This window comes from Alternaria conjuncta (assembly GCF_024043145.1).
Source record: "Alternaria conjuncta strain BMP 0040 chromosome Unknown scaffold_34, whole genome shotgun sequence".
Lineage (NCBI taxonomy): Eukaryota > Fungi > Ascomycota > Dothideomycetes > Pleosporales > Pleosporaceae > Alternaria > Alternaria conjuncta.
This window is the reverse complement of record NW_026250123.1, coordinates 31,307-167,270: the sequence shown is the minus strand read 5'-3', so window position 1 is coordinate 167,270 and position 135,964 is coordinate 31,307. Positions and strand designations below refer to the sequence as shown.

At 50.5% G+C, this 135,964-nt stretch overlaps 40 protein-coding genes across 40 annotated transcripts in view; 17 read left to right on the top strand and 23 right to left on the bottom strand.

Moving 5' to 3' along the window:
• Nucleotides 1-612, bottom strand: part of J4E85_011403 (uncharacterized protein) — a gene marked incomplete at both ends in the record, with an annotated part of 1,074 nt that extends 462 nt beyond the window's left edge. Inside the window, one exon of the mRNA XM_051475606.1 lies at nt 1-612. This exon is cut by the window's left edge and continues 24 nt beyond it. Coding sequence (XP_051320621.1) covers nt 1-612 — 612 coding nt within the window.
• Nucleotides 613-3,115: 2,503 nt separating this feature from the next.
• Nucleotides 3,116-4,998, bottom strand: J4E85_011402 (uncharacterized protein; the record flags this gene model as incomplete). The annotated part of the gene is made up of 2 exons (XM_051475605.1): nt 3,116-4,007; nt 4,073-4,998. The coding sequence occupies 2 exons, from the start codon at nt 4,996-4,998 to the stop codon at nt 3,116-3,118; spliced, it is 1,818 nt and encodes a 605-aa protein (XP_051320620.1).
• Nucleotides 4,999-6,462: 1,464 nt separating this feature from the next.
• J4E85_011401 (uncharacterized protein) lies at nt 6,463-7,695 on the bottom strand (the record flags this gene model as incomplete). Its single annotated transcript, XM_051475604.1, has 1 exon — nt 6,463-7,695. The coding sequence occupies one exon, from the start codon at nt 7,693-7,695 to the stop codon at nt 6,463-6,465; it is 1,233 nt and encodes a 410-aa protein (XP_051320619.1).
• A 3,439-nt stretch (nt 7,696-11,134) lies between these two features.
• On the bottom strand, nt 11,135-12,217 carry J4E85_011400 (uncharacterized protein; the record flags this gene model as incomplete). The annotated part of the gene is made up of 1 exon (XM_051475603.1): nt 11,135-12,217. The coding sequence occupies one exon, from the start codon at nt 12,215-12,217 to the stop codon at nt 11,135-11,137; it is 1,083 nt and encodes a 360-aa protein (XP_051320618.1).
• A 1,335-nt stretch (nt 12,218-13,552) lies between these two features.
• On the bottom strand, nt 13,553-14,397 carry J4E85_011399 (uncharacterized protein; the record flags this gene model as incomplete). Its single annotated transcript, XM_051475602.1, has 2 exons — nt 13,553-13,665; nt 13,914-14,397. The coding sequence occupies 2 exons, from the start codon at nt 14,395-14,397 to the stop codon at nt 13,553-13,555; spliced, it is 597 nt and encodes a 198-aa protein (XP_051320617.1).
• Nucleotides 14,398-15,181: 784 nt separating this feature from the next.
• Nucleotides 15,182-16,972, top strand: J4E85_011398 (uncharacterized protein; the record flags this gene model as incomplete). The annotated part of the gene is made up of 3 exons (XM_051475601.1): nt 15,182-15,319; nt 15,366-15,843; nt 15,894-16,972. 3 exons carry the CDS (start codon nt 15,182-15,184, stop codon nt 16,970-16,972), a joined length of 1,695 nt encoding a protein of 564 aa, XP_051320616.1.
• A 1,198-nt stretch (nt 16,973-18,170) lies between these two features.
• Nucleotides 18,171-18,450, top strand: J4E85_011397 (uncharacterized protein; the record flags this gene model as incomplete). Its single annotated transcript, XM_051475600.1, has 2 exons — nt 18,171-18,269; nt 18,340-18,450. The coding sequence occupies 2 exons, from the start codon at nt 18,171-18,173 to the stop codon at nt 18,448-18,450; spliced, it is 210 nt and encodes a 69-aa protein (XP_051320615.1).
• A 402-nt stretch (nt 18,451-18,852) lies between these two features.
• J4E85_011396 (uncharacterized protein) lies at nt 18,853-19,683 on the bottom strand (the record flags this gene model as incomplete). The annotated part of the gene is made up of 1 exon (XM_051475599.1): nt 18,853-19,683. The coding sequence occupies one exon, from the start codon at nt 19,681-19,683 to the stop codon at nt 18,853-18,855; it is 831 nt and encodes a 276-aa protein (XP_051320614.1).
• A 1,699-nt stretch (nt 19,684-21,382) lies between these two features.
• J4E85_011395 (uncharacterized protein) lies at nt 21,383-21,907 on the top strand (the record flags this gene model as incomplete). Its single annotated transcript, XM_051475598.1, has 1 exon — nt 21,383-21,907. One exon carries the CDS (start codon nt 21,383-21,385, stop codon nt 21,905-21,907), a length of 525 nt encoding a protein of 174 aa, XP_051320613.1.
• A 468-nt stretch (nt 21,908-22,375) lies between these two features.
• J4E85_011394 (uncharacterized protein) lies at nt 22,376-23,356 on the bottom strand (the record flags this gene model as incomplete). Its single annotated transcript, XM_051475597.1, has 1 exon — nt 22,376-23,356. One exon carries the CDS (start codon nt 23,354-23,356, stop codon nt 22,376-22,378), a length of 981 nt encoding a protein of 326 aa, XP_051320612.1.
• A 1,773-nt stretch (nt 23,357-25,129) lies between these two features.
• J4E85_011393 (uncharacterized protein) lies at nt 25,130-27,552 on the bottom strand (the record flags this gene model as incomplete). Its single annotated transcript, XM_051475596.1, is given in 2 exon segments — nt 25,130-25,150; nt 25,165-27,552. The coding sequence occupies 2 exon segments, from the start codon at nt 27,550-27,552 to the stop codon at nt 25,130-25,132; spliced, it is 2,409 nt and encodes an 802-aa protein (XP_051320611.1).
• A 5,158-nt stretch (nt 27,553-32,710) lies between these two features.
• SPM1 (Subtilisin-like proteinase Spm1) lies at nt 32,711-34,278 on the top strand (the record flags this gene model as incomplete). The annotated part of the gene is made up of 7 exons (XM_051475595.1): nt 32,711-32,743; nt 32,796-32,875; nt 32,927-33,048; nt 33,098-33,108; nt 33,167-33,233; nt 33,283-33,597; nt 33,656-34,278. The coding sequence occupies 7 exons, from the start codon at nt 32,711-32,713 to the stop codon at nt 34,276-34,278; spliced, it is 1,251 nt and encodes a 416-aa protein (XP_051320610.1).
• A 301-nt stretch (nt 34,279-34,579) lies between these two features.
• J4E85_011391 (uncharacterized protein) lies at nt 34,580-35,696 on the bottom strand (the record flags this gene model as incomplete). Its single annotated transcript, XM_051475594.1, has 2 exons — nt 34,580-35,615; nt 35,677-35,696. 2 exons carry the CDS (start codon nt 35,694-35,696, stop codon nt 34,580-34,582), a joined length of 1,056 nt encoding a protein of 351 aa, XP_051320609.1.
• A 784-nt stretch (nt 35,697-36,480) lies between these two features.
• On the top strand, nt 36,481-38,341 carry HAS1 (ATP-dependent RNA helicase; the record flags this gene model as incomplete). Its single annotated transcript, XM_051475593.1, has 2 exons — nt 36,481-37,837; nt 37,887-38,341. 2 exons carry the CDS (start codon nt 36,481-36,483, stop codon nt 38,339-38,341), a joined length of 1,812 nt encoding a protein of 603 aa, XP_051320608.1.
• Nucleotides 38,342-51,188: 12,847 nt separating this feature from the next.
• Nucleotides 51,189-56,579, top strand: J4E85_011389 (uncharacterized protein; the record flags this gene model as incomplete). Its single annotated transcript, XM_051475592.1, has 3 exons — nt 51,189-56,237; nt 56,294-56,465; nt 56,524-56,579. 3 exons carry the CDS (start codon nt 51,189-51,191, stop codon nt 56,577-56,579), a joined length of 5,277 nt encoding a protein of 1,758 aa, XP_051320607.1.
• A 1,089-nt stretch (nt 56,580-57,668) lies between these two features.
• On the top strand, nt 57,669-58,145 carry J4E85_011388 (uncharacterized protein; the record flags this gene model as incomplete). The annotated part of the gene is made up of 2 exons (XM_051475591.1): nt 57,669-57,774; nt 57,886-58,145. 2 exons carry the CDS (start codon nt 57,669-57,671, stop codon nt 58,143-58,145), a joined length of 366 nt encoding a protein of 121 aa, XP_051320606.1.
• A 3,750-nt stretch (nt 58,146-61,895) lies between these two features.
• On the bottom strand, nt 61,896-63,593 carry J4E85_011387 (uncharacterized protein; the record flags this gene model as incomplete). The annotated part of the gene is made up of 1 exon (XM_051475590.1): nt 61,896-63,593. One exon carries the CDS (start codon nt 63,591-63,593, stop codon nt 61,896-61,898), a length of 1,698 nt encoding a protein of 565 aa, XP_051320605.1.
• Nucleotides 63,594-63,892: 299 nt separating this feature from the next.
• NOP58 (Nucleolar protein 58) lies at nt 63,893-65,757 on the top strand (the record flags this gene model as incomplete). Its single annotated transcript, XM_051475589.1, has 4 exons — nt 63,893-64,139; nt 64,191-64,526; nt 64,583-65,010; nt 65,059-65,757. 4 exons carry the CDS (start codon nt 63,893-63,895, stop codon nt 65,755-65,757), a joined length of 1,710 nt encoding a protein of 569 aa, XP_051320604.1.
• Nucleotides 65,758-66,153: 396 nt separating this feature from the next.
• On the bottom strand, nt 66,154-67,059 carry J4E85_011385 (uncharacterized protein; the record flags this gene model as incomplete). Its single annotated transcript, XM_051475588.1, has 4 exons — nt 66,154-66,330; nt 66,432-66,635; nt 66,736-66,876; nt 67,054-67,059. The coding sequence occupies 4 exons, from the start codon at nt 67,057-67,059 to the stop codon at nt 66,154-66,156; spliced, it is 528 nt and encodes a 175-aa protein (XP_051320603.1).
• A 781-nt stretch (nt 67,060-67,840) lies between these two features.
• Nucleotides 67,841-69,727, bottom strand: J4E85_011384 (uncharacterized protein; the record flags this gene model as incomplete). The annotated part of the gene is made up of 2 exons (XM_051475587.1): nt 67,841-68,844; nt 68,899-69,727. 2 exons carry the CDS (start codon nt 69,725-69,727, stop codon nt 67,841-67,843), a joined length of 1,833 nt encoding a protein of 610 aa, XP_051320602.1.
• A 1,392-nt stretch (nt 69,728-71,119) lies between these two features.
• J4E85_011383 (uncharacterized protein) lies at nt 71,120-71,533 on the bottom strand (the record flags this gene model as incomplete). The annotated part of the gene is made up of 2 exons (XM_051475586.1): nt 71,120-71,131; nt 71,183-71,533. The coding sequence occupies 2 exons, from the start codon at nt 71,531-71,533 to the stop codon at nt 71,120-71,122; spliced, it is 363 nt and encodes a 120-aa protein (XP_051320601.1).
• A 634-nt stretch (nt 71,534-72,167) lies between these two features.
• Nucleotides 72,168-73,244, top strand: J4E85_011382 (uncharacterized protein; the record flags this gene model as incomplete). Its single annotated transcript, XM_051475585.1, has 1 exon — nt 72,168-73,244. The coding sequence occupies one exon, from the start codon at nt 72,168-72,170 to the stop codon at nt 73,242-73,244; it is 1,077 nt and encodes a 358-aa protein (XP_051320600.1).
• Nucleotides 73,245-75,273: 2,029 nt separating this feature from the next.
• On the bottom strand, nt 75,274-76,543 carry J4E85_011381 (uncharacterized protein; the record flags this gene model as incomplete). Its single annotated transcript, XM_051475584.1, has 3 exons — nt 75,274-75,800; nt 75,850-76,258; nt 76,361-76,543. The coding sequence occupies 3 exons, from the start codon at nt 76,541-76,543 to the stop codon at nt 75,274-75,276; spliced, it is 1,119 nt and encodes a 372-aa protein (XP_051320599.1).
• Nucleotides 76,544-78,938: 2,395 nt separating this feature from the next.
• Nucleotides 78,939-80,476, bottom strand: J4E85_011380 (uncharacterized protein; the record flags this gene model as incomplete). The annotated part of the gene is made up of 2 exons (XM_051475583.1): nt 78,939-79,041; nt 79,356-80,476. 2 exons carry the CDS (start codon nt 80,474-80,476, stop codon nt 78,939-78,941), a joined length of 1,224 nt encoding a protein of 407 aa, XP_051320598.1.
• Nucleotides 80,477-80,813: 337 nt separating this feature from the next.
• On the bottom strand, nt 80,814-81,798 carry J4E85_011379 (uncharacterized protein; the record flags this gene model as incomplete). The annotated part of the gene is made up of 2 exons (XM_051475582.1): nt 80,814-81,545; nt 81,595-81,798. The coding sequence occupies 2 exons, from the start codon at nt 81,796-81,798 to the stop codon at nt 80,814-80,816; spliced, it is 936 nt and encodes a 311-aa protein (XP_051320597.1).
• A 728-nt stretch (nt 81,799-82,526) lies between these two features.
• Nucleotides 82,527-83,569, bottom strand: RPS0 (structural constituent of ribosome; the record flags this gene model as incomplete). Its single annotated transcript, XM_051475581.1, has 3 exons — nt 82,527-82,988; nt 83,042-83,256; nt 83,344-83,569. The coding sequence occupies 3 exons, from the start codon at nt 83,567-83,569 to the stop codon at nt 82,527-82,529; spliced, it is 903 nt and encodes a 300-aa protein (XP_051320596.1).
• Nucleotides 83,570-83,793: 224 nt separating this feature from the next.
• Nucleotides 83,794-84,853, top strand: J4E85_011377 (uncharacterized protein; the record flags this gene model as incomplete). Its single annotated transcript, XM_051475580.1, has 2 exons — nt 83,794-83,839; nt 83,892-84,853. 2 exons carry the CDS (start codon nt 83,794-83,796, stop codon nt 84,851-84,853), a joined length of 1,008 nt encoding a protein of 335 aa, XP_051320595.1.
• Nucleotides 84,854-86,022: 1,169 nt separating this feature from the next.
• On the bottom strand, nt 86,023-88,148 carry J4E85_011376 (uncharacterized protein; the record flags this gene model as incomplete). The annotated part of the gene is made up of 4 exons (XM_051475579.1): nt 86,023-87,272; nt 87,320-87,507; nt 87,556-87,775; nt 87,824-88,148. 4 exons carry the CDS (start codon nt 88,146-88,148, stop codon nt 86,023-86,025), a joined length of 1,983 nt encoding a protein of 660 aa, XP_051320594.1.
• A 1,173-nt stretch (nt 88,149-89,321) lies between these two features.
• On the bottom strand, nt 89,322-91,477 carry J4E85_011375 (uncharacterized protein; the record flags this gene model as incomplete). The annotated part of the gene is made up of 2 exons (XM_051475578.1): nt 89,322-89,555; nt 89,891-91,477. The coding sequence occupies 2 exons, from the start codon at nt 91,475-91,477 to the stop codon at nt 89,322-89,324; spliced, it is 1,821 nt and encodes a 606-aa protein (XP_051320593.1).
• A 1,696-nt stretch (nt 91,478-93,173) lies between these two features.
• On the bottom strand, nt 93,174-93,672 carry J4E85_011374 (uncharacterized protein; the record flags this gene model as incomplete). The annotated part of the gene is made up of 2 exons (XM_051475577.1): nt 93,174-93,481; nt 93,528-93,672. The coding sequence occupies 2 exons, from the start codon at nt 93,670-93,672 to the stop codon at nt 93,174-93,176; spliced, it is 453 nt and encodes a 150-aa protein (XP_051320592.1).
• Nucleotides 93,673-95,260: 1,588 nt separating this feature from the next.
• On the top strand, nt 95,261-96,104 carry J4E85_011373 (uncharacterized protein; the record flags this gene model as incomplete). Its single annotated transcript, XM_051475576.1, has 2 exons — nt 95,261-95,582; nt 95,647-96,104. The coding sequence occupies 2 exons, from the start codon at nt 95,261-95,263 to the stop codon at nt 96,102-96,104; spliced, it is 780 nt and encodes a 259-aa protein (XP_051320591.1).
• Nucleotides 96,105-96,515: 411 nt separating this feature from the next.
• Nucleotides 96,516-97,998, top strand: J4E85_011372 (uncharacterized protein; the record flags this gene model as incomplete). The annotated part of the gene is made up of 2 exons (XM_051475575.1): nt 96,516-96,636; nt 96,692-97,998. The coding sequence occupies 2 exons, from the start codon at nt 96,516-96,518 to the stop codon at nt 97,996-97,998; spliced, it is 1,428 nt and encodes a 475-aa protein (XP_051320590.1).
• Nucleotides 97,999-99,307: 1,309 nt separating this feature from the next.
• J4E85_011371 (uncharacterized protein) lies at nt 99,308-100,737 on the bottom strand (the record flags this gene model as incomplete). Its single annotated transcript, XM_051475574.1, has 3 exons — nt 99,308-99,705; nt 99,758-100,561; nt 100,614-100,737. The coding sequence occupies 3 exons, from the start codon at nt 100,735-100,737 to the stop codon at nt 99,308-99,310; spliced, it is 1,326 nt and encodes a 441-aa protein (XP_051320589.1).
• Nucleotides 100,738-103,382: 2,645 nt separating this feature from the next.
• Nucleotides 103,383-104,726, top strand: J4E85_011370 (uncharacterized protein; the record flags this gene model as incomplete). The annotated part of the gene is made up of 1 exon (XM_051475573.1): nt 103,383-104,726. One exon carries the CDS (start codon nt 103,383-103,385, stop codon nt 104,724-104,726), a length of 1,344 nt encoding a protein of 447 aa, XP_051320588.1.
• Nucleotides 104,727-107,877: 3,151 nt separating this feature from the next.
• Nucleotides 107,878-109,422, bottom strand: J4E85_011369 (uncharacterized protein; the record flags this gene model as incomplete). Its single annotated transcript, XM_051475572.1, has 3 exons — nt 107,878-108,753; nt 108,963-109,197; nt 109,250-109,422. The coding sequence occupies 3 exons, from the start codon at nt 109,420-109,422 to the stop codon at nt 107,878-107,880; spliced, it is 1,284 nt and encodes a 427-aa protein (XP_051320587.1).
• A 429-nt stretch (nt 109,423-109,851) lies between these two features.
• On the bottom strand, nt 109,852-112,413 carry J4E85_011368 (uncharacterized protein; the record flags this gene model as incomplete). Its single annotated transcript, XM_051475571.1, has 1 exon — nt 109,852-112,413. The coding sequence occupies one exon, from the start codon at nt 112,411-112,413 to the stop codon at nt 109,852-109,854; it is 2,562 nt and encodes an 853-aa protein (XP_051320586.1).
• A 793-nt stretch (nt 112,414-113,206) lies between these two features.
• J4E85_011367 (uncharacterized protein) lies at nt 113,207-115,047 on the top strand (the record flags this gene model as incomplete). The annotated part of the gene is made up of 5 exons (XM_051475570.1): nt 113,207-113,286; nt 113,345-113,434; nt 113,486-113,770; nt 114,051-114,243; nt 114,301-115,047. 5 exons carry the CDS (start codon nt 113,207-113,209, stop codon nt 115,045-115,047), a joined length of 1,395 nt encoding a protein of 464 aa, XP_051320585.1.
• A 650-nt stretch (nt 115,048-115,697) lies between these two features.
• J4E85_011366 (uncharacterized protein) lies at nt 115,698-117,147 on the top strand (the record flags this gene model as incomplete). The annotated part of the gene is made up of 5 exons (XM_051475569.1): nt 115,698-116,010; nt 116,060-116,297; nt 116,347-116,540; nt 116,592-116,757; nt 116,814-117,147. The coding sequence occupies 5 exons, from the start codon at nt 115,698-115,700 to the stop codon at nt 117,145-117,147; spliced, it is 1,245 nt and encodes a 414-aa protein (XP_051320584.1).
• A 2,116-nt stretch (nt 117,148-119,263) lies between these two features.
• J4E85_011365 (uncharacterized protein) lies at nt 119,264-122,959 on the top strand (the record flags this gene model as incomplete). Its single annotated transcript, XM_051475568.1, has 4 exons — nt 119,264-120,335; nt 120,381-120,513; nt 120,871-121,968; nt 122,020-122,959. The coding sequence occupies 4 exons, from the start codon at nt 119,264-119,266 to the stop codon at nt 122,957-122,959; spliced, it is 3,243 nt and encodes a 1,080-aa protein (XP_051320583.1).
• A 4,875-nt stretch (nt 122,960-127,834) lies between these two features.
• On the top strand, nt 127,835-130,181 carry J4E85_011364 (uncharacterized protein; the record flags this gene model as incomplete). The annotated part of the gene is made up of 2 exons (XM_051475567.1): nt 127,835-128,588; nt 128,653-130,181. The coding sequence occupies 2 exons, from the start codon at nt 127,835-127,837 to the stop codon at nt 130,179-130,181; spliced, it is 2,283 nt and encodes a 760-aa protein (XP_051320582.1).
• Nucleotides 130,182-135,964: the final 5,783 nt, after the last annotated feature.

Genomic DNA, 135,964 nt, shown 5'->3' with positions numbered 1-135,964 from the left:
GTTCTCTTTGGTGTAGTTCTTGGTCAAGTCGCGTCTGATGCTCCTCGCGCTGTCTTCTCGGTCGGCATGCTCGTCGTCATCAGTCAAAGGGCTGCATTCACGGTCTTTGCTGTCATCGCGAGTTATCGGTCCCTCATCCCGGTCACCCCAAGGACTGCGTGGACGACGCTCATACTCATAGCTGGGTTCACGTTTGAAGCCGTCTCTTGAGCGATCGCGTTGTCGATCATCGAATGCGCGCCTCGAATCGCGTCTATCTTGGCCATCCAGACGGTTACGTGAACGGTCTTCGCGATCACGGCTGCGCTCGCGCCTGCGATCATCGACCCGGCGGTCGCGTGATTGATCATGTCGGTCACGACTAAGCTCGCGTCTGCGTTCATCTCCCCAGCGGTTGCTTGGACGGTTGTCTCGCTCCCGGCTTGGTTCGCGTTTGATGTCGTCGCCCCAGCGGTTGCGAGGACGTTCCTGCTGCTCACGGCTGGGCTCACGTCTACTATGATAGCTATCATAACCGTGGTAAGTCTGTGGGTAGCTGTCGACGCGTCCCTGTGGTTCGTCGCTTGGCTCGCGTTTGACGCGATTGTCGGTGGGATCCTGGAAGTCCGACATCGCGCCGCGGGATGAAGCAGTGGGAATGAAGAGAGTGTGACCAGAATGAGAAGGGAAAATCGAGAGGACGGACTGAAGTGGCGGAAGAGAGACCGGACGCGGTTTAAGGAAGCGACAAAAGAAATGACTCGTCGCTGCGAAACTTGGAGTCCCCGCTGTCAGTATCAAGGAGGAACGACGGCAGTATACGGAAGGGAGCAGCGGGCCCGCAATGGCCTGACGACGCGTCCCGCGTTGGGCGCGTATGCTGACACTTTATCAAGACTTACGCGCAATCCAATCTGAACACGGTCGAGATACCTCAGTCTTCGCGATGGAGACGCCACATGATGACTTATCCCAGGCGCAGGAGAAGAAAGTAGCCGTACCCATGACGTCACCACGCTAGTTCGCATCCATCTCGACAGGCACGGCCGAACACGAAGGTGACAAAGCTGCAAAACACTGTTGCCTCCGATTACCAGATACTTCCACAACAGCCGCCACCAAAATATCGTACACGCACACATCGAACACAATGTATCTCCTAACACCAAGCTGCACTATCGCAGCAACTATACACTTACAATTGATATTCTCACCGCGGACCAAAGATTGAGGAATACCCAATCGCGCCACAACCATTTTCACATCGCGATATGGACAGCGTATACACAGTCCGCGCCTCACCCGGCGAAGGACTAGGCTGTTTCGCTTCCACGACCATCCTGCCGGGTACGCTCATCCTTAGCGAAACACCCTTATTCAGCGTCGCAGAACCGCGCAGCAACAGCGCCGTAGTCTTAGCCTTTTCTTCATTGTCCGACTCGCAAAAAACCCAGTATCTATCCCTGTACGCCCAGAAAGACCACAATGGTTTCGAAGAAGAGGCAAGAGTAATCGACATCTTCAACTCCAACGCCTGGCAAACAGGATCAAAAACATCCATCTGCCCCCTCGCCGCGCGCTTCAACCACAGCTGCATCCCCAACGCATCCTTCGCCTACAACCCGCTCACTGGGAAAATCACAATCCACGCCATCGTGCCCATCCCCTCAAATTCCCAAATACGATTAAGCTACGAGCGCCCCTACCAAACCACCCTTTCACGGCGCGCAAAACTATATTCCTACGGCTTCATTTGCGCCTGTCCGGCATGCAGCGACCCCACGCCCAGCAGCGATACCCGGCGCGCGCGAATGGTGGTGCTGGACGCGCGGATCCGGACGGGGCGGCGCCAGCTGTGGAGACGGCCTGTGCCGAAGGCCGCGTTGGAGTTGTGCAGGTTGCTGAAAGAGGAGGGGTTGGTGGGGGAGGCGTTGGGGCTTGCGTGGCATGATGCGGCGGTGGGGTGGAGGAGGCATGGGCGGTTGGATATGGCTGTGGCTTGTGCGGTGAAGGAGGTGGAAATCGCGATGACGTGCTTTGGCAGGGAGAGCTCGGCGGTCGATGTTTCGACGGGGTTTTTGTTGGGGTTGAAGGGGGAGATGGGGGGGAAGGGGATGGCGGGTGTTGCTGTGGAGGCTGAGGAGGTTGCGGCTTGCTAGAAGGGTTATCTTGGTATATTGTCGAGGTGTCCTGGTTTGGTGTTGAAGCATGCTCTGGGCATGCCACATCTCACTTCCTTGATTTGTGGCGCAGTGACGATATGTACAATGTGCCACACCCCCAAACAAGCTCTCTTGTCCAACAAACAATGTGCTACCACTTGACATATTCCCTCTTGACGTATCCCCTTCTCTCGAACACAAACTTCCTACCCTCCTACCCTGTACCACTACCTCCCCTCCAAATCACCACCCCCACCACCACCGCAGTAACCGCGCAACTCTAGCATGACTAAAACCCCTCGAACTTCCCGCAAGACTTCCAAAGCCAACGACATCGTCCGCCTTAAAAGCATTGTCCAGCCCCTCACAAGACACCCGCCTCCCAAATCAAATCTAGCCCAATCTGCCGAACGCCGCCTGTCAACGCATCAGACTACCACTATGTCACACATGACCGAGTGGCTATGTCCTCACTGCTCACATATAAACCGCGGTGAAGGTGGGAGTGGGGAGAAATGCGGGGGGTGTGGGAAGTAACGGATGAGAAACGGATGTCTGTGGTCAGGGATATGGATAGATGAATAGCAAGGGAGAGGAATGAGGGATAGATGAGGAAGTGTTGGAGTGTGGGTACCACGATGGCAGGCTGTTGTAGGGAGAGGATTGATGGAGGGATGAGGGGATAATACGCGAGTTTTCATCTCGGAGACAGATCGAGCATGTAAAGTTGGCTTGCAGGACTAGATATGTGATTATGCTGATTTTCCCAAACTCCATCGCTATGCATAAGATGTATCATCAGACGTGTTTCTGAATGAATCGAGATGGTGTTGTAAGCAACGGCGTATGGGACTTTTTAGGTACCGGAATCTTTACAAATCGGGTACCTAAAAAGTCCCATACACCGTTACTTGCAACACCAGCTGAATCTTCAAACGTAACCTTCTCTTTTCCTCCCTCAGATGCCTCCTCTACTACCTGACCCTAAGCCTCTTCCCAGCAGGTTCAACACCCCCCTCTTCCCTCGCCGAACTATGCGCTTCAGGACCAGTCCAAACCTGACTCTTCACAGTCGTGGGAACGGTCGTACCGTTTCCTCCTTCACTCCCCTCATTCTTTCCCTCCATCTTCGCTCCAGCAGTCGGCCCAACTTTCCTTGGCCCTTCAATAGAAAACGAAAAAACCTCCCTCTCGGGCCTCCTCGACTTCCCCGTCGCAGGCTTCCTAACAGCATTGACATCTTCTTCCTTGAACAACTGCCCCGTCCGCTTCGTCGCTTCCTTGCCCGCCTCTGTCGCTTCTTCAACAATCTCCTCGCTGTAGTGCCACATCAGAGCGATCTCGCCCCTTACAAGCGCCGTCGCCCACAGACTGAGCAGCACGCCTGGGACGAGCCAGAGGAGAGCAGGTTGCGCGTGATTCATAAGATGTAGCGCGGCGAACGTGGCGACTAGACCGCCTACATAGCCCACGAGCGAGGCGTTGAAATACGTTTTCGGGAACGTGAACGGCGCTTCCTCTTTCTCGTTTTCTTGGGGTGCAGCAGACTCCCACAGCGGGCGTCCCATGAGTGAATGCGTCCAGAAATGGTCGCTCCAGCGTCCTGCCAGGGGCGTAAACTCCGCTTTCACGACTGTGTCCTCGGCTCCTTCTGTTAAAGCGGGAATGCGTTTCTGGCGGCGGAGGTAGAAGAGGTAGAGATCGAAGCGCAGTGCAAGGCCTATCATGAGTCCAGGGATGATGATATCGCCTAGACCGAGCATGGCAGCGGCGTTCTTGCCCGAGGGCGTGGTGGCGGTGCCGGGTTTGGGGAACATGAGTTTGATGGGGACGTCGAGGGAGGATGCTACTGTTACCATGAGGGGACTAGAAGAAGATGTGATGTTAGTAGTGTTCTGTGCGAACGGATGAAGGAGGAGGAGAGTACGTACGTGAAGAAGACCATGTAGATGTCGTAGAAGAACAGTCCCACGAGTATCGCACTTCCAGTCGCAAACGTCGTCGGACTGATGACTTGGATACTGCCATATGCGAAACTGAAACCAAGCAGGTTGGTTAGGTACCACGTCTTGTCAACGAGGTTGAAGTAGACGAGCGTAGCCAGCGCTACCACAGCACCGACAAGCGTGTGCGCGCCTACTCTAGCTTTGCCCGCCAGCGCGCGCTCAAGATACAGCTTCAGCGTCCACTTATTGGAGGGCATCGCGCGGTCCGCCCAGAGCCATTCTTTCGCTCCATCGGAAAGTGGTATGCGCGCGAGGAAGCCGGGGAGCGGGCTTGTAATGGGCCCGCTGGCCTTGGTGTTGCCTGCGACAGGCACCGCCCTCCCTGCCTTGCCGTCGACATGGTATAGCGCGCCCCCGAGCACATGTCTCCTTGGGAATATAATAGAATGCCCAATATCCAGCACATCGCTGACCAACTTCGTCACAGCGAAGAACCCAAAAACAGCAAAATACGCATTAAGCGCTTTACTCAGTATACTCGGATCTTTAAGCCATTTCAACAAGAAATACAGCGTCGCCAGCGAAATCCCTGCGAAAAGCGGGAACAAGATGATATGTCTCGGCGAAAGCCCTTCCATCTCGTTCTCCGGCTCCTCGTCCTCCTCCTCGTCTTCAGAGTCGCTGTCTTCATCTTCGGCGGCGGCGTCGCGACGGCGGTCTTTCCGGCTCTTTTTGGGGGGCTTCGCGGCGGTCGAGGGGCGGGTGAGCGAGGCATGGGCGGCGGCGTAGATGGGGAAGAGGGAGGCGAGGATCATGTGGGCGTAGACGGGGAGGAGGGGTTGCACTTTTGTGAAGGCGTAGGCGGCGGTGCCGAGGGCGCTGGCGACGAGGCTGGGCTCTGTGTCCGCCATGGTGCGCAGAGGGGTGGGTGTGTGTTACGCGCAGGTGGATGGGGTTGGCGGGGGTTTTACGGTGTTATGTGGGAGGAGTGAGAGTGGGTGGTGGTGGGGAGGCTGCTGGTGAACCCAGGGTTACAGAACTCTCTTCCCACAACGTGGCCTATATGCAACCAACCACAAAGACTTCGAACGTCAATGGGTGTGGAAGCAACCAGAGTACATTTCACATTCTTCTACCAAGCTTCTTCCGTCGCGCATCCAGACAACGACGCGACAATACGGCACAGTCGCGTCCTTTCGCAAACAAATTCGGCATGCAAACCAATCAAACATGACGTCGCCGCATCGCGTCCAGCCAAACACCCTGATCGGCGTTCGTGCATGGCCAGACCAGCGACGGCCCAGACCCAGAATAGCCCGTCGATAGATCTAGATCTCGGCCTGCACGAGCGGGACCTTGCATGTTGCCCCCCATCCCTTCCTTCACGCTCGAGCGTGGAAGAAGGAAGATCACCTCGTCTTTGAAGCTGTCGTCTTGCAAGCTGCCAGACTTCCATCACCGCGCCTCCGCCTCCCCCACCCACCCATCCCTGCATGTTTCCCCCCCCTTCCTTCACCGCTTGAAATCCTACTAAATCAATCAAATTATCCGTGCGACTGCCGTGTCTCATGATTCATTATGCTCTTTTTGGCCCGACCCCAGATGTCTTTTGGCCTGAACCGGGTACTCGGTATAGCAGCTTTCGGGGGTTAATATTAGCATAAAGGTGCGGAGAAAAGCATGTAACCTGCATACACAAATCCTGAGGTCGAGCTTGAATAGACGTGATAGTAGTAACAGGGAAAAAATATAAAGTAGATGCGCAAGTGTGTGTTTGTATTGCTACCGAGTGTGTGTATCGTTGTGTTGCAAATGTATGCTGTGTGTTCTTCTGTTTCCCTTCTCAAGCTAAACTATTGCCGAAATCCACTGCCACCTGCCAGTCTGTCATACTTGCATTCTGCTCCTGTCTGCTCGCCGACTCTAGAATGTCAACAATCTCTCCAGAACCTCCCCTCCATCCCCTTGGATTAAAGAATGAATGGAATTCGTGTGTCGCGTACACTCGTGATGTGCTAGAAGTACGCCCCACAAGAAAAAAGAATAAGTTCGTGTAGAGAAGAAGAAGAAAAAGAAGCAAGAGCGCCGAATGTGCTAAATCGAGAGAGAAGCCGAAACACCCCACTTGTGCAAACAAAGGAAAAAAGCTTAGCAGTCTGATGAAATGCTTGTGTGTGAAACGCCCGAGAGACAACCGGATTACAAGAGGGATATTTTGCGTGCAAAAGACAGGGAAGAAGCAAGGTAAAAAGGAATAAGGCCGTTGGGTGTGGTTAGACCGGCTGAACCACAGCTTTTGGGCAACAACAACAACACCCCCGAACGCGCACGCTAGTAAGACAGGGAGATAGGAAAAAGAGTTGTGGTGATGGGCATCAGCAAGGTGTGAGCCTGCTGGAGACGTTCAGGTCGCGGAGCATGTCAAAGGACATGCCGTCGACGTTGACGCGCTGCTGTGACTCAACGTACACGTCGTGCACGTTGGAGAAGGCGTTGCCCTCCCAAGGCGATACAGCAGTAAGCCGGTTGTTGTGCGGGTGTGGTGGTGTGACTGCCGCAATGACAGCCTGCTTCATCTGCGGGGTGATGGCCAGGCGCTTGCAGTCAAAGTACGAGGACGACGACACCGAAGACGAGGTATACGAAGGCGCTGACGTCGAGGTGAGCTGAGGTTGCGAGGGGCAAGACGAGGAGGGGTAGTCGGCGACGTCCTCGTCATCATCGTGTTCTTCCTCAGGTGAGGAACGTGGTAGTGCTGACGGGTCAGGAAACTTGAAGGCTTTAGCCGTAGTGGGCTCTGACTCTTCCTCTAGCGGCGTCGACGAAAATAGAAACGACGAATTGTGGTGCGAGGTCTCGTAGTAGCCTAGGATGGACGGCGTGAAGTTGCTGCCCTTGGAGTTGGGGCCTTGTTCACTGGAAAAGGTATACTCCGGGAGGGGAAGCGCCTCGTCATCCGTGTCGTCGTCGGTGGAGCTCCACGCCGAGAATTGACTCTTCATCGGCGGTCGCACTGGGGGTATCTCGATGGCCTTTGGTCCATCGGTCTGGCGGCGTGCATTTGGGTTTGGCGACGACGGCACTCGAGGAAACGATAGATCCGGACACGATCGGGGAGAGAGGGATGAGGTGGGGCGATGGTTGGATTGGTACGTCGGTATTGACTTGAGTTGGTTCTTGATGAAAGCGGCAAGGTTAGCGGAATAGTCGCCTAGCGTGGGTGACATATTCCGAGGTTCGCCATCGTTTACATGTGCGACCACGGTCGAAGTGCTGTTATCCGTGGCATCGGATGGCATGCGAGAGTGAGACCATTTTGCGTCAAAGGGAGATTCTTGATCTTGAGGGGTGGGTAGCGCGGCGAGGCCTTCGAGAAACTTGAGGTGGTCCTGGGGGTTGAAGAGACGGTTGACTTCGTCGTCTACGGACTGGTTGCGTCGAGCTCGGCGTTTCCGGACGGCGGCTCTGCCCTCAGCAAGAATAAGGAGTGCTTCTGGGGTTGAGCAACCCAGAGCCTCAACAATGGGAAACGAGTTACTTCTTTGTCTCTGCATGCTGTGTCGGGGGCTCGCCCTGCGAGGGGATGGCGAAGAGTGGTGGGAGTCCATGGTGTATATTAGTCCGGATAGAGCGGGAGAGGTGCTAGTTCATGGCCGCAGAGCCGCGGAGTGAGTCGATGCTGGGAGCGAGGAGTCCTAAATACACAGTGCAGGTTGAGGGCAGACGTCCAGGGGGTGTTGTGACAGTGCTGGTCCACGGAGCAAAAGGAAAAGAGAGTTGCCGCGTGTAAAACGGATGGCAAGGCTACTTTGAAGCCAGAAAAACGGTCGACGGATCAGGTCAGGATGGCATTAGTGGCCCATCTCGCTTCCCAGGCCCCAGGCAGCCCTAGCCCGACAAGAAAATGCTCTCCTATGGGCCCAAGCCGAAAAGTACGAGTTGGCAGGCAGGCGTACGGGCACATGACGTTTACAGCCCTCGACCAGCGACATGGGTGGGTCTTGCACGGCCTTGGAAAAGCGCACACTCAGGATGAACTATGCTGCACCCCTGGATGGCGTGCACCCATCTGCCGGATCCCGCTGGCGTTTCGCAGCGCTGCCCAATGGGGGCCGAGAGGGCGTGCGGCCTGTCATGCGCCGTCTGCTACCGTCGTGGCAAAGCACCGGAATCTCCGTTTTGCCATCGAGGGTTCGCGTTGGAGCGCCTGATGGTGAGAAAGCTCGCAGCCTGTCAGCGGTGGTGGAGGGCCTGCGCAGACGTGCCGCGACAGCCTGCGTGAACCATCGTACCCACATCAAACGAGGCCTGTTGCGTGAGGTCGTGGTGATCATGATCGACGCTACCCTTGCTTTTTTCCCTCGCTGTGCTGTTTCTCCAAGGCCTGATCAGCCCTGCCACTGATGCGTTTGGCCCGACGATCTGTCTCTGACTGGCCGCAGCTAAGATAAAAGTGCGATCGATCAGCACTGGCCGCGCAAGCGAAACTCTGCTGTACATGTAAACGGCGGTTCACGTACCCTCGCGTCGTCGTGATGTAGGAATTACACCTCACCTGCGCTGCATACACGGGCGCTCTCGTAATTGTCCGAGGTGGGTGAATGTGCGCCGTGCTAGAGCAGGTACGCCGAAAAAAGAATAACCGGCCCGACTCGAGCAGACGCGACACTGGTCCGAGGCTGAGCAACGCGTTCGCATCACGAAACCCGCGATAGAGTTGGATTTCCAGGGTCCTGAAGAGTCATACCCTCCGTGCCGATGCCATTTGGTCGGATATCCGGTGCCGTGTGGGATTCGATAGGTCCGACTGTGGCTGCAATACCGTAATCACTGGCGGCCTCCCTCCGATAGCCTCAGCTGTCAGACTGAAACTGTCGCACCGACAATTTACTTTGTACTGCACTCTGCGACTCACTGGTAACCTCGTGAACTCTTAATTCACCCCTCATTTGCTTTTCTCGTCGCCTTGTAAGGCTTCGGCTGCGCCCTGGTGCTCATCTTACCCCCGTCCAAGCGCCGCTTCCTGCCCATGTCGGGCTGTTTCCGCATGCAGCTTTGGTCGCCCGGGCATCAACACCGCATCTTTTTTTTCACGATTGACATCATCACCGCGCTCATGAGTTGTGCGCATGCAGCAGCCTGATCAGCACGGTGCGCTGGATTTGCCCGAACAACTCCTCTGACATGCGAAACCACGACGCCCCGGGCCACCGTCCGAGCCTCGCCGCCGTCGCTACCAAAAGGGCTGCCTGCCCAACGGCGGCGCCTTCCCGGATTGCTTCACTTTCTCGCTGGCACCTGCTTGCATGTCTGTATCTCCAGTTGTTTCACCACCCTCGACGGCAGTAGCCCCGCAGGAGGTATGCCATTGTGCGACAATCCCATCTTCGATCCCCCACCACCTCTCACCACCTCACCATCTACTGCGACACCTACCCGCCCATCTAACTTTGCATTCTCACCCCATCTCACGTAATGCGTTCGACCGCATCCTAGGGCACCATCACCACACCCCCCGCCGGTCCTTTTTCCTAGAGTCGGCACGATCCGACCAACCCATGCTATTCGGCAATTATATCGCGGGCCTTGTCATTCTCTCGGTGCTACCTCTGCTTTTTATCCTGGCGCGCTTCTACTCAAAGCGCACGCGACTACTGCCATGGACTATTGACGATACGTTTTTGGTGTTGGCCCTGGTATGGCCTGACCCCTTTACAGAAGGCACTCTCTAACCACGTCGGGTAGCTCCTTCTCTACGTGGTGATGGCAATGTTTATTGTTTGCGAGTCGCTCACGTCTGCCATTCATACCGTGTTGCTAATGCGACGAAGCGATGGCTGCTAGTCTTGTCCGTCAACACATGATGACAGCTCCAATGGCGGACCTCAAGCGAACGCTGATAGTAGGAAGCGATGCTTATTGTGAGGCAATAGCTCATGCCTACAGATACTGTGGCTCTTCCGGCTTCCCCTAGCCATCGGCATGGCCTTTACTCGATGCGCGATCCTCATTTTCTTCATTCGGACCTTATACACCAGGACATACAGCTGGTTGAGATACGGTGGTATTGTCAAACCTTACACATCCACCAGCATCCGGTATCCACGTGTTTATTAATCCGAACCATAGCTCACTTTTGTATCATCACGGCAATCGCCTTGGGACTAGCGTCTGTCATGGTAATCGCGCTCCACTGTCGGCCGATCAAGTACAACTACACAATACCCTTCGAGAATCCACGACACTGCTTCCGGTTGAGGCCAAGTGTGATCTGCATAGCAGTGCTAGGAGTAGTCCTGGATGCTGTCATCTGGTGTCTCCCACACTATGTGGTCTGGCATCTAAAGCTGCGCCTCTCCCACAAGGTGGCTGTGTCGGTCATATTCGCTTTCGGATTGTTGTACGATCAAGAACCATCCACTCTCGGCCATGGCTGATAAGGGTAGCAACATGTTCATTGGTGCCTTTCGCCTCGACGCACTAGCCGGTGTCGCCTATCAAGGCGACGTAACATACGGCATGGGCAACACTTTGATGTGGGCAATCGCACGGATGAGTACGGCGATTATTGTAGCATGTCTGCTTCATCTACGTCCGCTGTTCGATTGCGTTCTGCCACGCCGGCTCATCCACCTCAGCACCCGCAGATCAAAGACTCAATCCAAAGTCTCTCAGGTCTCAGCTCAGTCTGTACTCGTTCCTCCGATCATCCAAAGCAGAGCTGGATCCATTGTTGTCACTACGCAGATCGCTGTTCAGCCCGGTTCGCCAAATCTGTTACCACCTCCACCACCGCCGATAGACATCGTGGATGGGCAGCTCGACCCCTTGGGCCCGATATTCCACGTTGAGCCAGGACCTGCGAAGCGTGCGAGGATAGTGTCGTACGATTGTGGTGTGTCGCCGCGTGGCTGTGGCCTTCCTTACTGAGCTGAGGCTGATGTTGTGTGTTCCTACAGATGCTCACTGTTGCATGCACTTTGCTTCCTCCCCGCATACCTAGTTTGGTACTTCTCTGGGTGTCTGAAGCCCGACAATATGAGATAGTTATTCTTCAAGTGTTAGGACGTACGTGGACCATCCAGCCGCCGCCAGCTGAATAATTCGCTCGTCCCTCAAAGCTGTGACGCCTTCAAATCTCTTCTTGAAGTCCTCATCCGTTGCTAGACCCAACTGGCCCCTGCTGTTGTCTCCCGCCACGAACAAAACTCTTTTGACCCTTCCTTCTGTCTTACACGTTTGGGCTGCCACTAGGATGTGGCCATGACCAACCGCTACCTCATACACCTTTGCGTCCTGACCATCTATCCGGACGTCCAAGCACTTGACAAACCCATCTTCAACGTCATCAGCACTGATGCCTGTTACCAGTGCGCTCGTTTCAGGATTGCCATTCAGCACGTCCAATTCTCCATTTGACCCAGGACATGCCTGACCCCATAAGAAGAGTTCGCCGTCCGAGTCGAAGGCCGCGCTCATGTACCCGCCCGATGCCACCTTCGTGACGTAGGTCATCTCAAGGTAAGGCACGGGCGCAATGTCTAAAGCACCCTCATACGGTCGGCCCAAGCACTTCTCATACCTCGGATCCCTTGTCTCCGTCCAAACGTGCCCGTCGACGTCTAGCGCAGTCATCGTCGTAGCATTCCCAACGCACAGCGGGAATTCGCCAAGTTCGTAGGGAAGGACCGTTCCTCCGGTCCCCTCACCCATCTCACCGGCCTCAAGATAACGCCGGAAAGCCGCAAAGTCTTTGACCCGCACCACCGACTCCACAGCCGCGGAACGATGCTCAACGTAAACCAGTACATGCCCCTCACTCCCGATCTTCACGTCCCTCACGATCTCAACTTGATCGCTTACGGTGAAAGTTTGTATGTCTGGTACGCCATTGTCCTCGATCTCAACATCGGTACCAAACATGACGACCTTCTGATCCGATGCTTTCCGGTCGATGTCCTCCCCACTCTTGTCAGTCAACACATACCCCCTCAATCCATCGTGCATCGTGCTACCAAAGAAGATGATCTCGCTTCCATTATCGCGATTTGGACCGAGGGGAATCGCTCGTTTCAGATCGCTGTCGCTGGTCAAGTATTCTTTCTGAGCAGCCGTGAGGCCTGTGCCCATGTACCGGACGTGTGGTTCCCCAACACCATCACCACTACCACCATTCTTATTCCCCTCTCCATCATCTCTATTCCCATGATCGACTGGATTGCTGCAAGCGACCACAGCGTCGCACCAACCCGCCCAAAGCACTCTGATGCTCTGTGCCTGCAAAATACACCCAGTGCTCCCCGCGCTAGTCCCAGGGCGAGCACCCTCGTGTTTCACACCAAAAGCGTACAGCCGCATAGTGCGATCCCGACTGTTTGCAGCGACGAACAACAAACAAGCGCAGAGAAAGCAAGCTGTTCGAAACAGAAAGTAGAAACGAGGCGAGAACGACAGAAGCAACGCGGCCGTTGGGATCTGTAACCAGTGTTGTCGATCGTTTACGCCTCTTCCCGTGTCGATCTGCGGGCGGCACGTGGGGTTGGGTTGGGGGGTGTGGGTGGAGGTGTTACCGTACCAAACATTTACCGTGTCGCGTAACGTGTTGTGACAGATCCTTGGATGGTCCAGATGGGTCTTAGCGTCGACGCGACGCGACGCGCATTAGAAGATTCGAAGACGGCAGGACGCAGGACGCGTTCGTTCATCCCTAGCGTAGGCGCGTACGTACGCGTCCTTCCAAGCTTCTGTTCAGTGGTCGACCCCGAGTGCGCGCGGAAATCTTAACCTGAGCGTCCCACACACGGTGCGCTTTGTCTGCAGTGTCTGTGTTTCCCACGATTAATCTTAATTAAAGTTGTCAGTTTGGTAGACTTTCGCAAACGACTGTAACAGTGACAGCGCGGGAAGCGGGTTGCGGGAACCGTTTTCTTTACTTTGCGCTTCGCTTCGCATTGCCATTGCTGATTGAGTTCGAAACATTGCCCGTTCCTCCATCATCAACGGGTCCCCCAACTACATGTGGGATGACGTAGAACGGTGTGTGGGGAAATTGCGATGACAGCAGAGCCTCAGGAATATGTCACTGCCTTAGGTGGCGAACTACTAATCAAGGACGTGGACATTGGAAGATAGGAGGGGAAGTTGGAAGGATTGAGTTAGGCGCCCTACTATCCTACTACGTACGACAGCAGACAGCACAATGCCAACCATGTCAATCCATCACGCGCGCATCATCATGCAAGATACGCGAGCGACATCCCAATCTCCTCAAATCCTTCGACCTATACCAACTGCGTCATCTGCCGCTTATTCTGGAGCTTTCCCCGCAGGCCCGCTTCCTTGATCTCGTTTATCATGCCCAGGTGAAAGTGGCCTGTTCGCATCGATAGGAGGACACGAGACGAGACGAGAAAGGAAGGAGCGAACCGAAACCGACGAACCCCCTCCTCTCGACCATGAATTGGATTAGACGAGGACCCAATGCCACTTGGTCATGCCTAACCGCTGGAAGAAGGAAAACAGCGAGTTCTTTGGTACGAGGCCGGCGTAGGTGGACTGCCACCATGAGGCGAAGGTACCTGCATTGATTCCGCGTGTTAGCGCTTTATTTCAAGTCAAATTCGTTTATCCCCGTTCAATTCGCTTGACATTTCCGTGTCCTTTCCTTCCAACCGCTTTTCTGAGTCACGAATCTTTCTTTTTGCTTTTTGTCGAGTTCCACGGAACGTACTGTCGCATCTCCATCCCCCGGATTCCCAATGCGCCGGAAACGAAGGGGAAGTAACACCCATACTTTCATACTTTCACACTTTCACACTACACGTACCTTCAACCGGCCCCAATTCCGCAAAACCAAGCGCTTCCAACACCCAAGGCGCGACGATAGCGAGGACGCCCAGGGCAATGACGGTGCACATGACGGGGTGTTCGATGACGAAGCCCTCGATGCTTTGGGCGGCTTCCCAGGCTTTGTCGCAGGCGGCGGAGATGGTGGGACCGAGGTGCTCGTGCGACGCGCGGAGAGCGGTGGTGAGTCGCGAGAGGACGTGTTGGGCGAGGGTGGTGCGCCAGCCGGAGGTGCCGACGAGGGCGTCCAGGTGCATGCGCAGCTGGGCGCCGGTCAGGCGGGTGGTGAGGAGTTTTTCGACGACGTCGTCTGCGATCTCATCTGCGACCTCGTCCGCAGGGTGGGCGTCAGAGGTAGCGGCGGAGAGCAAGGCGACTTTCTCGTCGGGGTAGGTGTGGTGCTTTGGCTCCTCGGCGCCGCAGGGGAAGCAGGCGAGGATTGCTTGGAGTCGCGCCATCGCCATGTTGACAGCTGCTTCGGTGGTAATTGATTGAAGATGTGGTGGTGGTGGGTGCGATATTGATATGTGTTCAGGCTTAGCGCTTGTGGCACTGCTGCGCCGCAGGAGCGGTGATGGTGAGAGTGACACAGAGCTGCCTCGCCCAACCATTTTTCGAACGCCACAGTTTTGCGACGCAGAAGAGTATAGGGAGGTAGGCTGCAAGGCTGCGAGCAAGGCACACTCTCATCTGTTAACAAGCCTAAGGACGATGTAAATGCAGTACAGCAATCTTGCCAGATCTTGTTGAGCGCTTCTATCAGGTACTGCCTCTGGCTTGCAAGTCACAGTATGAAGCAGTACATCTCACGGAACTTGACTTCTACCGAGCTCATTTCGCGCCGCTGCCGCCGCCCGTCCAGTCTTGTGCAGTCTTTTTCTATTGCGATAGAATGGAGATGGAACAATGAGCTTTTGGCGGTAGGTTGCTTGATATGGCACTGGCACGATTCCATGCCCCAAGGTAAAGGTGACTCTCGATAGGATCAAGGTCGCGTACACACTTGCCATGTTTGTTCCGCTGGGCACTTGCCATGTCGTCTGATACTCTCTTACCGCACTTGAAACCGCTCAGCTGCTCTTACCTTTACTTCGTCTTGCAGCACCCTAGTTGTTTATAACTACCCTGTGGCCACTACTCTGGTCTACTCGACCACCTCTCGTTCGTCACTCCAACTTCTCACTTCACACGGTCTGGGAAACATTCGGATAACCCATCTCACAACTCCCTCATCAATCACTACACAAGATGGGCGGCCACGCCTTCAAAGGACTGTATTGTCCTCGGATCTCCCCAGCTGTCTACGAAAAGGTCAAGGCAGAGACGAAAGCTGCGCTGCAGACTGTCTTCGCGCAAGTCGTGGTACCGACTGAGATGCCCGGCAAGGTATGCTTGGATATCCGGTATGCCGTTTCCTTACTAACACGAACAGGATGACTACGGCGACGTCGACTTCCTAGTCTGTTCACCTCTAAATTCCAAGGGTGACACCACCATCGACACATTCCCCTGGCAAAGCACTGTTTCTCTCATCAAAGACGTCCTCGACACCACCCATGGGCGCCAGGGCTATCTTACCCCCGACTGCATGTACTTCGCCATCGACTCGCCCCATGGTGAAGAAAACTACTTCATTCAGATCGATGTCAAGGTCTGCTTCAAGCCGGAGCTGTTTCACTGGTGTCACTTCGAGCTCAACTACGCAAGCAACAGCAAGATGATCGGCAGTATGGTTAAGCCGCTGGGTCTTACCATGGATCCTGAGGGTATACATGTCCGTGTTGAAGAGATGGAAGAGACGAATTTTCCTGGTAGCATGGTGTGGGTTAGCAAGGATCCGAAGGATGCGCTGAGGATTGTGGGATTGGATTGGAGGATCTTGAATGGAGGATTCAAGACTAAGGAGGAGAGTAAGTTATTGATCTGCGCTATTCGTGAGTTCCACTGATGGTATCTACAGTCTACAAGTACTTGGCTAGCTCCTGGCTCTTCCACCCAGGCCACTTCGCCGCACGACTGGCTGAGGAAAAGTACAACGATCGCCTCGAGGACCGCGCACCATACTGGACACACTTCATCAAAGAATGGGTTCCACAGCATTACCCTGGCTACCGCCACATCCAGCACAACACAGGCCCAGAAGAGGACGACAGCAAAGCCATCGAGCACGTTGAAGAAGACTTCCCAGCATGGCAAACCCGTACCAGAATAGCTGTCCGCAACAAAGTCTTCACCATGTTCCCCCACATCGCAACCGAATACTACACAAAACGCGCCGCATGGGTCAAAGAGCGCGAGGAGCAGAGACTGCGCGAGCTCGTCACCCAAGCCATTCCAACTGGGAAGAATGGCTGGAGCAGCGACGTACCCGTTCCAACCATCATCATCAAGCATGCACAGCCCATGACACCCGATCTCGAACCCACAGCTACAGGCGAGATAACACCGCCGTTGACACCACCGCTCACACCCGGCTTACCGACCAATGCCTCACCGATCTCACGGAGCGCCCTCGTTTTTCCCCCCTTCTCTCCATCCACCACCGAATCCCCAAACCCAGCCCTATACGTCGACGTCCTCCCGCACACACCACCCCTCCCATTCTCCCCCTCCCCACCTTCACCCAACATGTCCGCCGCCGCAAAACTGCTCTGTCTCTTCCGCTGGACACTCTTCTGCCCCTCCACTGGAACTCCTTATCTCGCCACCGTGCCGCGCGAGAAGGACTTCACGATGGCGTGGACAGATGCGCAGTATGCTGGAGCTACGGATGGGGTGCTCGTGCGGTGGGCGGAGAAGGTGTGGTGGAGTGTTTGGGTTAGGCAGTGCGTTGTGAATTATCGGGGGATGTGGAAGAGGAGGTTTGAGAAGGACGTTAAGAAGGCGGAGAGGAAGGGTGTGGTTGAGAGTGAGATGGTTGGAGGGGAAGAAGTGGAAGGGAAGGAGAAGGGAGAGGTGAGTGTGGTAGGAGAGAGGGTGGAGAAGGTTAGGGGGAGGTTGGGAAGGTTGAATGAGGGCTTGATGGGTTTGGTTTGGTGAGTCGGGTTGCAGGGTGGTAGTGAGGGATGGGTATGGTTAGTTCTGTGCTTCTGTGGGATGGGGATGGATTTGGAATTCGACTAGGATTTATCCGGGATATCACATTTGATTACAATCTTGCCCGTGCGACTCTGCTTATCATGATTACTTTTCTCGAACACATCATAGGTACCCAGGTAGTCATGACTTTGAGGAAGCTAGAGATCTTTGAAAAGATGTCTAATGTACATCTCGCTTAATAAGAGCTAGCACAAATTCTGGAGTGAGGTCCTCCTTATCTCTCCCTCATGGTCTTTATTTGTCAGAACAGATGTCATAGAAGACTGGACACGTCCACACAACTCCTACATTTCCCGCACATTGTAGCCTGGTATCGGGTACTACTTCCAGAGTGGGGCGCGAAGGTAGATCATGGAAGCAATTGCACATCGAGAATGGGCGTATTCATCGTATTCCGTGTTGCCATTGCGCGGATCTGCATCGTCATGCCCATCACTGTGATACCTATCCATCAGGGCGCAGTACCGTCGGCAGCATGCTTCACGCGTCGCTTTGTGCAAGGATCGTACGATGAGAACGGCGAGGAGTCCAGACTTGGAAGGCGAGATGCAGTTTTGCGCGCCCAATTCTCGTTGGCTGTCGTCATCGAGGTTGTTGTGCTACGCCATGCGTGTCGATCGGAGATGTTCACAAGCAGTAGGCGTCGCTATGACGTCGGCCACAATACCTCGTAGGAAGGCTGAAGTAATGAGTAGAGAAAAACCATGAGAGTTTGGAAGCTTCCCAAGCCATATTGCAAAGCTGTCTAGGTAGGTACGCTCGGCGATCACGAAGAAAGGGTAAGAGCCCTAGAGATATCGGGTTTGCATTCTCACAAACAGCATTTCACATGTTCTTGCGATCGACCAACGTTGGCGACATAGCAAAGAGCGGTGTAGACAACCCTGGCGTCTACATTTTCGTTTCAATATACAGAGGCATGATGTTGCTGCTGTACTACATGCGCTAGCTGATGTACCCACGACCTGCTCCGCGGCAACAGCATCCGTGATCAAGAAAGCCCCCCAAGACAACGATATAAAAGCACGTTCTCGCACTCAGATAATGTATTCATCGCAATCATTAAACGATACAACACGTACATCATCAATCTTCACAAAACCAACTAATCCAAGCTTCCGTCACCTCACTTCCCACCATGTCAGGTAACAACAACAACTCCGGCAACACTGGCGGTGGCTCCAAGGGCTCTACCCCAATGAGTCAGTCTGATGCCAGTAGGATTCAATCCGCCAACGTCAGTCTTCCCATCACGTCTAGCTGACCTCTACACTTTTTCCGATGCTGACATATCCTTCTTCGTCTAGGCCAAGAGCGGCAGCGACATGTCTTCCGGCGGCTTCGCTGCTCGCGCCCAGGGTGCCGGAGACCGCAACGCGAATGCTGGCGGTCAGCAGAGCGGCGGCACAAAGAAGTGAGATGTCATTTGAGGCACACTCTAGGAGCGACTCGAGACGGAACGGAAAGGACTTTCATTGAGGGAGGACTTATGGGATGCATTCAGAATGTCTACATGTCGGCTTTGATTGGGAGTAGATAGAAAACAATGTGAATGCATTCACACAATAAACGAACGAGCCGGCAATCGAGTTACAAACTACAACAGCAAGAGAAGTGTGATTTGCAGGTTTGAAAAGGGCCTTGACGTCTACGTTAACGCTGGGTCTTTTTACATGTAAAAATTCCATTGCTATGTAGTCCTCAGACTACGCTTATCCGCGACCGACCGCCTGACTTCTACCCCATGTAGTCTTTTCCATGCCTCATGTAGACCTCATCGCAGCCTTCAGACCACGACTTCCTCTCCTACCATCTCTAACCTAGATGTACTGAACAGTGACCTGCGAGCCGCTGTTGATGGTAACATCAGTGTAAACAGTGCTACCCTGCTTAAGATCAATGATAGTAGCACCGCTCAACCCATCCGTTCCACCAGTGCTCAGGCTAGCACTCGCCTGGGTGAAGACAACAGTACCAAAGTTGCTCAGCGCAACCAAGCTACCTCCAGACTCAAAGTCTTCCACAATCCACTCTGCATTCTGACGGCACAGGACGGAGCCGCTGGGTGCGCTAAGCGTCTGGCTGACCTTCTTTCCCGTGCTCACGTTGGTGAGTGAGACTGTGCCCTTGGTGGTGGAGGTAGCGACAATGTCGACTTGGATGACGTTACCGGCCTTGACGGCGAAGTTGCTGAAGTCGTAGGCGTAGTCGGGGTACCACTCGTACCAGGCGTCGTAGGAGACAGCGCCGGAGCTGCTGACGGTGAAGTCGATACCTGCTTGAAGCAGACCGCTACCGCAGGTGTCGCCGTCGATACCGACCCAGGCTGAGGACGACTCGGTGCCGCCAGAGCCAACGTGCTTGGGTGTGGGGACGGTGAAACGTCCAGTGGCTGACTTGAAGTAGCCGGAGGAGGGTGTCTCGAGGACGGCACCGGACCAGTTGGATGAGTAGTCGACGTGGGCGGTGGTGTTGTCGACGTCTGCGACGAACTTCGCGTTCTCTTTTGCGGCTGTGCCGACCAGAATCATAGGCTGGGTCCTGTGACGGCGACTGCCATCGGCACGGGATTGAACGCGCTCAGCGAGGGAGGAGGGACGGGCCAGAACGGAGCCAGAGATGGCGGCGATAATAGCGATGGAAAGCTTCATGATGAAGGGTAGAATGATCTTGCGGGACTAAGAAGGTATTCGAAGCGAAAGAAGGGACCGAGAGTAGAACGATAGACTGCTGAAGCGAATGCTGCGTTGATGAGTGAAGTGTTACCAGCGGTGTTTAATACTCCTTATATACTTCCCAGCTCGAGCTCGTACTTTAAGTCGTATATCTACACGCGAATTCGTTATACGATGGCGCGATAGTCCAGATCCAACGCTCGATGATACCTTCCTAATACCCACTGGTCAGGCGCATAGCTATCCAGCTAGATTCGCCCTCCATGGTGGGCTGGAGAGCGGCGTTCAAGGTCGATCAGGTCCATTGCCGAGATACGACATACTGATTGGTAGTTCGGTACATTTGGCGAAGGCCTCTATACCAGGCGATCGGTGGATTGCCGGGCTCGACCAGGGTATGAGTGGGCATTTGGCATGTGAGTTGACTCGGTAAGTATCAGAAGACCCTGATAACTCATTCTCCTGGTGTATGGGACAAAGTCCGCCTATCAGATCACTGACTTGCCCACCATATTTTCGTATGAGTGTCCGACCTCGTGGTTGTCGTGCTTGCATTGACAGGTCCTCCTGCCTCTCTGGGAAACCGCCCGATCGCTCTCTGGTAAACTCAACAGCGGACGGAAAATGCGTAGCGGTGGCCATTCTGTTTGGTCGTATCGCGAGCTTTTGTTGAATCTGTAGGCCTCTCTTTACGTAGTGAAGATGATGTGTTCGACTGTTTGATGCTTTCTTTTTGCTCCACGGCAGTAACACATCCCACACTGTGCCTCGGCTCTCAACCACATCGAAATTCGCGATTACGAGTGTGAAACAGCCCTACACATGGACGGATAGGACTTCTAGCGTAGATATGCCGGATAAATTAACTGCAGCAGAAGCTTGTCGTTGCTTATCAGTTGGCGTGTGACTTGGCAAGGATTGGTGTGGTGGTGCTAGTACGGGATAGGAAGTTCGTGATAGGTGTTGCCCGGCGCGCACACCTGAAGGGTAGTAAGCTTTCCATCTGCCAAGTTAGCTTGCGAAAGCTTGTTCGCGGCGCAATGCTTGAGTTGAGAAGGTGTGATGGTTGGTGTTGAAAGATGGTTCGAAATAGACAGGAGGAAGGCCCGAGCGGAATGACCCGTGGACATTGCGCGATTGGGTTCGGCTGAGCCTCGGCATTACGAGCCAGCCACACAAACAGCCGGACTGCGACATCGTTGCAACGCCATCAACAGCAGGATTCTTGAGATTACTATGAGGACGACATCCTAGAATGCAGTGGAGGATGACAAGAGTCTGAGTCGCATTACTGCCTACATTGTTGTTGTACGCCAACAATGGACACGTATAGAAAGTAATGTATGCTTCGACTTGGGATGTGAATACGTACTTCCTGATGTTGAGGTCCTTGTCAGCGTCGACAGAAAATGTGACTGGGCTGTTTCGCATCAAGAATGCCATGGCTGCGAGCGTGCGGCGTAGCAACTTCGGCGTCAGCACGCTCAGGAACGCTGCCTGATCATCAGCTGCACTTTGCTGAATACCTACCTAGGCATCAACACATCCAGACTCTCTAGACAGAACCCTCCACCGTTCAAGCATGCCAGCCTCGCAAGGAGCACGCGTCAGAATAACTTTTGAATTGAGGAGTGTATGTACGGTTTATTCATACCCATCGCACGGCGGTATCATCATGAAGAACTTAACAAACCCCGAGCTGGAGCACCTTGGCCTCTCGCGCAAAATGTCAGATCCAGGACCCTTCCCCAACCAAGAGCAAGAAGACGCGTTCGCGCTGCGTATGCTCCACCTAGGCGCGCGTTGGTGGCCCTCCCTCAAGTTCTACGACCGCCACACAAGAGACGAACCATATCCTTACGGCCACCACTTCCCATCCGACCTGCATGTTGCCTACACGCCTACCGGCTCCGGTCTTTGGGTGCTAGCGGTATGGGCCGAGAACTCGCAAACATGGTTGGAAGAATACGATCCGCCCCGAAAGCCAGAAGACTGGGTGGACTTGGCGTATTGCAGAACAATGGAGGAGCGATGTAAGATTTTGGAAGATTTTGGTGCGACGTTTTATGAGGACGTCGAGCAGTGCGATAAGCTGCCGTGGAATTTGGATGAGGGTGTTAGGGAAGGCAAGAGATACGAGGAGTTGCTGCGGAAGATGGAGGATGATAAGTATCTCGACGATTGGATGATGAGCCTATGATAGAAAGCAAATCCGCCATGTGGACGACGTTCTGGGATAAAGTACTGGCTGACAGGGCATCTGTCGTGTTGATGCATACATACCTTTTATGATGGAAGAGACAGAATGTATACAAGACGATGTATTCTTCCACGTACCATGTGTAGTACAACATGAACGATAATGCTTTCTTGTAGGCGTCCAAGGCATGGATTGTGCCATGCACTAACAGCAATATTTAATCAATATCTGATGGTATCACTCAGTCACAACGAGCACATCAATCAAGCAACAATTGTACAAAGACTTTTCGAATTCCATTCGTCGTGAATGCTATATTTACATCAAAGAAGAGCTAGCCGATCTCGCGGACTATGGAAGAAAGAGTATGGGGGTTTCCCATCAAAGAAGATACGTCTCAAAAAGGACCAACCATGAACACCAGTTCATGCAAGAAAGATCGAACTTGCGACCATTTGTAGAAAGCGCTTACAAGTTGAAAGCGCGGGCGTGGCGGCGAGCCTTGGAGGCAGAGCTGCCGGTGGCGGTCTTGAGCCACTGGATGAACTGCTCGATGGTGAAGGTCTCGGGGAGAGCAGAGCCGCTGCCGGTGGAAGGAGCGGGGGTGGCAGCGGGCTTGGTGGCAGAAGGAGCAGAGGGAGCGGCCGACTCGACGGGAGAGGGAGTAGCGGAAGGAGCGGCGCTGGAGGCAGGGGTGGAGGGCGCAGCCGACTCAACGGGCTTGGAAGGGGTGGAAGGAGCGCTGCCGGCGGTGGCGGCGTCCCAGACCTTGGGACCGGGGACGGTGTAGTCGGTGGCACCGCCGTAGATGTTGAACATGACACCGGGGTCGGTGGCCTTGTAAGCCTTGGTCATGTCGACACCAGTGGCGGGGAGAGCAGCAGAGCCGCTGCCAGTGACCTTGATTTGACCGCAGCCGTTGTAGAACTGGGCCTTGCCCTCGGCGCTGGCCTCGTGGAGACCAATCATCTCGGGGCGGATGAGGTAGTCGCCAGCCTCGAGGTTGGGGAGGTCAATCTCCAAGAGTCCCTTGGAGGAGATGAGGTTGTCAACACCCCACTTGGAGCCGGTGAGACCGTCCTCGTAGATCTTGGTCCAGACGGCGCCCTCGCCGTTGGTGTCGGCCTTGGCGATGTAGACCATGACGGGTCCCTTGTGGGAGGGGGCGATCGGGTCGTCACCGTCACCGGCGGAGGCGGGGTCGTTGTGGTGCCATTGCATGCCGAGCTTGGAGCCAGCGGCAACCTCGACCTGGTCGGAGGTGGCCTTGCCACCGTTGCAGATCATGGCAGTGGAGGTGACATCGAGGATGGGGTTGTTGCCGTTGGAAGGAGTCTGGACAGCGAAGTGCTGGCCCTGGTCCTTGCCGTCAATGACGAAGCTCTGGAAGGTGGTGTGCGCGGCGGCGAGGTTGGCAGCAGCCAGGATGATAGCAGTCTTGGTGAACATGTTTGCGGTTGGTGTGTTGGTTGGTTGGTTGGTTGGTTGGATTTGAAAAGGTTGAGCGTATCTTCAAAGATAGAATGGAAACGAATGAATGATAGACGAATGGATCGAAAGTGAGTGTAATGCTAAAGAGCGTGTGAAAGTGAGTGTCAGCGTCAAGCTTGATGCCCTTTCAACATCGATGGCCTCTGTATCTCTTATACTCCCTCCGCCTACACGGCACAGTTGCGCCATGACAAGATTAGTGCCTCACTGACAGAATCCTGACAGCGCCAACGACATGAAACCCGGGTCTGTGGATTGATGCCAAGCACCTGTCAATCTATTCAGCACTGCGCTAGCGCCCGAACCGGAAGCGTGGCTTCGGTTAGCTGCCGCAGAACGTTGAATCCAGGTCTGCTCCGTTCCTACGCCCCATAATATGTGATGAGCTATTGTCAAGGAGAGATTTGAAGGCGTCGCCTCCATGCATGTGCCTGGAGGTGGCCTGTATCAGGCGTTGCGCAACGAATAACGGGAGAGCCTCATGGGAAACGTGAAACCATGTCGAAAAAGCTTGATCGGTTGAAGTCTGGCTATCCCAGGCGTTTAACGAAACGTCATGCGCTGAAGCGCCAACATGTTCTGCTGTCAATGCTACTCGCATCCACATGTTCGCAGTTGATTGTTTGCTTGTGCCATAACGTTACCTAGGTATGTCGGAGACCGATTGGTAGTTACCGCTGCGTGGCCCCATCGTCACCGCCACACTACGCAATCTCCCTACTCTCCATCCCTTATGCCACCGGTCTACAATGACTCTCATTTCGTTGATCCGGTATTCTAGATCCTGCAGTTCGACGGGGAAGCAACCTCGGTGGTGGGGCGAAAACTTCGCTAACGGTGTATTCGTTTGCGCGACAACATGAAACGAATTCCTTCAGTGGGGGAAATTGCGCGCCTGTACCTGCCAAGACAATGGTGATGTTTCGACACTTCCGAGGCATCGGTCCAGACAACACCGTTTTCGCAGTCGAGTCGTGACGCCATCTTCGTTCTGCTTTGTAGACGAAAGAACCACCGGCTATATTATCGTCCTGCATAGATAGTCGAAATGCCGCACCCGTGCTTCGAGATTCGAGATAATGTAAATTGCTGCGCCGCTTGACGAATGAACGGAGATGAGGCGCTTAGATGAGGAACGCAGAACGCGCCCTTGCGGTGTGTTGTTTTTGTCGTTTGTGGAGCTGAGCGTTGCGCCGATGCACGTTGTCGCGTATGTGCGTAGTGGCTTGCAGTAACATTACCGCCCCGTGGTGGTGGCCTTCTCCAACATCAATTGAGAGTCCCTTCACCTTTAAGTACCTGTTCGACACTCAAAACGTGCTCAATAGTTCTCATTGTCTACCAACCATCCCAATCCCTGGGTATTATTAACTGATGCGCCACTCTCTAACCGGTACCTCTTCCATCTACCAGATCCTGTCTTTGACAGGCGTTTTGGATGATGAGGTCGTTGCGCTGCGATCGTGCATGTGCCGCCGCGAATGGATTAAACGCCGATGATGATCTTGTTGTACACGTGGTATCACTTACCGGTGATAACCCGAGGACGCCCAAATGATGCTCATTATACCCATAGAAAACCATGAATCCATGTCGAAAACCGTTCAACCTGCTACGCATGCTGAAGCAAAGCAAGAAATTATAAACAGTGCAAGCAACATTAAGCTCGGGTAGTCCGAGTGGGATGCTGCGTCCTCCTTCGTACTCGTCGCTGTCGCCTGTCCGTCGGGCTTACTGGCCCTTGCGCTTGGACTATTGGTGGTTACGCTTTGAAGGCGGGTCGTGGTAGCGGGAAACAACGCGCTTTTTGTAGTGCGTCCTGAAGATCCGTAAACCAACTCCGTCGCCCCCCACGCGAGACTGATTGTTGTGCCATCGACGGTAATTGTACCCCCAGGCGTCAAAGTCTGCCCATCGATGACGAAGGTTGTTCCACTTCCCATTTCCGCAGTGTACGTCTGCGAACCAATAGTGAGCAATGGAGGATTGGTGATGGCAGGCTGCGGCGAGATGAAACTAGTCTCGCCGTTGACGACCAAGGCTGTAGCTCCGGGTGCGAGCGAGATCGTGACACCCGAGACAACGATCGAGCCCCCCACGGTAAGCAGTCTCGACCCGATTAGATAGGCAGTGCTAGTTCCTGGGAGCGGCCCGAATGTCAGATCTCCAATGGTCAAAGGAGGCGCTGTGATTTGTGGAGGGGCTGGAGTAGCCAATGTAGATGTAACGCCGTTAATCACAACGAATGATGCCGATTGAGCGAGTGACAGTGTAGTGCCCGACACGGTAATGTCTGGGCCACCAGGAACGAGTGTTTGGCCATCTATTACAAAGGTGGGCCCTGAGGGCTCTGGAAGAGCGTCGATGACATCATTTCCGATGGTGATCGTAGGAGGTTTGCCGACCTGTGGAGTAGGAATAGCGAGGGATGAAGTAACCCCGTTGACAACAACGAATGAAGCAGAAGGTGCAAGCGATATTGTGGTTCCGGAGAAAGTTATGGCTGGTCCACCTGGAACAAGGGGTTCATCGCCAACAACGAAGGATATTCCTGGTGAGGCCGAAATGGGTGTGAAGACATTGTTACCAACATTGAGAGTCGGCGCCGCTGGGTTCGCTATCACGGATGTGACGCCATTGACCAAAACGAAGGATGCTGATGATGCCAACGAAAACGTGGTACCAGATGCAGTGATTGCCGACCCTCCAGGCACCAGTGTCTGACCTGCGATAACGAATGTGTTTCGCGGATTGTCAGCAGCAGGGAAGACGCTATCGCCGACAGTAAGTGCTGGTGGCGTTACGGCAGGGACAGCTGGGATCTGTATCGTCGAGGACGCTCCATTAACCACCAGTACGCTTCCCGAGGGTGCTAGTGATAGCGTGGTGCCCGAAACGGTAATGGCAGGAGCACCCGGAGCGAGTGTCTGCCCCGAGATAACGAACGTTGGGTTAGGTCTTTGATTCTCTAGGCCGTTGAAGTTGTGAGAACTTTCTTGGGCTGCTTGTGCTGTGATCGTTGAGCCACCGACTACCAGTTGTGGCGGACTGTTTGGAGCTGGTGATGATCCGGGTAGAACTTGGGTGGAACCTCCGATGACCACGAAAGAAGCCGACGGTGCCAAACTGACGACGGTACCATCGACAGTAGCAACACCTCCAGGAGTGAGGGTTTGCCCTGGACCAACGAAGAATTGGGTTGCAGCGTTGGGTGTGAGTGTCGTCAAGCCAATCGTCAGCACTGGTGGAGGCCGCGCCGGAGTAACTTGCGGTAGCCTAGAGGTACTGCCATCCACAACGATGGCCGTAGCCGATGGCGCAAGAGAAACCATCGTCCCACCTCCTACGTTGACTGGAGCTCCCCCAGCTTGTAAGGTCTGAGAGCCGACAACAATTCTTGAAGAAGGACCAACTACGATGGGTCGTGTGCCCACAGAACCAACAGTAACTCGAGTGAATTCTGGAGGATTGACCGCATTGTTATTCTCACTGCCGCGTATCTTAGTCGTAGAAGTTGAGTCCATTCGGTCGTTTGGCTTGACGTTGGTGGGCTTTGGTTTGCTGGTATCACCTGGGAGATCCCAGTCTGCTACTGTGAGAGGGGGAGATTTCGAAGTGCTGCCGCCCCAACCATTTATCACGACGGGTCCGTCGTCAAAACCAAGTACAGACGACTCGACATGGATGAGGGCCGGACCTATACCGGGCCAATTTTGATAGTACAAGTCGACAACGATGAGGACAGTCACGACGGTGGCCTGCAGTTTTCCAGCATCACACGCAGACTGTGGGATCTGGTTGAGAAAACCATCTGGAAGTGATCCCGTCACCGTACTCTCCTCGTCGAATCCTTTCATCCAGTAAGGATAGACCTGTGCGGAACGAAGCTGTACCGTCTCGGTTTTGTTTCCCGACTCAACCTCGTAAGCTGTGAAATGGACGAAAGGTGTCGCAGAAGTCTGAACCGTTGTAGTATTTGGCCCAAGGGTGATTGTAGCCGTGGCAGATGGGAAAGTATCTGGGTAGTATAGATCGTATAATCCGGCGTCCGACGTCGGGATGACGTTACCAGAGGGAAAAGGAGAGTAGCCTGCTGACCGGTAGGCAACAGATGTTGTAGCTGCTTTAGGTCTTGCCGTGTACTCTTCACACATGGTAACCGTGAAATCCCATTCGGCATAATACGACTCGCTGTAGATACATGCATAATCTGATGCCAGTGCACTGGATGCATCAAAGGTTGTCGTGTAAGGAACAAGGGTAAAAGAGTCCACATTACTGAAATTCGATGCCTGCGTTGTCATGATTCCCGCGACATGCATGTATGTTGGGCCAAACCAGTAATCTACACTTGCACTGGGGATGTTGACCGTACATGTCGCGTTAGAGACGCGGGTTTGCTGTGTCGCTGTGCCGTTGATAGTGGGCAAGTGAATCTCAGGAGTGGCTAGCGATGGATATTGGCCTTGCGACGATGTTGTGTTCAGATCGTCTGATAACGTGGCGTTTGGTAGCACAGAAGAAACCAGTGGTCCAGTCGAGGCCGCATCGGTGGGCCGAAGGATTTCATGCTCGCTAGAAATCCCTGTACCGAGGATGCTAACGCTACGCGATGGAGTTGCTGGGAGCACAGGTGCGAGCGTCGAAGCAGATACCGTTGACTTCGTTGTGAGAGTGACGTTGGAATATGGGGCTTGATGGCTTGGTTAGCACGCAGCGGATCAGAGCCGCGAGGCGCAATGGGATTTGGCTTTACCACGATGGAACACGGCCCCCGCTGCAAATGAAGCGACGCATACTGTGAGAAACGAGTGATTAAGATACATGGCGATTGTAGAGTGCCTGCATGAGCAGCACTCTACGGATAGCGAACGTCGTGCTCTCAAGTCGTCCCAAGAGAGTGGTGGGCACACGAGAGTGCAGCAAAGGCAATCTGGATGAGCGGGTCCAGCGCGTTTTGCCCTATGGACGGCATCGATTGGCGTGGTCCCGAGCGTGGACATGCATATTTATCGGAAGATCAGCGCGGAAGGTAGCTAGGCTCTGGGCGAAGTCCGTAGGCTCCTATTCCGGACAGGGGTATGAGGCGGCTGGCACGTGAGTTGAACGAGGACACCAATAACGTATGTCCACCTCGCAAAAGAACGATGAATCTGGCCAACATGCTGTAGGTTGAGTGCGACTGCCACGCAGGTCCCTGAGAGCACAAGACCCCGCTACTGCAGCATGTTGCAGGCTGGGGTGTGGGCGGAGGCATCAAAATCCCGGCCTGCCTGTCTCGGCATAGGCGATTGCTTGTATTTGTGCGACACGCCTCCATACCATTGTAGACAGCCCTTGCTGTTCAGCTGAGTGTTGATTGTCTACCACGCAGGCGGCGTGCGGCTCTTGCGGAGATGGAGCGCCACGTTCATCATGCACAAAAAGCATTCATCCCAACATCATGATCGACGCATCACTCAAGATCTCCTCTTGTTGAGCATGACGATGGTCTGGTAGGTTTCTGGCAAGCGCGCCGATCTGCCAGACTGGAGAGAGCAAATCTAAGCGAATGCGCTGGTCAACCGCTCCAGAACCTACTGTTTCAAGCTTGTCGTTCGGGGGTGGCTGTCGTGAAGTCCGGGCGTGGGCGTCGCCCGCTCGTAGTGGGAGCCGTGGTGGCCTAAGCCCAGCCGCTTTGCCAGCGCCTTGCAGTGGCACATGGCAGTCCAGAGGCCGACCCCAGATTGCGCGAACAGGTGCCAATCGGTGTAGGGATGAAACGAGGGGTCGGTCGGGTGCCTCACGGCATTCAGCTGCATTCATCTATGTTGCTGCGGAAGAATACCGGTTGAAAGCGACGGGAGCAGGATGGCCGTCTTACAGGCGTCTGACGAAGTTGCCGTACACGCTTACGTCCGCCGCACAGCATCGAGGCGCCAAAATCAAGGCGTACAGCAGAGGGATCGCAGAAGGGTGACGGTCGGGGCGCTCCCGCAAAAAAGAGTGCTATCGCAGCAGATGGCGGGTACGTCAATCGAAAGGAGCGTTCGCCCCGTTAGCCAAGTGACCAACTTCGTTAGAGCATTTGGTGCAATATATGCCTTGGCTTGCTCTCGGCTGGCATGCCAGGATCCGCCAATCTGGCTCGACTCTGGACGAGAGTGCTTTTGCATGCTGGCTGCAGTCCGAGGACTCCTTCTCTTTCTTCACCCCTCTCGTGGCGCTGGCGGGGACAAACAATGCCACTCGGTGATGCTGCTCGCTGCGCTCTTCGAGGTTGAGTGGCCCCAGTCGTGCCTCCTTCCACGCGCCGCTTAGTCACGGAACATGGTCCCTTTCCGAGGGCATCGTGCCTTCCACACAACCCTATGCGCCTTCCTCGCCGCCGCCCTGCTCCTGCCCTTGCTTGCCGCAGCCGACTATGTGCCGACAAACATCACCGAGACGCCCAACTTCCAGCTGCTGCCTGGCATCGCTTCGGTACCAGCACCCGTCACCGTCGCGCCGGACCAGAACTGGCTAGGAGTCGACGGCTCATGGAACACCTTTACTCTGCGCGTGGGCGAAACAGGGGAGAATGTGCGCGTCTTTGTGTCGACTGCAAGCCAGCAGATATGGGCCATCAATCGCATGGCGTGCATCACCAACACCACGAGCCCGGTGACAGGAGAAATTACAGCATACAACGTCTTCGACTCGGATTGTGAAACCAGCCGCGGCTTCCTATTCAACAGCAGCAACTCGGAAACATGGCAGCAAAAGGGCTTCTACCAACTGTGGATCGAGAAATATCTCGGACTGGTCGGCAATGGCTTGTACGGCTTCGATTCGGTGGGTCTGGGGAGGGCCGGGGAGATGGGGCCCTCCGTTCAGAACACCACGATCGGCACCTTGGTCACCGCCAACTTCTGGCTTGGGCATATAGGCGTGCATTCCAAGTCGACCAACTTCTCCGTCTTCGATGAATCGGTTCCGAGCTACCTGACCACGCTGTTCGAGCAGAAGAGCATCCCCAGTTTGTCTTTTGGCTACACGGCAGGCGCCCAGTACCGTAAGACATTACCACGTACCCTCGTTGCAAACCACTGACTCGGACGCACAGGTGACCAGACGGTCCTCGGAAGTCTCACGCTTGGCGGCTACGATGCCTCTCGCCTCATTCCCAACGATCTCACCTTCATCTTCGCGCCGGATAATGAGCGCGACCTGGCGGTTGGTGTCGTCGGCATCACGGCAGATACCACAGCGAAAGGAGATATTGACCTCCTCATGAACCGGGACGACGTGACCATGTACATCGATTCGACGGTTGCAGAACTCTACCTGCCGGTTGAGATATGCCAAGCTTTTGAGGATGCATTTGGACTAAAGTACGATGAAAAGACTGATCTCTACCTTGTGGATGATGCCCTCCACCGGGATCTCGTCGCGCAAAACCCCAGTGTCACGTTCACTATCGGCCAGAAATACAGCACGGATTCCACTTTGCAGATCACGTTGCCTTATGCTGCTCTAGACTTGGAGGCGACCCCTCCGTATAGAGGGTTGCAAGAGAAGACAAGGTACTTTCCTATCAGACGAGGTGCGGAGGCGCGTCAGTGGGTACTGGGTAGAGTCTTCCTGCAGGAAGCCTACTTGACCGTAGACTGGGAACGTCAGAACTTCACCGTGTCAGCGGTGGACTGGACATTTGGCAAAGCTCCACAAATCATGCCTATCGTGTCGCCCACCTACGCGGTTCCGCACTATGATCCCCCAAAGAAGAAGCCTTTGTCTTCAGGGGCAGTCATTGGTATCGCAGTGGGAGGTGGCTTCTTCGTTGCTCTGATTTTCTGCGCAATAGGGTGGTGGTTCTGGCGACGGCGGCACAAGCGCAAGCTGGCAGACATCAAAGCGCAATACGAGGCCGATGTCGCTGCGGCGGCGGTCACCAAGATGGATCCACCCGTGTCAGAGGAGGCACCGACGTCTCCAGTACGAAGTAGTACAGAAGGCGTGACTGTCTTCGCGAAGGCCGAGCTACCTGGCTCATCCCATGTGCATCACGAGATGAGCTCCAGCGCAGAAGAGAAGGGCTCATCAGCCGTACATGAGGCAGATGGCGAGGAGCGTCAGATCTATGAGATGCCTGGCGACATGCCTGTGCTTCCTGAGGCAGGCGGCCGTCAACTGTCGGAAAAGGAGTCCATGGTGGTACGCGAGAGGATATACAACGGCATAGATCCGACGGGCACGCCAGACGCAACCCCAGCTGCGTACGAAGAGTCGCGCAGGCTCGCACCAATATCCCCGTCCGAAGTGTCGATAGTGAGCGGTCGGCTTCCAACCGACAACGTGTCGCCCATTACACCACGCACACCAAGAGACGGTGCGTTCTTGGAAGCCTCGGACACATTTTTCCAATTGCCGCCCTACCGTGCTCGCGAAGAACGACGCGCCGAATCGGATGGCGATCCCCTTTCCCCCGTCTCGCCGCTGGAAGGGTCTACGGATGCCTCCCGACGGCGTTTCTCTTACGAGTCATGAGGGCAAAAAGCTGCTTGTTCAGCGAAGTTACGACTGGCGTTTATTTTGTTTGGCATAAGTGGCGGGGTTATCTTGGCACCACGGATATGGCGTTTGAGAGGGAATAGTTTGAATTGTGCATAGCAGAGGCTGAATACCCATCTAGACGGCGGCACGTGGTAGAAACGAGCAGCCACGTTTTGTTAGTGTATATAGTGTAAATACACGCTCTTCGCGCACATGGCGGCACCCTGAATTGTACATGTGCATGTCGAAGCGCTAGGCTCATGCGTTCATGCTGTCGGGCTGGCCGTCGGCTGGCTAAACGGTCGCGGGCCTGCAACGGGCAATTGTCCTGATTGTAGGGCAGAGCCAGCGGCGCGGGCGAAGCGGTCTGAGGAAGGTGCCTTGGGCAGCGCCTTGCCGCAAGCAGCCAAGTTGAACCCCTCGTCCGCGCAGCGACTGGACACCAACCCCACCATATCCTCACGGAGGCCGCGACGAGGCACAGGACGACCGCTTTTCTGCTGAAGCCAGTCCGTCAATCGCTTTCCTATTGCTTGCGACTTCCCGGTGAAGACTCTGCGCCTGCCTCGACTGTCCCACCGCCCGCCCCGTGCCAGAGCCGCCGCCCCGCTTTGTGTCGAAGCAGCTCCTGTCAGTCATCACATTGGCCGCGCGCCTAGCCTTATATCATATCGTGCGCTTGCCGCCCGCACTTCTTCTCCACAGTCCACATTGTCCGACTTCTGCGCCTTCGATCGTTACCTTCTTCAACTTCTCTCCTGAAGATAGAAAGAGCCTTACCCCGCCGCAGCTGCCACCATGGGCGACCTCGCCAACCGCAAAGTGTTCAAGGTAACGTTATATCCGCCATTCAGGGCCGAGCACGCGTACTGACAGCTTGCAGGTGTTCAACCAGGAGTTCATCGTCGACGAGCGCTACAATGTAACCAAGGAGCTGGGACAGGGTGCCTACGGCATTGTCTGGTACGACTCGAGCTACGGCGCGCCGCATAACAAGTGCTGATGATGCTCCAGTGCGGCTACCAACAACCAGACGGGCGAGGGCGTGGCCATCAAGAAGGTCACCAACGTCTTCAGCAAGAAGATCCTTGCCAAGCGTGCCCTGCGCGAGATCAAGCTGCTCCAGCACTTTAGAGGTAAGTCGACATGCCACCTGCCGGCTGCGACACTACTAACACCTGCCAGGCCACCGTAACGTAAGACACACATGCTCCCGAGTGCCCCGATCGACCCCATGCTAAACCCGTCGCACAGATAACATGTCTCTACGACATGGACATTCCCCGCCCAGACAACTTCAACGAGTGCTACCTATACGAGGGTATGGACTACACCCATGTTTCAATGAGACAGTGCTGATAGGCGTGTAGAGCTCATGGAGTGCGACCTGGCAGCCATTATCCGGTCCGGCCAGCCGCTCACCGACGCCCACTTCCAGTCCTTCATCTACCAGATCCTCTGCGGTCTCAAGTACATTCACTCGGCCAATGTACTCCATCGCGATCTCAAGCCCGGTAACCTCCTCGTCAACGCCGACTGCGAGCTCAAGATTTGCGACTTTGGTCTTGCCAGGGGTTTCTCCATGGACCCTGAGGAGAACGCAGGATACATGACCGAATATGTTGCTACCCGATGGTACAGAGCCCCTGAGATCATGTTGAGCTTCCAGAGCTACACAAAGGCTAGTAAGTAGTCACTCTCCCGTAATGTTTTACATGCCGAGCTCAAGCTGACTCTGCCTAGTCGATGTGTGGTCAGTAGGCTGCATCCTTGCTGAGCTGCTTGGCGGTAAGCCCTTCTTCAAGGGCCGCGACTACGTCGATCAATTAAACCAGATCCTGCACTACCTTGGAACACCAAACGAGGAGACACTCTCGCGCATCGGCTCTCCCCGTGCGCAAGATTACGTCCGCAATCTACCGTACATGCAGAAGATCTCGTTCCAGTCCCTGTTCAGGAACGCCAACCCAGACGCACTTGATCTGCTCGACCGCATGCTCGCATTTGATCCCTCAAGCCGTATCTCAGTCGAGGAAGCCCTGGAGCACAGGTACCTACAAATCTGGCATGATGCGTCCGACGAGCCTTCATGCCCAACAACGTTCGACTTCCAGTTCGAGGTAGTCGAGGAGATCCCAGAGATGAAGAAGATGATCCTGGATGAAGTCAGTCGCTTCCGCCAGATGGTGCGCGTACAACCCGGTGCAGGCGCTGGGGGCAACCAGGCGCCGCAAGTCCCGATACCCAACAACTACGACCGCGCTGGATACGAAGACCCAAGGCCCCAAGAAGCGTTCAACCAAGGTGGATGGAACGGAAGCGATCTGGAGCGTGATCTTCAGGGTCTTGACGGCCGTATGCGATAGGTGGGTTTGGACGAATCTGTTGGTTCCAAGATGTCTTCTCGTTGGTTTGAGCGTGAGCGTGGAGGGATTTGGGTAATATCTGAGCCCCGTGTAATTTCTCTCAAAATCTTTTGAATGATCAGTATGCTCGATTGACTTCGTGACCATTTGATTCGAAAAATGATGATGGCATAACATCCGCAATAACTATCACACAGTACAGATATCAGGAACACCATTTAGACCATATGCCATGTCATCGTTGAGCTCACTGCTACATGAGTTTGCCGGCAGGTCTACCTCATCCCTAGTGATTGCCAATTCACCCCTTCATGCCAATGGCATCCAGCACATCCCCCTCCAAGCACTCCAACAACCCAGGCGCCTCACCCTTATACCCCCACTTCTCACCAGCCCTCTCAGCCCTCGTCCGCGAATTACTCGCAAACAAATACCGCGCGAGCTTAGGAAACCCGGGATAATTAGCCATGCCATCCAGTTCCTCCAAACCGATTTGCACTGGTTCCGCATCCTTGATCACACCGTGTTTGTGTAGGATGGCGGCGGTTGCGACAGCGACGGAGTGTTGGGAATGCTCTTGCGTGCTCGCGAAATAGTATCCGTTTTCGTTGAAGAACTCACCACTGGAGTCGTCGTCGTCGTCGTCGGAGGTGGAGGTTGAGACAGCGGCTTCCACGACATGCAAGTACAGACGCATGAGGTCGTTGATATGCACCCAACTCCTCGTATTAGCACCTTGGTCATAGTAAAAAGGTTTCCCGCTCTCCAATCCCTTCGCTGCGTGGATGAAAAAGGGGATGAGCGCACTGTGCGTTTTCACCAATCCCTTGCCTTTGCCGTAGATGTCTGGGGGGCACATGATAGCTATCTTGATCTTATCCCCGTGTTTTGCGATGGTGTCGTGTAAAATGGTTTCGGTGTTACGGTGCAGCGCCGTAGGAGGCAACTCCCTGATTTCAGCCAAAGAAGTCTTGTCGGACCATATCTTTGGGTTTAGCACTCCCAGGTATGATGAGGAGGCCCAGTCTGACACTATTCCTGTGCCGGAGAGGTGGAGTAGGTAGCCTGGAGTGGGTCGCTGGAGGAGACCGCTGATGATGGCGGAGAGACTGGGTTCGTGGTCTGAGTCCCCGCAGTGGATGACGATGTCGGCGGAGGCGGCGGCGGAGGTTATCAGGGAGGTGCTGGAGTAGTCGCCGGTTAGGATGGTGATGTTGGGATAGGTGGAGGTGAAGGTCTCAGGAGTTTTGCGGAGAAGTACGGTGATGGAGTATTCGGGGTGGGTGGTTGCGAGCGTGTGGAGGACGGAGCCGCCGATGTAGCCTGTGCCTCCTGTGCTGGGGGCGGGTTAGTGGTGGGGATCATATATTGAGGGAGGGGGTGGGGTTGGTTGTGTACAGGAAGATCTTGGGTGCCATGATGATGTTGTTGGTAGATTGATGATATGGGTCTGAGTTGAGATTGATGGTGAGATATACTGTAGTGTTTTGTAGGATCTCGAGGATACTTCAAAGGCATATATATATGCAAGTCGGCTACTTCCCTTTGATTGGTAATACGATTCCACAGGCACAGTATTCAGCTTTACAAAACCTTAGCTACAATCGTCATGTAACTACATTGTTTCGTCCGTGATCTAGAGGTTTTGTTTTTTCGACTCTTTGGTCCGGAGTGCAAATACTCGGGACAACATTCAGGCCGTGTGGCTAGTGCTGGGGATGGTGTATACGCTATTTACACACCTCCGGCTAAGGACACTGTGAACGCGAAAGTTCGTCCGTGAATGCTGTGCATGGTTTTGTTCCACTACCGGTACGTCTGACATGTTTTGTTCGTTAGAACATGAGGTTGCTGAGATGTAGGAGTTTCTTGAACATTGCAGATGAGTAGGTTGTGGGTCGTACGTCATGGGAGCGTGGGAGGTGTCAGAGAAGACCTCATGATGATATGCACCAGCCTTGAGATCATACATGCGTGCAAGCTGTGACAGCTAGGTAAGGTCTTTCTTTCATCAGTTGTTCGTGGAGTAGCTGGGTGGTGTTCTCTACATCGCGATGCCGCAACCCGCTGAGCTGGTCTGTGCTCAGGCCAGGGTCTCTAGCGCGATAATTATTTCTCGGTCTTAGAACTTTTGGCAAGCCGGTGCGCTTCAAGTCGAACTTTTCGCGCCATTGCACAGCACCCCCAAACGCATTATACACCATGTCGCCCGCCGCGATCGAGTCGGGAAACAAGAGGAAGAGGTCTCACAAGAGCAAAAAGAGCGCCGAGCCAGCCATCGCACCAGCGCATGATGGCGTAGACGCTACCAAGGCGCGCAAGAAGGCGCGCAAAGACAAGGCGCCTGTCGTCGAAGAGCCTGTGGTGGAGGATGTTTCTGAGGAGGAACAGAGTGACGAGGAAGAAGAAGCGGCAGTAGAGGATGTCGTTGCAGAAGCCAGTGCTGCAGACGACGACAGCGACAAGGAAGACGATGAAGGCGACAATGACGAGCTTGCCGAACTACCCTCTGGAACGGGCAGCAATGCCGTTGATCTTCCCTCAGGCACCTCGATGCCCTCAGCGAACCCGACGCGATTCGACGAGCTCAACCTGAGCGAACGAACGATGACCTCCATCAAGAACATGGGCTTCGAGAACATGACAGAGATCCAACAGAAGGCTATACCACCTCTGCTATCTGGAAGGGATGTGCTGGGAGCGGCAAAGACTGGTAGTGGAAAGACTTTGGCTTTCCTTATCCCCGCCATCGAGATGCTCTCGCAGCTGCGGTTCAAGCCGCGCAACGGAACTGGAGTCATTGTCGTATCGCCGACCAGAGAATTGGCGTTGCAGATCTTCGGTGTAGCGCGCGAGCTCATGGAACCACACAGCCAGACGTTTGGTATCTGCATTGGTGGTGCCAACCGAAACGCAGAAGCCGAGAAGATCAGGAAGGGCTTGAACCTGATCATCGCTACTCCCGGGCGCCTCCTCGATCATCTCCACAACACGCAGGGCTTTGTCTTCAAGAACTTGAGATCGCTCATCATCGACGAGGCAGACAGAATTCTCGAAGTCGGTTTCGAAGACGAGATGAGGTCCATCATCAAGATCTTGCCCACGGAGCGTCAGACGATGCTTTTCTCCGCAACACAGACCACTAAGGTTGAGGATCTCGCAAGGATATCGCTCAAGGCCGGTCCCCTCTATATCAACGTCGATCACCGTGCCGAGCATAGCACGGTCCAGGGATTGGAGCAGGGTTACGTTCTGTGCGATTCAGACACCAGGTTCAGGCTTCTATTTTCTTTCCTTAAGAAACACCAGAAGAAGAAGGTCATCGTCTTCTTGTCATCGTGCGCATCTGTCGACTTCTACAGCGAATTGCTCAACTACATCGACCTGCCTGTACTTGGACTGCACGGCAAGCTCAAACAACAGGCGCGAACGAACCGCTTCTTCGAGTTTGTAAATGCACAAAGCGGCACACTCATCTGCACAGACGTTGCTGCGCGAGGACTAGATATTCCTGAGGTGGATTGGGTTATTCAATTCGACCCACCTGATGACCCGCGAGGTAAGCTTGACCACACGCAATGCATGATCATTTACTGACTTGTCTACAGACTACATCCACAGAGTCGGTCGAACGGCCCGAGGTGCAAACGGCAAGGGCAGGAGTCTGATGTTCCTTTTGCCATCGGAAGTAGGATTCCTCAAGCTCCTCAAAGAGAACCGCGTGCCGCTGGTTGAGTTTGAGTTGCCTTCCAACAAGATTCTTAACATCCAATCGCAACTGGAGGCATTGATCAGCAAGAACTACTACCTCAACAAGAGCGCAAAGGATGGCTACCGGTCGTACCTCCAGTCGTATGCTTCACATAGCTTGCGGTCGGTGTTCGACGTGCACAAGCTGGATCTCGTCAAGGTGGCCAAATCATTCGGTTTCTCGACACCACCGCGCATTGATATCAGTCTTGGGGCGAGTCTCAGTCGCGACAAGAAGGTGGAGGGAAGGAGAGCATACGGAAGCCAGCCTGCGCAGGGCCGACGACCGATGAGGGGAGGCAAGAGGTTCTGAGGTAATAGTTGAGAGGCATTGATGGGAGTTTGGCGTACAAAATCACATACGGGCCATGATCTAGGGTTTACCGCTGTGCATGATCTAATTGAGCACCCATGGGGATGTCGGTAACTTCAGAAGCGAAATGTGTCAATTTGATATGGACATTGAACTTCAAACGGCTCTGTCCCTGACATATATGACGTACTCGGTAGCTCAAATCTAACTGTAAGCAAAATCAATGTCTTGAAGATTGCCCCTACAGCGCCACCAAACCGGTGAGAGCTAGCAAGATTTGGGCGCGCAACCACTGAGGCAGCAGAAGAGCAACATTGCGCAGGCCGCATCAACTGCCAGTTCACCAAGTCTGCATCCTTCGGAATATTTATTCTCTAGCAACAGGTCACTTCTAGTATATTACTTAACGGATCACGTGTCTAAAGTAAGCCTTAGCTTTAGTGTTTCTTAACTATAGAAACTTAGAAAAATCTTAACTTAATAACTAAAGTATACTATAGTTATATACTACTAATACTTAGAAGAGATAAGTATAAAATCTTTATACTTATATATTAATTCTTCTACTTATTTTTATCTATATATAAAATAGTAACTACCTCTACTACTTAATAAGTAAGCTTAAAGCTATAAGTATACTTTAGTTACTTAATATATTATTAAGTAAAAATCTAAATCTTAAGTAGTAATACTTATAGCTTAAAAAGCTACTAATTTTAAAGAAGTAAGAACTATTACTAGTACTTTAAAGAATATATAACTAAATTTTTTACTTACTTTTAAAAGTATAGTATTAAGTAAGCTAAAGCTTAAAGCTTTAGTACTACTACTTTTAAAGTAGTTAAAGCTTTTATATTTTCTAGACTTATAAAATAGCTATTTTAATACTAAATACTTTATAAGAAAATTATAATACTAAATATTTTATAAAAGAACTTTATAAAAGAATTATAATCTAATTATATATACTTATTAGCTTATAACTAATAAAGTAATATATTTTAAAGCTTTATAGTTAAAATATATATACTAATAGTTTAGTAAAAGCGTACTTTTTTTATTTTTTATATTTTTATAACTTTTAAAACTCTAAATATATATTAAAAAGCTAATAGTAATTTAAATCTAATACTAAAAGCTACACTAACTAAATTACTATTTTATAAGTTTTATAAGTAATTATAAGTTAATATTAAACTAATTTTATTACTAGTTATATTATCTTACTATTTTACTAAAGCTTATAAGCTACTTTATTATTACTATAGTATTAATTACTTCTATTACTATATTACTATTACTAAAGTCTTTATAAATTACTTTAATTATATTAAAAAGAAAGCTATTATAGTAGCTATTTTAAAAGCTATTTTAGTAGCTATTATATAGAATATTATTTATAATATAATATCTAATATTTTAAGCGCTTTAAGAGGTATCTCTAAATATCTAAAAAGCTACTTTACTTATACTATTAAAAATTCTATTTTAGCTTCTATTAAAGCTTTTATTAAAGCTTTAGTTATTACTATCTTATAAATATATTTACTTAAGTTAAAATCTTTTATTATTTTTTCTTCTAGTCTTACTTTTAAAGAGCTTATTAGTAAGATATATAAGCTTTTTTATAAATATTCTCTTATTAAAGATATAAATTAAGTTAAAGATTACTCTATTACTAGTATAAAGAAGTTAAACTTACTAATTACTTACGCTATTAATATTTATAACTTTATATATACTTTAAAGTTTAAGATAAAGCTATTTCTAAGTATAAAAGCTACTATTTAGTAGTAGTATAGTACTTTAGCTAGAATTTATTATATAAATATTAAGAATTAGAATACTAAAAATATAGCGTTTCTAGCTTATACTATACTTTTTAATACTATTACTTAGATAGATACTATAGAGTTATACTATAGTTACTTTTAAAATTTATATTATAATTAGTAGTTTTTATATTATTTATAAAAGTAGAATAGATTAATATAAAATTATATAAACGTAAACCTCTACTAAGTAATTTAGGTAGAGCTATTACTTATAAGAGGTTTTTCTAAGTTTTTACGCTAGTAGAGCTTATACTTATATAAGCTAGCGTAGTCTAGAAAAGTCTAGAGAGATCTAGAGTAGTTTATAGCTAAGTAGTTATAATAAAGTCTTTCTTCTCTCTAGAAGTATATTCTATATAAGATAAAGAATTAAAAAAATTTAAGAGATTATATAAGCGCTAAGCCTAGACTAAAATATAGCTTATACGTTAATATTAGAAAATTTCTTTTTAGGCTATCTATTTAGACTTCTTACTTCTACTTATTATTTAGTAAGTATTTCTAAAATCTCTATATATTAGAATTAGTTTAGACTACTCTAGATTAGAGTAGATCTAGGCTAGCCTAGTGTAGTTTAGTTTTATTTTTCTCTTTCTTTTACTAATAAGTATAGAAGCTTATTAACTAATACTATTAACTATAATCTAGCGTAATTTTACGCTATCTATCTCTATCTTCTACTACTTAGAGTATTTTAGTAATAACTAGCTATCTTTAATCTTAATCTAGTTTTATCTATACTAATTTAGTTATAATATAGACGCTTAGAGCCTAGTAACTAAAAAATATAACTACTAAGACTAAATATAACCTAAATAGTTATATACGCTATAGTAACGTCTTATATACTACTATTAAAGATAACTAGTAGACTAATTTAGTACTCTACTACTATCTACTAGATAAGAACTATAAAATATAGATTAGTACTTTTTTCTAAAGCTATCTATACTAATCTATACTAACTTAGACTTTATAGAGTAAGACTACTATAATAGTATCTTATACTATTAGTAAGAAAAAAGCTCTAACTCTTTTTTACTATATTCTCTATAACTTATTTAGTTAAGATTATTTTTAAGTAAGTAATACTATTCTAGTATAATCTAAGCTAATCTAAACTAATCTAGTTACCTAAGTACGCTATTTTTAGTATTATTATAATATAAGTAAAGATCTATAAAATATACTTTTAGGCGCTTTTAAATACTTTAGTCTATAATATCTTAAATACCTCTACTATAGATAAGTTATTTCTAAAGTAAAATATTAAAGCTTAGACTACTACCTTTACTATATAAGTAATCTAGAGTTATTTATACTAATTTATACTAATCTAGATAAAAACACTATCTAATATATTAATAATAAGAATACACCTCTATACTCTAGTAAGTATATTTAGTTTAATACTAAAGTTCTTAGAGTTATCTAAAAAGCTAAAGCTTATAGTAACACTAATAGAGCTTCTAAGACTTTTAGTAAGTATATAAGTATACTCTTTTCTATTCTAATCTAGACCTATTTAATTTAGTCTAGAAAAAGAAAAATATAGATTCTCTTAAGAAGAAAGTTCTAGCTCTAGAGGCTAAAGTTAAGAGTTTTATTAACTTACTATTCTTAATTAAGAGTAAGCTATCTAAAGCTACTAGAGATAGCTTCTAGACTAATTACTTTACTCTACTTTAGATTAACCTAGTGTAGCCTAAGTCTATCTAGAGCTATCTTTAGGTTAATTTAAGTAGTCTTATTCTAGTTAGCGTTTTCTAGTTATAGAGTTTAGCGTCTAAGATACTCTAGTATAGATTAGTTTAGATTAGCTCTCTAGAGTTTTTTCTAGTTCTAATTTACCTATTATTATTCTTTATATAGTAATTAGTTACTATCTAGTCTAGATAAGTTTAGATTAGTATAGATTAGCTTTAGCTCTAGAAATATAATTATTAATTTCTTTATACTTATAATTAAGATTTAAGTAATTTTAAAGTCTATTATACTTAAAAAATCTATTAATTTATTTAATCTAATATATTCTCTAGCCTACTCTATTAGAATATTAAACTAGACTAATCTAGACCTATCTAGCTCTTTCTAGATCTACTCTAGCGTAATTATCTTTAGTTAAAGTATTTTTAAAACTTCTTAAATACTTTTATAGTACTAAGAGAAATCTTCTCTAAAAATAGCTATTAATTATTAGAGTCTAGATAGCTTATCTATTTAACTAAGTATATCTAAGAATCTTCTACTTTTTACTTTTTAAGTATTCTATCTACCTTATATATATTATTATCTACCTATAAAGTAATATAATAGAGTAGATCTTAGTCTCTTTAGACTAGACTAGTATTAGAAGTATTCTTTAGTAGACTAACGTAAAAGACTAGATAGATTCTACTATCTTCTAGAAGATCTAGTTAGTAGACTTACTTACTAATCTATTCTATTACTTTAAGTAGGCTCTAGTACTTATAGTCTAGTTTCTTTTTAGGCCTAGTTATATAGATATTATATATATCTAGTATAACCTAATTACTAACTTTAAACTTCTTAAGCTTATAGCTTTTATTATATACTTTTTATTAGTACTCTTAAACTCTTACTAAGTTCTATTATACTATTTTATATACTTTTTTATATAGTTTCTAGTCTTAGAGTATATACTTAGATAGTCTAGTTAGATCTAGACTAGTTAACTCTAGTATAGATAAAATTATATAGCTATACACTAGCTTAAATAGAGTAACACTAGTTAAGTTATATTTAGAGTTATTATACGCAAACTTAGTATTAGCTAGTAGAGTTATCTAGTTATTCTACTTATAGTTTATATAGGCTCTAAGGTATTACTCTAAAATCTAATTTATATACTTTATCTAGCTATTAGTCTAGAAGTAAAAAGCTATTAATAGTAGTTATCTAGTCTCTAAGTATTAAGTAAAGATACTTTAGTACGCTAACGTAAATAGTACTTCTTTATTAGTAACTACTAACTTTAGTAGGCTATAAAGGCGTATAATCTTCTAATAAAAGATTTTAGCTAGTTCTAGCGCGTTTAGATTACCTTTAAATAGTATAAAGTATACTATTTTAGAGAAGTAGTATATAACTATAAGTATACTATTATACTCTTACTCTTCTAGAGTACTTAGAGGTAACTTAGTAATAAAGTCTATAGTAATATCTTTCTAGATATTAGCTAGTATAGATAGTAACTATAGTTCTTTATACCTAGTATATCTAGTAGATTTTATTCTTACGTAGGTTATATAAAACTAGTAGTAGTTTTTAACTATCTATTAGATCTCTAGCTACTAGAATTCTCTTAATATAAGATTTAGAGTTTAGATAAATCTAAAGTAATCTACTAAGAAGTTATTATAGTAAGCTTATAAAACCTTAATATAAGCTACTTTTAAAATATAAAGTCTTTTTTTATAAAGAAGTATATTATCTAATTCTATACTCTATTAGTTTATTTACTATAGTTAAGTATTATCTAATATTAATAGTGCTTCTCTAGTAAAGTCTACGTACTTATTACTAAGTATACTCTCTTTAATAGTATTACGTATAGAGTATAGTAGCTTAGTCTAGTTAGTAAGTAATATTAGTTACTCTAGAGTAATAGCTCTAGTTATATCTATAACTACTCTAATCTAAAGTTCTCTTACTTTTTCTAGAGTAACTACGCGCTTTTTAAAGCTATCTATATTAGTTAACTATAGCTTATACTAAAGCTCTACTAGTAACTTTTTATTACTACTAGCTAAACTTACTATATTTTTATCTAACTTATAATCTAGGTATCTAGATAGTTTATTAGTAGAGTTAGTCTATCTAAAGTAGTAGACTATAGTAAAGTAGAAAGTAGCTAGCTATTCTATCTATCTAGCCTACTTATATAATAGTACTTTAGTAGATATAAACTTTTATAAGTTATAGTAGTCTATTATAGTAAAGTGTTAATGCAGAGCAGAGCAACAAAACGCAGTTAGTAACTCTATATAGTAATCTTATTATAGGTGTATTTTCTAAACACCTTATACTCGCTATATATAACTATAGAAATTAAAAAAACTCTCTCTATAACGTTTACTATAGATATAGTACTTTAACAACAACAACAATAACGTGCTTATAGAGGGCAACAGTAATAGAGGCTTCTCTAGAGAACTTAAGAGTAAACTTAGAGGTAGCAATAGGCGAGCCGCAAGGCTATAAGCTATAGAAATATTAAAAATTAAGAAATGTACGTCTAGATAAGCTTTTAAAGCTAGATAGATGCTAATAGTAATAGTAGGCAGCTCTTATTAGCAGAAGAGCTAGAAGTTAAAAGGTAGTATAGTATTAAACAGAAGCCTCTCTATTAGCTGTAGAGCTAGGTAGACAACTATAGTTGTAATACTGTTGCGGAGGTTAATACTATAGTTTAGAGAATAGCAGCCTAGAAGAGATTATACAAAACCTCGCATATAGAGAATACTTCTCTTTATTCTATATCTTTCTTAATACCTCTACACATATCTAAAAAACCTACTAACATATCTACTAAATACAAAGAACTTTCTACACTAAACTCTACTTCTATACTTATAATAGAGGCTCTAGTTCTTATAATAATAATAATAACAACGCCTAGTATAATAGAAAGTGCTACTCTAGTAGTCTTTGCTAGTTACACGCGCAGCGTATTTAACTTTCTAGTCTATTTTAGAGAGTTCTTAATAAAAGACCTATAGAATATAGCTACAAGAATAGAGCTAGAAAAGAGCTTCTGTTAGAATAGTATAAAGTAGATAGAGGTAATTACTAGCAACAAGAGACGCCTTATAGCTTTATATATTACAAGTGCATACTATCTCTTCTAAATAAACCTTCTTTTTAATATTCTAGTAATTATAGAGAAATAGTTTAACTAACTTAGCACGTTAGATAAGAAGCTAGCTAAGTTAGTAAACACGCTAGTAACCTAAGATAAGCTTAACTTTATTAAGCTTGCGAAAGGTACTATTTTCCTTAGCTAGAGAGAGGCAGCACTTTACTAGCTATAGAAGGCAGTGCATGTATAGTGTAGTATTAGGCTATGCTAACAGACGCGCAATAACAGGCAGAATAGACAGTTAGCATGCTAGAGAATAGCGCAATATAGCTAATATAGCTAGGCTTATAGGTAATTGCGCATAGAATATAGGTCGCTAGTGTTCGTGTAAGTATTTGTATAGGTATTGTGTAGACGTTATATAGGTGTCTTAGGTCGTCTTAGAAGCTTTATACTAGTAATAGGCTTACTTAGTTTCTTTTTAGTGCTACGCGATTGCATAAGGCTAGTGCTAGTGCTACTAGTTAATAGTCTAGATAGCTATTAGTAATATATAATAAATATAAAGTAGTTAGCCTGTCGCAATTGCGTGCGTGTTAATTATTGTAGAGGTAGTACAGGTATAAGTATTATAAGTTACAAATCTAGGCTTATATTAGAGATTTTTAAGTTTACTATTAAGTCTAACACAGCAACGCGTTATCGCGCAATTACGTAATTATATAATTGTTTAATTTCTAAAAAAGTACGCTGTAGGCCTCGTCTCTTAGGCCTAAGAGGGTATAGTAGTCTATATAAAGAGTAATATTATAAACTATACTCTTAAGGTAATACCTTTAGTATTTAAAAGCCTCTACTACTATAAAAAGTTCTCTATTATGCGTATTATAATTATACTTAGTAGAGGTTATCTTACGTAAATAGTATATAATTAAGTACTATAAGTTCTTACTATTAGGTTCTAGTCTAGACTAGTTTAGAATTCTAGAGATTATAAAGTCTAAAGTATTAGTTTCTACTCTATAGAGTAGGCTAGAGTTAAAATAGACTAAAATAGAGCTTATAGTAAATCTTTCTTTAAAAATCTTAAAAGCTTTAATAGTATTAGATTCTAGCTTAATTAGATATAATTCTTCTTATTATTACTAGTAGCTACTCTTACTTACTTTAGACAGCCTTTAAGTAATCTAGTAAAAAAAAGTAGCTATTTTAGAGAACTTTTTTATAAAGCGCTAGTAGTAGTTAGTAAAGTTTAGAAAGATCTAGATATCTCTAACTAAGGCTAGTGTAAGCTAAAATTAAATAGTATTAATATAGTTAGTTTTTATCTCTACTCTCTATAAAGTAACTATAAAATCTAAGTAGCTTACTCTCTAGGTATAGAAGTTATACTTAGAGAGTTTAGTATATAGCTTATACTAAATAAGTCTAAATAATATCTCTTAGACCTAGCTAATATATTTCTCTTTATTTTAGAAGTAGATAAGAATGTTATTAAAATATATAATATAGTAGATATCTAGTAGATCTAATAGAATTAAGTTAATATAATTCTAAAATACTATAAAGGTATTAGTAAAGCTAAATAGTATTATAGTATATTTAAAATAGCTATATCTAGTATAGAAGACTATCTTCTACTTATCTCTCTTCTTAATATAAATGTAGTAGTAAGTATTCTATAGATCTAGTTTAGTATAGATTAATATAGATCTAAGTTAATTAAGAAACTCTTTTATAAGTAGTAGTAAGTAGTAGTTCTTTATAGTAATTATATTAAGGCTATAGTAGTTTATATATAACTAGAGAAAGCTATTCTTTTTCTTTATAAATAAAATTAGTACCTCTACCTTAGAGGTAAAGCGCCTAATCTATTCTCTAGCTAGGTTCTTATTAATATATTTACGTAGTATCTCTACTTCTATTACTAATAGGCTATAGAGTAGTTTATAAAGTAGGTTCTTTCTCTTCTCTAAGTTAATTACTATCTTATATAGCCTATATTTAGCTAGAATAGTAGCGTCTTCTTTAGAAAAGGCCTTAGCCTAGAAGCTATAGTACTAATAAAGTAGAGTACTATTATCTAGGCTAGCCTAGTCTACTATTAGTAGAAAGCTATTATTATCTTTATTAAAAAGTATAGCTATAAATTATTTAGAGGTCTCTAGAGTAATCTTATAGTATCTAGTCTACTTTATAAATTTTATAGATTTTAAAATAAAGTTTAAAGTAGATTACTATTACTCTAGCTATAGTATACCTAGAATTATATTAAATTCTTTAAGGTCTTCTAGATAAAACTTTCTCTACTTTTTTTAAGTAGTATTATAGCTATTAGTTATAGTATACTTTATATCTACCTAGTCTAATATAGCTAGTTCTTAGCTATTAAAACTATAGAACTAGATTATACTATTTTAGTATAGTACGTATCTAGCTTTACTAGCTATAGCTTAACTAATAAAGTTAGCCTTAGTACTACTATTAAGAAGCGCCTAGATATAAATAAGCCTAGATTTAGCTAGAATAGTGCCTTCTATAGTAATTAGAGATAAGCCTACTATCTCTAGCTTAGTCTTACGCTTACTACTTATAGTAGTAATAAAACTCTTAAAGTATATAATAAGTCTCTTAGACTATAAAGTTAAATAGTTTAAAAGTATACTTTTCTCTTCTAAGTACTAGTAGAGTTAGAATACTCTCTCTTATAGTACTCTTTATAGTAGTAGTTATAGTATTTAATCTAACTAATATTCTTTATACTTATTTAAGCTACTAAAGTAGTTATAAGTTCTCTTTTAAGTAGTATATATAGTCTTACTTTTTAGCTAGATAAACTATGCTAGTTAGCGTTATACTATATCTACTTAAAAGGTAACTAGTCTCTTCTAGTATTATCTATACCTATCTAGATCTATCTAATCTAAAGTATAAATTCTAAAGCTTTATACTACTAGTTAGCCTTAGCCTTTAGTACTATAAGGCTATACTACTTCTACTTAATATTATTTAGCTATTTAGATATCTTTAGGTTAAGAGTAGAGTAAAAGTTATAAATATAATTCTTATTAGTATTATTAAAAGTAGCTTAGGCGTTAAGCTTTTTCTATTATATCTTAAAGTAGTTAAAAAGCTTAGTAGAAATATAATAATACTATCTTATATTTTTAATTTTCTCTTTAGCTATCTACTTATATTTAAAAAGAGAGCTAAAAGACTTTAGTATAGCTAACTTTAGAGTAGTTTAGATTAGAACTAGCGCTTTTAAGTTAGCTATAATAACTCTAGCTATTCTTTTCTAATAGTTAAGTTAGTAGTTTTTAAGCTATTTAATTATAAAGTTAACTTATATAGTTAAGTTAGTTAAAGTAGAGTTACTCTTAAAGAAGCGTTTATAAGCTCTAGCCTAGCTATTAAGTTATACTTTATTCTTACTTTTAAAATATATTAAAGAGTTAAATTTTAAAAGTAGAATTTTAAAAGGTCTAGTCTAGTATAAAGTACTCTTAGTAGGCGCTACTAAAGCTAGTATTAGTATAAGTAGTAGTAGAGTCTAGAAGTTATTTCTAGTAAGTATAGCTTTAAGAGTCTTATATTAGATATATAAAGTAGTAATCTTTATATACTATTTAGCTTTTAATAAAAGCTATTCTTTTTATTTAAGTTCTTACTAGAGAGTTAATAGCGTTAGTTTATTAATAGATATTCTTTTCTTAACTAGTAGTATTTCTATAGTAGGTATTAGAGCTTATAATTTCTCTTTAGTAGTAGTTAAAGCTAATAGTATATTAGCTAGTCTAGACTAGGCCTAGAAAGCTACGTTTTCTACTACGCTACATAATTATAATAAAACTATATTTATAGTATTACTAATAGTTATAGATAGAGATTTATATTATAAAAGTAAAATAAGTTAATATAGAATTATATAAACGTAAACCTCTACTAAGTAATCTAAGTAGAGCTATTACTTATAAAAGGTTTCTTTAAGTTTCTATACTAGTAAAGCTTACGCTTATATAGGCTAGTGTAGTCTAAAGAAGTTTAGAGAGATCTAGAGTAGTTTATAGCTAAGTAGTTATAATATTATTCTTATTAGCTATAGAATTAAGATAAGGTTATTATTAATAGCTAAAAATAAATATAGTAAGTCTAGTTAGTAGTATACTTATTACTATATATTATATTAATTATTTTTAGTTATTTTTAGTTATAATATAAAGAAAGTTATATAAGTAAGTATAAAATAAGTCTATATTAAAATAACTATATTACTATAGTAATATATACTAAATTAATATTAAAATTATTTAGTAGTTTAAAAAGAGACTAGCTTAAAGTCTTTTAATATTTTTTAATATCTTTTAATATTATTTTACTATAAAGATAATACTAAATTAGACTTAAAATACTATACTTAATATATACTACTTATTTTATTAATAACTTTTATATTAAGTAAAAGTTTACTAACTTTACTATACTTTTTAAAACTATTTATAATTACTTTAAAAAAGTAAATTTATAAGTAACTTTTTACTTTATAGTAGTAGCTAATTTTATTTATAGTAATATAAGCTTTAGTACTAATACTAAATTTACTACTTAAAGTAAATATAATACTTTTAAATAACTTTATAAAAAAGTTTTTACTTAAACTACTACTACTAGTAATAATAACTTTTTTTATTAATATTAAAAGCTAAAGTTAAAAAAAGTTTAAAAATTAAGTAAAATATATTTTAGTTAAAGTTTAAGAGTAAAATAATAAAAAGATTAGATTAGTAGACTAGTAATTAATAAGCTTATAGGCATGCACTATAACGTCTTCTACAGCGTGACATTAGGCTACTTAACAGAATTGTGCCTGTAGCTAGCCAGCCCTACGAGTTACGCAAAGTGCAGAAAGTGTCAGACGCCGCGGCTTGTATGGAGCCCTGGGGGATGCGCTGGCAAGTCGCTGAGCAGCTGGCGGGCCAATGACGTCGCGTAAATAGGAGCAGTGGGAGAGCGGATGCGGCCGCCCACGGGGGTTGCGGCACCATCACCCCTGGTAACGACACGGGTGCTAGAAGCTAGCTAGCTATGTAGTTAGCAGCGAGACGGCCCATGACGGATGTTTGACAGTCTGGCGGTGAGCATGAGGTTGTGAAGCTGGCAGAGAAATCAGCAAAAAACATGGAATCTCAGGAGCCTGATTTGGGATTGTGGCATGGAGGCGCGGGAAGACGGGAGGGGTAAGAATAGAATAGGCGACGTGGTTGCTTTTGGTGCGACCAGCCATCTTTGTTACAGGCAGCCGGTGGAGGGACGGTAGAGGCTGGCATTCGTCGCGCACTTTGCAGTGGGATGCATGGCCAACGGCGTCCACGAGGGACACCAGGCACGCTGTATGGTCTTGACGCGGCCGAGTGGCTGGGGACAGACAAGTCATGATGTATCGCCCGTAGCCCATCGTTGGTTGATACGACGCGACCTGTCGCAGGTGGTTCTATTCACTCTGTGCCCTTTACATCATCTTCACAACTTTATACCCATCGTACTATTGCACTAGGATAATTGTAATAATTCTAATAATCCTTCGCCCACACGCCATCCTCGATCTGCAAGGTCAACAAGCCTCACCTCCAGCCCGTGTTAGCGCCGACAAGGATTGCTGTTCTCCAGCCGTGACCCAGCCTTTCTCTCCACCACAGCTGGAGCTGGCGACCACCACAGGACCGCCTCTCCACCAGCGAAGAGCGCGACGGAGCTGCAGAGCCATTGCTACCTGCGATAGACGGGAGCTGTTGTGCTGCCTGGTCTGGTGAGTCCCGTGACCTCTCACATTGCTGAGTAGGTGTCTGACGCTGGCTAGCCTGAACGTCGGCGGCCATTGTCGCAGAGCGTCGCACGCCGCAGAGCTGTGCTGCACGCATTCGACCGCCAACTGGACCTCTCACGTCCCCGTTCACGTCCGTTCACGACCCCCGTCCCGTTCACGCCCGCTATCACGGCTCCTCTCGCACACCCGCCCTCGCTGTTCGCGCACCAGCAACATCCAGGTTGCGCAAACGTAAACAGCCACGGTGCGGCCCTGCACCCACACCATCGCCAACATCATTTCCCTCCCATAACGTCCTCGAGGAAAACGGCGCCGGACATGTCTTCCGTCACCCACCCCGCCTTCTAGAATCTTTCAGATTCTACGATGGTTTTAGATACAGAACGACCTCCTCTTCCGGCACCTACTGAACCCTCGACTCTCGATTCCGCAGACGAATCAACCTACCACATCGACGAAATCAACACCGACGTCTCCAACCGCACCGACAGGACCTCGTACTCCGTCCCCGACGACGGCACCCCCATCACCATCAACACCACCTCGCCCACCAAGCCCCGCGGCCAAGCGAGGCTCTCCCGCAAGTTCCCCTCGCAGACGTCGCTGCTCATTGAGTACTTCGAGTCCGGCAAGGACGAAGGCCAGGCCGGCTCGCGAGGCAGCGTCCGCGTCCGCGTCACCCCCTCGTCTCGCAAGAGCAGGCACTCGACCGCGAGCGACAACGTCCAGATCACCCAGACGTCCGCCAAGCGCAACTCCCACGCGCCCTCCTACTCCAAGCGCCTCTCGCTCGCGACCAGCAAGTCGTACTCCGAGCTCTACGACTCGCGCACCGTCGCCTACTCCGACCTCTCCAACATCTCCTCCCTGCCGCCCGTCGACATCGAGCTGCTGCCCAACCACAGCGACCTGTCTACCGACGGCGGCCGCTTCCTCCCCATGCCCTCGGACATATCGTCCATGCCCGCAGACAGCATGACTGGCCAGACAGAGATCCTCCCGCCCGCGCGGCGCAGGAGCCGCAGCATGGAACGCGACGCAGTCACCGAGTCCATGGTATCAGAAGCCATCCAGGACACACTCAAGGCACCCCGCCACCACCGCAGCAGAAGTCTCAGCAAAGACCGCATCACACAGCGCGTCATGGAGAAACTGGCGCAGCAGGCCGCAGAAGGCGGTGCTGCCAGATCAAAACACAGCTCTTCAAAGTCAAGAGACACGTCCAGACGGCGGGAAGACGAGCTTGCCTCGCCCCGCAAGTCGCACCGCAGAAGGAGCAAGGACGTCGAGCAGGCGAGCGGCACCGAGTCCAGCTACCTCTCCTCAAACGCCGACCGTCGTTCGCATGTCTCTGGAACTTCTTCCATCAACAACCCCAAACTACTGGCCACAGTCGAGGACGCCATCAAGCGCCTCATCCTCCCCGAGCTGAATGCGCTGAAAGAAGAGAACCGCACTTCCAGGAACATGGACAAGTTCGACCGCGCGAACCGCGACAGCATAGCCACCTTCGAAACCGTCGAATCAGCCGGCTCTCGCGACCCATCCAGACGCCGTGTGTCCAAATCCTCGAGCGCACCCAAACTCCACAGCAACAAGCCCAAAGTTGTCCTCAATAGGGATGGCGACGATCCAGGGACGACACTGGCTGGCGGATCAAGCCGCAAGAGCGAGCGACGATCCAGCCGGGGCTCCATCTCAAGCTACGCTGATTCGACTACCCGTGAGGAGAAGGAGAAGTCCCATCGGAGAAAGAGCAGTAGCAAAGACAGCACCATGTCTCAACGAGATGCTGCTTTAGTTGGACTTGCTGGAGCCGGCCTTACCACTGCCGCTCTCAAGCATCACACTTCACGGGAAGAGAAGGAGGAAGAACGCAAACAGCGCAAGCACCGCTCCTCTCGCAGCAGTCGATCCGCAAGCGTATCCGAAAGTGTGCACGAGGAGCCTCGTGTCAAGGAACGCGTCCCTCCCCTACCCTTCAACCACAGCGAGCTCATTGGAGGATCCGAGCTCACTCGCGACTCAATCCTATCCGCAGAGACCGAGACCAAAGAGAGACCGCAGTCGAGGTCATCGGTCAGCACTGGCATAACAGGCACCGGTGCTGAGACGCCTCTTCAACAAGTCCCTCGCGGATACATCTCGCCATCACCGCGCACCCCCACCCGCACACCTAATGCTCTCCAACAAACGCTCGGCACGTCTCATAGCAACAAATCTACCAACGAGGTTCGCACATCAACTCCGAAGAGTGATCGCAGCTGGACCTCCCGCTCAAAAGAAGCCACCGACGCTAGCTTAAACGCAGCAGCTGCTGCTAAAGCCCGCGCAATCGAGCGATCCGGGCCCCAAGCTTCGGAATATGAGATCGAAAGCGACACGCAATCAAGACGTGGTGACACTGTCAGCCCAATACAGAGCGAGGCTAGCTATCGGGGAGATGCGCAAACCACGGGCTCACCACGAAGAATGCACTCTATCCGTAGTGGACCCTCCGTGTCTTCTCTCGGCCACCAGTTCGAGCGAAGGGAGTCCAACCTCTCCATTGCATCACTCTCATCGACGACTAGCACCAAGGCAGCGGCACGCACCCGTAAGCGACCTCAGGGCGTTACTCTCGAAAGCAAGAGGTCTATACTCAACGAGGATGCAACCACCAAGGACACCAAGCAATTCTTCGACCGCAACCACGAGAAGAATGACATGTACCGACGCGAACTTGAAGACAGCTCTGTGAACTACAACCGTATGACCATGTACACCGATGATAGCACAGGAGTGGAATACCTCGACCACGAACAGAAGGTCGGTGATCTTCAGGACATTCGCAAGGTCGGCACAATTCCTGAATACGTCCACACACCACTGGCCGTGGAGTCTGCTGTTGCCTCCCTACATGACGAACAATCCACCCTCAGCGTTCGATCCTCTATGGCCACAAGCCCGCTCAAGAAGAGCACGCTCTCGCAGGTTCACACAAACCCAGCTTACGTCCAAACCGACGAAGTACCTGCCGGCCAGAGATGGGCTGCCATCCGCGACAAGGCCGAAGCTCTGCAACAGGAACGACGTGCCGAGGAGCCTCCAAAGCAAAACATCGCTCGTGAGAACTCTCCTAGGCAAAGCATTGCGCAGTCTGAGGCACAGTCTGAGGATGGCATGTCGGTGGATGAACCGATACAGATGCATCATAGCGCCTACCCAGTTGGTGACAACGATATGATGCCTGAGATTGGTTACGGCATGGATGATGATTCGGATGTGACTACCAACCCATCGATCATCCAAGGGCCAATCGGAGGAGGCGATGGTTACCACGATCGAACCGACGAGCTGCTCAGCCGGCAAGAAGAGCGAGAGCGTACTCCCACCTCTTTCAGCAAGGGTGCCCTCGGACTCGGAGCTGGAGCTGCTGCCATGGCCGCTGCTGCTGCTTACGAAAGAGAAGAGCAGCAGAGTCCGGCTTCCTTCGATCAACGACACCAGGCCACCGTAGAAGATGAATATGATCATCCCTATCCAGGTGAGCAACAATACGAGCAGTCAGGCTATGCGCAGAGTAACCGCACTCCTTTGTCAGGCCAAACCGGCTGGAAAGACGAGGGTTACCAGTCGGCTAACCAACGTGAAGCGTACACGCCACAAAACCGCAATCACTCAAAGATCTTTGATGATGACGGCTACGGCGATGAGTACAATGGCGCGGACCTTGGCAGCCCTGACATGTTTGCTGCTCGTGCCAAACATGACCGACATGTTAGTGGCAACTCACACGGCATGACTTCTCCTCTCTACGACGCAGCTACCGGCAAAGGCATGGACCGCATCGAATCGAAGGACATCGTGGCGCTCATGGACCACCTCACTGTTCGCGACGCCCAGCGCAATGCTCGCGACACCGAAATTCTCGTCACCCTTGTGCGAAGCGCCGCGGAGATGCGCAACCAACTGGACGACCTAAGGCAGTTCATCAAGACCCAAGATACGATGATCATGAACACCACCGACAAGCGAGTCAACCTTGCGGAGCAACGCATTCTTGGCGGTCCCCGTCCTCAGCCCCAGACACCGCCTCGTATCAACCGTACCTCTTCAGACGATGATATCGAGACCAAGAAAAAGAATGTCTTCAGGCGTGCTCTCAAGGGCCTCAGCTCTGGCAAGGGTGATGGCGATATCAAGCACATCGAGCAAATGCTCGTTCAATTGCTTGGTGAGGTGGAGGGCCTGAAGCAAGTCAACCAGCTCTCGTTGGATCAGCAGGCGAGGACGAATAGTCTCAACTCGTATGAAGAGCTTCGAGCAAGCGGTGACGCGGGTTACGAGCCAGAGGGCCGTGCCAATACTGCCTCTTCACCAGACCAATCTGGCTACTTCTCCAACCCTTCGTCTTCCCGCCGCATCCAAGATCTTCACTCTGGATACGATGTTGTACCAACGAACCGTATTAGCACCGTACGGGAGGAAAGCGACGAGGAGTACGAAGAGCGTACCCGCACCCCTGGCTACGAGAACACCGAGCGCATGACGACGCCGACACAGGAAGCTTTTCCCGAAAAGCGTGCTTCGCTAGGAACTCCTCCACAAGCTTCAAGGGCAGCGCGGAACTCACAGAGCGATGACACCACGCCAAAGCGTAAGCACAAGTCTAACTCGTCGTCCATCTTTGGTATCCCCAAGATCTCGCGATGGTCAAAGACCACTACCTCCACCAACCCAGAGAGCCTGCCACGCAACAGCGGGTCTGGAGAGAGACGGCCCCACTCCATGCACTCCAGGTCTTCTTCCCAGGATGACTACTATGATGACGAGGAGCCATACGACCAGCATGCCGATGACAGGCTTCGATCCAACACATCCCTAGCCAGGGAAGAGCAGCGTTCGATACGTTCTGCACGCTCTCCATCGCCTCTTATCCCAGAGGACATTCAATACGAGATGGAAGACCCCAAGTACCAGGCGCACCGCAACTCGCTGAACCTGCAGCACCCTCAGCCACGACCTGGGCCAACCGGTCGTCACCAGAACAACTTGGAGACCCAAGCGCAGATCTACAATCCTGTTCGCTCAAGCATAGGATCTCCTGACTACGACCAATGGGGTAGCATGCCATCGCTGGCACGCAATCGTCTTTCAGGCATGTCGGCTCAACAGGGTGCTGGCAACCTGTCGCCAATCTCATCAGATGGCTACAGCCAACACTCTGCTTCTGAGCAGCAGGCCGGCCCCCCTCGGCCTCCCAAAATCGCAGATGACGGCCCGCTCGTCCCACCACCACAGCTGCTTGCTGGCTACGGCCAGACAAGGCAGATGTACAGCTCTCCGAATGAGTTCGGTAGCCAGGGTGCTTTGACACCGCTTGCACCTATTGCAGAGGTGCGTTACTCACTCGAGACTGACCGGGGCCATCGCGTAAGTTGAGCTCGCGCCTCAGAAAGACTGAGGCACAATGCTAACATGCGCAAAAGATGACGCCCACTCCCTCGCCTCGCCCGAGCAGCCAGTACCTCCGCTCCGAGGCTAGTATGAGCAGCCCGCAGCGCAAGATCACGGGCCCCAGGCCCATGGGTAGCAGGAGCCCACAGCCGCAGAGCCCGCTGCAGCACTCGGATACTGTTGTTCGCAGGAAGCCGATTCAGGGTGAGTTTGCTGCTTCTTGAGAGAAGTTAAAGATTTTTTTACTAACGAAACATGGCAGACGATGAAGAGTCTCTAGAGAGCTACCGCAGCAGTCTCGACTCGGAGATTTTCTAGGCGAACAATCTCATCAAGCCCGGCATCGTACAAAGCAGAACGAGACAGACTGCTGTCGCTAGCTGGGTGCAAAGTAATGGGAAAAAGGGCGACGCTCGGTTTCTTTCTCACCACCAACAACAACAACAGCCGGGTATTGCCAAGAATTCGCAACGATACAGGTCACCGCTTAGGCAAGTGAGGTTTGCTGAAGAGTAAGGGAAGAAAGAGCAGAGCAGAGCAGCAGCAGCAGTAATAATGGGGGGATGTGGCAAAAAAACGTTTTTCTTGGTTGTATGATGGGCTTTTATCCATTCGCTTGGAATGGTTTCCGCGCATATATCACTTTTGCGAGCATGGCGTTTTTTTCTACATAGCGTTCTCTTCTTCACCATGTTTTCTGGCCACATGAAGTTTGAAGGAAGTTTGGAGGGAGTCTTGAGTGACTCACGAAGGGACGAACTTCATGCTTTATGAGAGACGATCAATCGGCGTAGTTAGGTGTGCATAGCTGTTTGCAAATGCATCATTGTTTGCCGGCCCACGATGATTTCTTCCATGTTCTCCCAGTATACGCACCCAAGGTTGCCCTTACGAAAAGACCCCTCTGACTCGAGCGCGGAAGACAGAGAAGATGTTCTTTCCATGTTGGCGCGTGCGGGCTGTGTTGCAACGCGATCTTTGTCGTCATACGCTGCGGATTTGGTACCTGGATGTCCACCTCTTTCACCACCACAACCCCACCAGTACGCGACCAACAACGACAAACCTTTCCATCAACCAAAGCCCCTACCACATTCCCAGGTTCCCGCTCATAAGTCTCTTCACTAATCGGCAAGACCTTTCCACATGGCGAAAGGATTCTCATGTCTCGGCCCGCTGTTATGAGGTCGTTGTGATGTCATCAGGGTCCACCACTCTTTCATCATCATCGATGCAGTTATGAAGGAAGCTAGCAGTTGTAATACAAAAGGTTTATAATGCCCATCCTGAAGTTACCCCTCCATTACATATACACACACTTTTGACTTCTTTGATACCCAAATTCAACGTTTTTAACGATATACACTTCAAAACAACAAGTTACGCATACGATACATATTTGACAAGATGTCTGCCGAATACAAGAACACCGACGTCAACGAGATCGCCAAGAAGGCTGAGCAGGACCTCAACAGCCAGAGCGCTGTTCACGGCCACAATGCTGGTTTGAGCAGTACGTTTACCCTTCCACTTCCCCATCCCATCCTCCTCCCTCCCCTCTCTCCCCCATTAAACCCCCCTTCATCCCACCCACCTACCAAACCCCAACTAACCCCCCCTCCAGCAACCGAATCCGGCGTCGACACCGCCGCCGTCGAAGGCAAATTCCCCGGCGCCCAAGTAAAATACGGCTCCGCCGCCTCTGGCGCAGGCAACAACCGCGAGATCCCGCTTGATGAGGGAGGTTCTATCAAGGCGAACGGCCAGCCTACCAAGGCTGGTGACTTTGCGCATGGTGGTGTTGGTGCGCCTGAGGAGAGGGATCAGACGTATGTTCATACCCATGGCGGGGATGATGAGATTAGGGGGAATGTTAGGAACTAGAGTGGTTGAATAAGATGGTCCTCCCGCTGGTGGATGGTACTGAATGAATTACGTTAAAGAGTCATGTTTATGGGTATTTGGATGTTGCTGTGAGGTGTGATACCGCTTCGTTTTCCTCGTTTCTCTCGACGGGTCCTTCGCGTCTCGTTCGCGTCTCTTTCGCGGTCTTTTATGTTGATCGAATTCTTCTACCTGTCTCTCCATACCCGACTTGCTATCGGTGTCCCAAGTGCTCTTGTCCTGCAGTCAGCGTCCACCCCTTGCACCCACCAAAGTTCTATTTGTTCATGCTCATTAAATCTTTAGATGAGACTCAGGTCACACCCGACCGTCCGCGCGACAGTATATTGTACTTGCAACTTCTCTCATTTGAGAGTTACGCAGAGTGCGAGAAGCGTGATGACTCTGACCCCAACATCGTGTGATACCCAAACTGGGCGCATCACGATCACTTTTACGCGGGCGCTCGTACCAGCTGTTACACGGAAAAGGGTTTCTTTGAGCACTTACACTCTTCTGGTCTGTTCGCTACACTCACTACAGCTCACCTGGGCGGCTTATGCAACTGCACACCACTAACTCTAGTCGGCCAATAAATCACAGCTGGATCATGGAGGCGCATAACGACGCCATCCCAGTCGTTGCTCTAACCATACATCCATCACCAGCCTCCCCACCCTCGTCCGCATCCTCATCTGCATCTTCATCCGCCAATACCTCACCAAACACGTCCCCTCCGCAAAAGCGCAAGCGCGACCCTGACCCACATGCCAAAGTAGCGGCTTTACAGCAAAGGCAAGATGAGCAAGCCAAACTAGGCGCTAGTGGTGGTGTGCCGACGGGTTGGAAGTGTGGTCACTGCGGGACGGTGCGGGATGCGGGTAGTGCGGAGTGTGTGACGTGGTTTTGGACGGAGGGAGTGTGTGGGCATGAGTATTGTGGGAGGGGTGAGTGTTGTGAGTTGGTTATTTGATGAATTGAGGATGAGTATATTGGTGTAGAGAGCAAGGAAGTGACGTTCGTGAAGGTGGTTATGTAAAGTAACCTCAGAGGCTACCAGTGTCATTCATACGACAAGACCTGTACATTTGGTCCCGTTACAGTACAATTCGTAGGCGGCTTTGAGCGCGTTCACGTGTATGCATTTCGACCCTATCCATAGGTAGCGCATTCTTACTAATGGAGACGAAGCGCTCCCACACCAGGTAGATGAAGATGTTACAGTATAGACGGTGGAACTGCGATAGTCTCTCCCAAGTTTTCTTGCCGATTAATGTAGGCCTCCACCTTTGAACACAGGATATCGTATTGCTCCTGCTGTCCCGCATCTCCTTTGCGCTGTGGCCGTGGGTTGTCGCATTTGAGGCCATCTACTCCATGGAAAGTATTGAACTCATGCTCGTGGAGTATGTCTTCATTGCAAGTCTTGCAAAGCCGGAGGAAAGGTAAATGCGGTGGCTGTCTTCCTTGTAATCCGCGAGTCAAGTGTGTGCGAACGGCGGACACGGTAGTCACTGGGGCTGCTTTACATGTAAACGGCAACCCTAGCTTTTCCTGAGCCTTTCTGAATGAACATTGAAAGACTCTCCTTTCCTTCTGAAAACCATCAGCTGCGAGCTCAGGATGGTGTCTTCTGTAGTGATTAAGCCGCGCGTCCTGCCGCTGAAACTCCTTTGCGCAGGTCCGATCTTCGCAAATGTATGCTTTACCCTCACCATGCTTTTGTCTCTTGTGCCGCCCAAGGTTCGCATGGCGATACTGGCCAGTGAAAGCTTGATCGCAGTCTGAAACTTCACAATATAGAGTCTCTAGATGTTTTGGCGCTGTAGTACTGCAAGAGGTCCTTGGGGAATGGGACCTTCGCAATGGATCGACCGCGTTATTTCCATACTCCCACTGGGAGGGATTATGTTCATAGTCTTGTTCAAGAGGAGGTATAGGCGTTCTCTGATAGTCGATTCGGAAAGATGGGATAGTTTGAGAAATTTCTATCGGGGATGTGGGATACCGGACATTAGGCCTTTCAGTGATGACAGAATCCATCATCATCAACGAGTCAACATAACTTGTTGTACTTGACAGCGTTGTTGTGAACTCAGCCCATGTGGAAGTGTCGTTGGTATCAACTTCCATAGGTCGTTCCCACTCCGTACCCGAGCTCGGTGTGGCCGAAAGAACGTTGCTTGGTGATGGATGTACTGGACCATCCATGGAGGACATTGATGTCTACTAGCAACATCAGTCAGACAAGAATATATCTCGGTCGACTGGGAACTTACGTAATCCGTTGGTCTTGGTGTGTCTCCTATGTCCGAATCGGAGTCGAAAATAAGCTGGTATGGTGTTGCATACGGCATGACGTGGTCTCGCTGGTTGCCTAAAGGCAGCGTCGCAGGTATATTAACTGCATCGTGTACATCGTGTGCGTCGTGTGCGTTCTGGAAACCCAACTCTTGTGGGGTAGGAAGAGGTTGTAATGGTATAGGATCAAGGCTGGCTTGCTCTGGAATCATAATGTCAGTTCAAAACATACGAGAAGGAACGAATGATTGCTTACGTGCTGATAGATGCTGGACGGCCAGTTTTCTTTCTACCTGTCGATACAGGAGTTCCCACTGCACCTTTACCATCGCTCCTTTGCGCTGCTGTTGGCGGGTGTTGCAAAGTTGTCCATTGTAGCCGTGTCTGGTTTCGAATACATCTCTGTCAAGAAAGTCTTCGTTGCAAGTAGGACATAGCTCTAAGAAGGCCAACTGAATCGTGTATCCACGGCCAGGTCGTTTTTTCAAGTGGCGCCGTAATTCGGCCATGTTCGAGCTTTTGACGTTGTTACAAGTCCGCGGCCAGCCATGTCGAGATTCTGCAACGAAGACAGGACAGTCAAGCTTTCGATCGCCGTTGTCGCCAACAGTCAACATCTTGATTACGGATGCGATCGTTGCTGGATGAAGGACGCCAGGATACCATGTATTAAAATCCTGTAGTTCGTTACATATCCCAGGCCATGCTTTCTCCAGAGACCACACTTCGATTCCGATACCAGCTTCTAGACAGGATATCGCTGGACGAAGAGTCTGGAGGGGGTGGTCAGCATTGCCATTGAGAAGGTGCGAGATGACGTGCGTCAAGCGCGAAAGGTACTACTTACGTCGAGACGGTTGTCGCGGAGGACGTCGGCGTAGTCAGCAAACTCAAAGAAATAGTTATGGCCGTCCATGATTGTGTGCACCCGTCCGGAACCTGAGGAGGACTCTGATGAACGGAGGACTTACTTTGAGGGGGATGGGCGGCCTTTTACCCAGCACAGGGAACTCCCTCATTGGTGCGTAGACCGCTTAATGTGGAGTTGGCTTGCAGGAATGCAGGCTTGCCCACATGCGCATTTGCGGACTTGCGGACTTGCTGACATACTTAGTTGTCTGATTGTCTTCTTGCCTTACTAGAGCAGCCTGTGAGTCGTCCGAATGACTTGAGCAGGTTAGTGTTTGAAGCGACTAAGTAGGTGGCACATTGCTACTGGTCGTTTTGGGTGTCCGCATTTGCGCACATAAGTGTGCAAGAGCGACTGAAGCGTTACGGTTTGTTGAGAGACTGCTTTGAGTTCATGGTCGAAGCGAATGAAGGCATGTTCATGGTGATGGTGATACTTTCGTTCAAGAATGATGAAGAGGGCAAAATTGCAAGTATTGAAGACAAAGTTCGAGGGGTATCAAAAGGGAATGACATGCTCAGTGACAATACGCACGCGCTTCATGCCCAAACACCCAGAGTCCAGCTGGCTCTCTCACCACCTTTGTTGGAAAGACCAGGACCCATGCTCTGCCTCTGCGCGATGACAGAAACCTCTTTCTCTCTCGTAGCACCTTGCAGACCATCTTTGAGATACTTCTCACGCTCAACTTCCACGATGCCCTTGATGCGCTGCTGTGCTATCAGACTCGCACCTGCCCACGGACCCAGTGTATCCACAACTCTGATCGTGCCACCGATCAAGCTAGCAGGCGGCGGGCCATGACGTATTGCCATCTGAGCGAACTTGGTGTCTATGGGGTCCTCTGTGGGTGATTGAAGAGCTGCAGGAATCGGCGCAGGCTCCGCATCGGTATCGAGTGACGAGGGGAACGTATCCTCGCCTTCTTGTCGGCGCATCTCCACGTCTTCCTTTTGGTTGCGCATCTTCTCTTCGCGACGTGCGCTTGCCCTGCCGTAGCTCTTCACTGGATCCCACCCCTTGAGTTGTACCAGAGCGTCCAGCTCTTTCTGTATGCGCGTCTTGAGACCAGGTAGATTTGACACGCCGCCTGTGATCACGATGCGCGACATGCATAACCGGCGAACGTCTATGGGGAGTTGAACGAGGGCGCGGTATATGAGGTGATGCAGCGGGAGGTCTTCGTCGTCGAACTCGTGCATGGCCAACTCGGGCGCAAAGAGAGCGTTCTCGGTGGGCTTGGCTAGTGATGCGAATGATAGCGTGAGCTCGGTAGGAGGTGTGTGCTTCGGGAAGGGTATGGTGACGGCAGGCGGCGGTGATTCGATAGCGTCTTCGAACTCCTCTAATACAGGGGCTTCTCGAGCGGGGAAGTATACGGTTCGTCGATTCGATCTGGGGACAGGCTTGCACCATCCGACACGTGTGAGGACTTCCTCTGCTTCTTCGAAAGACACGTCTGCCTTGGTAGCGCTCGGCTCAGCGTCGTCAAGTTCGGCGTTCAAAAGCTTGGCCATTTCCTCGCTCAGCAATTTCCCTGCCCGAACACTGCGCCTTTCCGAGACCTCACGGTACTCACATACCGCAGTCACAAGTGTTTCCGCCCAGCCTATATCCACCACCAGCGCTGAGCGTAGTCCTGCTGCGACGGTCGAGAGCACCGGGGTCGACATGAGGGTGATGCTCGGCGCCTGGAAGCTTGTGAAGAGCACATCGAGAATGGTCGACATGAGTGCATGCGGCATACGCGGCGGCATCGCAAGTAGCACCCGCCGTGGCTTTGTGTCCAGCAGAAAGTATTTGCCGTATGCCTCCCTCATCGCCCGCTCAAACTTGTCTTCCACCAGGCCCATGTCAACCTTGCTCAGATCCATGCGGTAGAGCTCATGTTCTTGACCCCAATCCTGATCCCGCTTCCGCTTTCTTCTCTTCTGTGCATATTCGGGATCCCATTGCCGGTAGTCGCCCACCCTCCGCTGGTCATCAGGCCCGAACGGGAGGGTGCATCGCGGGGCACTTTCGCCGGGAAAGCCGCCGCGTACGAATCGCGAGCCGACTTCAATCACGACGTACTCGTCTTCGGTGCGGAAGGAGCCACCAGGCGAGCCGAAGGTGGACGAGATGGATCGTAGGAGCGGTGTCCGCGGTGACTCTCCCAGATCGGCGAGGCGTGGAGTCGCGCCCCGGGTGCTGCGGTTAAGGGAACCCGAGACCTTTCGCTCGCCGCCGGATGACATGGCGGGGATGCTTTTGGATGAATTAATAAATCATTATACTGTAAGCTCAATGGCCGCAAGTTGCTTCGCCTGCATGTGCCTGGCGTTCGTCACTAGCTGCCAGAAAGCAAGCTTGTGTGTTCCAGGGTTAGCGTTGGCTGGCTGGCCCGAGCGCAGGAAAAAGTTCTAGCTGGAAAGCGCACTGCTCGAGCTTGCGACAACTCCCATCGCGACTTCCCACACCACGTCCAAATTCACCACGGAGGGTAGCTGCGTTTCGCGATCGCCATTGGACCTACCCCACGACCGAAATCAGCAAAATGGGTCTTTTTATCCTCTCGGAGACTTCGGCGGGTTACGTCCTGCTGAAGTCCAAGGACAAGAAGCTTCTCAGCGGAGAGAACAAGAACTCCTCTAGCATTGTCGAGGAGCTCAAGCTCAAGAAGTTCGCCAAGTTCGGCAGCGCAGTAGACGCTCTCGAGCAGGCCGCCGCGCTCCACGATGGAAAAGTCACGCCCATGCTGTCGTCGCTTTTGGAGGATTTGAAGGACGAGACCAAGGCTACCTGTACGAACATCCTGAGATTGCACAGTGAACATGGCAGCTAACACCTTCAAGTGGCCGTCGCCGACCCCAAGCTCTCCAACTCGATTGCGCAACTCCCCGGTCTCTCCCTCAAGACCGTATCAGACTCTTCTACCCAAGATGTATTCCGTGCCATCCGCGAAAACCTGACATCGCTCCTTCCCGACCTTCTTCCCTCTGAGGAAGCCGCGACCAGACTCGGTCTTGCCCACTCCCTGTCGCGACACAAGTTGCGCTTCTCGCCCGACAAGGTCGACACGATGATTATCCAGTCCATCGCATCGCTCGATGTGCTCGACAAGCAGCTCAACACCTACGCCATGCGTGTCAAGGAATGGTACGGCTGGCACTTCCCCGAGCTCGCCAAGAGTAAGTTCTAGCTTTCCAGACGCCTGCTCTGAACACGTTATTGACATTAGCGACAGTTCTCAACGACAACCTCGCCTACTCTCGTGTGGTCCTTAAGATGGGCTTCCGAACCAAGGCGCGTGAGAGCGACCTCTCCGAGATCCTGCCCGAGGAAATCGAGGCGGCTGTCAAGGCGGCTGCAGAAATCTCCATGGGTACGGAGATCACAGAGGAGGATTTGGAGGCGACCTCCGCTCTTGCCGAGCAGGTTGTTGACCTCACTGAGCACCGTCAAAGCCTCGGCGCCTACCTCTCCAACCGTATGCAAGCTCTCGCCCCTAACCTTACTGCTCTCGTTGGAGAGCTTGTTGGAGCGCGCCTCATCGCCCACGCTGGATCCCTCATGAACCTCGCCAAGTCGCCTGGTTCCACCATCCAGATTCTCGGTGCCGAGAAGGCTCTTTTCCGCGCTCTCAAGACCAAGCACGACACACCCAAGTACGGTGTATGTATTCTCACTCCTCAATGTAGAACGTCAAACTAACTCTCTCAGCTTATCTACCACGCATCCCTTATCGGTCAGGCCACCGGAAAGAACAAGGGCAAGATCGCCCGTATGCTCGCCGCCAAGTCCGCCTTGGGTCTTCGTGTCGACGCCCTGAGCACCTGGGGTGTATCGTCCGAGGACACCTCCAAGGAGCCCACCGAAGAGGAGAAGTCGCAGCTCGGTCGCGACGCACGCCTCACCATCGAGAGGAGACTACGCGCCCTCGAGGGCAAGCCGCTCAAGAGCATTCCTTCCGGCAACGCCAACGCGACAACACTTGGACAGAAGAAGTGGGAGGTCAAGGAGGCGCGGAAGTACAACCCAGACGCTGATGGTCTTACTGGTGACGAGCCAGCCGCCGATGCGCCCGCTCCCAAGAAGTCAAAGTCGGACAAGACCAACGGCACACCCAAGAAGCTCGTACAGGAAGTCGACAGTGACGAGGAGATGGCAGACGCCAAGGACTCATCAGACTCCGAGTCGGAAGACAAGCCCGCCGCCAAGGGCGACAAGGCCGCAAAGAAGGCAGAGAAGGAAGCCAAAAAGGCACGAAAGGCAGAGCGCGCCGCAAAGCGCGAGGCCAAGGAAGCAAAGAAGGCCGCCAAGGAGGCAAAGAAGTCCAGCAAGGACAGCAGCAAGAAGCGGAAAGCCGATGACGGCGACGAGAAGGTCGAGAAGAAGAAAAAGAAGAAGAGCAAGGACTAGATGCTGTCGCCTGTATCTGTAGCCATGTTCTTTCACAAAAGAGGGTACGGCGTTGTTATGGGTTTGAGCTTGCTTTGTTTCAGGCGAGTGGCGTACGAGGGTTCGGCATCTTGTAGTTCTATGTTTCAAAGTCCTCCTTTTACGTTGCATGATGGGGATGCGGTGGATGGATACCCGCCAGTTGGTAGCATACAATCACATGTTCATAAATCTTCAGTCGTGTTCGTCTTGTACTTGTGTGATGGTGTGTTCGGACTGGTGTTCGTTAGATAACCCCCATGCTGTTGACATTCCCACCGCACCCCGCGCAGTGTCAGTTTCTTCTCATATCATGATATCATGAACCCCTCCTCATTCTCCCCTCGTCGCTACATCTACACCTCACTAATCGCAAACTTAGACTTTGCGCTTAACCTTCCTCCTCTTCTTATTAGCACCCAACAGCTTATTCGCAATCTTCGGCATCTCCATATCCTCCACGCCCTCCGGAATACCCCCCTCCTCCTCATCAAACACCTGCTGGATGATAGCCAGAATATCATGGAGTTCGTCTTCAGTGAACCGTGTGCCCGCCTGTGTGAACGTCAGCAACCCTCAACCCTCAATACCGAACCCAAAACTTGGAACAGAAAGAACTACTGGAGAGCAGGATACCAGGAGAGAAATAAACATACCTCCTCAACAATCAGTTCCAACGTAACCTGCGTCGTCGGTCTCAAATTATACAACTGCAGATACTCGGCTTTGTTCAACCGGTACTTGGGCGCCAACGCACGGAATAAACTATGGGGTCCGCGGTAGAGCGTTCGAGGCCGCGAGGGGTGCGCGTCGGCGAGGGAGGAGGTTGTGTAGTCTGCGGTTTGGAGGTAGGCGAGGCCCTGGGGGGTGGTGGATGGTAGGTTAGTGTGGTGGATTGGGTGGGTTGATGGTATGGAGATAGGATGGGTGGATGGATGGATGGATGGGTGGAAGGCGTACATCTCTCAATATATGCGTCAAACCAGACGTCTTCTTCCTTTTCCTCCCCGTCTCATCAGCACCCGTGTATTCAGCGTCTTCTTGGCGGAGGTGCAGGAGGACTTCGTGGTTGGAGAGGAGCGCGGACTGGGGGGTTTTGATCTGATAGTCTTGTTAGCAAATGGACGCAGGATGGCGCTACAAAGGGTTCTTGATGGGTTTGGAGGTATTGTGTGGAATGGGAAGGATGAGATGAGGATGTGGATGTGGAGGGTATGTCATGTGATTGAAATGGTGACCCGGAGAGATGGAACTTGAGTCTTGCATGGCGTTACTTACATGCATCCTGATGGTCTCGTGGCACTCGCGCACTACCGTGTTGGAATTGGAGCTGAGGTTGTCCGATGGCCACGAGCCTGCGCTGTGTAGGGAGTCCTAAACTTCAAGCGATATGCTTTCCCAGTATACTGAACTCAAATTAGTTATGTGAAGACACGTAAACGCGTCGTCGTCGCAAGACCATATGAAGATAGACGTAAATCCAAGCAGATCGTGCAAAACACCAATGTAAAATCACTCCTGCTCTTCTTGTACCCTCGTCCTGAAAATGCCTGACGAAAGTGGCTAGCGCCATCGCAACACGTGAAAAGGACCTCGGGAGCGCGTACCTGTGATGAGCGACCGTGATTTGCTCGCAAGCTTCTGAGAATGAAGAAGCGTGTCTAGTATTCGAAGCGGTGTGCACAACTCAGGTGCTTGAAGTTCCGTCTACATGATGCGTGAGCCAGAGCGACACCCGCAAGGTGAGCAAAGGGCAGTTTTTCGCGCTAGCGTCTTGGCAGACCGAGGGTAAACTTGCCAGAATGGAAGCAACATGTAGAACCACATTGTACAAGACTCGGAACGCGAATTTGGAGATCTTTACTGGGTATTATTACTATAATCACTCGCTATCTTTTGTACTGTTCCAGACAGGGCTCGCTCGTTCGTTTCATGCCGCTAACGCCGCGCAATGCTATGCGAAATCTGAGATCATCGCAACTGGAGATCATGATCGTCGTTTACCCGTAACTTCGTTGCCTCGCGCTCAATACTCAGTGCCGTCATCTAAAAGCGTAATCTTTCATCATGGTTCCCTCTGGGCTTTCGCCACCGCCTTCGTCTTCTTCACGATAAAGACACCAACTTCCACACCTTTCGTGGGCTCACCGTTATGGTAGTCCCGTTCCGATACGCCCTCGAGGACAGCCTGGATCAGTGTTGCAGCGCTCATCTCGGAGCTTGGGAGCTTTTTTGACTTGCTGAAGTACTTGGTGATTATCTCCCGTATACGGGGTTTCTCTTGCTTGATCCACCAATCGTCCGCCCAAGCTGACCGTTGCATCAGAATCTCCTCTTTTGCGGCGTGGATGACTTCATAATTTGCTCTTCTCTCATTGTTGTGTCGTTCACCCATTGCTCCGCAGAATTTCCGGACTTGCGCCTCCAAGTGGTTGTACTCGTCCAGGTAATTGACGGAACTCATTTGACCCAGGTTCCTTCCCAGCTCTGAGTGGAGATCGTGGACTACCGTTACGGTGCGTAAGAGTGGGTCGAGAATTGGTCCGAGGTACTGCTGCGTAAAGGTCCTCGCACCTGTCCTGGTCGGGTAGATGAATAGAAGGACGCCGTCATCGCTAGACAGCTCGATTAGGCGATCGTACAGCAAAGATCTACCCCGAAACGTGAACATCTCAGCGAACTCATTAGTGTTAGTAGGCGGAATGTATCGCTCTACAATCGAAACATTGATGCTCCCCGGTGGCACGACGGGTCGAGGCGATGGGGGCAGGAGTTTCGAATCGAGTTGATAGTCTGGAATAGCGACCGCGCTGTCAAAGACTTTGCTGGTAAAGTAAGAATCTCCTCCGACAGCAGGACCAGGCGTCGATGGAGGAGACTTTGGCAGATCCATGAGCGTGTAACGACCAGGAAGGGCGTGGAATACATTGATCCACGAGGTTTGCGTTGACGATCTGTCATGAATCGAAGCGATAACTTGGCCGAAGATGTGGCCTGATGTTGACGGACAAGGCAAGGCGTGGGACAGAATCTTGACTGAGTCCAACTCCAGACATCCAGATTCGTTTACTGAGCTAATTAGCGAACGGGACTATGCGTCATTCAGGTGCAGGAGGTACTCACTGATGGTGCTTTTTGCCTCTTCTATCCACGCTGCCATCCTCAGCGCGTCGCTGAACTCGTCGTTGAACTCTTCGTGGGTCGGTACAATTATAGGCGCTTGACTGGGAGCTGTAGCGCTGGCAGTGATGTTCAGATTTGGCGACACCCCTGGCTCAGAATTTGGAGGCGAACCCAGCCCAACCGTGCGTGGGTTCACAAAGGATCCCCAACTGATCGTCCCCGGCTCCGTATCCGAGGGAGGCGTGTGAGTGGACACAAGATGTCCGACGCGGGCTCTAGCTTCCTTGGGACTGGTAACGGGGGTATGACTGGCCCCGTTGGCGTGGCTGAAGAAGTCGAGTGGTGGGCTGAGCGCATGGAGAGGGTCTTCTGGCTTCGACAGAGGTCCAGCGCCTAGTGGAGAGAAGGAGTGGTGTGTTTGCTGTGGGATACGGTCAGGGTGGGGCGCAGCAATGCCTAGTACATCAAACGAGGGTAGACGCAGGTTGTGCGTACTCCTAAGGACCGTGGACGTGGGAAGCGAGAAGTTGCTTTGAGGAAGGTTGAGGGTCAGATCAAGCTGCGGCCGGTCCTCGATGGTGGGAGTCCTAAGAGGCTGGGGTAAGGCGGAAGCCAGCGGGAAAGGCTGCGGCAGAGAAGCGTCGAGAAACGAAGAGATATCGTTGGGAACCGCTATATCGGGGCAGGGACCCGCATCTATGCCCTCATCCGGAGTGGGTGGGATGGAGTTGGGCTGGAGCGCTTGGTGGGAGTCTTGGTGAAAGCGAGGAGGGGCATTATCAGCGTCAGATGGCTGTAGAAGATGTGACGAGGACTGGAAGCCCGTCATCATGACCAACGGGGTCTGAGATGTTTGCCGGTAACGCGCACAATCACGCTATGCTGGGTAAGTGGGATGAACAGACGCACGGAGACGTGGCTGAAAGATCTGGCGTCCAGGTACAAACGCGGTAGCGCCGCGGCGGCAGTAACGGCCGCGTGGGAAGTATTGACAGGTGGAAGGGGCTGGCGGTAAACGAGTGGATGGTCGCCTGGGGAAGACGGTCGCTGCGTCCAAGACAGTCATGTAACAGCAGAGCGACCAGGCCAACGCGGTGCGAGGGCCAGGTGGGCTAGGTTGGGTTTGCGGAGTGAATACCCGATGTTCGCTGCGGTTGATGCTAGCGTGTTTTGGAGGCCCAGGGTCTCAGCAGCTGAAATCTAGACCTCGCGGCCACAGCAATTCACACCAGCGAAATGGCCTGACCGCACCCGCTGCTCCCTGCACACATGGCAGCCTAGCTCCATCACCAGCATGCCCATCCATCGCTCCTCACGCTGCCGTTGTTTGGTTGTTTGCAGCGCCGACTGTTCGGTGGGTCGATGCCCTGCTGCACGACAAGCCGGGCTAGTCCTGAAGCTGTTTGATACGAATTGAACGCACACCCATAGGGCTCCCGTGGGGAGCCAGCGTACACGAGTACGCAGTACGGCGCCGCACCCTGCCAATCGCCTCGTAGAACGCAGCCAGTCTCTGCACAGCTCATGGCCAAAACGCACAAGTTTTCAATTCGCTCCACAGTCACCTACCCTCGCCAACGTTTTGGTGCGAGCTTACAGCGCGTCTTTGGCATGGGTCTGGCAAGCCTCCAAGCTATCTACCCGCAGTCACACAGTGCAGCCACACTCAGCTGCCGCGACACGCTTTGCCCTACAAGGCGAAGGGCCATGCGAGTCTAGGCTTCCCATCGAGATGTCTCTTTTGGCCAGCGGATTCTTGATTGTCAGCAATCGAAAACTGTGAAAACTTCTTTTTAGCTGGATGCAGCCTAAGTTAATGATCAGCGCCATGCTGCTTGTCACGGGACTTGCCGTTGCGCGTATTTTGATCTCGCCACTACCGAGCTCAGGGTTTATTCCATAGTTTACAAACGTAAAACTTCGCTATCAATTCTGCGACCGATCCACTTGTGCATTGACTGTCAGATGTCAGACTTTGCTTACAAGGTCCGTCCGACGATATGCCTTGCTCATTGTCTACGGCCAAGGACCAGCCGCAGAAACGTAAACACCATACCAAGCTTTTGTGCCTACGTACTACGAGAGCCCGCCTCGAGCTCTGGGGTCTTGTTGCTTTGGCTTGTTTCCAAGTACCTTCACCCTAGCTCCACGCTGGTCCAGCTTTATCCCATCGAGACACTTCCTCGGTCAACCGCCGCGCCACCATCGCCTTTACGTACACTCAAGTATCAAACTATCGACATTAGCACCAACGTAACACCAGAGTGAGACATGAAAAACATACCTGCCACTTCTGCAGTCCCTTGTCCCTTGCTCCTGGCGCACTTGAACTGGATTTTGATGCCATCTTCGGCTCATGCAGTTTCACGTACTCCTGCGCAAGCATAGGACATGCTTTCTTGTGCGCCTTGTAGTGCGCCTTCTGGCAGTCTTTGTTGCAGTACGTTACACTGTGGCACTTGATGCACTGCTTGAGCGTGTCCGGAGACTTCCCGCATTGCGCGCACGCCTGAGGCGGTGCGGATGATGATGAGGATGCAGACTCTGGCTGTGTGTTGGGTGTTTGTGACGATGAGGTTGATGACTCCGCCTGTGAGGTAAAAGCAACGTTTGGGTGGTTTGCCGAGTCGGCCATCTTCGGAACCGAATGAGTGAGGATGTCTAATTTGGAGTCGTGATAAATCCCAATTGCGGCTTCAATGTCGATGTGTTTCGCTGCTACGCACCTCGACAGATGCCAAAAGTTGAACGTGATCGTCATTTTGTCCGCAGGGATGCGCCTGAAGCGACTGCGCTAACCCAATTCTGTGATAGCTTGGAAAGCTAGCAGGTGTCCCGAGGTCAGTCGCGAGTGCCATCAACACTGCCATAACATATCCGCCGTGCAAGAGAATTCCTGATCATGTCGCCATTGACGGCAACAATTTATCGCTCCGCTTTCGATGTGGCAGATGCTTTTACTCGCATAACAAAATCATTGCGAAGTTGCGCGACTCCATAGAGCCTCGTCTCATCGCTCCTGCCGTCTCAACACTGTCAACACCAGCTGGACGAGGGAAAGAGAGGCCTAACAGGCTTTCACTCCTGAGTCGGTAGGTTCACAATGGGTTCGAGTTTTGGACAGTGTTGTCGACTTTGAGCCTGTGGGTGCTTCATGCACGGTGAAGCATTATAAGAATTGTACCAAGCACTGCAGTACCTCTTCTCCACACTAACATAGCTCGACAACAACCTTCAAGCACTTATTCATAACTTGCACAGAATCCATCATGGGTACCGAGATGTCTCATCAGCAGAACGACGATCATACATCCCAGTCGTCCCAGGATGGCTCACAGAGTTGCGAGATGTGGATGTTCGAACACATAGTTGATGCCATGACACAGTTAAGATCGATATGGACTGAGATCAACGCGCCTCCCCCGGCTACGATCGAGCGATACATAGTGTTGTCCGCCTCCGAAACACTTCACGATTCAGAATGCCCTATTTGCCAGGGGGACTATGACGAGGATCAGCATGTGGCTATCAAGCTTCTAGGCACACATTGCAGTCACGTTTTCGGCCGAGACTGCTTACAATTTTGGGTCAATAGCGGTATGCAAAAGGCCCATTACTGTCCTATTTGTCGGCAATGCATACGTGGCGCGCTTGGTGGACTACCCCCATCGCAGCCAGGCGCCGAAGACGAAGAAGAACGTGTGTATGAAGTCTTCTACGACGAAGAAGAAGAAGAACTTGAAGCAGAACTTGAAGCAAGACTTGAAGCAGCATTTGGACAAGAACTCGAAGAAGAACAAGAAGAAGAACAAGAAGAAGAAAATGAAGAAGAACATGAAGAAGAAAATGAAGAAGAAAATGAAGAAGAACATGAAGATGAAGAAGAAAATGAAGATGAACATGAAGATGAACAAGAAAAAGAAGAGGAAGAAGAAGAAGAGGAAGATGAAGAGGAATGGGAATGGGTATGGGAAGAGGAAGAGGAAGAAGCTGAACAGGTCATCAGTACGCAACAGCGTGAACAACGCGATAGGCACTGGGCCAACTTAACCGAAGTCAGCAATATTTTGCAAAACATCGAAACAATTGTTATTCCCCCGGTTGCGGCGGGGGGCCAGTTAATCTTGGCTCTTCAAGTCGTACCGACTATCCAGAACGAAGACCGCGCCCTCAGGGAAACACTGACTCGTCTCTGGAATCAAAGCCGTTATCTCAATGAGCTTCTGTGTATCAATTTCGAACGCAAGCAGGAGGAGCAGCAAAGGGAAATACTACGCGCTGAAAGGGAGAGGAACATACTGCGCGCTGAGATGATGCAATTTACCGCTAATTTCCGGAGGATGTAGAAGGGCAGAAGAGCTCATGTAAGGATTGATGAAATCGCAAGCTAATCACGATCATGAGATCTGGCTTGTCCCAGTATCCGGGGTAGACATCCCGTATCATTTGGATGCGAAATATTCATGCAATAAGCTTAATAATTGCCATCTTCCCATGTTATCGAGGTGTGAACATCTGTCTGTCAAACGATCCCATTGTGAAAGCACTTCTTGCTGAACTTTTTAGCAAATACCAGTGGCCTAAAGTAGCGAACCCATTGTAGCTGCAACTGTGATTATCACTAAGTATCCGCATCCTGTTCCCATCCAGCCAATCTCTATAATTCCCATGGCACCAGAGGACCTTATCTGTTGTCTGCGCTTCCCTTGAACAACCCAATCACCCCAAAGCTTCATGAAGCAATCAGCACTAACTTAATGAGCCTATAAATACACCCTGTACAACTCATCCTCCCATACCCGTCACTACCCCAAATCTCTCAAACACCCTCATCCCGCCCACGAAACAGCTGTCTACCCCTCTCACAAAAAGCACTAAAATCCCGCTCCCGCCGCTCCAACGCTTGACGCATCCTCCTCAACTCCCCTTCACGTTCCCTCAGACGGGCTTCGCGAGCATCCAGATTGGCTGAACGTCGTTGGAACTCGAGTGACTGGAAAGCATGTGGCGGCGCTGCTCTGTTCTGTTCGCCTTGGCGTGGGGAGTTTGTGGAGTTTGAATCGTCTGGGGGGTAGTTGAATTGTGCTCGATGTGGAGGTGCTGAGGATGGGGTGCGTTGCTGGCCGAACTGGAAGGGTTGGGGGGTTGGACGGGTGGAATGAGAGGGTGTGTGAGGCCCTGAAGACGCAGACTGAGGCGCTGGTTGTCCGGCTGTCGCTTGTCCTGCGGCGAGTGCAGCGTGGAACTCACGATGAGTAAAGACTGGCTCAGTGCGCCAGTTTCCGCGGTATGGAGTGTCTCTGGATACAGTAGGTGACTGAGTCGTAGGCGGACGGGGCTCAGTGCGCCAGTTTTCGCGGTATGAAGTGTCTCCAGATGTAGTACGTGACTGAGTCGTAGACGGACGAGGCTGATTGGTACGCGCGTAGGGTCGAGGTGTACGTGCAGGCTGTAATAGTGGCTCCGTGTCTCTCCCGGTAGAATCTGACATGGTTTCGCCCGCAGGGCCTTCGGGCACGCCCGCGAAGAGGGAAGGTGCGGAGTTGCCAGCTCTAAGAACTTCTGTGGCCTCTTCTGTCAAACGCCGACTGCGCGTCGAAAGGCTTTCATATTCAGCTCTGAACCATACGGCGCGACACAGCGGGCAGAGGTTGGTGTTGTCTTGCGTCTTGCGACGAGCGAGGATCTTTTCAAGGCAGGCTTGACAGAATTCGTGGTTGCACTGGGCGGGCGGCTGGACGACGACGCGCATGGCTTTGTGGCTACTGCGGTCGTATTCTTCTGTACATATTGGACAGTGGGCTTCTTGTGGTGGGTTGCGCTCGCTACACGGCTTCAAGCAACGGCGTATGAATTGGGCACAGGCCAATGGCGCGGTTGCCATGTTGATTGATCGTAGCGGAATTGGTCGTGTATCTCTAAGCGTTGGGGTGTAGAGCCGCCATCGCGGTGGTGTGAGAAGTTGCAGTCAGCTTTGGAAAGAATGAGAGGGTATGAAGTGGATCCGACGCAAACTTGCGCAACCCGGAGTGAAGAGCGTGGAATCCCCACGGACCAGTAGAGACCTGTGGAGAAGGGTAATGACGTAGCTTATGCTTGTTGGATGTGACCCAAGAAGATCGCAGAAGACATAAATGACATTGAGCTATTGAGTTCGCCGATTACGAAGGAAAGACTTGCAGTTCCTATCTCACCTTGCAGTGACGATATAGAGATAACAATGTAGCGCTATCAGCCTAGGTGGCTTCCATCCAGACATGCGCACAAGACGGCAATACCTCCACCTTTGACTACTGTTTCGAAATCATCAACAACTGGAATATGGAGAACCTGTGTGGCAGTCAGTTCACGATATCTGAGTCTTTCGCAAAATACTTACAATATACCAGCTAGGAAGAGATGCACTCTTTCCGCGTCCGCAAAGTAGACCATACAGCCCGATAACAGAAGGTTTGTCGACGCCATGACCAAAATTTGGGACATATCTCTTTCTTGTTGAGATATGTATGCAACAGCGGCAGGCACTAGACTAGCAAGCACTGCAGTGAAGAAATGGGTCCACTCTCTGAGAGTGCTGTCGTAAATTACTGGATTGCCACCGAACTTAGACTTTTCCAAGAATCTCCCAAAAATTCCGATTATGGTAAGTGACCGCGCGCAGACCCAATTAGTAAAGTAATCGCTGTATTCGCGGGACTTGAGCGAGATCAGGTCCGTAGCTGCAAGTCCATGGAACCGATCATTTTCGCTACAGTCTTCAGGAAGGCCATAAAGAGGCTTAAAGTGAAAAATCCAGTTATCTCGTGTAGCGCGAGACACGTTGTAGGATTTAATCAGGTCGATATCAAACTGATCGGGCGCTGCGATCTTGGCGAGCATACGTTGTCGCAGAAGTGCTTCTTCTACACGTGGGTTAGCGCCATATTCACACAGGTTCAATGATAAATTTACCGTATTTCTCAAGCTTTTCACGAATCTGCATTATGAAATGATACTGCTTGGGCTGTGGTGCGTCGGTATCCTCCATTGTATTCCAAGCCCAATCTGTGGCATATTTTTTGGTGATGCCGCCTTTTCCCTCTCTGAAATTGGTCATCACATTACGAAGCTTCCACTCAAGATAGTCGATCTCTGCTTGCATGAAGAGAAGATTCTGCACGCCGAGCGTTCGGTAGGTACGGAAAATAGCCCGCTCAGGCACGCGAGCCATGTATTCAGCCAGCCGTGGGATGCCAGCTGGGGAACTCTTATCCCAGTCGCCGTCTTCATCCGCGTCATCAGAGTTGTCGGGTTTTAGGGCTTCCTCGACGTTTTCGGCTTCCTTAGGGGTATTCAATTTGATTATTTTGTAGTCCGCCGTCTGCGGTGCAGTATCGCCATGTAGCTGACCAGCAGGCGCTGCGACAGACGAATGCCCTTTCCTAATCACAGATTTATCTGCGTCTGTACTTGCGAGGCTTACATGAGGTTGTGGAGAATAAACCGGAGTGTGACGAAGCGGCGGGTAATCCGGGTGTGAGGGGTTCAAGACCGGTAGCTCGTCCACAGAACGTTCTGAATCAGGTCCATCGGACGTAGCTGGTCGGATAGGTCCATGTGTGGCGTTATCGACATGGTCGAGCTCTGGAGTTGGAGATGTAGACATGGTAACTATTTGTTAGTAATGGATATAGTTAATGATTCTCTTGTAAATAGTAGAACCTATGCTGAAAAGAGAAATGACCTGCCGGAGCTGTTCTTATATGAACTAAGTACGTCGCAAACGCAGCAGTATGACAACACCATTGAAGAAGATGAGCATGCAGATGACCCCAATTAACAAGAGTGATGATGTCGGCGTACATTCCATGGTACCCGCGAGAGCCTCGTGAATGTACGCCCTACAGGTGTACCCGGCTTTTGTCACAGGTAGGGCTCTGACAAACCGATATCAAGCATGTGTGAAGATATCTTGCTCCACGAAATCTTGTGCCGTCGAACGTTCTGTCTCGCAGCGCGTACGTGCGCCGTTCGGTCCGTCCTGTGGGAAAATCCGGCTTCACTGATTATGATGGCGTCGCCATTGGTCGTAGCCTTCTGACTCCGAACTAAGACATCTCGAGGCTAGGGAAATACTTCACGGTATATGTAAACAGACACATGTTGCAAACTCAGAGTTGCTGGTGAAGTATGCAGCTTCCGCGTTGGCTACTTCCATCAGGCCCCGCTATCGCGATTTTCTTGAGGCCGCTTCCGTAAGTCTTCGAGTGCTGATGTTTCTGCATGGTCAATTCGCAATTGCGCTTGCACATAGAAAAACGCGGTAGAAGGCAGGTGAAGCTCGATGGAAGATGAGGAAGGATGCGGCATCTGACCACTGGTGTAGCAGTGGCAACGTAGGTCTGGCGCTGGATCGCGTGAGCAAGGGCAGTCAAACCAGCCCTGTACAGTTCTGCGGCGAATGAAAGGTGGAAGAAGACGGGAGTCTGATGTGACAAAGTGCGGATAGAAGAAATTGATGACATGACGCGCAGAGTGGGGAAGAGCTTCCCGAGCCCAGCCACGTGCCAGCCTCCTCACCTTCCAAGGTTGCTATGAACATTGACAGCTTGTCGCATATCACAACAAAGCGCATAAAAAAAAATTCTCAGTCATAAGAACTCCACTGCAAACATTGGTAAAGCCAAACTCTGACTTTGTGTGAAGCTTGGGCAACTACCTGGATGCGAAGATCATGTTGTGGCATCATCTTGATATCGCATGTGCTCTTCTTCTGCCTGTCGGCAAGACGATGAAGCTATTCAGTCTGTAGGGAGGTATATACTTGATACTGCACAAGCTTCTCTAGGCTCTATGCGCTTTGCGTCGAAGTCCACTACGCTAGCAACAGTCTACCTGTCGTCTCGCTCCCACGTCAGCGCTCTCCATATCACCAAACGCTCAAATCTGCCGAGTACGGACTTCGTGAAAATTTCGCTGTAAGACGGATGGTATGCGAGATTACAGTATTCGAATGTGTCCTGGTAGGTGTCAGCCTACGCGAAGTCCGACGCCCGTTCAACATACGCGGCCTTGGCGACTACATTTGTTCGAGCTGACTTGAGGAAATACGTAGACCACGGAAAATGGCTGAAGTAGTGGGAAAGGTTGCTGTCTGACGAAGTGGCTTGTGAATACACGTGGTCTTACAAATCATGAACGGAGCTTACTAGGTACGCGTACAGTGCCCTGCTTGGAGCAGCAGAAGGCGTCTTAGAGGCGCATACTCAGTGTACTCCGTGGCTTGCCAAACGTGTAAGATACCTGCGGGTTTACGCGTCAAACCACTGTCTTCTTTCCATCCAGCCTCAAGTTGACGCGTTCGAAAGCTCTGGAGGACTATATATCCCCATCCTCATCCTATCCCACCATCTCATCAACCACCAACTTCTGCCTTCACACCAAGCCATCTCTTCTTCAACCACCATCATGAAATCGCTCATCCTCCTCCCCCTCCTCCCAACCTCCCTCGCCCTCGTAGCGCCCCTCAAACGCCTCACTCCCGACCTGCATCCCCGCGCCGCACACTGGGGAACAAAGTCTTGGTCCAACACCCATACATCCCTCACCCACACCATAACCGTGACGACCACACTGACCGTCACCGTCACCGCCTTCCCCACCGCCAACGGCACGTTCCCCAACATCACTACCACCGATGTGAGCGCGCCGGCGACGACCAGCGATGATTTTGCACCGATCACATTGATCACCCTGCCTACTGAGGTGGCGACCACGACGGGAACGAGTGATGGTCTGGCGCCGATTACGTTGATCACGCTTCCTACGGCTACGGAAGATGGGGATGCGGCTGCAGCGCCTACGCCGAATGATCTTGAGCCGATTACTTTGATTGATATTAGTGCTGTTACGCCTATTTAGATGGATTTGGGACGAAGTGGTAAGGTGAAAGAGGAGGCAGTAGGGTTATGTGGTAGATTGGCATGGTTGCGGGAACTGGAGACAGAGAACTGCTGAGTTGGTTTCGAGGAAGGGGTCGTTTTGGCGTACATATTGTTTCGCTACTGTTCTTGCAACTTCACACTCTTTTGATGTATCGATTCAGTCGCTCGTTTGCCAGTCTCGTTCATGTGCGTGATTTGTGTTAGTTGGTTAGACTCACGTCTGGGGTGTTCAAGCAACAAGTAACAATGGAACGGTAGCTGGAGTGAGGGGTCTAAACCAACTTTGTGCTTTCTCATACCGTATCAAGTATCGGCCTGAAGCGTACCTAGAAGAAGACTGAGGCCAAGAACTCATGCCGTCGCCGTCCCGCAACACACGTTTGGAAGGTCGTCAATGACAGCTTTCAAACAATTCCGTCGCACTCAACCTCATACTGCTGCTAACCTTACTTCCCCTCCTCACATGCTTCGACGCAAACGCCCTGTCACAAGTTAGCACTGCCTTCACATACAAATCAACACTCAACCACTTACACATCCCCAACAATCTTCCTCAAAACCAGACTATCCACCCACTCGCCCTTGATCTGTGTCTTCTCCTTCGTCAGGCTATGTCTTTCAAACCCCAGCCTCTCCGCCAACTTCCAACTCCCCTCGTTCCTAGGATCACACTCAATCTCCATCTCCAACTTCCCTTGGTTCTGCAGTCGTTCTTTCAGCGCATCGATGAAAGCAGTCATGGCTTCTGTAGCGTAACCTTGGCCTTGCATTGACGGCAAGAAGGAGAACCAGAGTTTGGCGTGGGTGACGGGTTTGATAGTAGATTCGCCTGGGAGGGAGTCGGAGTTTGCTTGAGAAGTTTTGGCGCCGACGCGGCCGATGAATTGTTCGTCTAGCGTCTCGACGGCGAGTTCGTACTTTGTTCGCGGCACGTCGTTGTGGTTGCGGATGTTTTCCAAGACGAGCTCACGAGCTTGTTGGCGTGTTCGTGGGGGCCACTCTTGGTAACGTGCGTTTTGATCGTTGCCTTCGAGAAGAAAGTAGCCTTCCTCGTCCTTCATTACGAACTCGCGAAGGAGCAGGCGGGGTGTCTTGATGGCACCGAAGCGCTCGCCTTTCACGTTTGCGCGAGCGATGGCTGCGAGTTCCTCCTTGGTAAAGGCACCAGAGGCTTTGAGAATCCTCTGAATGACATTCCCCTTGGCGACCATGTAGTCGACGATGTTGTTTGCTTTTGCCGCGAGTTCAAGCTTCACACGCGCGTACTCATCCCTCAAGTCGCTGTCAGAGCGAAGCGTATCCCGCAAGCTGAGGTGGTTGCGCGTTTGTGCAACACCGTCAACACACAAGTAAACGTTGTGGCGATTGGACTGATTGGGGTCTTTGAAGGCATGACGGTCCACAATCCCCAGCTCTCCTAGGTAATCGAATTTCCCTTTCTCGATGAGAGCGTCGATAGCAGGCTGAACATTGTCGCGAGTGACTATGATGTCAACATCGATGATAGGTTTGGCGACAAGTCCCGGTACTGATGTACTACCCACGTGCTCGATCGAGAGGTAGTCGATGTCCTGTAGGTGATGTTCCAACTCCGACTTGATATTTTCGAATTGCTGCGGCCATTCCTTGTTGTATTGCTCAATGATGACGGACATACTTGACGATATGAGGGAGGCGTATAGTAAAGCAACGATCAAGTCAGTGGTGCCTGGTAGAGTTGAACAGGTGAATGTGTCGGCTAAACCTACCGAGCTTGTGAAACGCTCTCGCTTCTCACCCGGGCGCGCCCGAGGGGTGCAGGAGCAAGAATGTCGGTGTAACAAAAAGCATGAAAAGAGCGCAGAGACAAGCAAGATAGCGGAAACCCGAGATTGAGGTGGTACATAGAGCCAAGATGCCGCTTGCGCACAAAGGGCGAATGCAACGCGGAGATACGGGCAAGACTCCGACCCGCTTGCTTTGATTGCGCTCCAGCCTCCAGACTTGTTTGAACTAATCATACTCTTCAATCTTGATCACAGGTATGTCTGCGTATGGCGGAGGCGCATCTCGGCCCAACAGAGCAGTCTCGGCCTCAGAGTCTGTGCCAGGCTTTTCCTGCTGTCTCTGCAGAAACAGGCGACGTGCCATGACGAGGCTAGCCGCAAGCAGTGCAAGGAGCGGGAGAAGTAGGGCATCCTTTCCAACCTGTATTCTGCCAACAAAAGCGTTCCAGGCCCTCGACAACGTGCCAAATCTACCGTACTCGTCCCACTCACGTGGATCAAACGTTGTTCGCACCATGGCCAGCTTGCCACACTTCATCCTCGGCGGTGGCATCTTGCCCTTTGCGGAGACGACTAGTACTTCTTCGATGGAGAGTATATATCCACCTTCCAAATTCTCATCGTGTTCCTTGCGCACCAAGATCTGAACAATCCTCTGACCCAACTTGATTGGTTCAGCGGTCTCTCCCCATGGCAAGCCAGTCGCATTGAACTGGAGCCACCAGAGTTCTGGTTCGTCGGCGCGGAAGATTGTATGCTCATATTGTAGGGGAAACAGTATCCTCCGGTGTCTGTTGGGATTTGTGCCGTCTTCGGAATCCGCATCCGTCTCTTCCTGCTCCACCTCGGTGATGACCTGCTTCGCGTTTATGTTGAGAGGCATGGGATCGAGAGGGAATATGCGCTGGTCGTTGAGAAGTAACGCATCGTTGAATTCGGTCAAGACGAACTTGAGCAACTGATCACGGTCAGTCGTATTCATTCTGAGCGCTGTAGAGTGCACTTACTAGAGAGTTCTTTGGTGCCGGATGCAGCCATTCTGCCTTATGAGGACTCGTCCAAGCACGCAGCGGGCATCCCACGCATTCCAGCTTCACCGTGTATTCTCGGCCAGCCTCCTCTTCAATGACTTTGCTGTGGTCCGATATTGTCGGACGAGTGATAGCTGCGGTAGCCAGCGCCGAGAGACCGAGAAAAGCAAAAGGACGCATGGTGACGTTAACCGAAGACAAAAAGGAAGAGGAAGTCACGACACAGCTCAAAGAAGTGATGTTCGCACAAGGAGGCGGGAGATGGCCGACGATGCCGGGCGACGCGTACAAGCCTCGGGCTACGGCAACGCTAGCGCAGGGATCATCAGCGTGGGAGCGTGGGTAATGCTCATTCTAGAAGCCTGAAGCTTGTTTCCTCCTATACTTGTCTTTGCGTACAGACCGCGCATGCCGTACTTCTTATTTGCGCGACGGTGCTGTTCGTGTTTACAAACATGTTGGCTCGACATGCAGTCGTAAGGTCGTCGACCCATCTCTTACACATGCACTCCGCGTGAGCATCGATGTCCTGAGGGCGCAATGTAGAGAAAGGTGGGTCCGGCATTGCTTTCACTCTCACGTCAAAGCATGGTAAGGTTGGGAAGTTGTAGTCAGAATGGTCATGGAGCAAGGTTCGCATTGAAGGACTGGGCGCCAGTTAAGTACAACCCGATCGCCAGCACAGGGCTTTCCCCCATACATTGTATGGATATCTTTCCCTCATAAGCGCGTAGCATTGATCATATCCCTCAACACGTCCCCTTCCAGACATAGCATGATTGTATCTTTGAGTCGTTGTCAAATGGTCTCATATTTCCTTTTCCTTTTTACTCCTACGCCGCCGGCACATGCCAGGTTGTCAAAGACAGGGTATGTAAGAGAAGCATCGACGAAACGGGTCAAGACATCTACCACTGAGTAGTGGTAGCGGGGGCAGCGGTCTCGGCACCCCAGCCCTCGTTGCCAGTCTGAGCATCACCAGACGCAGCCCAGTCGGCAGTGTCAGCGTCCCAGCTGGTGCCGGGGGCAGCGGCAGCCTGGGCGGTGAAAGCACCGGCAGATGCGCCGGAGACCTCCCACTCGCTGGTGAAGCCATCAGCGACGGGGCCAGCACCGACCTCGTCGGCACCGGGGACCTTGGCCTCCTCGACACCAGCGCTGTCCTTGTTCTCCTCAGCCTCGGGGTCGCGGTAGAAGTACAAGTCAGTCATGACGTCCCACTCAGTCTCGCGGTTGGCGAGGGTACCGCGGAGGCGGAGGACCTCACGGGCAAGCATCCACCAGATGAGACCAATGGCGTGGCGTCCCTTGTTGTTGGTGGGGATAGCGACATCGACGTACTCGGTGGGGGAGTCTCCGTCACAGAGGGCCTGTTCTAGGTCAGTTTCCCAATCCTCTTCCTGATTCTACACGAGTTGCTTACAATGACGGGGATGTTGACGTAGGAAGCCTCCTTGATGGCCTGCGCGTCGGTGCGGGGGTCGGTGACGATGACCAGGCGGGGCTCACGGAACGAACGGGTGATGTAGTTGGTGAAGTTACCGGGGGTGAAGCGACCGGCGATGGCAGTAGCACCGGTGTGGGAAGCGAACTTCAGGACGGCACGCTGTCCGTAGGGACGGGCAGAGATGACACAGACTATTCACTCAGTGTCAGCCAAAGTCGCATGTGCCAATATTCGCATCTTTCAAGATTATGCATCTCGAATTGCGCGAGTGAACGTACTGTCGGCCGGGTTGTCAATGGCGACAATGATGCGCGCGGCGAGGACAATCTTCTCCCAGGTCTTGCCAATGTTCAGGACGTTGACACCGTCGGGCCTGGTCTTCCACAGGTAAGGCTCCATGTGCACCTGGAGGTTCTTGGAACCGAGGTGGCACTGAGCAGCGAGGAGCATCTCAATGTCCTGCTGGGTGGGGTTGAAGATGGCGGGGAGGTTGGAAGGAGCCATTTTGACGGTTTGGCGCTGTACGAGCTGGTCGGTATACAGGAGTTGTCGGGTTGCGTGCGAGAGACTGAGTCGACGAACTTTCGTGTTCGCGATATTCGCATCGTGGTGGGAGCGCCTAGCCGCAACCGGACTGGCGCAATGACGCGCCGGCATCGGCAAAACCAGTCGCCGGCCATGGATCCGCAAAAGATTCGAGGGTGGTGGCAGCGAGAGTGCAGCCAGCAATGCCGCCGCGAATACCTGCCCTGTCGTGCCTGCGGGCGCCGACGTGTATGTACAGGCTTTCATCGATCACCCGCCATTCATACTGACCTCTCCCCAGCTTTCCCGACCACCAATCAACTCACCCTCCCCATCCGAACTTTCGCCTCCACATCGCACCTCTACGCCGAGTCAGCCGAGCGACAGAAGAAGCGCCTCGCAAACGATCCCTATATCGTCGCTCAGCGGAACAGGAAGAAGGCTGCCAATCTCACGCGCCGCGCTGAGCTCGAACAAGGCCGTGTAGCGAGTCTCGGAGACCCAGTCCGCGGTGTTGCAACACCATTCGTAGAGTCGTTCGACACTGGAAAGCCAATTACGTACGAAGAGGGCAAGAAGATACCCAAAGACCGGAAACACCTCAACTATGCCTTCGAGCCAGAGACTGTCAGGCAACAATTGGACAGGAGCAAAGACTTGGCTGTTCCGCTGGGTATAATTCCAGAGGAGACCACGGCCCCGACAACTAAATGGTCCAACTCTATATTCGGCAAGACGCAGGCAATCCAATTGTCGGCTGACGAGATCGAGGAGCAAAGCAAGAAGGACCATGCTCGAGCCGCTGAGGCCATCGCCCGCATCACCGCTCTCGAAAACGGATCGAGCAAAGACCGCATGCGCGTGAACATCACACGCTGTGTAGAGACATTTGGGCGCCACAACACCGATAGGATATTCCCACCCAAGGCGCCATCGTTGAGCCGGTCAGGTGCCGAAGAAGTCCGCACCGTGCGCCCAGAAACAAACGTTGCAGCGACTGCAAAGCGCGTCGGGCCTGATACTGGGTCGTCCGAGGTCCAGATTGCCATCTTGACAGCAAAGATCAAGACCCTGGCCGACTTCTTACAAGCCCGAGGAAAGGGCGACAAGCACAACAAGCGGAATCTGCAATTGCTGGTGCACAGGAGGCAGAAGTTGCTACAATACCTGAGACGGAAAGAGCGAGGTGGTCCGAGGTGGCAGCATTGTATCGAGACTCTTGGGCTGACTGAAGGTACCTGGAGAGGCGAGATATCGTTGTGAGAGCAAATGAATAGTTTTTTCATCGCCCTTCCATCTCACACTCTTCACGTTTGCATCGACGGATTGTAGATAAATGCATCTGCTTATTATGAGTATTTACGCACATGTATATTATGGGTTGTCACAGCACCCTTGTAAGTATACTGCTAAACGAGGTGGATCAATCCATACCCGTGCCCTCCGTATCGCCTTCCCACCTTCCCATCTCAGTAAAGTCTAATCTCGCATCACCTCCCCCAGCTCTTGCGACTATGAAGGGCGCAATCACGTGAAGGGCGCAAGTCTCAGGCGTCCACGAAAGGACACATCAATCTATAAGACGATCCTACCATAAGGCAGCAACATTACCAACGAATACATCCCCGCAGGCATAACACTCTCGTAAAACCACATCCTTCCCTGTAATTCCGACAGGTTTCCACTGCTCCAAACAACTACAATAATGTCATCCCCATCCCCAAACCCTCCACCCCAGCCAAACCCCTGGTCCAGCCAACGCCTCCACTACCGCGCAATCCGCGCCTGCGACATAAATGTCTTCCACGCCTTCAGCGCCGACCACACCGGCTACGCAAACAGCAATTTCGACAACATCAAACTACCCGGCCCTGCCGACTCCGAAAAATTCATGAAAGGCGTCCAAAACGACTGCCTTTTGGGCGCCATCATCTGGCTACCCCACGCCCCAGAAACGACTGCTCTATGTGACGAAGACCGTGAAAAGGCGTTCGCGACAAGGAGGAAGCAGGGGGAGATCGTGGATGAAGAATATGGAACGGCTGTAGGCGAGATCCATTTAGATTTGTTGCCGCCGCATAAACAACATCACCGCAATACGGAGATTGGGCTTGATATCTTGCCAATGTATCAGGGGAAGGGGTATGGGACTGAGGCTATTAGGTGGGCGCTTGATTATGCGTTTAGGCGGGCAGCCCTTCACCGAGTCAAAGTGAGGGCGTTCAGCTATAACGCCGGCGCCCTCAGGCTGTATGAGCGGTTGGGGTTTGTGGTCGAAGGGAGGGAGAGGGAGAGCGTGTGGTATGACGGGAGGTGGTGGGATGTTGTCACATTGGGCATGCTATATGGGGAGTGGGTAGGGTTGGTGCATGGATGATAATGGCCGAATATAAAGACGAGAACCTGTATCTCCCACGCGTCCTTCTCGTGACTCAAGGCGATATATCGTACTGCAACCCCCCTCTACTAACATCCCTGATCACCATCGTCGCATTATTCGCCCGTTTCTCCGCCGCATCATAAAGCGCCTGAATATCCTCCTTCCACATAGTCTCATTCATCCTCACAACCTTCCTATCATAAGTCATCATCCCATTAACCTCCCCCTCCACATCCGTAGTCTGCGTCCAGACCCCACCCGAGCAAGCAAAAAGATCAATCTGCTCGCGCAATTGGTTGAGCAAATCGTGGCAGCGATAGTTCCACCAGTTCGTTCCGTTGGTAAGTTCGTATGCGGTCTGCTTCTCTAGGTCTTTGAACCAGGCGTGTGCGTAGTTGTCTTCGGGGAGTTGGGTGCCGATGCCGCCGAATTCGCCTTGCAGACCGATGCGCGAACTGTCGTAGGCGGAGTCGTAGTTGTTGCCTTGGCGGGACCAGAATGGCGTGCCGCATTGGGGTGTGGAGTAGTGGTGGTTGTCGTCGAAGTCGCCGGCTGTATGGTCCGTCCAACCACTGACGGAATTGACTAGGCGAGTGGGATCGATCTTTCTGACCATCTCCGTCAATCCAAACTCGGGCCACGGAGGTCCGCTCGTACTTTGACCCCATTCCTCGTTGTAGATTGTCCAAGCAAAGATACTGGGGTATGATTTGAGCTGCTCTACCATCAAAGCCAGCTGTCGGTCAAACTCGTCTTGCGCATCCTGGCCTGCTAATCTCTTACTGCCGCAGCCGTCCGGTAGGTCTGGTCGTAGAGAAGGCATGTCTTGAATGACTAACATGCCCATCTCATCGCAAGCTTTGTAGAACAAGGCTGGTTCCACTTTGATGTGCTTGCGTACCATGTTGTAGCCAACATTCTTCAGCACCTTGAGGTCATAAACCATAGCTTCGACGCTTGGAGGTGTGTAGATTCCGTCTGGCCAGTACCCTTGATCGAGCGTACCGAAGGGGAAAACGAACTTTCCGTTCAGGAGTGGGCGCTGTATCCCGTTGATGGTGCCACGGGAAACAGTTCTGAATCCGGTGTAGCTCTGAATGGTGTCGCTGGCCATTTTGATGGTTATGTTGTACAGGGTGGGATTATCGGGAGTCCATAGCTCTGGTGACGGGACATTGAAGGTAAATGCGGATCCGCTAGTACCCTTAGCTGTCGCCTTGGCATCGGTTGAGCCCAGTTCATGGACTGTGATCTCATATGGGATGTTTGTTAGGTTGGTGCTGCTGTGAACAGTTACGGTCACTTGGATATGTTAGCGATGGCCATTAAGGAGCACGGTTCATATTCACCAGTCCCATCCATATCCGCTGTTAAGTCCAGCTTCGAAACATGCTCTTTCGGTGTTGACTCAAGCCACACGGTCTGCCAGATACCACTGCATGGTGTGTACCAGATCATGCCCTCTCGGTTCAACGTTTGCTTTCCGATCGGTATTTGGACCATATCCACATCCGTCGGGTCGAAGGTGTATACCAGCCTGTGATGACCTTAGCTTTGTCTCCAATCCTCGGTTTACGATACTCACAGTTCATTTGTCCCATTCGAGCTCAGGTATTGCGTCACGTCTACACTGAACTCAAAGTATCCACCTCTGTGGAAGCCAGCATTCTTGCCGTTCACAAAGATTGTGGCCTCGTAGTCAACAGCGCCAAAGTTCAAGATGACGTTGTTGCCGCTAGGCCATGATGATGGTACTGCGAATGATGTTTGGTACCAACTCCACATGCGGCCCTTTCCTGTCACACCTTGGCTGCATCAGTAAACTGTCTAGTCGGAAGTCTAGGTTGACTTACCCGAGAGAGCACTCTCAAGGCAGAAGGGAACTAGGACCGGGTTTTCCAGTGTTTGTCCGAAAGGTGGTGATGCGTCCGAACCATTTGTAGTGTTCCTGTATCCCCACACACCATTAAGGTTTTTCCAGTCTGTTCGCTGGAGGCGTGGTCGTGGATACTCTGGCCAAGGATTGGTCCCCACTGTGTCTGTCCATTCCGTCTTGAGTGGTGTATATCCAACCTTGTAGTCTGTCCGATTACTTTGACGCGGATGAACCGTATTGACAGTGGCAGCAACAGCTGACCACGTCAACAACCCTGTAACAAGCCCAAAGCTGAGCTGCATGATGAAGATATCGGTTGGCAGGTGCGCATCCAAGATGCGGTAAGAAACCGTTGAGATGCGGAGGACGACGGCGGCTTTTAAGCCTTGGGTGGGTTCATGACAACATGGTTCAATGGTACCTGTGACGGCTTTGCAGCTGCATATTGGTATTCTTAGTTCTGGGAATAGCGGCGGGATGATCCTGGTGGCTGCACACCGTCGACGATCATGCTACTACTGAGGTAGCTCGGCGCATGTTCTAACAGGCCAGAGTAGTCGCGTGGCCGGGCCGGCTGATCTGATGCATGGCGTTCAGTATGCGTTTGCAGAGCATTCGGTTACTGCATAAGCCTGGCGCCTTGGAAACGACGAGGCTGACGGTGAACGTCGAAGAGGTGGTTGTACGTCAACGCCGTGGATGCATGCCTGACGCTTACCTACCTGCAGAGTGTCAGATGCATTGACGTAGTAGAACGAGTCTGATCAGCTGCGATCAGCGTCTTGGCTACAGGGCCGGTAGATTCCCCGCACCATACGGATCAAATGGGGCCGGATTCTGAGTTCGGACCAGCGAACAATGACCCGAAGGTGGCATGTAGACATTGCAGACAACAGCACGTTATGAGATTTGACAGCAAGAACGTTGGGATGCATTTGGGCCGACTAGAAAGGGACGCCGTCAATACTATATCTGCGCAATGGACATGAAGTTGTTGGCGATAGTCTGACAGAGTCATGCAGATGTAGGATGCGGGGACACCCCGCCTCAGCAAATGCGGTCGATGAGATAAGCGTAAAGCTGCGACGATCTCGTATGCGGCTCAGAGATACACTCAGGAACTAAAATTCCGCAAATGTTCGTTGGAAGGTATTAGGTATATTCGTACTACGTTGTAGGAAACTTGAACAGTAAACTCGCTGAGCTGTCCGGATCGTACAAGGCACGCGTATGTCTGCGCAGGTGTGGGGCACTTCACATGTGCTGTTGCTCACCACATGCCTGTAACATCGGCATTCTCTAGCCGTATGCATGCCCGCCATTCGCATGATAGCAGCGCTCAGGTCGTTCACCACCTTCCTATTTCTCTTGCGATGTCACCCCGTGCCGTAAGGCTGGTACCGCCACGTGCCACCCAAGACTGCACTGCATACAACCCCGCAATCTATAGCAACCTCGCGGATGTCTGAGTATGCTCAGATGATGAAGATGCGAGAAGAGGTTGAACGCGATGCCTGCTCGAGTCTAACATTATGGGTCTCGATCCTGCAGAATCTCATGGCATCAGCATGAATGGCTTGCTCCAAGACTTCCCCTTCGTGGCTGATGACGTCGGTCTTGAAGGGCTTGAAGAGCTTGGGAACATTGGCGACATTGGGGACCGTGGTGATGTTGGTGAAGTGGGAGAGCTTGGTGGTATTGGGGCTTCCCTCGGTGATTCATATGCTCTGCCAATTTGGGCTTGTGTGGCTATGGGTTCTAGCGTCTTTATCGAAGCGCTATCATCTTCTTCGATACCGAACAAGGTCGTTCGGTCGGAATACGAGTTCAGTATCGAGCTTACACGCGTCGTGCTTGAGCGTATGGTATCCGCGTCAGAGGTACTCGAACTCGTTGAAGTCATTGTTGACATTGTCATTAGCGACGCCCTATCCGAGCCGGAATACGACGATGCCGCTACTCCAATATCATGTTTGTGAGCGCCGCAATGGATGTCGGGTATGGAGGTATTTTCAAAGAGAATATCGAAGATCTTGTCGCGAACATCGCGCGCCGCAGGACGAAGCATAGGTGCTTTGCTCAACATACTTCGGATGACCTGTAATATGGGAGGAACCGCACGAAACGCGTCATCGTCGTGCTCAAATGAAGCCTTTTCGAGTGTGTTCATCCAAGTCTCTACCTTGTCAAGATTGACATGATACGATGAATCCGTTCGAGAGTTCTTGCCGCCAGTATTGGTCCTTTGCTTCGATGTGCGGTGCTTTACGAAGTCGTGAGGCTTCTTCTTCAGCATGAATGTGATGATCTCCAGGAAGACACAACCAAGCGAGAACACATCTGCCTTCTCAGTCTCGTGTACCCGCGACCGTTTCTTCGGTGTAGGCTTCGCTTTCGACTTCTTGAATCCAAAGTTGAAACCGGAGAAGTCTGTTGTAGGTGCTTTGGTGAGCTTCTGCCGTTGTGAGTTATTACTGCCAGATGACCCAGACGAACTCTTGCTAATCATCGAAGCATGACGACCATTTGGGATAGTGGGTGAAGGCGCAGGGTCATTGGGGTCGAAAGGTCCTGTGCTCATGTGTGTTTCTGGCGCACTGTATACGTAGGCGTCCATTGCGTCGGGCTTCTTGTCTTTTTGAAACGTCTCAAGGCTACCGATGTCGCTAAATGCTATCGCATTCTGCTCGTCAATGAGGATGTTTGACGGTCGAATGGCGGAGTGGCAGAATCCATTTTGATGCAGCGTTGCAATGGCGTCTGCCAGACAGTGCAGCCAATTAAGTACCAGCCATCTCCGGTCAGGCTTCAACAGCTTCTGGTACTGAGTCGGGTTGCGGTGATCGATGAAAGTGCGAAGAGTATGCTGCCCCACAAAGTTGGTGACGATGTAACCAACACCTTTGGAGGTATACGAGGCCCAGATCGGCGCAAGATGCTCATGCTCGACCATCCTTGCGCTTTCGACATCCATCTTGAAGTCCTCTTCGAACGCATCCGGTGTTTCTGGGTTGCCCAGCGGAAATCGCCTGCGAACGTAGATCTCCCTTGCCTTCTTCGGTAGGTGCATACGTTGCCAGGCCTGTAAGCTCACTGCCACTGGCAGAGACATTACGTTCTCGACTGGAATCTCCTCGTTGGGCGCATAATCGATATGTATGCCTTCCCGCAATTCTCTTAGAAGGAATGTGAATTGTGTGTGGTAGAAGCGAGCATCGGCGTGGTTATCGCGCCGATTGGAAAGTGAAAGCTGCTCGATGTCGTCCATTTCCAGAGGTAAATCATCGTCGTCCCACGATCTGTCAACGACAGCGAAGATCCTATCCGCTTCACCAATCTCGACCAATATCAGAAAAAGTCGTCTTGCTTTCTCCAGAATCCATTCGATGTAGGTGTCGTCGCTCAGATCGCCGAAGCCGACAGGTTGTGTGAGACGTTCTCTCTCTTTCGGTTGTAGCCTTGAAGTGACGAAGTCATGGTTGACCTTTTCGTTGATTCGCTCCTCGGTCCACCATATTTGCTGGAGAGCGTGCTGCGGGGTGACGAGGCTGTGCCCAGCGTATCCATAGATCAGGGCGTTCAAGGCGACCGTTTGGTCGTTGACGACGTTTGTCAATGTCCTCGCACTCATTGTGCCGATTGATGGGTTGTGGTGGAGCTCTTATGTCTGCGAGCCCCGCGTGTTAGTACAAGACACGAGTCGTGCGCCGAGTGGTGAGCTGGTGATCATCTCCAGGAAGAAGAAAATCGGATGACGGAGAGAGTGGCTGTCAGGCTTCAGTAAGTATGGAGTAAGACAATGCTGTTGTCAGGCGTCAGCGGGGCCAGAAACATCGGCTGTTGATTGTGGTACACAATTTGATCCGCCTCTCGGAACGCCTCTGGTTGTGGCAAGCGGCATGGCGACGAATACATGGCGTCGGGTCGCCGCTTAGAGGCCAATCACCAGAAGAAGGGCAATAGAAGGCGCATGCTTGAGCGTCGTTGGCATAGGGCGAGGTAGGGCCTTTTGCCTGGAAAGGTCTGCGTGGCCCCGAAAGCGGCCGCCATGTGCAACGTGACCAGGGTGTTTCCAGGCGGAGGGTTGATAAGACATGGTGCAGCAAGCGAATTACAGACGCAGGGAGACGGATGCTAAACTAGCATACCAATAAGTTTTGCGGAGGGCCGTTCCTGGAGCGGGGCGCATCGCGTTTAGCAGTGGGCGGTGGCAGCTATTGTGCACGCCAACCCTCCCCAAGGGCGGCTAAAGGTGTGAATGCAGTCTGTTCCCAGGCTCTAGTTTTCCGTCTAGCTTGGTGTTGCCTCTTTAGTCGTATCTCGCGATGTTTCTGGTCATTTCGCGAGATCGAAGATTGGGCAGGCTCCCCTTGAAGGCTGTCGCAATCACAGAAAAGCTGCTGGTGCTGACAGCGGCGGATCAGCACCTAGATGCGGCTCAATTTTGCATCACCCGATGCTCATGGCGCGATACCGCCCGCAGTCGCTATCATACAGTAGCACCATGCAGGCGACTGGCAGCGATTGGAGATAGGATACACCCGGTCGGGATGTCAGAACCGAGGCTACACAAGATGCCAACTCGACATAAGATGAGATGACGCCCTTGATAGATGAAAGCAGATTGCGGCGTGGCCATGGAATAATTGTATAGACGGCCACACCTCGGCTTGGTGGCATGAATGATTACTGTACTGGTGGAATGGCGTCTGATGGTGTGCGAAAACGGCGCAATGACTCGCGACCGGACGCCTGAGGCGGGCTGTAGTTTGGGGAGCCCGGGCGCAGCGGAAGCACAACAGAATGTGGCGTTGCACAGACAGCTGTCGGTCGCCATCCAGAGATCCTTCAGACGCACCTGGATGGAGTCCAATGTCGGTGACTCTTTCTAGACGCGGCGATTCGATCGCTGGGCAGAGGAAGGAGCTCTCTGAAGGCGGCAATCTGCGACTGCCTCTTCGCGACCAGCCCTGGAAAGCACGGCCGACCCCACGTCTCCCATTTTGACGGTTCGCCCACAATTTTTGCGACCACTGCCGATTCACACGTGCGCTGTCAGTTTGCACGTCGACTTGAGCAATGATCTTCCGACGTACAGCTGCTAGTCGTGAGACACCGAAGAGTGCCCGTCGGACGGGTTCAATCATCACCAGAAAGAGCAGTGAAGAAAAATCATCTCAAATTATTCTGGCGCACTCGTCATCAAGATCTTTCACAAATCGGTATAATGGATGCATCCACCCGGTCTAGATACCGACACACTGCAGTCTGCTCCGATCCATCTGAGGTGCTCTACTCTTCAATATCTCTAAGCCATCCTCCATTGCTCAAGCAGGATTGATGGAAAAGAATATGTTTCCCTCGCTCGGAGCCTTGGTGAGTTGGTTGCCTCCTGGATGAATCCCATTCGGCCACACAATGCTACCCCCATTATCTCCAGTAACATCTAATCGGCTACCCGCGAATGGCGCCCCGAAGACAGTGCTGAGATCGTACCACACCGTTCCGCCATCCAGGTTGTATGCCCACACCTGCTGAGGAGCACCGGAGTTTAGACCGTCCGCCTCTTTCGTCATCTTGATCGCAATGCCTCCGGACCTTTCGTCATGATGCATCTCCTCCCAGTAGATACCGCCTGTGGCTGTCAGCGGATACGAAGTCAAAGCTCGCGTGTATCCTACCAGCTTTGATATCGTGGCGGGGACCGACTGTGCCACCGACAGACCAAACATAGATGGGGTCTGGGGAGTTGTTCAATACGACAGCGATGCCGGCAGCCCTGACTGAGGCTATCAGGGCCAGGAGGCTGGGGATGATGAGGCGCATGATGTACGGCGTGTTCAAAGCGAGCGTGGTGAGCGAGCGAATCCGATAAACGATGAGACCAAGCAAGAGATGCCTCCACAGCAAAGTGATAGTGCAACTCATTGAATTCACTCCTCCGTTTTATACCGCCCCCGGCCATCGTCAAACTCCCTCCAACAGCCCAACGACTAACCCAAAGTCCTCATACGAGCATCAATCACGCGTGACCTCCATACTAAACAGTTCGCGAAGCCGTGTACGGGACGACATATCCCAATGCCAGTATGTATAGACCAATCCAGAGGTCCTCTTTCTTCCGATCGAGGTTACACGGCAGATGAACAAGCATGTATGTTGTGACACTGTACTGCCTTCGGATGATTTCAATACTCCGATATAGTGCTCGGTTGGCGGCGCATGACGATGCGTTGGTTGGCAATGCATTTAATATGGCTGTTTGGATTTATCGGACGAGAATGGCGTTGGCTCGCTTGTCGATAACAGCAGTCCATGTTCGCGTATGCATCCTTGCAGCAGCGTCGCTACACGAGGCTTTTGAGTTGAACGCTCAATCATGTACAATGCCGTTGCTACCTTGCATGCGATACATTAGCCGAGGATTGTTGTGCCGGCGATCTGCTGGCCACGGACACTGCCCGAATTATCAGGCAGCAGCTTTGCAGCTTCAATACATCGTGCAGCTGAACTGTTGCAGCGTCCTCCAAGGGAAGTCCTGCTTAAATTCTCGTGGGGTCAACCCTCACCAACACTCCAATGTTGGAATAAAGATAAGCTTGATGCTCAGACTTGGGGTCAGGTCAGGCTGGAGTAGGCGCAGTTGTAGTAAGGTCAGCCCTTTGGGCACGAGGCGATCGGTATGCTTGCTAGGTAGATCTTTTGTGCGGCATGTAGAGATATGTATTGACTAGAAGGAGGCGATAAGCAGGCCAGCAGCATTATTCCTGGTTCATTGAAGATTAAAGCGCATACCAGTCGAGACTGGCAGGTGCGACCTGTACCAGCCTTTCATGGTTAGCGTCTTGGCATTGCGATCTGTCAGGTCATTGACATTCCACGCTCGACACAACTTCGATAGCCATGATGACGCGCATTCATTCACCCTCTCCAATATTGGTATACTGTCATTTCATCGTCTATTCGATAGTCTGTATTCTTTCCGAAGTGACGCGCGAGGACGGCATCGATGCAGTTGCGGGCCGATAGGACACCGATAGATACGTGTATGAAACTCAAGGCACCGGCATTTCTATGCTGTTGATTCGCGGCTTGCTATTAAGGCTCCGCATGTGCCTGTTGGAAGCGCGATGCTGTGTACGCAATGGCTGTATACGAACTCCACTCCGCTACTTTGCGTTAGAACCAGCATAGCCCGACGCCCGACTCGAGATGCACCACTCACAGCGAGGTTCATCGAGACAGGCGAGCGACCCCATGCTGAAGCTGCTTCGTGACGGCGTTTCGTCAGCCCCGAGTAGCTTCAATGCGAGATTGTGTACGCGGTTCTCTCCTCACCTTTGCCCATAAGTTACTGAAGACGCCTTTTTATCTCAATACTCGATAGCATCCAAAAAAGAAGTCAGACTACAACATGGCTCCAACAAAGGACAACTGCGACTGCCCAAGTCCAATCCTGTGGGAATTTCCGGCGCCAGGCAATCAGGATCTGATGCCTAGCAAGCACCCTCAGAGCTCTAGCTTCGAGATCGAGCAATACCTTGAGGCTTCCGCTCACGTCCCACCTACTTCCGGCTTTGGTACCGTCCCTGTGTACATCAACGACGTTATCGAGCCTACCTGGCCCTGGGACTTCAATGTTCCCGCTGCCAGTCACCGAAACCTGTACTGCAAGCCTTGCCAGCAGGAGAATAACGACGATACAAACTCGAAAGAGTTTGACTGGGAGTCTTGCTGTAAGTCTGTTCCATAGCATAGCTCGAATTGCCCAACGAGATATTCGTGTGCATGACAAGACAGATCTGACCGTCACGCTAGACGAGAAACCGGGGCATGGTGGGATATGGTCTACAAGCTTCGACGTGATGGGATCAGGCATGGCTAAAGTTCCAATCAAATTCGAGTTCACGCCTGAGGCGGATACCATGGTCTGCGCCTTGGGTTTTCCTGGCATGCTGGAAGGAGGCCTCTCGCAGGCCTTCCCCGTCATCAATAAGCAGCCGCCATCAGACAGAGGACGGCAGCTATTCACAGAGGATGACCCTGAAGGTGTGCCGTGGAAGGGTGATGAGGCAGCGCCATTGCGAATGCACTACATTGTTGGCATCGTGTTAGTGGTTGCGCTTTGCATGGCGTTCTCCGCTCGGCTTTTCCACCAGAAGCGGAAGCAGAGGAAGGCGTCGCAGACTCTGATGGCTCAAGCTGAGAGCGGTGGTCTCATGGAGGGTAGCAAGACAAGGTATACCGATGATATGTAGGCTGTTAGATGCTCAACTGAGCGGGGTCGTCATGCGTCCAACACGCTGGGGGCATAGCTGTAGCCATAGTAGCGATAAACGATATATATGAGGATTCAACTCTTCTCCCTATGGCATAGCTCTCTTGACATACAGGCATTGCTCGGCGTGGGTGGAGATGTCGAGAGAGGCTAAAATTAGTGGTGCAGGTGTGGGGTGGGCTAGCTGCGGGCGACGGCAAGCGGAGCGTCCCAATCCAGACCGGCCGGCGTCGCGACTTCCAGTTGACGTGAACAACGCAGCTGAACTCCGCAAACAACTGTCATTCCATTCTGGCCCACTTTGTTGGTAGCGTAGCGTCCGCAATATTATCCTTCTGTTCTCTTTTTTCCCATCGCATTTAGGCAAAAGTCTCAGCGGTGGACGCGTAGAATGGCGTCCCCTATGCTTGAGAGTCGCATCGAACCGCACAAGAAGGCGCACTTCAGTCTGCACATCAGCGACCGCATAACAGGCAGCGACGACGCGCCAGGGGAGTTTAGCAGCGTCAAATGTGAGTCTTTCCTGCAATGTTCCTGTCCTTGTCCGCTTTCTAATCCAAAGGGTAGACAACCACAAGCCCCCACAAACATCCGACTCGCGCTCGACAACGCTTACTTCGCCCTCGTCGACCGGCCTATACAACCTCCGCATCGACGACACGAACAGCTCCGGCAACAAGGACATCTTCACATTCACAGGGCAGAAGTCACAACCCAAGAAGTCATACGTCCTCGTATTCGATCCCGCCAGCCAGCAGGCCACGCTCGAGCCGCTGTCCAGCAGCTACACCTTCAACCTCGCGACCAAGAACGGCAAGGACGTCTCGTCACAACACGCCAAGATATATCCCAAGAAACTCAAGGGTGACGCAGAGAGCAAAGATGGCGAAGAAGATCTCTTCGGCGAGGCGGCGGCTGACGACGAGGGAGGGGACCCTGATGCAGACAACCCCTACGACTTCCGACACTTCTTGAGCAAGGAGAAGGAGAAACGGGGCGACGAGTCCGAATACAAATACGCGTCTTCGCCAGACTACCGCACAGGCACAGGCAGCGCCGTCAATACACCTCAGTTCGGGGCCCGCGCCTCTGCGACTGCTGCTCCAGCGCGGAAGGCTGCCGCTATACCAGCGCCCAAGAAGCGCAAGACAGCGGCCACGAACCCCATGGTAAAGCCCAAGAAGACGCAAGCCACACCAGCCGTCCGCCTCCAGCGCACCGCAACCGACACAACACCAAAGCCCAAAGCCAAGCCCGCAGCACCGCCAGCGTCGAGAATCAAATCCTCCGAGGTCATACACTCGTCTGACGAATCCGACGGCGAAGCAGCTTCCTCGCCAGCACATCCATCGCCTCCTCACCAACAACATCAGCAACACCACGAGTCCGACGACGACGACGACGACGACGCAGAGGGCGAGTCAGACGATGACGGTGGCCTCGAGATCGAAGTGCCCGACGCACGCCCACCACGACACAACAAGGGCGCAATGGCATCTCTCGGCTCAAACCTCAATGCAGGTTACCTCCGCTCCCCCTCCAACGGCCCGATATCGCTCGCCAGCGCCGCCAACAGCGACGGCGAAGGCTCGCCGAACCCCCGCCGCAATCGCAACGCTCAAGACGAGATCGACTTTGGTGATCTGGGCGGCGATGATGCAGAAGGTGAGGATGATGATGAGGACGATTACAACAGAGACATTGAACCTATGGACATTGGGCCGCCTGCGCGACAGGAGACGGCAGGTCATGACCGCAAGTCCAGCATGGCTGGTGAAGCGGCAGCAGCTGACGACGATGAGGACGATCTTGAGGAGCTTATGAGAAGAGGTTTGATGGGCGGGGACAGCAGTGAAGAGAGTGAGGAGGAGTGAACACGCCATTATGGTTCTGCCGTCTATCTACTTGATGGCCCATTTCCCTGTTCCATCGCATGCATGGACACCCTTGTTCTTGGTCGTGACAGCTGGAAGATCAGATCGCTATGCCCGGACGGACCTCCACGTCATTTCTGGAAACCTCCTGTGCTTCCTCCAGGGGAGTTGACGGTCGATGTGATTCTCGCGTCAAAGGTGACTCTGACGTAGAGTAAACCATCGCTTCGACCGGCGCCGGCTGCAATACCACTTCCGCCGTCTTCACTGGGTGTTGATGCTCGATCTCCCGGTCTTGTTGTACCAGATTGCAAGGGCAGCAGCACCCAGCGCATAAGAGAGGCTCGCATAGCTTCTTCGTCCCACACCACCCTTCGGTCTTCAGTCCGTACTTCTTCCGAATTTTCCAGCGATCGATGAGAGGCAGCAGGGCACACCCGCAGCATCCACCCGCACAACAGGTCAGACCGAAACATAGCCAACACTTTGCGTTTTTGGTCAGCATGGGATCGACCATGAAATGGAACGCGACTTACGTTTCCGTTGCACCAACCATTGTATCCGTCCATGTTACCTTGATGGTCTTCTTGGTGCCGGATCCTGCCGTACAACACCCATGGACAGCAGCATGCCAGCCAGCCTATTCAAACTTGTTAGTCGGAATTTATACCGTGTGATGGAGACTCGCACCTGTGCTAGCTGGAGTGCAACATTTCCTCCAGCTTTGGTTCCAGTCTGCCATAGTAGTGTCGTGCTTAGGCTATTGCGCTGGTGAGGATGTCGAGAGGTTGATAGTAGAGCGATACATCTACACTGATGAAGAATATAAAGCTTCTATGACTCAGTCATGTCCTTGAACTACGTTGATGACTGGAATGTTGTGCGACGTTGCTATGTTGGTCTGCTTTATTACAGAGTCTGAGCGCCGTATGTGCTCGAGCAGTGACAGAATCGACAAGGAAATAGCGCAGTCACCTCACCTCGAAAGTGCCCTTCTGCTGGCTAGATGGAGGGCGGTCAGATACTAGCGGTAGCATTCTTGTCAAACAGGTCATAACTGCAGTTTCTCATGGTAATCTGTGAATGGATGGTGAACGGTCATGGATCTGTGTAAGTGTAACATCGAGATAGCTTCTCTTAGTATTCTATTATCCTAATCCTACATGCAAAGCTGGACCAAGGATCGTTTAGTCCAAATATATACTCGAATCATTAAACATAGTCTTCCGTGAAGTCTTCATCAAAATCCATCAAGGTCGGAGGCGCGTGACACGGTGGTGATGCTCTAAGAACGCGACGTGAAAAGCACTCATAGCCAGGCGAAAACAGCCATAGCACCCGCGAGCAGCGCACCCATTCCCTTGAGCTCTTTGCCCAGAGAATCCGCCGCGGCACCGGTGGAAGGGGGCGCAGATGTCTCCGCACTGTCAGATCCGGTTCCTGAAGAGCCGGACTCTTCTGCGCCAGAGCCTCCAGTCGCCGTTGCGCTGAAGCTACCAGACGTAGGGGTACCGTTGAAGTCGTGTTTCTGGCCCAGTGTTGGCAGGGGAGAGGTGGGGTTGACTTCCCAGACCGAGGTTGTGAAGTCGGGACAGACGACAGGCGAGTTGGTGGGATTGTAATCAGCCGCCTTCACACCGGTAGGGTTCAATGTAGCCCAGACAGCAGAGAGGTTGGGGAAATCAGGCTCTACTGGGGTGGGTTTTCCTGTGTGCTGTTAGTTGACGTGTCTAGAAGGAATGTAGGATGCACGACATACCTGAGCGAGGGAAACCATCCGGCGCTTGAGCAGGGTCAACCTTTGGGCCGTAGCTAATGAGACCGTAGTCGTTCATCTCCTCGATCCATTCGTAGATGATGCTGCCAGACCAGACGTCGGCCATCTCTCCGAAAAGTGCCTCTTGGTCCTTGAAATCGCGTGGCCTTGCTGTGTTGCAACCAGTCTCCGACATGAAGATAGGGATGTGCAGATCCTCAGAGTTCTTCTCAAGCTGATCGTAGCCAGACTGTTGGTAGGAGCTCTGTCCGCACCAAGAATAGGCGTTGAGACTGAAGAAGTCGAGACGCTCAGACGCATTGTCGCCGCAAGCGAGATAGTTCTGCAGCATAGGACGGAGACTGGCGATGTCGGCAGCAGAGTATCCTATTGGTATGCTGCGGTAGCCCTTCTCGTCGCGGTAGGCCTTCATGTCGCGGGCGGCGGCCTTGATGTAGGGTGAGGTAACGGAGCCGTTTGCGGTCGTGATGGCCTCGTTGCCAATGAAGAAGCCAGCAGTGTTGTCGTACTGGTGGAATTCATCCATGACCTTGGCGAAAGCATCACGCTGGTCGGTCTCCCAGCGAGGAGTGTTCTGCTCGACCTGAGTATCGAAGGTATCGAGATCGACCCAGATGTAGATTCCAGCATCCGCAAATGTCTTCATGCATTCGGTGTGGTCGGAGTCAGGGTCGACGTGGTAGACACGGATCGAGTTGGCACCGATGGTCTTCATGAGCGCAGAGTCGAGACCACATTGCGTCGCATCGATGAGTGGGTCGTCGGGAACGAGTTGGTACGCGATACCTGAGCGTGAGTGTCAGTGTGCGTCCTGATCCAGTCTTATCGTCGGACATACCCTTGACGTAGAACTGGTTGCCCTCGCTGGTGAAGAACTTGGAGCCCTTGACTTCAATGGTAGGAATAGCCGACGCGACAGCGCTCAAGCCCGCCAACAGGCTGAGCGATACCAATTGGACCATTTTGCAGTGTATCGACTAAGTGGTTTCCTTTCGATGTGGCGCGGTTGCAAGAGAAAATGTGTCGCAATAGCTGCAAGCAAATATCAGGCAAACGCACTAGCTCGCCACAAGTGCACAGTGAACGGCAGTGGCGTCGACTAGGAACGAACGAACGACTATACAGGCGCAGAAAGGAAGCGCAAACGGGCGTAAAGGCAAAGACCAGCGACAACGAGAGTGAAATAGCTGCGAAGAAACAAGAACGAAGAACTTCTCGCGTCTCGACAAACAAACCAGCGAACCAAGCTACTATCGCTCCTTCCAATCTCCATCATGGCCGCTTGCCGCAAATGCATCCCGCCTTCCCTAAGCGGCGCCAGTAGCAGGGCACAAACGGCAACGAGGCCCATCATGACAGTGATAGAGGACAGGCGCCGTGGGTGCTGGTGGAGACGTGCGCCCGTGCTGCGGGCGATCGTCTGAGCGTGCCATTGGTTGAGACGCGTTAAGCCTGTTGGCGTGCAGCCTTGATGCAGCTAAGACGCGCAGAACAGGAAATCACGGTTGCTTGGTGCTTTAGCGCGGATAGCCGATTGTGGAACCGGCTACGGATAGACAGCCGAAACACCAGAATGCACCCGCCCGGGATGTGACAGCTAAGGTCAATTTATGTGGTACAGAGCCGTGGGAAGTCTGTCATTTTCGACGGGTCGATACTATTATTGTTCCCAATAATATCGCCTCCGCGAGATTCCTGCTTCTGGTGTTTGTGCTCGAGCCTGACGAGCGTCATCACCGGTAATTCTGAGGACATTTCAACGAACATTCGTATCGCGACGGGGATTGATTCACCAGGTTCAAAAGCCCAGCGTATCAACATATATAGAGCTGGCATATCCACCTGCGTTTCAATTTCTATCAGACAGATACCGTCACCCGTGTACTCAAGCAATAGCTTGCAAAAGTCAGTCAAATTTCCACCCTGAAAAGCTTGGCGTTTCGCAATCGCTACCGACAAAGATACAGGTGAGATAGTACTGGGAAGATGGCAATGGAGATGAAACCAAGAAGTGAGTTACCCCAGCCCAGGCCTAGTGTGTCATACATGGCAGGGCCCGCAAGCGGAAGGAGGGCCCCGAGAAGACATCGGAAGGTTGTGCTTGCAGCTGTTACAGACGCAGCATGAACAGTGTATGCGTTGACGAGATACATGGCTCTCGGCATCTACTTGTTGTTAGTCACATGATTGATGAAAGGTCGCTGAGATGCCACAAGGAAGTCTTGCATAGGTGAAGACCAAACCCATACCAGTGAAGACCGTGCCAACGATAGGCACAATCCAATGCACTCTAGCCTGCGCAGACCACCCGTACCAGAACAAGCCAATCGGCGTGCACAAGCCACCAAGTATCATGGGTGGCAGTCGATACTCTGGCTTTGGATTACCACCGTGCTTCTCGGTCAACTTCTTGGAGACGGCATTCGCAGCCACGCCACATATGACACATCCCAGCACCGAGCCGATGCCTATGCCGAGTGTTGACAGGCCAGCCTCGCCGCTTGAGAAACTGCACTGGCCGTAGAAGACGATCTCAAACGTCGTGAAGCAGAGATAGAGATAGCTGTATACGATAGCGGCGTAGAGGGAAAGCAAGAAGACGATTGGAGACAAGAGCAACTTCAGGGGACGGGTGATGGAGTAGACGAAAAGACTTCTTGGCGTCTTCCCAGTGTCTAACGCTGACCGCAGACGCAAATTGCCCGTCTCCTCCCGCAAACGTCGTGCCTTGCGTTCAAGCAGGACGTAAGGGTATGACTCGCGCACAAACAAGATGGACACCACAGTCATGACACCGCCTGCGATAGCCATGGACTAAAAGTGGTCGTATGTGGAGTATCGTGTGATAGGATCGAATATGAACCAAGCGCGTTGGTCGCGGAAACCAGCCAGATCAGCCCCACCATCAAGACCTACGCATCGTGGAGCATACGAGCAACACCAGTCCAAGTCTCAGATACAGTTAATGATCCAAAGCGTTATCTTATGGCTCGATGTAGCTCTATGGGAGAGCGAAGTAGAGGGACGGCAAGAAGACGAGTGTTACCCGAAGCGCCTTAATTGACCGGGTAATTGAGAAGGCAAATAGTCTTCACGGTGTCTTCGTAGTATCTACTGCTGAATCTAGACCTAGGTTTCCGGTCTGCTTTCGCAAAAGGTTTGCCTTCCGTTCGGGGATGTCTAGAGTGGCAGTGGCGTCCGTTGGGCACCAGACCGTGTGCGACATTGCTGCTTTGAGTCTTCTCGCTCTTGTGTTCCGTGGCTGGCAAGCCCGACATAATACTAGGGAGGGGGTAACGCAAGTCTGAATGTCGTCGTTCAAGCCGTGACTACGTACAGTCGTTTAAATCGGTGATTAGAAAGCCGGGTTTGCACATGTCAGCGGCGACGGACGTGCTGCTTCTCTTTGCGACTCCAGCGCCCTGAAGCAAAAAGTCTGGAGCTCTTTCACTCTTTCACGGCTGGTGCACCCGCCTTCACGCTAGTGTAAGCTTTTTTTTCGTACAGACGTTGACACTTCTACCCTTATGGTCCACTCCGACAACTCTTAATCTTTGCGCCTACACCAACCCCAGCCCGTGCAGTCGCCACAATCGTAATACCAATAATGTCGGGCAATTCCAAGGCCATATCAACCACCCTCCACCTATGGACTCTCGATCCTGTCATCCGCGAGCTTCAATCATGTCCAGCTGCTCGTGCAGCAGAGTTCGCAGATCTCATAATCCCTGGCCGTATCAGTCTCCTCAGTGTTGAGAATGGCAACGCTGTCCAGAGTTCTGCTACTGTTTATGGTGCCTCCAAAGTCACTGACATTCCGGAATTGACACTGTACGAAACAGGCGCTGGTTGGCCACACCCGCGCTCACTGAGAAAGATCTTGGAGAAGCACCAGTCGTGGGTCGACGAAGCGCAATTATATCCCCCCAGGCCCCCTCCACTTTCTCTTCGTTTCTTAGGAGGTGACACAAGTCGGGAGGGTATAGCTCGAACGCTTGTGGAATATCTTGAGGACCAACAATTTGCGCCATACGCAACGACGCTCACCTTCCGATCGCCTGTAATAGACCGTTGTCTGAGGCTTTTCCTGGGCGACAACGAGGCTTCGAGTACGCTCACCCGGTCATCCACCGACACCACTTCGATCATGTCCTGTGGTGCTCTTCTTCCCGTTGAGGCGTCAGCCCTGATGAGTACTAGTACCATACATGTCCTTACCGGTGTGCGCGTATACATCGTGTATCCGTCCACGCCACATAATCTGACGACCCTGCACGAGTATCTCAAAGATCTTGCCGGAGATGTCGCGCCAAACTACACAATTGTATGCCATGAGTTGGAAAACGGCATTGCCTTCGTTCAGCGTACCGGTCAGACTGTCACTATACCACCATGTTGTCCAACGGTGGTGTTCGCAACCAAGACCAGTGCCGCTGTTACCGTCCGTTCTCGGTGCGTGGAAGACTTGCCACTGCGACTAGAGCATCTTGATATCCTGATGGCTCAGATTGTATCAATACAGCTCATATGTCGGCAAACACCAGAGGAATCATTGGAATACCATACCACACAACTGTACAAGGACATGACGACCGTTCTTAGAGCGCTGGAGCCGAGTGCCACCAACCGTGCGTTGCTCTTAGCCTTGGGCGCTGTGTGGGAAAGGGAACACTCTCAATTCCGTGGTCTTGTAGAATCTCATGTCGAAAAGTCGTTGAAAGAGCATATTCGCCGGAATATTCCAAGAGTGTGGAGTCTAGCTGTTCAGAACCAAGGCCTCAGGCATTGTCCTGTCTGCAAGGTGAGCATTGAAGGTCGTGGTGTGGTATTCCTCACCCACTTCCGAACAGAGCACTGGGATGCGGGCGGACCCGCTTACCCAGACAAGGACGAGTTGATATCTGTTGCGGGTGAGGGTTCGCGACAGCTCACTGGGGATGGCGACATGTGAGACGACGGCGATCACGCTGGCTCTCGCCTAACCGCCGGGTGAGGTGGTTCAAGCTACATATTCCAGTTCCAATGTTGGCGAAGTCTACATTGCCGATGGACTTGTGTTATCAACTGACAGCACGATGCCGCTGTTTGAGAAAATGGACCGGATTGCTGCCTAGGTTGTCCTGGAGACGTTGGAGGCAGCGATGCAAATCGCTGCAACAATAGCGGCAACTAAGTTGCGCAAAGTAGCTGGCCGTCTGAACGACCTCAGAGTATGTGACTCCAGGTTGTTCATTCTTTCGTTGTTTGACGAGGTCGAGTTCCTGAGATCGGATGTCAAGGCGGATTGATCGGAAGCGGAAGACTTCCGCATTAGACTGGACTTGGTTAGCGTTGGCGTATGACGTATGCAGGCACCACTGAAATCATCTACCACCTGACTTGAGCGCGATTCCCCAAGTTTTGTTGCATTTAACATTCGGTAATTTCACAGTGTTCTGGGAAATGATGGACACTTAATATGTAAATGGGTATCATATACGAAACGAAAGACTTTTCAGAGTACATACGTACATCCAACCGCCACATATTCACAAGTCACCCAATCCAAGTCCAGCCTAACTGTATGTCCAAGCGATTACATTCCATCCGGAGATTTGATTATCCAGTAGAGCCAGAGTTTCCAACAACCATCCCCGAGAACAGTTCCCGATCTTCTCAACAAGGCCGGACGGCTAGTGGAGATATCACCTTCTCCAAGGGAACGTCGTGTCATGTTCTCGTGTGGGATATGCTGAGGATGATATCGCCAACCTTCAAGTGTGCCGACAATAGGATAACCGGCATTTTCGAAAGCATGAGCGCTGCTCACACGCTTTTAGCGATACATTCCGTGCGAGCACCCCCGAGGCCCTGAGAAAGAAACCGGCGTTTCGTATAAGTATGGCGAAGAGAGGGTCGGAAGACGTGATGATCGCCGTTTCGGTGAGGCGGATGATCGTGAAGCTGCTGACGAAGTACTGGAAGATGATGATGATGAAGATGCAGAGCGCGTTGAGTCCAACGAAGAGCGTGGAGAGACTTCTGTCGATAGGAAAGGTGATGTGCCGGACATGTCAGACAGTTCGAGACCATCTTCTGGAAGCTGTCGACGCCGAATGGATCGCGATTCGTCTTTGCGGAAGATTTGGGGTAGTTGTAAAAGCTCTGAGAATTGGAACATGATTGATGATGCATTCCTACGATTGCGGACAACAAGCCGCCTTTTCAAGACCAGATTTTTCCTTTGTAGGACAGGGGTTTCAAGGAAAAGACCTCATATCACAGGCTAGCGTTAGAGAAAAGACAGTCAACGAAAGCGGTAACATCTCCAGCTCTAGCCTTTGAAATGCTCTCCAGACTTTCTCCAAACTTCTGTTCCTGCCAGTCTTTGTACACACAACGACGTTGTTTTGCGCTGGATATCCCGCTTCCGTTGGACGTGTGACGTTGTGTCATGTAGCAAGCCGGCGGCAGCTACGTAGGCTATTCGGCTCATGTTGCACGACAGAGGACTTTCCTGGGGAAGTAGCAGTTGCGCCAAACACATTGCCTCTTGCGATTGTTCACTAGCAAGACCGAGACGGGCTGGACCTACTACAATTACGCCACTAAGGGTCGTTGGGGAGATCGGGGAAAGCTCTACTTTGGGAGGCTTCCAAGGGGAAGGAAAAGTATGCGACGCGTTAAATAACCCAAAGCGACGAGAATCACGGAGGCTTTCCTGTCATGTTCCGTTCATGACATCGGCACACGACATCTCATTGTAGGCATGATGCCGCATTCCACGTGGCATAGATCACGGGTAGAGACCGCGGCAGCTTGTCACTACCCCCAGTGGGCCGATCAGGATTGATCGACTCAACGGGAAGAGTTCACATGAAGCGGAGGATCTACGCCAACAAGGACTGGCAGAAGCACCTCTCAATCCCGACTGAACTTTATCATCGAACAATCTCGATGGTGGCCGCGGATTTGGTCGATCCAACAGCCATATTTACGATCGATAGTATATCGATACCCTTGGTAGACTACGATGAGCCTTCCGCTGGGCGATGAAGCAACGTACGCTATAACAAATCGCTATACCATCAACGGTTAAGACAACAGTAGCAACTCTTAGTAGCGCTCAGGTCGTACAAACCGCGTCTGCGGGTCGCATCACTATGTCTTTGCTTGCAGAAATGATTGGCACATCCGTGTTCCCACAAAGTATCGACAATAGCGCCACTGTTGCTAGCCTTAGCATCGTATACCTCTCAAACAGGAAAAACCGTCATATATCGTGGGATCAGGGGAGGAATGACGTGTTGCAGATGAACAGGTCCTAGCCGTGGAATTCTTTGCAGCAGCATGCCACCGTTTTATGAAAGTGTCCAGTCAACGGCATGCTCTCCTTCGAAGCTACATCATAGTGCAACCCATACACCACACCCGCGGCAGCCGCTATGTTTTTCGAGTCCCCCCTTCCCCGCTGAACGCTCCCGTCACTAAACCAGGTCGTCGGGAAATGACTCGCTCAAACCGTCGCACGCAAGGGATACACACACCAGCATTTCGAGAAAGCGTTGCGCAAAAGCACTACTTCGCCACTGAAGACTCTGCATCGATGATATGGAGACATCGACCATCTCGGGCGGCTGCTGGATCGAAGACCTCCCCGCATGCGAATCAATACGCGGTGTCACCTTCGCACTACCGACGTGATACCACATACAGGACAGGTTGTCCATGGTATAAGCGTGGAGACCCAGGACACATGCCCCTAAACAAGCGTACCCAGAGTCCACTCACCTTCATCTGCAACGACATAAAATGACGTAGATCATAATGAACCCCTTCACTAATACTAGCCGATTGATCACATGTGCAACCACTGATTGGACAGAAAAGTGAACAGAATGATATGCTAGTAATACTCCCCATCTCCTCGTTGGAATACGCGCAGCAAGCAAGAAATGAAACGCAGAAAGCAATCGCTAATATGTATGAGGGATCTACGATCCGTAGATACCTCTAGACTGTACTTTTCCCCATCGCATTCACTGCGTCGCCTTCCCTACTTCCTGGAAGTCCATATCGGCTTCGGATTTCGTCGACTTCGTGGCAGCGCACCAATGTCGGTCTTAAATGTGGTTTTCGTTCTGCTCTTTGACGTGAATGGGCTTCTTGTCCTCGTCGATAGCCATGCTCTCGGAGACATTGCTGCTAGAGGCTTCTTGACTCTCGGATTTGATACTGTCTGGGCTGTCCATCTCGGTTTTGACAAGTGGTCGCAAGCTGATCATTGATTCAATGATTTGCAGTGCCGTCTTATGGTTGATCTGGTCCTTGACGTGCTGCCATAACTCAAGATCAAGATAACCGGCCAGGGAGTCAATGATGAGACTCTTGAGCTCCATGGGGGCACTGACGTCCTTCATGGCGTATTGGAAGACGACCTTCACAACATCGTCGTTGGCGGGGTTCATGCCGTATCCGAGCAAAGTCTGTAGAGAGATACCGTCTGTCTCGGCGGTCTTTAGACAGCCGAAAGTGGCGTAGTGCAGCGCCCCACGGCACTTGTCGGCGAGCGCATCAACACCGAGCCTCTCGGCGAGATTCATGACGGCGTAAGTCTGTTCGGACCCTTCGAACGGAAGAGTCTTGTGGTAGATCCACTGCATGAGCGCTCGAACTGTTGACTCGTCGACACTCGGTAGTATGATGCGGTGCTGAGCGGTAGCTTTTAAGATGTCGTCCTTAGCCTTGCTGATCTCGGCTTTGTTGATGCGATGGACGAAGGTAAAGAGCTTTGCGGCTACAGCGTGTACGGATTGGGGCTTGAGCAGATCCAGACGGCCTGCTAGACTCAACTCGACTCCAGGCTTTGGCGCCAGCTTCTTCATGTTGTTCTTGGCAATCATCTCGCCTGCTACTGCGTCCATGATGTTTTTCTTGACAAGACCGGCATATCCGATTAGAGGGTAGTTCTCGGATGCTTCCTTTATCAGTGGTATGGCCTGCGAGATGTTAGCAGTAGAACATGAAAAGCGCACCTCATGCAAGGAAGAGTCTGAACAGGCCAACAGCCTACACTAGAACAGCCCAAGATGAATGCGAAGACGTAGTGTTGATGCAGGCTCCATGATGTTCAGTTCTTCCCTTGGATGAGGTGGATAGGCCACTGATGCTCGACCGCTTGCAGCCGGGGCATACTGACAAGACATACCTGTCTATCCATCTTTTTATCTTCGAACTCCTTCGGGTCGACTTCAGGAAACACGTATCTGGCCAAGTCGTTTCGGAAATCGTCAGCCTTTTTGTAATGAGCCATGAGAGGCTTCGCCTTTTCGAATCGATTGCTGAGTTGCTTGCTGTTGCAGCAGATGATCTCTTGATGAAAGATGAGCTTAGTCGCGAGGTCCGGTCCGCATTCGATGGTAATGGGCGTTTGCATCAGCATCCTGCACCGAATACATTAGCATGGCAAGGTATAAAGCATCGAGTATATCTTACTGCGGCGGGGTGACGTCAACGAGATCTGGAACGTGCCGAATCTCAATGAAGTCATCGCTGTTATCCATTGTAGGTGGATACATCGAGACAGTTGAACGTTCGGCATTGGTGGCGGGATCAATCGAGGCGCGCGACGGTGTTGCCGGGGGTGTCGTAACCTTAGAGGTATCCATCATGAAGTGAGGTACTTGTAGCTGGCGGTCGTCTGCGTGCGAGAAGAGGAAAGTCGAGAAGGTAGGAGAGATGGAGGAAGAAGAAAGATCTGACAGTGTCTTATATGCTGGACGCAGGTATTTGTGGTCACCGTCTCTCACCTCAAAGTAAAAGAGCCTAAGCTCAGGGTCCACCCGAAGCGGGCCTAAGATAGCAGTCACTTCGATATCACCAGGGACGGCAATCTACCAACAAGATAGAAGTGTAGAGGTAGGCGGTGTTACTAACTGCTGTGTGGATGATGAAGACGGTCAAGATGGGTAATGTTCAATTCTAAAAGTGGTAGCCTGCCGCAGCAGTGTCGTGACATGGTATCGATGGATACTCCAAATCACCGCCAACTCCTTCCCATGCTGTGATCAATCATGCCTAGCCGTCCGAGGATTATACTATATCTTCCTTCGTTTGCTCGCGGTGGGTAGGTCCTCTTCTTCAACCGATGGTGTACCCTCATTTCCCGCACGCCCGCTGTCCCTCTCGACGTCCCTCCAAGTACTGACTAGGCCTTGAACTGTCTGGAACATGTCTCTCGCATCGTTCACCACGCCGTCCTCTCCAGGATTGAACATGACAGCGTTGACAAACATGCGCATGAGCTCCTTCTCCAGTTGCGCAGCGTTAACTATGGCCTTTGGCGGGACATTGTCGGCCGTCACAGGCAACTCTACGACGCCTCCCATGACACCGCCGGGGCTACCTGTGGGATTATCCGACGCGGCTGCGGCTGCGGCAACTTGCTTTGAGCCTGTTGCTATAGCCTTCTTGATGGAAGAAAGATCTGTAGGGCGCTTGATGATGTCGTAATATCCTTCTGCATCCTTCGCGCGAACGGCCGTGTTGAATGTCGAGGCATGTTTGTGCGAGTTGATATCGTACATCATGGGTGCCGTCATCCGGGCGAAGTTCCGTGGCGCGACTAGGGTCTTGGGTGGGCCTGGGGTGCTGAAGGACGCATCGTCATTCTCTTCGAGAGAGGCCTCACGGGCATTCCGTTTTCGACGTGATGAGAGTGATGAGGCCGGAGCCGCTCCACGACGTCGTGTGGACATGTGTGATGGTGTTCCAACAGAACCTTCCTCTTCAGTGGGGTCCACCGAGTTTCCGCGCTCTGACTTGATGCGACGACCAGCTTGCGACTCGTTGTCACCTGCTACTGTGTCGGTATGCGAGAGGATGGACCGGCTTCGACTTCGATCCCGCACAGAGCCACCTGCTCGGGAGGAGGCTATGCTGCCGGGTCTTGTTCGTTTCGCAGGAGCTTTTCTCCGTGAACGTCCGGACCGAGTCTCAGGCTCTAGTAAAGAGTCGTCTTCTTGGTCGTGGTGCTGAGAGTTTTGTGGTGTCTCGACGTCTATGGTGGACTCTTGCTCTGCTTCTCTGCCTTTGCCCTTTGTCCGTGATTTGCGCTGCGCCTTCGCCTTTGGTGGTGTCTGTTTTGGCCGGATCAGCGGCGGTACGTCATCGAGAGGAAGCACTTCTGGGCGCGGGCTCGCAGAACTGCCAGGTGTCCCGGTAAAGCTTGATCGTTTCCAAAGACTCTTGGCTGAGACCGGAGTCGCTAGAGCGCTGTGCGGAGAGCGCGCATTCATCGGCGTGGAGAAAGACTGTCTCGCCTGGATGACGAGGGGATGCATCTGTGGCGCGCCTGATCTGCCGGTGCCGGTTCCGGGAGTCTGTATGTTTGCTCTGGGCTGCTGCCGATTGCTCGCAGGCGTGGAGACCTGGGGGTGGTGCGGCGGCACGGCGGCTTGATGGTGGACGCGCGAGGGGTCTTGAGGCGCAACTTGGAACGGTGGAAGCATGAAGCCTGCCTGGGGCGGTGGCTGGGCCATTTGCGGTTGCAGTGGGTGGTAGGGCTGGTGACCAGGAGGGGGATAATGCGCCCTCTGTTGTTGTCCATGGTGAACTCCGGGTGAATGAGGCCCCGAAGGTTGCTGCATGGGAAACTGTTGGTGTGGAGGGTATGGCGGTTGGGAGCCCGGCGGCCCGTACTGAGGCGCGCCATTCATCGCGTAGTTCTGGCCTGGCTGGGGCTGGAACTGAGGCCCGGGAGACCCCAGCGCTGGTGACGGCGGTTGCGGGGGATGGCCGGCATTCTGGTGCGAGCCTGGCTGGGGCTGTATGTTCTGGGGGTAGTTGTAGTTGGCGTGAGGTTGCGGCGGTTGCTGGAATCGTGACGGCGCATGCGGCTGACTTGGGTTTGGCTGCGGCGTGGAAGGCGTCCGTCGCCCGTCCGAAGAGGGGTGTTGCTTTTTGCGCTGGGTTGGCGAAGGGTGTCCGTTTTGGTGTGGTAGCGCGGATGCCGGTTGTTGTTGTTGAGATGGATCTGGGGAAGGCGCGATGACGGGCGCTCCACGTGTGCCGTTCTGGACGGGGGTGGAGCTGGCATTCGGCTGCAACGTCTTCGGGGCGAGATGCGGCGACTTCCTGGGCAGCGTAGGACTGCGCGATGACGGTGTCCGGCCGCTTGCCTTCTCGCGCAGCTGATCGTCCCACTCTCCGCGCTCGATGCCCTGGAGGTCGCGCTGCAGCCGCTCGTATCGCTCCTCCTCTATCCGGATCTGTTCCGTGATCTCATATCGATAAGACGCGTAGAGTTTCGTCACAAGCTTCGGGATCAGGTGCTGGTGCTGCAGCGACTCCTGCACCGTCGGCAGACTTGGGCTATGCCTCTTTCTCTTGGCCGGGTTCGTGACTTCCCCGTTGGGGCCATCGCTGTCGCCGCCCTGCTCGTGCTCGAGCTCCCGCTTCAGACGCTCCAGGTAGAAGTTGCGCAGCGCATCGGGGCTGAGGCGGCCGGGCTGGAAGTACTTGTGGGCGGCCACGTCGGGGTGCTTCTTCAGCAGGTCGGAGATGCGCCCGAAGACAGACGGGGCGACGCCGTAGGCATGCAGGCACTGGAACAGCAGCAGCGACTCGAGGTTGGTGTAGGCGGAGCCGCTAGTATTCATCCCCCAGGCGTGTGCAGCGCGAGGGCGATGGGCCTGGGGCGGAAGGGGAGCCACGGCTGCGGGCGCGGGCGCGGTGGGCGGAGAGGCTGCTACGGCGGGCAGACGGGCATCGCATGCGAGAGTCGTGATGGGCGCGGCGGGCGGGGAAATTGAGCGAGATGGACGGGGGCTTGGTGGTGTCGAGGGAGATTGTCGCAATGTCGCAAATTGTCGTCGGGGTTTCGCAGCCCAGCCGCCTGAAGCCCCCATCGGGCGCCCCCGGCCAGAGCCAATCAGGCGCGTCCGGCCTCACGTCGCCTCACGCGGGCGCGGGGCCAGAACCAGACCTGACAGCGGGCCCTGATGTACTGCGATACTTTGGGATAGCACAGCTTTATAGCCCTATATGCCTCTACATCCTGCTGCACCTGCACCTACAACGTCCTGTTGTTGTCGTTGTGCCCGTATCGTCGGCCATTCTTCGTCGGGCACTCGGGAGCGGCGCTCAAACTATCATTGATCCCTCGCTCCTCCAAGCTCCACCTCCGATCTACGCCCAAATTAGCTTGGGGCATAGGCGTCCCCTTTTCCTAACATTGCAATCGTCCTTCCCTCTCTATTCCAGGGTCGCCATATTATGCTCCCTCCCCTCCACCCCAGGTCTGGCTGAGTTGCATGAAACATCTCTGATCCGCTGAGCCACTTGCCCATATTTGTCTACTCTTGTACAGCCCATAAATATATCCACCGTCCCCGAGCCTCCCCACGCCGCCTGCTTCTTGCATAACCCGCTCCTGCTTCCCATCCCATCACCATGACCTCCTCGTACCCTGCACACTCGGCCACCATGGACGACCCAGACCAAGGCTGGAAGCCAAACAACCGCCCTCAATCGTGAGCCCTCCCGGCGCTAGCATAGCTCCCGCCTGTCTGAGACTGACCACGCGCGCAGCACCCTAGCCCGCAACTTCATGTCGGAGCTCGACAGCCTGTTCAACTTGGACGAAGGCCTCGCGACCCTGGACAAGACGGTCCTGGAGAAGTACGGCCCGCCCTCTTCACCGCTACTTGGAGCCCGCTGACAGGCGCGCAGGAAGCAGGCAGTCACGACCCAGACCAAGGAGCTCGAGGCCCTCGAGGCCAGGCTCAAGGCCGCCGAAGAGCGCCTCAACCAGGCAAAGAGCAACTCGCCCCCAGCTAAGAACGACACCCAGCGCGAACAAGACGCCGCTCGGTCACAAGGGGCCGCCAGCCCCCTTGCCGCAAAGTCCCAAAACATGCCAGGTGCGCTACCAGAGACACCGACTCCTACATCGACTACCAGTGCTGACTATGTCCTGGTAGAGAGGCCACTGTCCGCCAAGCCTGAGACCTCATAGTTCTACCTCTTCATACGATACCACGATACCCCGGCATTGCGCCCACATCCATGTACACTGCTTGATCTCTGCGGTTGGGAGACTGCATCTTGGAAAGGGGCATATACTTTATAATCGACGATGGCATTTTCACTTCTGGTTGGCGACATCTCTTTGTGCTGCATGTCTTTCTTTGGATGGGTTAGCTGCAAATGCTACATAAACTTCATCTTCTCTTTCCGTTTCCTTTGTGGTGTTCTGCTCAGTCCGGCTATACGGCACTAACTCCGTAGCTTCGAGCACAGGCCTTGTGTCTCGTTACTCCAAGCCCTCGACTCACCACCTGGGCAACAACCCACCGAACAGTCAGCAGCTCGACATGGACGACGTCACTGAAGTAGCGCTGACCGAATCATTCGACAAACTCGTCTCTGAAGGTGTCATTGTCTACGGTCCCAATGAGTCTATCAAATTCGAGCACGAAGGCTACCCGGTAAGCTAGTCCAGCAACGGCAACAGTCACACCAGTCCTTACTCACACATACGCCAGATAGAGTTCCGGGTCTGCCCAGCACTAGCAACCAAACCTCACACCGTAGGCGCCACGAACCATGCCTTTGACAAATCACGAAAATATGGTCCTGGCAGCGACTTGTTCTGTCCAGACGAGCGACTCAACATCACACAGCTCAACGGCACGCACGACCTAGCACTCAACCTATTCTGCGTCGACAGGCCGCAACTGCTCATGTTGACTCTAGACTCGTACAAGCGTCAGCACGAAGCTCTTGACCTAGATGACTTTGAGGTTATGTTGCAAGTGTTACGGAAGCTTCCAAACTTCTACGTCATCTTCAACTGTGGGGAGAAGGGTGGATGCAGTAGGATACACAAGCACCTCCAGGGCTTGAGAGGGCCGCCACATGCTTTCGACCACATCATGGCTTCGCTCACGGATGCATCGAAGAAGGTACCTTTCCAGTTCTTTGTTCATGAATTCAGTCATGGCTTCACGAATACGTCCGCTTCGACTGTTCTTGATGTGTATAAGACGTTCATTGCGCGGTGTCGCTCGCTCATGGGCACGTGTGAGAAGGAAACACCTCCCCATAACGTCATCATGTGGGCTGATCGACTCGTGGTTGTTCCACGTCGTAGAGGAACCACAGAGGGAGCGAGCGCGAATGCTGGAGGCATGCTAGGGAGCGTATGGATATCGGGACAGAAGCATGTGGATGAGTGGTTGAGGCTCGGCTACGCGAATGTGTTGAGAGAGCTGGGTGTTCCAAGTTGTTGAGGAAACGCGGTGATGCTGTTCGCATTACACGCAAACGAGCAAGTTGTTATTGAGGCGCATCTAGGCTGGTCAATCTCCATCCTCCTTCCCATCCAGGCACTCGCTTCGCCAAGGTACTCACCACCCTGCAGTATGTCGCCATGCTAACGAGCACCACGAGATCACGTACCTGGCATTGCCTAGACTTTGTATTTGGCCTATCTCGTAGCCAAGACAAGCCAGCGTAGTCTCCGAAACCCGCACCTGCCTAATGCGACAAGCTCAACGCCTCCGCGCCAATCACACTCTCCTACCCACGTCGTCCGCAGAACGTGCCAAGTGATGCTGTATATTAAACCACCGTCCAGATCTTGATGTGGAGTTCCGAATTCCTTGGACTACTAGCCTCCCGCGCTTGCATCATCTACGTTGAGCTCCTTCGAGTGTACATCTCCCGTGCTTGCAGGAGATCAGCCAGGAGTACGGGGTGAGTACCTGCCTAATCGATGCGAGACTTGGGGTAACAGGTAGGACTGTGTCCGCGGTGCTACAGACTGGATGGGAAGGTGGTTTATGGGCTTGTGTGAGCGTTACACGACTTAAAAGCAGGCTCTCTCCTCAGCATCGTTCTGCACTGCACTGCACAACTGTCGTTGCATTCATTGCCTATCATGAAGACCACCATTCTTACCTCGGCGCTCCTTCTTTCCTCCACGGCGCTTGCCACTGTTGTCCCAAGGGCTGGCAAGAAGGTCGACTACAATGGCTTCAAGGTACTACGTGTAGCCAGCACCGATGCTGTCAAGGCAGAGATCGAGAGCTTGGCTGCACACGTCCTCAACCCTGGCACATCTGCCGAGTTGGATGTCGTCGTTTCACCCGAGAACGTCGATGCCTTGACTGCCTTGGTGGCTGAGAGCAAGGTGCTGAACGAGGATGTCGGTGCAGCGCTTGCCGAGGAGGGTGAGATGAGCGTTTATGCTGGTTTGTAGAGAGTCTCGTTTGTGCGATGACATTTACTAATCATGTTCAGTTCCTAGCGAAAGCTGGTTCACTGCATACCACCCATACGCCGACCACATCCAGTTCCTCCGAGATCTCCAGGCTGGTTACACTGGCCAGTCCGAGATTGTCACTCTCGGTACCTCTGTCCAGGGTCGAGCCTTGACTGGTATCCATATTTGGGGTAACGGCGGCAAGGGCTCCAAGCCTGCCGTCATTATTCACGGCAACGTTCACGCACGAGAGTGGATCACCTCCATGACCACCGAGTATGTCAGCTTTTATAAAACCCCGAATTCATCTGTTAACACCAAACAGGTACTTCGCGTGGCAACTACTCACCAAGTACGGCTCGGACGCAAACATCAAGTCCCTTGTCGACAAGTTCGACTTCTACATCACACCCATCGCCAACCCAGATGGCTTCGTGTACTCCCAGACAACCGACCGTCTCTGGCGTAAGAACAGGCAGACTGTCAGCGGTAACAGCTGTGTCGGCCGTGACATCAATCGTAAGTCTCTTCTACTTTCATTGACTCATCGATAACTAACCCTTCTCCAAGGTAACTGGCCCTACAAGTGGGAAGTCACAGGCGGAGCTTCCACAAACCCCTGCTCAGAGACCTACAAAGGCGTAGCCGCTGGCGACGCCCCCGAGCTCCGAGGCCTGAAGGCACAAGTCGACTCGCTCAAAGCATCGCGCGGTATCCGCCTCTACCTCGACGTGCAGTACGTCTCCAATCTCCCACCCCCCCTCACGTTGCAAACAACTAACCAGCCTCCAGCTCCTACGGCCAATACATCCTCTGGCCCTACGGCTACGACTGCACCCTCCGCGCCGAAAACGACGCCCAGCACCGCTCCATTGCCACCCGCGCCCAGTCCGCTATCCGCGCCGTCTCCGGTACCGCTTACACCATTGGCCCCAGCTGCGCGACGCTTTATGCCACCACTGGTTCTTCGACTGATTACACTGATGTCACGGGTAATGCGACGTATTCTTACACGTACGAGTTGAGGGATAAGGGCACGTATGGGTTTACGCTGCCGGCGAATCAGATTAGGCCGACTGTGTTGGAGACTTGGGCGGGGGTTGCTAGTATGCTTAGGGATGCTTAGGGGGAGGGGGTGGGGGTTGGGGTTTTGGATGATCTGGTGTATCGGATTTTTTTATTGCTAAATCAACAATTCTTCCACATAGACGTGGGCATAATTCGCAACATCACAAAGTCCTGGATCAGACCTATTGCGCTTCCCCGTACTCGCTGACGGTACTTCCAAGGTCAATTACTGCTCGGCGTGCAGCTCAACTCACTCTTGCCACTGCCTAGCTACGTCATTGTTGGATTGTTTGAAGTTTGGCAGCGGCTTTGATTCCTGCGAGATAGAATCTTGTTACGACTGCAAGTCAGTGCCAGGTTCGGCCGCAAGTTGGTAGGTTCGGGGCCGGAGATACCTACCTAGGTAGCTAGGCAGGCACGTTGTGGTAGAAGTGAGGGACCGCTTTAATTTTGAAAGAACCGAACACCCTACAGTCTCATCGACGTTAGGTTGCCTATCACGTACCTAATGTAAGCAATAGCTTCGCTGCACCTCTAAGGGCGGATCTTGTGTTAAAAAACCTTGTGGAGATATGTTGTTTTGGGAACTCGCAACGGACCTCGCTCTTTTAAGACTAGCTTTTTGTGTTGTGAGATCGTTGGTTTGCTAACAAATAGTTATGTGGTGCTCCTAATGCTTAGAGGGATAGAATGAAACTTCGCACTTGTGCATTGCTCCTTTGTTATTAGGTCGCCCATTTTGTATGTTTTCATGTTGCTTTGCTCCGCGGACCTGTTTAGAGCTTTCCTTGTATGGAGTGGGGCTAAGAGGGTGGGCGCCTAATCGTGGGGGCGGTTGAACGTCTATTCTTGTAAGCACCATGCGCGAGCCCGGCGAATGTTCTCTAAAGTGGCAGATCGACGCAAGCGATTGCATACAGGAGTAATGTTGGTGCTCAGTCTATTGGTCCGCTTTCAAAGCCGAGCTTGCCAAGTCCTGTTGTATCACTACATCTGGCTGCGCTCCGAACACGGGCCGCCTGAAACGTCACATCTTACTTGCAGACGGCATGAGACCAACGAGAAAAACCCTCCCAGAGATTTGTCAGGATGCATCAATCCCTACTCCTCAGCCTTACTTTCCTTACGATTCGGTTCAATAGTTCGACCAGACTACGAACCGTCACAAGCTTCTCAAGCGCTTGCATCCTTGAGCTGCTATGGAGAATGCCAGAGAAGGCCCCCATCATGAAGTCGAGCTTCAAGCCGGAGGAAACCGCCATCACGAGATGGAAAGTCAGCAATTGCTACCATTAACCTCGACAGCGCATTCCAGAACGAATACTCACAGATCTCATCGCGCATCGATCTCCAATGTTTCTAGTGTAAGCTCCGTGGAGCCTGGCGGCGAACGAAAGTATCCATATGGCTTTATTCGCACTGCTCGTCCTAACACACACGCAGGACCAGAATGGATGCCTTTTGCGCTACGATGGTACTTTATCACCACCGCTGCCGGGTTTTCTATCACCTGCGCAGCCATCACGTACGCATTGTATCGGTACTCACATAACAACAACGGGCTGTGTGCTGAGGACTCAGCATTGCCGGGCTGGAAGTTCATACCCACGCTGATCGCTGTCGTCTATACACAATTGACCGGAATCATACTCGGTGCTGTAAAACGGACAGGACCTTTTGCAAGAATGGGCAAAACAGACGGACGTATCCCAGTTGCCCGTTATACTTTACTCGAAAAGGCTAAGCCATGGTGGACAACTCTTGCTCGAGGATTTCAAAGGCGAAGAAATGGCGGATCGTGGAATTGGGTTACAATCCTCTCATGCAGCACCTATATTCTGGCCATACTTGGAATCTCACCGATGTCTGCTGCACTACTGAGAACAAAAGAGATACACCGAACAAGTCCGGAGACACTTGCACGACTAGAAATGCGCAACGGATTGATGCTACAACCTCGAGCTGAGCGAGATACGTATCTGCGAACTATGGGCGCGATATTCCAAAATTATAGCTCCTCCCCCTGGATTACTGACGACTTTGTCATCTTACCGTTCTGGCCACAAGATTCAGTTGATACTGGCTCACGTTGGGACCATAAGGTTCAAGATTCAGGAACTTGGGAGGCAAACACGACTGTTTTCCACGCCGATTTAGTTTGCGCCAAACTGGATATGAAGAAGAAGGACATGTATCTCCGACATGCGCCCGAAGAATGGCAGGAAGACGGAGAGAAGTTCTATCAAGCATCTGTTCTCTTAGAGTCCAATAATGGTTGCCAGTTCAACCTCACTGTCAATGTGTCGGATACCGCCCTTACTACGGATTGGATTTCCTGGAGCGACATCAACAATGTCACATCGGACGACTACTCCATGTCAGATGCTATCGTTCAATGGAATGAACACTGCCACGAGGATGAGATTATCATAATGAGTTCGCCGTGGTGGCCCAGGCAGGATATCACGCCGACCGACAAATTCCTACAAAACATGACGATGCTTGCATATGCATGTCATTCAAGCCATAACATGGCCACCATCCCAGCTCGTGCCACAGCCTCATCAGGGACATTGTCCGTCGAGTTCGACGAGAATCTTTTCCACCAAATTCGCACGCCAGTTCCCCCGACCGTCTTTGACTTACTCGAACTACGCAAGGCTTATACGGACATTAAATGGAGCGATTTCGTCCCCCACGAGACCAAGACGTCTGACATCGAGATTGACTTATATGATGTTCCCTTTACGGGCCCAGCTGCGATCTTGGGTGAACCATACAACTTCAGTATCCCACGCATGATGGCTGATTCTCAACTGCCTGTAGTCGCTGCTCAATTCAGACGTCGCTTCTTCGCAGAAATTGTTGGTGGTTCTCTGCAACGCACGGAAGTTTTAGAGGAACGTTCTACGGCTGGTCATCGACTTGGATCTGTCCGGACAGTGCTAGTCAGCGGGCAAGCCGCCTGCATTATATGTGCTCTGTTACTCATTTGCTTTGTATTCTTTCTAGGCATCCTGTGGGGGACGCGAGCGGCTAAGACAACTCTTAACATTAGCCAAGATCCAAGTACACTGCTGGGCACAAGTATATGGGGCAGCGGTGATGCGATAGTGTTGCGCGGTTTCACAAAACTCGACCTCGCCACAAGAAAGACATTGAAAGAAGAACTTGCTGGAAAGGTCTTCTATTCCAAGCATGGCAAGCTTCGAGAAAGTGAGGCCAACATCCAGGACGATCATGAGAGTACGTACTTGCATAACTGTTGGTGTATTTTCTGACACGTGGCAGAAAAAACAAGAGTGCAGTCCTATGACATCGCACCTGTATTACCCATGCTACGACTACGTAACCTGACTTTTCTCATTCTTTACATCCTTGCTCTTCTTGCTGGAATCGTAGTGCTTTACGTCTACGCGCGGAGGTCAGAACTTCACCAGGCTTTCTTCACCTATCGCGCCAACATCAAGCTTCTCGGTCATTCAAACACAGTATCGCCCTTATCTGTCATTCCAACTTTGCTTGCTATTGTTATCACGCTCTGGTGGGAGTCAGTTGACACCACTTGTAGGACGGTACAACCTTACATTAGCATGCAACATGATGCCAAGCGTCCTTCTCAGGGTATCGCATTATCCTATCTTTCATGGTTCTGGCTATTCGCATCGTTGAAAGCTTTAAAGCACCGACATTGGCTGCTCTCGCTTGTTACAATGACGACGTTTCTCCTCCAAGCTCGTAAGTGCACATTCCAAGACTAAGCTGTAACTACAACTAATAGCTGTGATCAAGTCACAATCGCCATGTCCGCTCTCTTTGACTCGGGTAATGGCGTCTTGACTACTTCCTCGGAAATGCCCCTAGCATTGGAACTGCGCAGTGTTCCATTCGTGCAACAAATATCGGTAAACAGAGATCAACCTACCTGGCTGTTCAACTACACCATCGACGAGAAGAGTTTCTCAAGCGACCTTGGCGACTTGGTGTGGGACAATCTGCAGAGCCTGTCAAAAGACTGGATGTACACCGCTATTATACATACTGCGCTAGAGGGCCCAAAACCAGTATGGAGCCAGGATGATTGGAGTTTTGTGCCTGTATCTTCTGATGTGGAAGGCTTCGCCTCGGCTGAGAACAAGAGTGCAGCAGATAGGGGTGACCGCTCCGTGGAGAGCCTGAGAGTCCAAACACCTGCGATTCGTGCTCGCCTGGAATGCAGTGCTGTTGAGTGGCCCAGAAACACGAGCCTGTGGCTTCTGTCGCACAACGACGGATATGGACGTAACATTACTGGACTAGACAACTATTTCACAATAGCACGAGTCGTTGACGATCGCAATTCCACGACGTGGCTTTCTACCCAAGGCAGCATTCCACCGTGCTGCGCCAATCTCACTGGAAACGCAACGTACAATCCAGGCGCAGTTGCTTATTGGACGGAGAATTGGGAGGAAGTCTCTGGCCCCGAAGACAGTCGCGATTATCGTACATCTGGAAACTTTACAGTCAAATGGATCCGAGGCTCTGGAAAGGTTGAACGATTCCTCACGGGTATGCGCCGTAAGCCGGATGTATACATGTTCGTATTTCCAGAGCCGCCCGCTATACAGGCATTGAACTGCATGCCTATCTTTGAGTCGAGCCAAGCAGAAGTTACAGTGGAGCCCAAAACCGGTGTCGTACAACACTACCGCATCCTTGACGTTCCTGTTCGGGAGGATGTCGCTTGGTCTGATACATCCCAATGGCGTGACCCTTACGAAGACGCTCGTTACACCAATTTTAATATCCATCATGACCCTGACTTTGAGGTCAATAGCTCTGAATGGAGGGCTAGCAGTTTCAAGTCTTATGACTACAATATCAACACAACTACTAGGTGAGTTAGACTATAAACATTGGTTTCGTTCCATCTAATAGATCACTACAGTTACGGGCCCTTGTTCGTGCAATGGCTTTTGAATGCCGCAAATATTGATGGGCCTTCCTCTAAGAGTCCACCCAGAACATACGAGAACTCCCCAAGACCCAACCCTCAATATTCAGATGGCAGGGCCTTCAATATGCGAGATAACACAACAGGTCTCAATCTCGATTTCATGTCGTACGCCGCTTACGCACAAGTGGGATTTAATCCTACCGCCCTACTAGATCCGGAAGTCTTGGCTAGAACATCCTCAACTGTCTTCTCGACCTTCTTTCAGCACTTTGTAAACAGCAATCTGTCTCGCGAATCCGGCGGATATGTCTACCAACCTAGGGGCACGAAGCTCAAAATCAACGCCCCAATGGATGACATGCCAGTCCAGTACATGCCTGATGGTTCCATAGCGCCAAAGTTCGAAGACATTGTCCGCAACACCAATGCAACAACAACAGCGGAATTGAGCACCCAGGTCGAGGTTCTCCAAATGAATCTTGTCGCGTTCTGGATCGCCACAAGCATTCTAATCTGGCTTATCATCACCATCGTTATCCTCGGATCCGTGCAAAGAAAATACTACGGCGGTATGATGCGCAACATCGAATGCATTGCCGACGTGTTGGTTCTTATTGCTGGAAGCGAACGTTTGCTTGAAGTTATGAGAGAAAAGGGCTTCGATACTATAGTCAAGGAGGACAAGATGTTGACGCGTATGGGATGGTTTCGAGATGTTGATGGAACTATGCGATGGCGGATTGACTTGGTTGAGGAAAAGCAAGTTAAGGTGCAGCCTATTCGTTTGGGCCCTGGGTATACGCCCGTAATGGATGGCGATGGGGTGCGTGACGTAGATGCTGTGTCGGATCGTAGCGTCTCACCACCGGGTAGCAACGACGAAGGCCATGTAGATGCTGCGTCGGGCGCTGGCGTCACTAGGTCGGGATGAAGTCCTGTCAGCCGCCCACAGAGAATTTGTCGAACTGACTGACGCTATTTGTCCGGCGTTCACCTAGCATACCGATAATTCTGGACGCGTCGTTGTTTGATGCTGCCAGTGTCCCGGGAATGCGATGTATGGTGCTTTTCCGATCGCTTAGACATTGATAGAAGTGAAGATAGAGTTCAGTGTGTCGTGTAGGAACGAAAGCACAGCAAATCATAGAGGAGCGATGAGGGAGAAGGCTACTGTCTGTAGGGAGCTACAGCGCGTGATTGTGTATTGTATTAACCCAATAACTGTTTTGGAGCCTTGCGCTGGTGTTGCTAGTATGCTCAAGGATGCGTAGGTCTTGATGGTGGGGCTAGTTTGGCTGTTCTCTTCCCGACCTGCGCACCTGATTCATATTCGATTACACCTCCCCGTCTTCCACATACGACCATAGGACAATGAGAATTAGGCTTCCCGTCCGCTCAGCCATATACAAGCATTGTACCGGTGGATTAGTAGTTAGGCAGCAGCGACAAACGCCATGCAGATGCTGTGTCGGATGCTAGCGTCATCAGGTCGGGATGAAGTCATGTCAGCCGCCCAAGACTAAATATCGAACTGACAGACGCTGTTCGTCTGGCGTATGCATGCCGATGAGTCTGGACCCACTGTTGTTTGACGCTGCTGGTCTCCTGAGGCGGTAATGCATCTGATGGCTTTGAATGCGATGAGAGCGAGGCTAGAGCTCGGTGTATAGTGTGCCCAGGTGAGGATCATTGCGGAGCAAATCATGGAGAGATGAGGGAAAAGGCTGCTATATTGATGGACCTACAGCGATGAGACAACATGTTGGATTAACAACTGTTTCGAAGACTTGGTTTGCCGTTTTAAGCAGAATTCAGGATGCGAAACTGTCGGTGGTGGGTGTGGATGTTGGAATTGTTTGCGCTCTTTCGCCACAGACAGCGACAACATGAATACCTAGGTACGTAAGTAATAAAACCGCTATGCCTTGTAAGTGCAGCAATACGCTCGTGTTTAAGGACATGCTTATTCGCTAAGCGGTGATAGACCACGTGACTGGCGAATGGATTAGTTTGGTGGTTGCCGAATTGCCAGAACGGCAAATTGCCAACCTGGCAATTCGCGCAAACACCAAGCATCGCATTCTTCGAATTCCCAACACACCTATTTGCCACTCTAGATATTCCTAGATATTAGAAGTAGCAGAATACAAATATCTACAAATTAGTAAAACTTTAAGATACTTAAGATCTTTCTTAAAAAAGAACTATTTAAGACAATTAGTAAAGTATAGTTTTTATAGTATAGTAAAAGTAAAATACTAAAGTAATATAAAAGCTAGTATTTCTATATTAGCTAAAAGCTAGATTAGTAATTATATAAAAGTTATAACTTTAAAAATTTTTTTTTTTTAAATATACTAAAAGCTAAAATAAAAAAAGTAGTAATAATAAAACTTTTAATATAACTAACTAGTAAAATAGCTAAAAGATAAAATAGAAAAAGTAAAAATATTAGAAATTTATATTTAAGCTATTATTAAAATAGTAAAAAGCTATTATAGTAAAAATTAAAAGTAAGATTTTTTATATACTATAATTTAGTAAAGTAGCTAATAACTAAAATAATAAGACTTTAAAAATAAAAAGTTAAACTTTAAAATATTAATAGTTTAACTAAAAAATAATTTAGAACTTCTAGTAAAGTTAAAACTTTAAATCTAATTAATACGTAAATTAGTATAATATTAAACTACTAAAAGCTAAAAAAGTAGACCTTTTTATCTTACTTATAAATAGACTAGCTATTAGCTAAGATAAATATAGTTAAAAAAAGAAAAATTCTAATTCTAAATTTAAGTAAAGTAGCTAAAAGCTAAAATAGTAATAGTAATTTATAGATTTCTTTAATATTAAGTAATTAGTAAACTTAGTAAAAGCTAAAGTAGTAGAATTAATAAATTAAAAGCTTTAGTATTAAGTAATAAGTAAGCTAGTAAAAAGCTAAAGTAGAAAAAGTAAAAAGTAAAATTCTTTAATATTATATACTTAGTAAACTAAGTAAAAGCTAAAGTAGTAAAAGTTAAAAGTAAAAAGCTTTAATCTTAAGTAATAAGTAAACTAGAAAAAAGCTAAAGTAGTAAAAGTTAAAATTTAAATTCTTTAGTATTAAGTAATAACTAAACTAGTAAAAAGCTAAAGTAAAAAAAGTTAATAATTAAATTCTTAAATACTATATATTTAGTAAACTAAATAATAGCTAAAGTAGTAAAAGTTAAATACTAAAAGCTTTAATATTAAGTAATAAGTAAACTAGCTAAAAGCTAAAATAGTAAAAGTTAAAATTTAAATTCTTTAATATTAAGTAAGAAGTAAACTAAGTAAAAGCTAAAGTAATATAAGTAATAAATTAGGTTATCTAATATAAGATAATAATCTAGCTAGCTAGAAGCTAAAGTAAAAATAGCTTATAATACTAAACTTTAATATTAAGTAATTAAAAATTTAAGTAAAAGCTAAAGTAGAAAAAGCTAGTAATAAAAAACTTTAGAATTTAGTAATAAGTAAACTTAGTAAGAATTAATATAGTAAAAATTAGAATTACTAAACTTAAATATTAAGTTATTAGTAAATAAGCTAAAAGCTAAAATAATAAAAGTTAATAAGTACTTACTTATACTTTAAATAATTACTAAAATAGCTAAAAGTTAAAATAATAAAGTAATAAAAGTCTAAACTTTTAGTTTAAGTAATTAGTAAAAAAGCTTTTAGCTTATTAAAGTTTATTAAAAAAAGTAAAAACTATAAGTTTATACTATATTTACTTTAATAAAAAGTTAAATTAATTAATATAGTAATTATAATAAACTTCTAACTATTTAAGCTTATAACTTATTATAGTAAAGTGTTAATATAAAGTAGAGTAATAATATATAGTTAGTAACTCTATATAGTAATCTTATTATAAGTATATTTTCTAAATACTTTATACTTACTATATATAACTATAAAAATTAAAAAAAACTCTCTTTCTAAAATTTACTATAGATATAGATAGTAATAATATACTTATAAAGAGTAATAGTAATAGAGTAGCTTATAACTTATAAAGTAGTTAAATCTTAAATACTAGAAAACTAAAGTTAGCTTAAAGCTAGAGTACTATTCTAAAAGAAGTAATTATTATCTTATTATTATTACTAGTAAGTTAGCTAGTTTTAAAACTAATAAAGAAGAGAATAATTAACTTATTAACTAACCTAAAAGATTTTACACTAAAAGCTAAAGTAGTAGTAAGAATACTAGTAAGTATACTTTATAAAATAATTAAAAAATAGCTAGAAGTTATTATACTATACTGTTGTATGTTTTTGGAAAAATCTTCTTTTTGCCGCCCAAGGTCGGGTTGGCCGTGTGCCGATGTAGTCGCACCTATCAGACCCCCTTGACATTTTTTTGCCAATGCGCGTCAATCTGTACATGAGGCTGCGTGAATGATGACGGATGACAGAGTGTATACATACCCCGCTGTCTGCTAAGACGCTAGCCTCTGCCTGTCCGCATCAGTAACACTGCCGCCTGCGGGACACCTTGGAGGTTTCCTCGATGAACAACAATGTCTATGCCGCAAGAACAGACCGCTAACGACTTGAACACGGCTGCTAGTGCGACGCTCACACATGCTATCTTTATCGTACCCATACTTGTAGTTGGACTCTTCATCGCTTCTCTGTGGACGATCGATCATTACTGGCGAAACCTGACTGTCAGCTGGCTAGCTACAATCAGTGTTTTCTACATTACCGCCACAAACTACCATGGAGCGACTTTGGTGCAGAGTGCGTGGCTCTTCGCACTCACTTCCACATTATTGTTGTGGTCAATCCTGTTGACGCCGGTCCAACTCCTGATCAAGTCTGCGGAGGAAGAAGATGTGACCGCTCAGGTCGACATCATTCTCGACCCAATCAATTGTGGGCTGGGTCGCGCTGAAATTACGGCAGAGTTTGTTGCCAATCCAGCGACCCCATGAATACGTGACTAAGACTTCAGGGTAGTATCATCGCAGTCCATGGACTTGGGTCCAATCCTCGGACTACATGGGTCAATGCAGCTACGGACACGCATTGGCTTCGTGATGTACTTGCTCAGGACTTCCCGAAGTGCAGGATTGCGCAAGTCAATCATGACACAAGGTGGGATGCGCACTCCCCAATCCAAAGTCTAAGAGACTATGGAAACAGCTTATTGCAATCGATCAGCAGCCTTCGTGTTGATGCAATAGTGGGTGTAGCCGACGATATCGATGCGATGTGCTGACGTAGTCCAGGAGCAAGAAAGACCACTGATTCTGATCGGGCACAGCTTTGGTGGTATTCTGATCAAGAAGGTCGGCCTCGAGAATGATCTTGTTGACTCTGTTCTAACAGACGTCAGGCACTTACACTTGCTGCTGAGCGGAACGACAATCCGAGCCTCCGTTCCGTAGCTTCGTCCACAGGAGCGGTGTTCTTCTTTGGTACACCGCATAAAGGGTCAACGTTCTCCCTCCTCGGAACTCTGTCATCGCATTTCTCCTACTGGCTAGGATCACGCTCAGTCCTTCTCGAATTCCTCACCCCAAGCTCCAGCGAGTTACTGGACCTGCATAAGTCGTTCTTGACACATTTCCGTTCAGTGTTTATTTGCAATTTCTTCGAGACCAAGCCCATCCGTATCGGCAGAATACCTTTGTTCTTGGTAGGCGGCCTCTCATTCTTAGTTCGCAAATGGACGGAATGATGTAGCTGACTGGGATGAACAGGTCGTTACGAAGAACTCAGCCGTCATCGATGGACATCGCTCAGTCCCTCTAGCTACCAACCACAAGATGCTTCAGCGTTTTGAATCGGCTCATGATCCAAACTACGGTACCTTCAAGTTATACCTCCAGGAAGGTCTTGGGGTAATCCTGGAGAAAACGACAACTAGGCAGCAGGAGCTGGATCTTAAGTACACTGTACCTTTTCGGCTAAAAGATGCGACGTTGTGTGGTCAATTCATTGGCAGAACGAAACAGTTGACAGAGATATCTGAGTACTTTGAGCAGCTACCAGATGTCCCAAGGAGACAGGTACTCGTTCTCCAAGGCCTTGGTGGCATAGGAAAGACACAGCTGGCGATACACTACGCAATTCAAAGTCAAGAAAGATACACCGCAATCTTTTGGACTAATGGCAGGACAGAAGCTGAACTAAGACTTAGCTTGGCCGGGCTAGCCGAGCTCATCCCACTCCCACATGTCCTAAGCTCGTCCGGAAAGCTCAAGAAAGGCAACGTTGGACTGGACGAGGCAATCGATGCAGTAATGAAATGGTGTGAGCAGAAGACCAACACCAAATGGCTATTGATCATCGACAACGTTGATGCTCAAATGAAGACTGTCGTGGGGTCACAAGAAGGTAGTGACGAATCATACGACATCCGGAAATACATACCATCTGTCAACCGCGGACATATATTGATCACAACAAGACTGTCAAGACTGTGTCGTCTAGGAGTTGGAGTTAATGTGAAGGAAATGGATGAAGATGAAGGATTAGACCTTCTCAGTCGGGCTTCAGGAAGACCAACGGATGAAGAAGGTCAGATGCGAATGTTGCACATGAAGACTGAATGACGCTAACATGCATGACTAAGGCTTTCGAGACATCATCAAGAAGCTCCACGGCTTGCCGTTGGCATTATGCCATGCTGGAGCCTATATCAACGAAGCAGGAATTTCGGCTGCAAAGTACCTCGAGCACTACAGTCGCAAGTCCAGTCTTCTCTTAGAGCAGGAAGACTCCTTCACGTACGAGCACGGGTCGATATCATCAAGCTGGGAGATGTCTTTCGCGGCTGTAGAAAACAGGGATTCATACGCCGGCAAACTGCTAATGCTTTGGGCGTTTTTAGACAGTTTCGATGTGTGGTGGGGCCTATTCCGATCGGCTATGGACAACACGAATGGACTTGGTGTGGTGAAAGGTAGTCTGCAACTGTGGAATACTTCTCAACGAGATGTGACGGGGGACGAGACCGAGACGCAGCCGTCAGGGCACCTTGATTGGCTCAGCACTATCGCAAGCGATGAAGCGATCTTTATCGGGGCTGTCAAAGCTCTGCGCGAGTTTTCGCTCGTCGAGAGCAGTAACGGTGTGTCCGATGGCTTTTCGATACACCCAGTGGTTCATGAATGGTCGAACGGGAGACAAGGCACCCAATTATGGCACGAAAACCTCGACAGGGCTATAACATTGGTCGGTAGAGCTGTGCCTTTGGCTCATCACAGGAATTTCTGGGTCCTCTCACGTCGCTTAACACCAGTGATCGATCACCTGATTCGCGCGATAAAGATCGCAGATCCCCTTCTCTTGTCGGCCTTCGATGCAATGGTCGGTCTCGCGTTTCACGAATTCGATCGCGGAAAGTATAAATCTGCGAGCGCGCTATACGAGATCATCATACCGGGCCTAGAGAAAGCACTGGGGTTGGAGCACCCGAAAACGCATCTCAACATTCATAACCAGGCCATATGCTATCGAGAACTTGGGGAGTACGAGAAGTCAGAAGCAGCCCTCAGATGGAGGCTCGAGATAACGACGCGCGTAGAGGGAGCGGACGCCGTACCCAGTCTAAGGATTGTGTATGATCTTGGACGGCTGTGCATGGTTCAAGACCGAGCTGGTGAAGCATACGATTACTTCACGCAATGCTTAGCTGGGTATTTGCGGACTGAACCTGATTCCATGCGAACGTTCGATACCAAACGCCAGCTTGGCTTGGCAGGCCAACAGATCGGGAAACTGGACGAAGCGCACGCGTTACACCAAGCCGTGCTCGAATACTTCAACAAGGATTTAGGGCCGGATCATGTTTTGACCTTGCTCGCGGTTCGGGATATGGGTGTCGTGTATCATCGCTATGGCCGATTGGAAGAGGCTGTTACATGGCTTCGACAAGCACTTGGATCTCTCGAAAGTCAGACCGAGCCCACGCACAAATGTGTCTTGGAGACCCTGGAAGATTTGGGGAAGGTGTATGAAGATATGGGATGGATTACGCTAGCCGAAGAAGCCTATGTGCGAGCACTTGACGGTTACAATGAGGACTCTATTGGCGTGCCTGGTAAGAAGAAAGACTTGCAGGGAAGTGTGGATCGGCTCCGAGGCATGAGAGAAGGGACAGAACGATAGTGATAGGTGCAAGGGCAAAGACGAGATTGCAAAGTCCAGATCACATCGATCTTGCTCTTGAAGACGGGTAGTCGCCACTGAACCTGAGCGCTACTTCTAATAGGAGCTACTTCTCATCAGCACTGTGAAGCTTTCCTAGCCTTCTTTCTCCTCAAGTCCGCGCAGGCAAATATGACCTCCCTCATAACAAGTAAAGTAAACATAGCCACGAAGGCTGCGACGACAGCGGCAACAAAGATCATCGCGGAGATTGAAAATCCGTGGACAACCGTTCCAGCCCGACTTGGGCCCGCAGTCTTCGCTTGCAATAATACCTGCATAGCACTCAAGACGATGCTCAGCACGGAAAACGCAAACAGGAACGGCCCGTAGAACCGCGCAAAATAGGTCGTATAGTCAGCATGGATCTTCTGGAATGCGAAGCGTCGAAAGATGACCTTGAACCAGAAGTTTAGTCTTCCGACTCTGAGTTCGCCGAAGTGATATCGTGGCGAGACGTCTTTATCGGGTATTGTCTCAAACCTCTGGAGAAACCTGATGAGTTTGGCGTAGCGCGTGTGTTGAGGTATGAGGCCCTTATCCCGTGCGATCTGGAAGTCTGAGCGGTGACGAATAAGGTAGGAATATGATCTTAGATATCCCTTTGCTGCTTCCACAACCTCTGTCCTTGCTGAAGAGGTAGGTGAACTGCTGTCATTGTCGAGAAGATACATCGTCCAGGATGTGTACGATAGAAGTACCTTTGGTATTGGCTTAAGATATACGCGATCATACACCCATGTTAGGTGTAGATCTGGTTTCTCGGTTATGATAATGTTCCTTCCGCGTACGATCTGGTGCGTCAAAGACGATATGTGTGAACTGTCCTGTGTCGCGACGAGCCAGAGGTAAGGCGAGAACTTGTTGAGTTCGCTGGTAATGAGCTCATTCTGTAGGTATGTGCTGATCTCATCTTGTACTCGAGCCCGATTTCCCACATTCGGCAGGGGGATTCGTGGAATACCCGGAAAGCAATCTTTGTGTTTTTGCGTATTCGATGTTTGCGCGCGGCTGAGCGTGGCGTCTCCAGGGCCTGCATGTAGCTTTTTGTAGAGCTCTTCGCTTAGAGAAAAGGGCACAACGGCTGTCATATCGCCCGACTCGAGCAAGGCATCGATAGTAAGGGTTGGCTACTGATGATACATGCGTATACGTGATGGACAACTGTAGGCTGCTGAAATGGGACGCTCGCTGCATATCAATCCGATGAGCAGGCCGTCAGCCCTGTTTGACTCTCAGCTCAGCTCGCGGGCTTGCCCAGCCAGAGCCAAGCAAGCGGGTGGGACAATCATCTTCACACCACACTGAATGCGCTCAGCATGGAGGCAGATAGGCTTATCGAAAGCCATCAACGTCATCTGCGCATACATCGATCTTGATCGTGCATTGCATAGATCACGCCATCGTTGGATGCAATACCGGGCACGTCGGACGTGACCGTCTTCATAGACGGCGACGAACGCGGTTCGGATTGCGGGTGTGGACGCAATGCTCAGTGAGTTGTCCTACTCACCCCAGTGATGTTCATCGTTTTAAGTTGTGTAAGAAGCGATGCATTATAGCCGTTACGATGACGAATGCAGGGTATTCCTGCGTGATCGGACGTGGTGTCTTTTTCGGAAGTCTGGTGTATGGTGAGCGCAAGGCCAGGTTGGTGACCCACTCGCAGTCGCTTTGCATAGCCCATCGAACTCATAGTCGCAACAATTTCATATCGCGTCGAAGAAAATTACCGAAAATTGCGGATGTGTAACGGCGCGCATGATCGTATTGTGTTTGGGGTGCAAGTGACGAGGGAAGCGTGGGCGCCAGCTCGGGAGGTTGGGTGACGCCCGGCGCGCGTTCGTCAACCCCGCCGACATCCACCGGGCACCGCCATTTATTTTCGACGCTGTGTATGCGGATGGCTCGTTATTTCCGCCCACACTCAAGTGTAGAACACACTAGCGGGCTAGGATCTTGCATAAGGAACCATTACTCTCGTTTCCCTGTTGTATGGCGAAAGTGATTCCCTCTGACTGTTGTATGTTTTTGAAAAAATCTTATTTTTGCGTCGGACCGCCGATGTGCCGATCTTATCATGCCCATCAACAACACCTGCACCCCTCCCACAGCCTTTCTTTTTGCGTGCCCATATCCACTTATACAAAGAAGCTTCCCTCGAGCTTGTTACGCGCCATTCTCCTGACTAATCTGCTGCACAAGATCTCGTCTCGCCCGTTGGGCCCCAGTCTCCGTTGTGTCGCCCTTCCAGAAGAGCGACCCAAAAACCCAAAGAGCCCGTATCGCGGTCGCAACAGCAATGACAATATTAGTCATCTGGCCAACTGCCTTGAAGAATGAACTCGGACGAATGTCATATGCCGACATTAAGCCTTCCGCGGCAGACAACGAAAACAGCGAATACAAGCCGGCCTCGATGTACGAGATGCTCGTGGTGGCAGCTATCTGGGAATATTTCAACCCTCCGTACCAGCCGAAGCCCTCCCGAAAATCTTTGATGCCAGGGCACTTCTTGCACCGACTGTGCAGTCGCCAATTCTTGCATGACTTGCAATCGTTCGTACCACACGGCAAACACTGCCTTGACGCCTGTACATTTATTGCGTGATTCTGTCCCATATCTGGCCCTTCATCAGCTTCATCTGGCAGTGAGTTCACCCTACAGGACGCGCAATTGTTCTGTCCACAAGGAGCGCACCATTTGGCATTGCAGTTCCGGCAACCATTGCATTCGTCGCAGACCACACATTTGCAACAATCCGTGCTTCCCTTGGTGCATGTTTCGCACTCCGCACATGGGTATATCTCTTCCTGTCGCTTCGCGTTGTCGAATGAGAAAGCCTTCAAGCTTGCGATAGTAGAGCTGTGTACGATGGTGATAGCTCTCAGCGCATAGTAAGTCCAGATAGCCTGGTGGTCGTCGTGATGCCCCTCGTCGCAATTGCTTATCCATCCCCACCAAAAGGCCGACACGCAGCTGCACTCGTCTGTCGCTAGGCCATTTTTCGTAAAGTTATCGATAAGCATTCCAATTACGGCTAAGCCGGCTGCCTGTCCAGCTATTACCGTGTAGGTTTGCCATCTTGAGGCGAGGGTTTGTTTAGTGACCAATTGGATGGAAAGCGCACTGTTCTGCGCGTCGAGAATCATCATGCCGAGAATCGAATCCACCGGAGAGAGTTGATGAGCGTAGGCGGGTACCAAGAGAGCTATCGCAAGCGCGATGTGGGTTACAAGAAGTCCTGCTCCGACTTCTTGTATGGCAGTGTGAGCTGGACCCAACAAGCCAAAGATGGCAATGAGCCCCAGTATGCCGAACTGCGTCCAAGTTGCAGCTCGAACACCGTCTCCAACAATATCGGCATCTGCGGTCGAGCAGCGATCGTCGAAAGGTCGCATTGTGTAAGGATTTTTGAAAAAGTTAACGAAGCCAAGGACCGCGATGGCGAAGCCCATGGCTCCAGAAATACATTGTGTAACTGTTTCGATTTTTTTCCTCTGTCGCAAAGCAGGAGAGAACTCCACTATGGTCGAGATCACAATCGCACCCGACCTAAGCCCCAGGATGATCTTCCCAGTAACAAGAGCGAGAGTCGACTGCCAAACCATCTTAGCGTTGTGAGCTTGGATGAAGGGGGCGATAAAGGTCCCTCAGGGGCTGGGTGTGAAAGTGATGATGTGTTGCTAGGGCAGTCTGAGAGAATCCTCTCACTCTGAGAGCAGGTCACCGGAGAATCGGAAACATGACTGATATATTCGCGCATTTCATGCACCGATGTGTGCATACGGTGATTGTGGCGGTTGGATTGTCTGGATGATTGGCCTAGAGATGAGGTTGATCGCTTACTGATGCAGTGAGCTGCATGAAGGCGCAAAGCTGAGCCTGATAACCTGCACTCACTTACCCCGCACCCAAAGACGTGGTTCCTCCAGTTGAAGAAGTCAATAGGCTTCCTCGCGCCCGATGTCAAGCATGAGGGGCGAATAAACCTCATAAGCTCCAAGTATTCTCCATCATTAGCAGCTGCAAAGCCTCGTCTTCTGGGAGATTCGTCATGGCTTCCCAGTTCCGATGGCCCTTCTCTATGAAATACCTATATACTGTGGATGAGTTCAGACCAACCTCACACCCGCCGTCGTCAAAACCGATGGCTGCTCCAGAACAGTCTAATCAGAGTCGCACATTCACATGGCCGTTCTCTTGGAAGTACCTCTACACCGTTGACGAATTCAGACGGTTCGCGTCATCGCAATCACCATCCTCATCATCAAAAGTCGCCGATATCGCCGATTCACAGGAAACCAGGAGTATCATACCCGTCGGAGCTGGGTGCCTTCATCCAAGCGCAGATGTATTACGACCTACTGATTCAGGTTACAACGATAGTGATGAGGAATCTGAGGTAACCACACATTCCATAGCACACTGCGTCACTGGAGCCTGGGGCTGACATCAAGCCGCTGATCTTGAGCGACAGCGATTACCTTTCTTCATCTCGAAGCTCCCTCAGAAGACGAATGTTCGACTCTTTCGCTAAGAGTACATTCGACGGACATCACTCCCGTAAATTCCTTCCTGAGGGTTCTTTGACGCGTCTTATCACAGAGGACTCTATCCGGCTAGAGTTGGAGGACAAGACATTGCAGCGCGATCCGATCGTCGTGCACCTAGTGCCGTACATCTCGTCCAAGGCGACCAAGCTATTTGCCACGGCTGTGTACATGAAATGCACCCGGAATACGCTACTCAGGGTGATGCACCTACTATATCTCTACGACTTCACTGATGAAGATCTTCCAATGCAGCTAGAAGATGAAAAGAGCAAGTGGACAGGACTTCGTTGGTCTGAGGAGGAAATTGAAGACTTCTACGATGCACAATGGGCGTTTCTTGCGCCGGTTTTCTCCCGATCGCAATTGTGTCATGAGCTGCCATCGGATTGTATACTACCATTCCTGGATCTAGAGGTCAAGAACGTCGGAGTCTTCCCCTTCAGCTCGTATACCAAGTGCCGCATTCACGAGGACCACATTTCACTAACTCCGCAGACGACCAATGGGTGTGTCGCGGTAAAGCAGTTCAGTCGCAACAATCAAGCTGAAGACAGGGCTTGGACTGACGCAAAAGATGTGCTTCGCTCCTTGGGATCGTTGGATCATCCACATCTTCTTTGCCCTCTCGCAGTTTTCAGAAAGGGTGGCGACGGCTATTTCATGTATCCATGGGCTGATGGCGGGAATTTGAGGGATTTCTGGCGCAAAGACAAGAGGTTGAGCTGGAACAAGGATGGCGTTACGCAGTCCGTAACTCAGCTGCGGGGTTTGTTCAAGGCACTTGACTTGGTACACTTTGACTACTCGTTCTCACATGGAGCTTTGAAGCCCGAAAGCATACTGGTTTTTCCTAACAATAAGTCTTCCATCGGCGATCTCAAGATAGGTGATTGGGGTTTGGCTGAGAAATACCTTGGGCCCACACAGAAACGACATCACCAATCGACTAGTCGTTCTGGCACACGACTGTATGAGGCACCTGAAGCTGCAGTTGGAAACGGTACCCGTTCCCGATCATATGACATCTGGGCACTCGGATGTGTGGCTCTCGAGCATCTCGTCTGGCTTCTGTACGGGGAGGAAGAGCATGAACGCTTTATAGCACACCTCACGAAGGCAGATGCAGAGGGCTTTTACAGATGCGCAGTCGAACGTCCCATAGTGAAACCAGACGTCGTCAGATGGAT